At 40.3% G+C, this 121,896-nt stretch overlaps 3 protein-coding genes across 3 annotated transcripts in view; 1 reads left to right on the forward strand and 2 right to left on the reverse strand.

Moving 5' to 3' along the window:
• IL31RA (interleukin 31 receptor A) overlaps window positions 1-17,053 on the reverse strand; it is a 21,000-nt gene extending 3,947 nt beyond the window's left edge. The window contains exons 1-13 of the mRNA XM_062513310.1: window positions 17,002-17,053; window positions 16,184-16,480; window positions 14,782-14,902; window positions 13,119-13,285; window positions 11,825-11,976; window positions 9,192-9,357; window positions 8,462-8,544; window positions 7,723-7,939; window positions 6,343-6,525; window positions 3,910-4,011; window positions 2,376-2,522; window positions 1,615-1,689; window positions 211-351 (exon numbers count right to left, since the gene is read on the reverse strand). Of these exons, the coding sequence (XP_062369294.1) occupies window positions 211-351; window positions 1,615-1,689; window positions 2,376-2,522; window positions 3,910-4,011; window positions 6,343-6,525; window positions 7,723-7,939; window positions 8,462-8,544; window positions 9,192-9,357; window positions 11,825-11,976; window positions 13,119-13,285; window positions 14,782-14,902; window positions 16,184-16,480; window positions 17,002-17,053 (1,903 nt within the window). The remainder of the gene's footprint in view (window positions 1-210; window positions 352-1,614; window positions 1,690-2,375; window positions 2,523-3,909; window positions 4,012-6,342; window positions 6,526-7,722; window positions 7,940-8,461; window positions 8,545-9,191; window positions 9,358-11,824; window positions 11,977-13,118; window positions 13,286-14,781; window positions 14,903-16,183; window positions 16,481-17,001) is intronic.
• A 23,897-nt stretch (window positions 17,054-40,950) lies between these two features.
• Window positions 40,951-71,082, reverse strand: DDX4 (DEAD-box helicase 4). The gene is made up of 18 exons (XM_062512810.1): window positions 71,020-71,082; window positions 70,477-70,540; window positions 70,105-70,179; window positions 68,604-68,675; window positions 68,309-68,395; window positions 68,010-68,087; window positions 67,731-67,811; window positions 61,693-61,773; window positions 60,009-60,151; window positions 58,813-58,965; window positions 57,317-57,471; window positions 56,272-56,401; window positions 55,115-55,281; window positions 45,389-45,534; window positions 44,453-44,552; window positions 43,084-43,354; window positions 42,845-42,925; window positions 40,951-41,031 (listed from the first exon to the last, which is right to left on the reverse strand). Exons 1-18 carry the CDS (start codon window positions 71,080-71,082, stop codon window positions 40,951-40,953), a joined length of 2,028 nt encoding a protein of 675 aa, XP_062368794.1.
• Window positions 71,083-75,599: 4,517 nt separating this feature from the next.
• Window positions 75,600-121,456, forward strand: SLC38A9 (solute carrier family 38 member 9). The gene is made up of 15 exons (XM_062512989.1): window positions 75,600-75,745; window positions 81,952-82,100; window positions 89,984-90,116; window positions 90,821-90,942; window positions 91,086-91,149; window positions 91,255-91,348; window positions 92,321-92,491; window positions 94,999-95,058; window positions 97,138-97,335; window positions 100,123-100,230; window positions 102,342-102,448; window positions 108,695-108,808; window positions 110,660-110,808; window positions 118,832-118,921; window positions 120,788-121,456. The coding sequence occupies exons 2-15, from the start codon at window positions 81,997-81,999 to the stop codon at window positions 120,951-120,953; spliced, it is 1,680 nt and encodes a 559-aa protein (XP_062368973.1). The 5' UTR covers window positions 75,600-75,745; window positions 81,952-81,996; the 3' UTR covers window positions 120,954-121,456.
• Window positions 121,457-121,896: the final 440 nt, after the last annotated feature.

A 121,896-nucleotide genomic window follows, 5' to 3' on the forward strand; every position in this document is an offset into this window, starting at 1 on the left:
TGGGGTTGACTTCTGATTATGAGGGTTTTCTTAGTGAGCTTGTCAGTGAAATTAAGTTAAATTCAACTACTGTTGCAAATTCTTTTTTATTTTGTTCAGTACTACTTAAAAAACAAACAGAAGTTGACGAATGCCTAAACAACAATGTCCTGTATTTCTTACTTCCAAACCCATTTTTTAAAGCAGCGATAATTAACCTGGATTACTTACCAAATTTCAAAGTTTTGAAGGTTTTTTGTTCTCCAATGGTTCCACCAGCTTTGTTGCTTGCCATGATCTGAACAGTATATTGTGTATTAGCCTGTAAGGACTTCAGTTTGTATTGCAGAACATCAGAGTTCACTGTTTCATCTTTTTAGGAGAAGATTTATGTCAGCAAACACACAAAAAGTAATGTTATATCAGGGAACTGTACATTTATTTAGCAATTTCTACAGTAACAGATCACAAACTATTTTAAAGGTAACTTAAAACACAAAGCAACCTTACCAGTCCTTTAAAAGACAAAACCTAAATTATGAAACTATATTTACCAATACTACTTAAAAGTTTGAGGAAAAAACCTGAACCACTACATAGTTACTTTTAAAAATAAATACAAATAGTTTTGCTAATATTAAAGATAGATGAATTATGATCTTGTGCAGTTTATCACTAAGAACAGTGCTTTGAGAACTTTACTTCTTCAAAACAGTTGGCTCAGAAATTAAGAACTTCAAGCTACTTTCTGTAGCTTGTGAAATTCAACTATATTTCTACTACATGCAGTTAGACATGAATCATCCAAAAGAATGTCATCTATCAGGACTGGGATACCATCCCAATAAAGTAAAGGAAAGCCAAAATCAACAGGAATTTTTTTCCAAGTTTCAAAATGATTTTATGAATAGAACCCAGTGTTTCCAACACATTCTTCAGTATTTAAATTAATTTAATGTGCTTCACCTTTAAATTTTTTTAAGCAGGACATATATCCTATCATTCTCTGTCTACTAAATACCAAACGCCAAGTACCAAATGCATCTTCATGTAAGAAATTACAGTCACTAAAACATTTTCTGATGCTTAAAGTCAAAGGCAACTCATTTCTTCTGTCAGCTCTATCAAGAAACACCCAGGAAATAGTTATGCTGCAATATGTCCCAAGTTAAAATAAACTGTTTCTCTTAAGTCAAGGGTGGGAAAGCGAAGTTCTAGTGTTAAAAGGCAGTGAAGTCACTGCCTTCAGTGACTTCAGACTTCACTTCAGTGAAGTCACCTTGGCACACACCCAAATGTTCTACTATTATCAAGAACGCATGATATCAAAGAAGCCTCAAAAAACATCAGTTCATCATGTTTTGCCATATAAATTTAACTCCCTTGCATTGGTATTTACAACTAATTTTTTAAAGAAAAGAATCGGAAGTCCTAAAAAGGACACAGCCTGCTTTACATTACAAATAATACAGAGAAATGCTGCACTGTAACATGAGGATCCATGTCTCATGGATCACTCTGCCCAATGCAGTCACCATTAAATTACTCAGAAACCAACACAGTAGGAAAAACTGCATGCAGATGGCTAAATCTGACAGAAATAATTAGGTTTCTCTTTCACATTTAAAAAATCACCAGGAATACTCCTGCCCTGGATCTGGACTAGATATCCATAAGAAACAAGCATCACAAGATTTATAAGCCTGCAAACTTTGCAAAAGAGATTGTGTTAGGTGCCTGACAGAAATGATGTCCTAAAGAGGGAGAGAGAAACAATTCTGAAGCACTGAATGATCCAACAGCTTTCTTCAAAAACCATATAGGAAGAAAAATTTAGGTCACCCAAACACTTTTCATGAAAGCTTCTGCCGAGATTTAAAATAAAGAAGTTTCTGACAGATACCATTACAATGCCAGATTGCGTGGACACACTATTTCTCATGTAGAGATTAGGAGTATGCTCAAATTTATGCTATCAAGCCTCCAGACCAGAAAAGCGTAAGCACACATCTGACAAGAATAGAAAATCGAACACATCTGAAGAAACTGATCTAAAATGACACCCAAAGAAACTATTTCTTGGCAGCTTATTTTACTGTTACTTCCAAATTTGCTTTTAATAGAAAATTGACAGTAAAAATACTTTAACAGAAAATTTCCACCATACTTTTCCAGAAGCTGGAGGCATATCCATTCAAGGACATGCATGAAACTTATAAATTCACTGAACCCTCATGATCTATGAATTTACATAGAATCTATGATTCTCCGAAATATTTTAGCTCCTCTACTCCTATCATGTCTTTATCCATTAGCTTCAAAGGTGTATCAAAATGGAAGAGACACTGAAAATTTCATAACCCTGTTGACAGTATTGTTGCTTAATGCATACTTACTCAATTCTTTTCCATCTTCAGGTTTATAAAATATTGTATAGTTAGTGATAAATCCATTTCTTTTAGCCTTTGAAATTTCATTCCACTTTATTGTAACTTCATTTTTCCCCAGAATGCCTGTATCAGCCACAGGTCCTTCTGATGGCTCTATAGAGAAGTATTATGAAATAGCAAAAGCAGTAAAATAGTCAATGTACCACAGTGTTATCTGCCTCTGTTATTTTACACCTGCCAGTAGCATCAAAGGAAACATAAGCATAAGAAAATATGTAACCTTAGTGCTCTTTAACTTTTCTCACTCTCTTTAATTCAGAAATTCTTCTGATAAAACTTCTCAACTATTCTGGCGTTTGCATAGTTCTAGGTGTTACTGCATTCAAATACCTTGAGATCATTAAAAGGCTCTATTGTTGCAACATCAGGGAGAGATGAAGATAAATTATCCTTTGTGCATTCATGGGGGAGGACTCAGGTGCAAGGCCACTGCCTTTGCAGAAGGTCTCTGGCTGAGCTGGGATTCAAGCAGCATCTCCAGCACCCCCAGCATCCTCAGCCTTGCCAATCACACCAAACAAAGCCTTTCTACTTACACAATACCATCTCACACGCATTGCTCATAACTTTAAAAAAAGACTTCTCTGTGTTGCAGTTTTAAAACATAAAACTTCCTTCCCATTCTCAAACAACCTTGAGTGTTGTCACAGCTACCTATAAACAGGAAAGCACTCTAAACACAGTTCTGACTGTGCTACCAATTATTACACAAACATAAAATACTCCAATGCCTCCCCCCGTAATTAGTGCACTTTAGTTGTGCATTGTACTATGTGTGCATGCACGTTTGCATAGACCTATTCATGCACACACACACCAATCAACGTTTTCACATGGAGTCTTAAAATTACCAGTAAACTACATTCTTATAGCTGGCTGTATAAATACCTGAATTCACACCAAAATTCTACAAATAAAGAAATTTTATCCCTTTCCCTGAAAGACACTACTTCATCCACAGCTTCTATCCAATTATGAACATCATGTCTTCTTACCATTTTTTATGAGCAAGACTGAAAATATTTTATTATGCTATAAAATATAACAAAAAGTAGGGTTTTCAAACTAGGCATTTGATTTTATGAGTAGAATTTCCTCATATATTAAGACTGACAAATGTAATCAAGCATTAAAATCAAGTATAATTATATATCTAAATGACCTGTAACACTGAAGGGATAGCTAATTTTAAAAATTCTTTCACGTTTGTAGCTATTCTCTTTCCAAGTGCTTTGTATACAATACGTAAATTTCTCTAAATATTAGTGGGTGCAAGCAGCAATGTATGTGAATAAAAAGATGAATACTTTCTTACAGACCAATTTTATCATTGAACAGAACTGAAATCAGGAACCCCGAAACCTGGTGTCTTTTCCACCATCTTAATCTCTTTGGTAGTACCAAATCACTCAAAGATAATGCAGCCTGAGAAACAAACTACAACACATCTTTCACAACATGATTACTTTAAAATACCTACCTTTTTCTTGAGCATATATTTGTGCATAAGATGGAGCTGCAACATTACTTCCATAAAGAGGATACACCAAGATGTTATAGCATATAAATGGTTTAAAGTTTTCTATAAAGGAAAGAAAAGAGTACATGTGATGTTAACACAATGAATATACACTGAATCACAAGGGAATTATAAATATACTGTTACGAACTATTTTCTTCAACTCTCTAGCAAGTGCAATATGCAGTTATTGATTTGAATGCTCATTACTGGCTTTAACATATTTTTTCATGGTAGTATTTGTAAGAGCATATGGTTTCTGACTAATTTTTCACTAGAGATAGTTTGAATGGCTAATTATACTTCAGCATCATACAACTTCTCTATATGAATCCACTTACTCATCTCAAAACCTTCTATGGTTTTAGAGGAAGTCTCCATTTTCAAATAACAAGCATAAAATTACACTTGAAGGTAGCATTTTTAATTTCCCATATCTTTATTCTTACTGCTCTGCAGGAGACAACATTGTCTCATTCATCAGATTAAAGAGCAGTGGTGATCCCCACTCTTAACACTCAGGACCTGAGGGAATGGCAAGTGACTGTGTCAGGGAGGCTTAGGTTGGATATTAGGAAAAGGTTCTTCACCCAGAGGTTGTTTGGGCACTGGAACAGCCTCTTGAGGGAAGTGGTCCAAGCACCAAGCTTGACACAATTCAAGAAGTATTTGGACAATGCTCTTGGGCACATGGTGTGATTTGTGGGGTGTCCTGTGCGGGGCCAGGAGTCGGACTTCAGTCATTTTTCTTGGCCACCTACAACTCAGAATATTCTATTATTCTGTTATTTCTACACTGATGTTCCAGTCATACCATCTGCAGATTTGCTTCTAATCAGCCTGACTCAAGTGCACAATTGTCCCAGGTGAGATCTCTCCAGCAGAATTCTATTTTCAAGACATAGTTTCAGCTTCTGGAAATGAAGTTTTGAACTCTGAACAATCCAGGAACCAAGCAATCAACAGGGTGCACCTACTACTCACAACTCCCATCAGGTCTCAGAGAGCTCATCTGAGAGATCTGTAACTTTACATCTAGAATGAAACCAGTGTAAAGGGTTTCCTAGATCATTCCCCTAAAGTTCTGCAGCTTGCTCAGCAAGAATAATGGCTATCAACAGATCTCTGAATTATACCAGCTTTCTGCTGCTCTTTCAGTCCCTTACACCTATTGCAATGGCCATTATATATACATCACCCCAGCTGGTTTTAGCTAGGGTAGAGTTAATTTTCTTCCCAGTGACTGCCATGGGGCTGTGTTTTGGATTTGTGCTGAACACAAGGTTGATAATATAGAGATTTTTTTTTTTTATTGCGGAGCAGAGCTCACACAGAGCCATGGCCTTTTCTGCTTCTCATAGTGCCACACTGGTGAGGGGACTGGGAGTGCCTGGGAGGTCGGGAGCAGACACAAACAGGACAGGTGACCCCAGCTGACCAAAGGGACATTCCAGACCATGTGACATCATGCTCAGCATATAAAGTGGGGAAAGAAAGAGGAAGGGGGGACATTTGGAGTGATGGTGTTTGTCTTCTCAAGTCACCATTATATGAGACAGGGCCCTACTCTCCTGGAGATGGTTGAACATCTGCCTGCCCATGGGAAGCACTGAATTAATTCCTTGGTTTTCTTTGCTTGTGTGCAGGGGTTTTGTTTTCCCTATTAAACTGTCTTCATCTCAACTCACGAGTTCTCCTGCTTTTACCCTGCTGATTCTCTCTTCCTGATCTCACTGGCAGGGCAGTGAGCAAGCCGCTGCCTGGGCTTGGCTGCTGGGTGGGGTTAAACCATGACAGTCCTTTTTGGGGAGCCAGGCAATGGTCAAACCCTTGAGGTGATGACAGATTTGATTGGTATGTACTAGACTGAACTCATAGCTGTTAGTGCTGTTCAGCTAGTGATAAGCAGGCTCCTGTGCTTGCCATGGGGCTCGCTTGCCTGTCTGGGTATTAGAGTCGAGTCATAGTGGGCATTTTTTTCTTTTGCTGCTTGCACTGCTTAACACCTTACTGATTTGTACCTGAGAATATTTTGATAACAGCCATGGGGATGTGCCTAGGCTGGCCAGGACAGTGCTGCTGTACTGGATGTGCTGATGTACTCGACAGGCTGGAACTCCAGCAAAAACTTGAGTTGAAGGGGCTGTGATGTGTGAATGAGTCCAGAGTGGAGCATCAACCTGGAGTTTGTGGAGGACTCCACACTGGAGCAGGTAGATACCTGAAGGAGAATGTGACCTCACAGTGGAGCCATGCTGGAGCAGTATGTGAATAACTGCAGCAGTATGTGAATAACTGCAGCCAGTGGGAAGTACCCATGCCACAGAAATTCAACAAGGACTGTCTCCCATCAGTACGTCTGTACATTGTTACAGCGGTAACTGATAAACATACTTTTGTTATTTTTCCACTCTGTAGAATTTGACACATATTGCCATGATCTACCAAAAGGGTCCGTCTCCAACTCCTCATACCACTCAACCACATATTTGGTTGTTTCTGATTCAGAGGTTATCCATTCCACCACCACTTCTTCATTTGTTGTAGAGGTCATCACTGTTTCAATCACCTGATAGGCTAAAAATTTAACAGAAAGTATCAGCAATTCTGTCTTAATAAAAGCTTGAAACACACACACAGAATTCAAGAAACAGTCTCAGAATTCAAATTTCACAGTGTGTAAAACTTTATAAACCAAGTTACTACCAATTTTGCAGGTAGCTCATAACCAATTTTGATCAAGATGACAAAGCCAATAGTACAGGAAAGCAAGTCAGCAAGGTCAAGAATGACACTGAAGCAAAGGTGAACCATCAGCCTGCAGAATAGAGGAAATGAAAGTCTAAGTGAAAACACAACCTGGCAAAGCAGAGGCAGAAAAGATCTGAAGAAGCAGAGAGAGATGTACCTGGTGGGGGGAAAGCACATCACAGCATGGAAAAACAGAAAAACCTTTGTGGTGGCACGCAAAAGTGGGTAGGGAGGTAGTCAGCAACCTCCAGGACAAAATTATATTAAATCTACATATCCAGTTTTCTGATTAGAAATAGAATTTGATTGAGCAGTCCCTGAGGGGCACTGGCACCATGAGCAACTGATGTTAGAAGTGATTCAAGTGTGTCAAATGCAATCTCCCTGTCAGATCATGGGTGGCAGCAGGATGTTACAACACAAGACTCAAAGCAGTATCAGAATTAAAAATAAGAGCCAAAGAGCAACTCTTGTGCTAGAGCAGACCAGCTTCCTAACCCTGGCAGTGGGTGGGATGGGTACTCCAGGAATGCATATGAAATGAGAATAAACACAGGCTTCTCTTCCTGCTTCCACCAACACAACTTAGAGACTTCTATTTATCATACCTTTGAATGATGTTGTTGAATACTCTGCAACAGCGTCCTGTTGTAACTGATCCTATGAGCTAACAAAGGGATGCAAAAGAACTGGGCAGCATTCCATAAATTTACTTGGGAGGTGCAAATTTAGAAAAAAACCTAAATCAACCCAAAAAACCCTCAGAAAGTAATACAATAGAAATTCAATAAGACATCACAAAGTATTCATATCTTAACAATTGTATCTCAAAACAAAACCCCCAACAATAGTTGTCTGTAACAAGAAATATGATCTGTGATGGTAAAATACAACAAGACATACATAGACACATATGACAGAAGTCCTTAGTCCAGTTTTCCTTCCATTATAACAGAACTTAAACAGATGTCATGAAAATCACTTTTTCATTAATGAGAAAAATATGACATTGCGAAATCTTACATTTTTCATCAATGGATGGAATCCTCAAAATAGCTTCAGGAGACTCTCCAGCAGAGTTATAGGCAGCTACAGATATTATATGTGCCTCTTCATTTAAAAGTAAGGTGATTTTCTTTTCTTTAGATTTGCTTGTCCTTTTACGTCCAGTCTTTTTTTCTGGAAAATACCGTATTTTGTAGCCTAGAATTCTTCCAGAAGGTGGAAAGCTTTTTAATGGCTGTTAAAAAAAATATACATTTAATAAGTGTTTCACAGTGTTAGTTGCACAAGTAAAAATACATGCTGCATTAAATATGAAATTACAAAACTATTATACTGCATTTAGAAAAGCAAGGTATTTTCTTCAGGCTCATCTTCAGGATAGACAGCCACAACAATCACCTTGATGGATTTCAAAAGTCAAATGTGAGATCTGAAATGCAAAGAGCCTTTGGACACTTCACTAGAAGATTAAAGTGAATTTAAACACAGCTTTAGTAAACTGGATAATTTAAATGCAGTTTAAGGACTTTCAGTGAGATTTTCCAGTGATCTGAACACAATTAAATGTTCCCTTTCCACACAGATTACAAAACTCTGTTAAAAAGGCTTTTCAATTCTAATTTAGTTCAGTGAGCTTTTTTTTCTGATAACAGCAAATGCCTCTGGCAGTTATATGTCCTACAACACTAAAATACTTAAACACAACATCAGCTACAGGATACCAATATGATTATCTATTCACAAAAAATTTATATACCTTCCACATAAGATGTACAGATCTATTTCGAGATGAGTGTGAAGACTCAATTACTCTCCACAAATCCACTTTTCCTGAAGGAGCTATTTAAAGACAAAAAAAAAAAAAAAAAAAAAAAAAAAAAAAGAAAACCCTTGCAATTTGTTGCTATATTGAAAAGATAGCTTAATATGGTGAAAACAGTCAAAAAGTTTCAAGCACAGAGTCTCAGAGAAACTTACTAAAAGTAAGTTTTCTCTTCTGTAGTGCTAGGCCTTTTTTCTCCTAATTAGGTACTTTCTTCCTGTAAGTTTCTGCTGCTCTCTTTTATTTGTTAAGTTCTAGAGTCTCTTAGAAGAGATTTTCCAGTCTTGTTTTATAACTGGCATTTTGATTTCTCTACTTGCAATTTATTTCATTGAACATACACACTGCACTACTTTTCTGCTACTATCTTACTTTGCATTGTAAGATCTTCATCTACACTCTTAATTTTCCCTTTCTTCACTGTCTACTCATCTGTTTTCTTCCTTAGCCCCATGTTGTTTGAATTACTTTTCAAATCTCCCCCAATACTTGCTGCTGTCTTTCAGTTTTCCTCTTTTGTCTTTAAAGAAAACACACATGTTCTGTTCAAGCAACAGGATTCTAAATTCAATAGACGACAATACACTGAAACACAGTTTTTTCCTACTAAATCCTAATGCTTCAAAATATAATAGAAGAAAACTTTTACATGTAGGCAGCTCACCCTTTTCTGCTGTGCTTCCATTTTTCTCTCCACTCCATCCACTCCAAAATGTTGACTCATTATTGATACACCGAATGGCAACAGAATAGTCTGTGGAGTCCCACAGACCTGTGAGATTACATGATCCTATACCCTTCTTAGAATTCAATGAGACATTGACAAATTCCTGAAAATAGGTACGTGAACAAAACTTATTTGATATAAAATTGTGTGCAGATATATGACTTATTTTCTAAAAAAACACAAAATACGCAGGTTTTTTGTATCTCATCTCACTCTTCTGGAACTCAAGATTGCTTGTTTTACACTTCATTTTTCTGTAAAACTCCAGGGTGTAAAAAATTTGATCCCAAACTAGGTCTATACTGACTAACCTGTGCAGCTCAGATGTGATTCTAGAGCAGCTGTGCAGAGAAGCTGCTGAAGTAATGCAATTCCCACTAGTGGGAATCAAGCAGTTATTGCTAAAGCCATTACTACAACAATGTCTCACAGCAGCATCCTGGGGGAAGCAGTGATCCCCCCACAGTCTGTGAGTCAGCTGGGTACTTGTTTCCTGCCTTGTTTATCTTTTTTGAGTTACAAGGCCTTCTAGCTCTTAGCCTTACAATAGTGTGGCTGCAGGCCATCCTAAAGATTACCACCAAAGGCAAACGAAAAGACAAAAAATTCTGGTACCAAGAGGTAAAAATTAAGATGAAGACTGTAAGTGATGGAGGAAGATGGAAGCATGAGAAATAAATTATGTGTATCTTTTCAGAAAAGTAATGACAATGCGAATAATTTCTTTTATCTTAAAAGGAAGCTCATTCACTTCAACACTCAACAACAGGGCTAAAACACACTGAAGAAATTCTTGGCTTCCATCAGTTGAACCTTTCACTGAAAAGTGAGTCAGTCTGTAACAATGCAGACTGTACTATAACAATCTGTAACAACTACAACAAATGCAGACAGTCATATGAACACTATAATGGGAAGTGCACTCACTGCCTAATGTAACTGAAGATTTTAGTCTACTGTCATGTCAAGAAACCCACTGTCAAAAAATACCTGCTTCTATGAGAATTAATTCAGGCCTCTCCAAACTACTGCAGGTGACAGACTCTGCAACAAATCTACAATAAAAAGGACTCCAAAACAATTATCAACCTCCCGAAGAACCTCACATAGAATTGGAGACACCTCATACTAGGTTTTAGTTACTTTGCCAAAAGGCTGTTACCAATATTGTAATTAGAAACTTGGAAATTTAGTATATGCAAGTACAAAACCTGATCAAATGTTTTTCCTGTCAAAACAGCTCACAACAAACTATTTAGACTGGTTTGGTCAAATGTATCTGTCATTTGCTCAAACATTTTTTAGTTAGGCTTTTTTGGGGGTTGGTTTTGGGGGATTTTTTTGCATATATGTGCTGACAGAGAAACAGCTCCTAGGTCTTCACTAGTCATGGTTAGCTACTGTTTCTTCTGGAATGTCTGTGTGAAAAAGCAGGTGTGAGCTGAGGAAGCAAATGGACAAAGACTGTATTTGGTAACAAGAGAACGAGACAGGTGATTCCTAATGCAGGTGCTGAAAAATAGACAAAATACACAAGAAAGCTGTCACTCTCTAAAGGACTATGAGGTTCTTTCTAAATGTTAAAAACATTTGTAAAGGACCTCACAGCATGTAAGTGTCACAAGGACATCAGAGCCTTGGCTCCAAAGGGATAAACATTTCAAATAGTTCTTTTAAACAATCATTAATTCAATTTCTAATACCTGAAGTGGACCTGAGCCATCCTGCCCATCCAATAATCCTGAATATTATATCCTGAATCCAAAAACTAGTATGTCGTATTTACAGTAATGATGCTTGAGAATGTGAGAAGGATGCTGGTTAGAAACATCTTTAATATTAAAAAATTCTTTAAAGCTCCAATGACTACTTTGATGGATTTTCCTCTCCAAAATTATACGTGTAGTGCATAAAATAGTAAGATCAAGGCAGACATCTCAGTTCAATGAACTTAAAAGAACAATCCAAGAAACTTGGCCAGTTCCTTAATTTCGAAGAAGAAACAATAAAACTACAAACACAACCCTTCCATATTGGGGACCAGAGGAATAGATCATCTGAAATATGAGATACTGGGGTTTTTTACAACCAGTCCATTTAGGTGTCAGAAAGACAGATTAAAAAAAAAACAAACTTCCCTTATCTTCCATCTTGCAAAGTCTGTATTTTTGTTCACTTTAAAATAAATTTAACATCATGCCATCTGAATCAGATTCAAATTCTGCAGTTCTGAGTGAGAGCTGTTTTCAACACCAGAATGTAAGGGAAACATAAAATAGTGTTATTGACTGCTTGTGTAATCCCTTGGCCTAGGGTCATCCCTCATCCACCCACAGCATAATACTGAGAAGCACAATATGTACCAAAACCAGTAATGACCAAAAGAAAAATGACAACTAACCCAAAAAAACAGTGTTCTTAAGATCATGCACCTCGATAACATTCCACTAAAATAACAACAAATGCTTATTTCAAACAACTTGTTATCTTTTTTTCTATTTAAATTCTTACAATACTAAGAAATTAGTCACAAAGAAATTGACATGCAAAATAAAAATTATGTAACTTACGGTAAAGTTTGAGTACAAGTTTCTGTATTGAACCTGGCAAATTACAGGTTTTAAAGGGATAATCTTCTCCGGCATTTTCCAGGTTACTGTAAGTAACTGCTTTATACCAGGGATTTGTTTAACTGAAAGTATTTCAGGAGGGGCAAATTTCTCTGGAATGAAGAAACAAAAATATTAAGAGAGGAAAATGCATCTATAAAAGTTCAGAATTTCTCTGTGTGTGTTCCAAGAAGTTAAATCTTTATTCCAATAACACACATCCTATCACAGTATTCATGTGACAGTTTATTTTATAGACATAATTCTACCTATGGGAAATTATCTTTAAGAGAAATTGCACACATAACTGATTTAATTACATGGGACTTTGAACAACCTGGTCTAGTGGAAGGTGTCCCTGACCACCCAAGCCTTTCTATGATTCTGTGATTCTACTCACAAACCTGTTCTCAAATAGATGTGCAGATGTCTTTCATTTGTATCAGCACTGAAAAAAAATTCCCCAGAGACAACAGCAGGGTAAACAAATGAAGCAGGGCTGGGATGTCAAAGACAAGGCTGAACAGCAGGTGATGAAAGAATTCAGCCGAAAAGGATCCGAGGGGGAGAGAAGTGTGAAGGAGAGGATGGGAAAAGAATGGACTAGCAATAAATTCTCTCTGGCATAGAGAATGTGGAGAGTAATGAGGAGTCAGGGCAGGTCTGAACACAGGAATAAAGATATGATTGATGATGAGTGCTGCAGCAAAAAGCAGTCAGCTTTAAGGGTTACTGATTAACTACACCACCAAAATGAACACAGGAGAAGCACAGGACAGAGGGAGAAGAGGTAGACAAAATGTTATGATAGCTCCTATAGGCAATTATTACTACACATAGAACAGGTGGGTTTTTTTAACATTCCTAACCAGAAAGCAGAATAGCAGACCAAATGATGGGTGGACCTTGAGAAATTATAATATTCATTACAGCCATGTGTTGCACTGATATTTGGTACCACTCAGAAATATTAGAGTCCGAGTACCAATTAGGTTGATGAGAAGTTTGAATATATGGTCTTTACTTCTCAATAATTAAAAACTTCGTAATTTATAATGGATATATCAGCTGTAAGCTTAAAGAAATGCTGTTGAGTTAGATGCTGCATAGCACAAAAACAACACCCTGTCGTTTCTCACCATCTCACAGTAAGATCAAGGAACTGCTGAAAATTGCTGCTGTAACTCCAACCAATTTGAAGAATTTTACAAGGAAAGGTCATAAACTAAATCTTTATTAATTATTTTTTACTTACCTATTTTTTGCAAAGGTATAGGAACACACTCTGTTAAGGATTCACCCAAAACATTTTTAGCTTCCACCTGAAAACAAAAGTCATTACTATAAGCATTGTCTCGAGTAAAAAATGAACACGACTCTGTTGCATTCTGGCAGGATATGACTGAATATTGAGAATGCATCCTAAAAAGAGAAAAACAGAAGTAGTTAGAAACAAGAGGAATTTCTTTGAATAATTCAAACAAATTGTTAGGTTGTTAATTATATATCTTTGAGACTTAAAGCCATTTTTACCAGTGAACATCTTTAGATTACATGCTTGTGCAAACTAATTTCCTAATTTCCCTGTCCCCTTCTACCAGTGCTTTTTGAAGTCACATGCTAAACTCAGCGAGGGAGGTATCTGGATTTGGATGGGAACAGTTCTGCAGTCCAATTCACTCTCTGGTAAATAAAAAGTCCGTGCTTATACAGGAAAAAATAATATTGCAATGTGCCTTCAGTGGCTGCTTTAGATTCTGGCTTCACAAATGCAGCTAAATTATAAAATATAGAAACACCAGAAGTAGTAAGAAAGTTCCACATTAAAAAGGTGGAAGCTTTAAATGTCAAAGTAAAAATGGAGATAAAACTAAAGAGGTTTTCCTACCCTACAATTTAAATTAGAAAGATAGTATACACTAGTACAGTATGAAAAAGTACCCTCCATAGTCTGAATTCTTTCCCATTCTCAGGAATATGTTTTAGGCCTTTTAGAAATCCCTTCATGAAACAATATTACCTGGAGTCTTGGCTAGGCAGAAAAAGAGCATTATGAGAAGCAGCACTATGAAGGACAGATTGACAAGTGCATCTGGGACAAATCTGTGCTATCACTTCAAAATCCTACCTGAGATCGGCCTTGGAACAACAACACAGATTTCACCATTTTCACAGTCACTTATGAAAAAGCAAGCTCCTAACCAACATTTAAAATCGAACAGAAATGGAAAGAAGTACAATTATCTGTGCTTCTACTCTGAAAAGCATGAGACCAAACAATTTGTATTTGTACAATTTCTTACACAAATTACTATATACAAATACATACAAATAATTTGTAAATAGAAATCCCCAAGCAATCCAAAAGGATAACTGTATTTTTTCACTGAAACCTTATGACTCCAAGGGTCACTAGGTTCAATGCTATTGGAGTCAATCAGAATGCTGCAGTAAAGCAGTGGCTAAATTAATTTTGATGGGAATTTTTTTAAGCAGATGAGGAAGCAATGTTTTTTACACACCCAAAATGAGATTAGTTCATTACATAGAAAGTTTCTGGTAAACTCTCCCAAAAAATGCCTCCATTCTTCCTTTGTGCGTAGGGTCACTCACTTTCAATCTTATTAGCAATGTTACTTCAAGGGAACAAGTGAATATAAACTCTGATACAAATATTTCTCTACTGAAGCTTGGTTGAGAATGCTTATTTCCTTTACATGGCACACTAAAAAGGTGTCAGACTGCATGTATTTTCAACAATTACCAATCCTGAATTAATCAATTTAAATTACTGAGAAATAACAAGACTCCAATCCATGATGATTTCAAGTTTTCTTTAAAAAGAAGTCAAGATGAGAAAGGAAGAGAGCTGGTTGTCATATCCCAGCAATCCAGTGCCCAGTATCTCTAGTACTTACAGTTTTCGGTAAAGAGTATAGTTTGTTCTAAAACTTGTTTCTCTTCCTGCCTTCCAGGTACAGGTAAGGTTAGCATCATAGAAATAAATGCAGGAAATATTTTCTGGCATGTCTGGGCGAACTACAGTGACAAAAGGTTAAAAAAAAATCCAGTAAAAATAATTAAGTTTATGTACACCTGATTTTGTTGCTCTAAAAGCAATTATGGCAAACTTCATTCAGTGTCTTCACAGTGCTTCATTTTATCATCCCTCACTGCCCTCAGAGCTCCTTACAAAACCAAAATCAAAACTAATCAACCACTCTTTCTTGCCCTGAGAAAACAGAGATTTTCTCCAACTATTTCTCAGAAATACTTTCCTTAGTGTGCCTAAAGGCAGTAACTCTATAACTATCATATATCAAACCACTGCATACACTATCTTGAAAAAAAAAAAAGTAATCTCTGACAGACAGAACTCCTTTTGGTTCTTTCCCAGAATATTTAATTGTTTACCCTATGAAAAACCTAAATCTGAGAAACCTGCACAGCCTCAAGAGTGCAGAAGACAAGTTCCTGGAAAACAGATCTATGTGACCTCAAAGACATCACTAATTCTGTACCCTCTTCATCTTATAAGCACAAAGGAAACAATCTTCTGCAATCTCTGTAGTCTGAAGCCATCCATTAAAATTAAAACACACTGAAAGACTTCTTTGTTACAGCTCAATTTCTTCACTGGTTAGAAGAAACTGGGAGTAGAAAAGAAGAGAACTGTGCCCAGTGAAATAAACTGGTTGAAAAAGCCGTCTTTTCATAACAGCATTTTTCTGTCCCATCTAATATAATTGTCAAAAGATCTTTCTTTTATCAACAAGCTGACAGCACATTAAGCTTTGCAGACAAGCAAGACCTGCTGGATTTTTTTTTCTATAGATGTTTCGCTTTTATTGCTTCATTAGAATGGGACCCCAGGCATATGTTAATACAATCCAGACTTAATCTGTTCAGTAAATTAGAGAAATCATATACGTATTTTCACGTTCTCCGTAAGAGAGTGCAATTATGACTTCTTTACAAGAGAGGATTAGAGAGGAAATCCTCTCTGAAGAAAGCTATAGTTGGCTATGCTAGAAAGATATGACCAAAGGGACAGACACACTACCTTTGAAACTCAACACAAAACTTCAGCAGGGCAAAAGTCAGGGTCAGAGAGGTTAGAGACCTGTGTAAGTAAGGAATGCTGGTAATTTCATGCATTGTTTGAGAAAAAACAATAGATTGACAGACAGATAGATAGACAGACAGACTTGAATACACGTGTTTTAAAATGCCACAACCAAAAGTACTGTTTCAGAAGTAAAATTATTATAGTAAGTTATTAAAAAGTTTCAAGATTATTTTTTCTGCCTTTCTACTTACACCCAGATTTAACTTCTGTGTGAGCCAAAGGTAGTTCCTTGTCCAAGTACTTCATGGAACAATTTACATAAGCTGTGCTGTAAGTGAAATTATGGATGGTTATATTAGATACAGTCTCATTCACAATGATATATTTTTCTGGAGCAATCAATGTATCATTCAGTTTCCAAATGATGTGGCTTGCATTTCTCTGAGGCATGTAGTTCTTTCTAAGAACACAGGATAGTTCCAGGGAGGATCCTCTTTCAATTACAGGAGATGAAGGAAAAATGTCAGCATCTCTGATAGAGTTTTCATCTAAAAACAAAATCAAAGACATCACACAGCCATATTCCTCTTAAAATACTAATGGAAAAATGGTAAGTTGTTTTGTTGTCTATAGATAATTTAATTATTTTTTTTTTCACACAGAGTTCAAGTAAAATGCCCAGTTGGTCATTCAAATCAGACACTGCTGTTTGAAAATGCAGTTCACATTAATTACTGTATTACAATAGGTAATACATTAGAGTGATGTTTCAACAACTTCACAGAAATAATGAGTATCTGCTCAGATAGTTTTTTAATACCCCTAAATGAAGAAGGCTATTTAAGCTTTTTTTTTATAAAACACTCCAATATGTAAAAGATATGCATGTAATTTACATGCATTTTTCATTACTACTTACAATATCAAAAAAATACATTAAATCAATAAGGCTAAAATCTACAACTAAGCTGCAATATATTTTAGAACACTTCAAAATTTTATTTGGAGAATGTTACCTTTTGGAAAATTTTTTTATGGCAAGACAGATGCTAATAATCCAGAAGCATACCTTCTACAGAGCTGCAGAGCAGGACAAACATCCAAATCAAATTGCTGAACATTTCCTTCTCAATAAGTATGGGCAGAAAACGCTGTCATAAAATAAAAACAATGCTTTTTATTTTTAAAAGTAAAGTGAAAATGCCCTCTTAATACTTTGTTAGCATTTGTGTATGAGTTAATAATATTATTCAGCTTTTCTCACTTGTATTCAAGTGAAGTATTACTTTGTCTAAGTGCTACTTTCCTGAACAATGGAGAAATTTTATGCAGTTGTACTAAGACAAATTGCATACATTTCCTACAACAAAGAGAAAGCTACGTGTACCTAAAACACTGCTGATGGCAGTCCAATCCACACAAGTGTTTTATCTAGGACCAAGGACCTAGGCAAGGACCATGTAAATAACTAGTAAGAAATCTTATCTCCATTCACTTGACATTCAGCCTGCCCAGTCTTTTCTAGGCAGATTCATCTAGCAAATTCTTTTGAAAATGAAGGCTCTTGCTGGAGAAGGAATAACGATCTGCCTATCTTGTTTATCACCACCTAATACAGAATTTTTTCAGGAAGTGGACAGCAGTCCAGGTCACCTTTCACCCAAAAGAGAGTTAATTCATATTGGTTTTTTTCCCGGTTAAGTGTCCCAGGCAACAGACGTGAGTGCACTCTGCAAAGATAGAGAAAGACACCTCTCGTTGCCTTTCTTTTTGAAGAAAAGAACTACTGAACTACTGTGCAGCCAAAAAACCTCAGACTCTAGGTTAAGAAGGAGGAAAGCAAAGTAGTAGACTGATTTCTTCTAAAACGACATATGAATCTACGGTTCCATAAGAAAATATTACAAAAATCAAACACACTCCTTGCCTCGAGTGCTGTTGTCAGCACTAACAGGATCACAGAATGTTAATTTGGAAGGGACCCCTAGAGACCATCTGATTCAAACTCCCTGCTTACACAGAGCCTCCTAGAGCCAGTTCCCCAGGACTATGTCCAGACAGCCTTTGAAGAACTCCCTTGAAAGAAAGTCCACAAACTTTCTGGGTAACCTGCTCCACTACTCATTCACAAGCAAAAAAAAAAACAGTATTTCCTCATGTTCAGAAGGAACCTCCTGTGTTTCAGCTTATGCCCAGTGCCTCTGGTCCTGTCACTGAAGAGATTCTGGCTGTGCCCACTTTGTACCTCAGGTACTGATGAGATCTCTTCTGAGCTTCCTCTTCTCCAGGATGAATAGTTCCAGCTTCCATATGGCAGATGCTCCAGTACATTAATTTCATTGTGGCTATTCCCTGAACTCTCTCTGGTATGTCCATGTCTCTTTTGCTATTGGGAGTCCAGAACTGGACTAAATAATCCAAGCATCAGCTCAGCAGTGCTGAACAGAGGGACAGGATTGCCTCTTTTGACCTGCTGGTTGCAGTCCTAACACAGACCAGGGCACATTTTTTTGTCACAAGGGCACACTGCTGGCTCATATTCTACTGGGTGTCAGGACCCACCTGAGCATTTTCTGCAAAGCTGCCTTCCACCTAGCCAGGCCCCTGTACTTCAGTCTGGGGTTATAACTCCCTTGATGAAAAATTTGGCACTTCTTATTGAACTTCATGAAGTTCCTGCCAGCCCATTTCTCCAGCTTGCCAAGGTGGCCGTGGACAGCAGATCAACCCTCTGGCTTATTAGTCACCCCTTCCAGTTTTGTGTCATTGGCAAACTCACTGAAGGCAGGTTCTGCCAGAGCATTCTAATCCAGAACATTAATGAAAATGCTGAACAGGACTGGATCCAGTATTGCCCACTGGGGTACACCACCAGTGACTGGCCTCCAGATGGACTTCACCACTGATAACCACCCTGTGGGTACATTTATTAAGCCAGTTTTCAATTCACCTCACTGCTCATCCAGCCCATGCTTCATCAGCTTGTCTGGAAGAACCTCTGTCTGTAAAGTGGCCCAACTCCAGCATGAATGGTACCCCACACTACTTCTTTGGCTAGTAAATAGAAGATCTGCCTGTAGAATATAGAGGTGTCAGATCCCCTTCAACACAGGAGGGCCTAGAGCCCCATATTCCTACTTCCTGGACAAGTAGCTCTAGTTACTGTGCTCATAAGAAACAGGTGGGCATTACTATTTTGCAGCTAGTTAGGATCCATGTTTCACATTAGATTTTCAGATTTGCCTGAAATTTCAGCTCTCCATCAAAACTGTCTCTCAGAAAGACTCCAGGTGGGAGGCAAGTACTATCTCCCTAAAACAGGCACACCAGTAGCTTTCAATCCCAGCAAATTATCTCCTACTCCCACAGGTTCAGATAAAGCCAGGAAGCAGGTGTGCACCAGGTCACCGGACAGAGATTTAAGTGGGATATGGGCAGTAGGGGTTATACCCTATGCTATGGTTCTCTCCACAAAAGCTTCTTAGATTTGCTAAAAAATTAAACTTTACATTAATCTAAAAGAGAAAAACATGATAAAAACAATGCTTTGAGCTCAATTTCTGTCAGAAATTAACTCAAATATTATTTTAAGTTCATCTTAGGAAGCATTTTACAAACTTTGAGGCTATAACAGTAAAGAACAGGAGAAAAATTAAAAGGACATGTGGAATACAAAGAAAAATGAGGGAGTAGTTGACCCAGTGACATACTCCTAAAATACAGGAGTTGCAAGATAGGTACCAACAAGAAACAGAGCCGTTACATAAAGAGAATATATTACTACTTATTCATGTAGGTTGTATGTTCTTGTTCTCAAAGAAGTAAAGTTTAATTACACTATTGATGGCAATTAAAGAAACAGTAGTTGTTCCAAGTATTCTGTACCAGCACAACACCAGAAGCTTTTCTCGTTGCCCTTGACGTCCCTGGCCAGATTTAATTCTATCAGGACTTGTAGCTTTTCTAACTTGATCCCTGGTTGCTCTTTGTATTCCTCCCAGGCAATCTTCCCTGCTTCTACCCTGCACATACCTCCTTTTTGTGTTTGAGCTTATCCAAGCAGGCCTCCAGTGTTTTTGACCAACTTCCTCTTTGTTGGAATGCATCAGTCCTGAGCTTAAGGAAGATGATCCGTGAATATCACTCAGATTTCTTGGGCCCCTCTTTCCTCCAGGGCTTCATCCCATGGTATTCTACCAAGCAGGCTCCTGAAGTGGCTGAAGGCTGCTCCTCTGAATCCAGGATGATAAGCCTATTGTCCTTGCTGCTGTAAGGATCTCGATCGAACTCCAACATTTCACAGTCACAGCAGTCAATATTGCCCCTGAGCTTCACCTTCCCACCAGCCCTTCCCTGCTGGTGACAGCACAGTCCATCATTGCCATTCTCCTCATTGACTCCACTGTCACTTGGAAGTTACCAAAAACACATTCCAAAAACCTCTTGGGTTGCTTATGCCCAGCTGTACTGTCCCTCCAACAGCTATTGTGGAGGTTGAAGACTCCCATGAACAGCAGGGTTTATGAACAAAAGTCTGCTCCTATCTCTCTGTAGAGTCTCATCTGCTCAGCCTTCCTGGTCAGATGACCTGTAGCAGACCTACACTATAACATCTCCTGTCTCCACCCTCCCTTTAACCCTGACCCATCACCTGTCTGTCAGCTCCTCACCCGTCCCAGGCACAGCTCTGTGCTCCCCTTTAACCCTGACCCATCACCTGTCTGTCAGCTCCTCACCCACTCTCCAACTGGTCACTGACATAGTAGGTGACACTGTCTCCTCATCCTCCCTGACTGCCCTTCCTAATGAACCTGTATCATTCCATTCCAGCACACAGGAACCATCACACCTCATCTCCACTATGCCAAGATCACAGCTGTGCGGGCACATGCTCTAACTCCTTGTTTATTCCCCATAATAAGAGATAAAGCTTCTGCTGATATCCTACATGTGGATTTGATTTTTTTGAGGGAATATGAGACAGAAGAGGCTGCATTTCAGCCAAATAGTTCAGCTGTTTCCAAGAATAAAGCAAACAATTTTTTTTTTAAATCATATTCCTTTAACTAGCTCCAGCAATTCCATACTTTTTTTAGGAAGGAATTAGAACTCAGAAGCATTGGCAAATCATGAAAACATTTTTGAATAATGCTTAAGCTGAAAATACCACGTACCATGACATATCCCACCACAGTGGAGCACAGCACTGCATGAACAGGCTTGCTTGAACTGGCTGCAATGCCAAGTTAGAAGCCTTTGAAAAATTCTAGTTTAACACGTGCACCAGAGAGCTTAAATAGTTGAAGATTCCACCCACACTCAGTGGATGCTCCTCATCCTGTATCCATCCTGTACCTTTTCCCCCTCTTGTAGTCTTTCTCTAGTACTTAGCCACACGATAAGTCACTTCCACTTGCCAAAATAGCAGAAGACTAAGAAAAAAAGCATAAAAAATGTAAGCAACTTGCTACATGATCAGACAGGTATTTGAGTTGGTGAAATAGAGGAGAGAACTGGGGAGAGAGACCTCCATGACTTTTCCCAGATGTGAGCTGTTCGTTTGGTTCAGTCCTCCTGCTGCCTCTTTCTCTAGTATCATTTTGCAGCTGTTTATGTGGCATAGCAGCTGCTAGTTACTACCTGCCAGAAACCAAGGTATTGACTCAGCAGGTCACAATGCTGCTCAAATCTTATGTGCTTGTCGGGACACTGATACATGATACATGACAAAATAGCTCTTTCGCTGTTTATTGAAGAAGTTGTATATGCAGAAAGTGACAAAAGAATGTGCCTGAGTGAAAACTACACCATATGTGCTTAAGTGTTTCACTTATATATGCCAATAAAAGCTAAATTCTGATGATTTAACAAATATGAACAAAACTGTCTTCTTGAAGTGATTAAAAAATAGATTCATCAAAGCCAGACTTTTCCCCATATTGTATTTAAGACCCTTTCTTAATTGCACTTATTCCCCATTTCAGGACACGGAGCCTTTTTCCATTCAGATCTAATTCTAATACTGTTTTTAATTACATGAACTACACACCTCTGTATACAGTGTACACCAAGAATAAAGAACATGCCACATCTATAAATGTAAAGACAGCATGTCACAGAGTCATTGAATCACAGAATGTTAAGGGTTGGAAGGGATCTTGAAGACCATCTAATCCTAACCCTCCCATGTTCAGGGATACCACCCAGTAGGCAAGATTGTTCAAGGCCCTTTCCAACCTGGCCTCAAACACTTCCAGGAATGGGGCATCCACAACATCCCTGAGTAACTTGTTGCAGTATCTCACCACCATCACAGTAAAGAATTTCTTCCTAATATCTACCTAAAATTCCTATTTCAGTGTGTACCCATTCCTCCTTGCCCTGTCACTCCAGTTCCTGTCAGAGAATCCCTCTCCAGATTCCCTGTACGTCCCTTCAGACACTGGAAGGTGTCTGTGAGGTCCCCACAAAACTTTCTCTTCTCCAGGCTGAACAGCCCCATCTTGCTCAGCCTACCCTCCTAGGGGAGATGCTCCAGTCCTCCTGCCAACCACCTGCTCCTCCTCTGGACTTGCTCTTACAACTCCTTGTCATCGTGCTGGGGATTCCAGAGCTGGATGCAGTGTTCCAGGTGGGGTCTCAGCAGAGCAGTGCAGCACAATCCCCTCCCTCAATCTGCTGGCCAATGCTCCTTTGGGTGCAGGCAGGATTCCCTTGGCTTTCTGGGCTGGGAGCACCCATTGCTGGCTCATGGTGAGTTTTACACCAGCCACTGTAGAGGCCCATGGGCCTGCCCCTGCTCCACCCATGGCCTTGCCCTGGAGGGATGTCCTTTGAGTGGGCTGTGATTAGCTTATCTCAACCCTCCTGGAAGGATGCTCCTTAGGTTGGCCCACCTTTTCATATAATGGTGAGCTATCCCACCATGCCATAGTACCCATGTTAATCCTTTGTAACCCACTGGTCTTACCCCCTTGGTATCACCCTTGCTCTCCCCCATAAAAACCCCAGTATTTTCCCAGTTCAGGAGGGAGCAGTCCTTCCTGGCTCCCTTCACAGAGCTGCTGGATAATAAAGGAATCTCTGTGGAATTTGCCATGTGATGGTTCCCATCTCTCTGTCCCTGAGTTGGCCTGGGATAGCCTGGCAAGCAGAGCTGGAATCGCTGAGATTAAATCACTGATCAGAGCTGATCACATGTGGCCATGGCCATTGCTTGCTGAGGTTTATCCGGTGGCTAGGAGACCAGCCAGAAGACCCCCTAGAAGGCAGTTCCTTGAGGGACTCTCTGTCTCTGGGAAGGTTGGTGGCTTCCTGGGTCTGGAGCACTAGATCTCCACGGACCCCCTAGCAGCCAACAAGTCACCACCCCCAAGTCCTTCCCCACAGGGCTGCTCTCAGTCACTTCTCTGCCCAGCCTGTGGGTGTGTCTGGGATGGCCCCAGCACAGGTGTAGGACCTGGCACTTGGCCTTGCTGAACTCGCTGAGGTTTGCATGGTCCCACCTCTCAAGCCTGTCCAGGTCCCTGTGGATGCCATCCCTTGCTCCACTGTGCTGACTGCCCACCCCCACCCAGCTCAGTGTCTGAGCTCAAACTTGCTGAGGGTGCTCAATCCACTGTCCATGTCACTGACAAAGGTGTGGAACAGTCTTGGCCCCAGACCCAACCCCTGAGGGACACCAATCGTCACTGGTCTCCATGTAGACGATGAGTTATTGACCACAACTCCATGTGTGTGGCCATCCAGGCAGTTCTTCATCCAGAGTGGTCCATCTATCAAATCCACATCTGTCCAATATAGAAACAAGGATGGCAAGTGGGACATCATCAAATTCTTTGCTTAAATCCAGGTATACAGTGGGAACTGCAATGCCCTTGTCCACCAAAGCTGTACCACCTCATCATAGAAGACCACCAAATTTACCAGACGTGGCTTGCCCTTAGTAAAGCCATGTTGGTTGTCACCAATCACCTCTTTGTTTTCCATGTGCCTTAGCATAATTTCCAGGAAGAATCTGCTCCATTATTTTTCCTGGCACAGAAGAGAAATTGACTGGTCTGCAGTTTCATAGGACTTCTGCATTCCCCTTTTATTAAAATGGAAGTTACAGTTCCCTTTTTTCAGTCATCAGGGACATCATTTGATGGCCACAATTTTTCAAAAATTATGTATGGTGGCTTAGTAGCTTCTTCTGCCACCTCCCTCAGGACCCACAGATGAATCTTATTGGATCCCATGGATCTGTCCATATTCAGGTTCCTTTGATGGTCTTAGCCTTGATCTTCTCCTACAGTGGATTTAGGGTCTCCATTCTCCCAGTCCCTGCATTTGCCTTTCTCAACTTGACTGACATGGCTGGAACACTTGCTTTTGAACAGAGAGGTTGTTGAGAACCTCAGCCTTCTCTTTGCCCAGGGTATCCATGTCTCCAATTTCCTTTTAAAGAGGGCCCACATTATCCCTAACCTTTCTCTTCCTTGCAACCTATCTATGGACACAAGGTGTGCAGTGCCCAGCACAGGGGGACAATCCCTGCCCTGCTCCTGCTGCCCACACTATTGCTGATCCAGCCCAGGATGCCATTGGCCTTCTTGGCCACCTGGGCACAGCCTGGCTCCTCTTCAGCTGCTGTCACCAGCACCCCCAGGTCCTTTCCAGCCACTCTGTCCCAGCCTGTGGCACTGCCTGGGGTTGTTGTGACCCAAGGGCAGGACCCGGCACTGGGCCTTGTTGAACCTCACACCATTGGCCTCAGCCATGATCCAGCCTGTCCACATCCCTCTGCAGAGCCTTCCTGCCCTCCAGCAGATCAACTCCTGCCCAATTTGGTTTCATCTACAAACTGACTGAGGTTATCCTTGGATCCCCATGTGAGGATCAGCCATAAAGATATTGAACATGATGGGGCTCCATAGTGAGCCCTAGAGAACCTCATTAGCAAACAGCTGCCAACTGGATAAGTGGTGCTGAGTGGCACCACTCAGCACCATTTTTTGTTCCAGTCATCTTCAAGAATTTTTAACATCTTTGCTGGAACTTGACAGGAAATTCTGTCCTACAAAGTCTGACATTCTTCTAAAAACTATGAAGGAAGGAAGAAGCTGAATAGACACTCCTTTTATTTAGTCTTTACTATCCATTGCTACAGGTCTCCCATGATGGCTGCCATATGGGGGGACATACCTCGCCCTATCCACAGCTAGCAAATGCTGAAAGACAGGAGCCTAAGCTTCTGCTCTAGGCCAAGGCGCCACCCAACTGTGAAGTTCTACAAAAGGCACCTAGAAAAGCAATAACCATCAATTTTCAAAACTCCAAGATTCAAATCCATCAGCACTTATACAAACCCTAGAGGGAAAAAGGACATTTCATGAAAATTATTCCAATATGTATGTAGTTCAACATCCTTTTTGGTAACAGGGGGCATCAGATTCATGATTGGTCAGGATTGCACCAAAGGTGAATACCAGTGAGCACCCAAAGAGAAAAATGGAGGGTCTTCTACACTGGTCAGAGAAGACAATAACATATAAACATAATGGAAGAAGCAGTAAATTTGAGGGACAGCTAATGTTTTTTTTTTTTAATCCCTATGACTTAAGCACTGACAAGCCTATCCATGGGAAAAATGACAGACACTGTGAAGAACAATCCTGGGCACAGTGATTTCACAATTCACAGTCTTTAACTGAGCTAAAAATAGTCAGTTGAGCCTCAGAGCAGGATGAATAGAATTTTAAACATTTACCTTTAAATATACTTTGATCAAAACAGGTGTTAGGTGCATTTCTTCTGGAAAATAAACCTATATGTATTTTAAATTATGATGGCCTACCAGGAAACTTAATAGCATCATAATCTACTAACACCACTTAAAGTAAATAAATTCAAACAATGCATATTTATTCAGAAAACTACTAAGCTTACAGACATATCTGAAGGAGCCACATGGTGACGCTCTCAGAATAATGTATCAAAAGTTGACCATAGAAACTTGTTCTAAAAACACCATGACGTTAAAAAAAAAAGGAATCATCATCACATAACACAAGTTGTTAATTTACTTAAACCAACATAAAACCAACTGAAAATAAGCTTAAAATAAACAATAAACTTAAAACTTACTGGAAACTGAAAAAGCAGGAAAGCCATCTTTCCTCTTTCAGTCTCTAAATAGCAAATGTAGGCACAAAAGGATAAGATACTTTTCTTCTAAAATTCTGAAGGACCTAGTGACCAGGAAAAGTCAGTTCTGCTAATAACTGCTGGTAACAGTTATTTTGCCTAGTACACCCTGGAGTTACAGATACAAAGGGTTTCTCAAAACATGTTTTTTGCTTTCTTATAAAACAACACACTGAATATTCACATATTATAACACAAAATGCTGTTACAATGTAATTTAAATCAAATTTTTAACTACATGAGATTGATACTAATAGGAAAAAATAGAATATAACTCATTATTCTCTGAACAAGCATAACAAATAAGCCTTTATATAAATCTTAAGGTATAAAATGCTCAGATAGGTTAAAAAAGCTGCAAAACAGGTATTCTTTTACTAATTAATGTACTGTACCTCATAAAAGAAACATAATTTTTACAGACAAAGCTTAGAGTTACAAACACAAAACACAATTTACTTTCTTTATTTTTATATACGGGTCACTTCTTTAATTTTAACTATATGATTGCATCCAATTTGCTAATGCTCACTAAAGGAAAGGTCAAGCCATCAGTATCACTAGAATTAAATGTTGGTTATATTACGAGACATAATGTTGCTTTCAGGTACCGTCCTTTCCTGTTCTTTTTTCACTAACAAAGGAAAAACAGATAAACTACAGTTTAAAGAGATTTCTTGTACAGGTCTGGTCTTGGAGCAAGCCTGCTTCTTCAGCTTTCTGTCTGAGTCACTACAAAGTCTATTTGGGCTGCAAGAGTATACTCTGAGAGATGATTTTGCATCAGATGTTTCAGCAAGTAAGACATCATGAGACAGTGGTTGCCTTCGTGCCCCTTTGTGTTGCTCAAGAACAAGCTGTCTCTGGTGGGGCAAGCAACTAGGTGAGCAAAATGGATGGGCAGGGTAGGAGGATCCAAGCACTGAACTCTAAAGAAACAAAGAGCTCTCACTGAAAACACAGTAGACAGACCAAAATCTTCTACATCTATCAGATTTAGGTGGCTTCAATCAGAAGTGGCTTCAATCTGTATTGTACAGAATACACACCTACCAGAAAATCAGAATACTCTCTCTACTACTTCAGAGCATTAGCTCCACTTCTCCAGTCTTGCCTTTCAAATTACGACTGGAACTAGGTGTAAAGCACACGTCCACTTAAACAATATTAACAAAACATATTTTGGAATAAAGTAAATATCTTTCTGGAATGTCATGGAATCAGCTACAGCCCCAAAATGCAGACTGTATTTATAATCCTTGCAGTACTACTGCAGTGCTGCAAGTAGAAGTACATAGAACACAGTCAGGTAATACCATGATCCATAGACATGAGAAGGCAAGAGAACAAAATAAGCACACAACTTCACTTTCATACTTTGCTGACACTCAAAAAAGATGACCATGACCCTGAAATGTACCTGTACATGTAATACATTAAATGTTTGAAAAAAATATTTAATCACGTATTTTGGAAAACATTATAAACTCAGACTCATTGCAGCACCATAATCCTACTACTTCAGACCAACTCTTAAGGGTTACATATTCTGCTTCTCTTCACTATCTATGCTGCAAACTTTACTAAAAATACTTTTGTATCTTAATCAAAGCTGCAAGGCAACACATGGCATGGTAGTAAATCAGGCTCCAAGCACTACTAAACACATTTATGTTTAGACATTTCTTAGTATGGCATTTTTGAACTGAAAATGCCCCCTACAAGCACCAAATCATGCAAAAATCCCCAGGTTACTGAAAAATCAAGATCTTCAACCTTTAGTACCGCAACCTCTATGATGTAAACCCAAAGCTTCTTTCTCCCTTTTTATCCCTTTTGAGACCTGTTTTGTTATGGATTAGCCTCTGATAGAAAAATCTGAATTGATCACTCCAATATTTTGTCCAATACATGAAGCTTCCTTCAAACATGAAAACTTTCTCTTGCCCAGTTTCTTAATTCACAGATAGACTCTAAGAAGTTGGATTTCGTATTTTAGACCATCATAGAATCATTTTGGTTCAAGAAGACTATCAAGAAGACTATTAAGTGCAACCATTAACCCAGCGCTACCAAGTCCACCACTAAAACATGCTCCTAGTGCCACATCTACATACCTTTTAAACACCCCCAGGGACAACTACTCCACTTTCCTAGGCAGCCTGTTCCAGTGCTTGACAACTTCTTCTGACAAGAAAGTTTTCCTAATATCCAACCTAAACCTTTCCTGATGCAACTTGCAGCAATTTCCTTGTCTGTTGCCTATTACCTGGGAGAAGAGACTGACCCTCATCTCACACCCTCCTTCCAGGCAGCTGTAGAGAGTGATAAGGTCACCCCTGATCCTCCTTTTCTCCAGGACAAACACCCGCAGCTCCCTCAGCTGCTCCTCACAGCACTGGTCCCAGACCGTCCACTTCCAAAAGGCAAGTCATGCAGTCCATTACAATTGAGAAAGCAAGTCACACTTCCCCAATTTAAGCATGAGTGTGTGAAGATGATATTCATGATGGATATGCACACAAACACATCACAAAAAGATTTTTCCTCAGAAGGCAGAAATTACCAACACTGAAGAAAACCTGGGGCCAGTGCATTTAAATCTCATACATCACTTCAAGAAAACCTGAGTGAATAAAAATTAAGCAGAGAGGAATTAAGTAAGAGCTTTTCCTTCCTTTGATGACTGCATACATTTGCAAACATTTCAGGAACTGACTCTTAACCAGTACACTCACAACGCATTCTTTACAAAATGAGACAAATGCAATGAGCTTAACAGAAAAAGTTTCAATCCTAACTATGTCATGGACTCAAAAGAAAGAAACCAAAAGGATCTTTTCAGCCCGAAGAGACACAGAAGCATATCCTGCCCCAAGTCTGGGATGAACGCTTGGAGAGATGTGAATCTAAGCAAGTTTCACTGATAGAGAACCATAAGACTAACAGTCCGGGGAAGAGTTTCACACTGTCGCACACTTCATATAAATGAACATGACCAGAAAGTCCTCTGCTGAAAACATCTTTGGCACTTACCTCAGCTGCAGAACAGGCGTTTGGTTTGACAGGCGCCTGCCTCTACCTCCCCGCGACCGCGAAGGGAAGGACAAAATAGGAAGTTGCCCGGTTGAGCAAAGTAACGTGTTTTCCTGCAATTCCGAAGGCCAGAACCCCCCACCCCGCCGCTGGGACTAGCGCTGTCGGACTCAGGCCTCTCCAGCTGCCCCGCACGGCGCCGCCCGCGGGAGGATACTCTGCCCTGCCCGGAGCCCCGACAGGCGCCCGCCCCCGGTGCCACCCCGACCGGCCCCGGTGCCACCCCGACCGGCCCCGGTGCCACCCCGACCGGCCCCGCCCGTCCCTCCTTGCGGCCACCCCAGCCCCGGGATGGGGCGGAGCGCGGATGGAGCCCAGCCGCCGCTCATTCTGAGGGCCGCTCGCACAGGCCTCGCCGCTCTTGGAAAGTGCGGGAATCAGCCGGCCGTGCGGGGATCAATCCACCAGCCGGCCGTGTACGCAGCAACTCTTAGGTGTCGATGAACCAAATCGAGAGTGTCTTCAAATCGCATAAACACGCGCAGCAAGTCAAGTGTCAGGTAGCAGCCACCGCTGAAGAGCACTCACTCACTCGTAGCGTCTCATGCATCAACTTAGGGCACAGGCAGGGGAATAAATCAAGTGATGATCCATTTTAAAACTAATAAATGTATTCCACTAAATGGCTTGGAAGAAGGCTGCAGCAACATTAAAAGGACTGAAAATCAGAAGGAACTTCACAATTAAGATGCTGTGAAGTTAGTAAATGGAAATCCAAAATCCCTAGTTAATGCCTCTCCTATTAAGCACTAACAGTCCTTGCTAAGCAGACACTCTCCAAGAACAGATACTGAATTTCAATAATGCGGTCAGGACATGAAGAGGTCTTGGCCCCAATTCAGGAAGAGATCCATTACAGACAACAAATTGTTTATCCTGCACTAGCTTCACACACAAAAGAAGCTGTAGACTGACTCATTTCAACTTCCATGACTTGTGCTCAGGTTTTTTCAGACTATTTTAACATCCAAGCTCAACACCCACTCCAACTTCCAGATCACTCATTAGCCTTCACCCTCTTTAGCTAATTATCTGATTCAGCCAGGTAGCATGTTTGCTTCCCTTCTTATTTTTGAATTATGTTTCCATGTCCCCATTATCAATAACCTCCATGTGAGGCTGCACTGTAAACTGCTCTAATGTTTTTAAATTCTCCTTCCTATTTAGAAGTATGCATGAGCATGCATAGTGAAAATTTGAAAATTGAAAACTTCCCAAAATTGAACATTTTGAAAATTTGCATTTATTTTACTATGAGAGAACAGATGAAACAGACATGTGGTTCAAAAGAAGCAGATGTAAATTGTAATCTAAGTGCTCTTTGGTATGATTGTTTGTTTTTTTTTTTCTTTGGTAAGAACAAAAGAAAAGGGCAAGACCAGACGACCCTTCATTGTGTTTGGTTATTGAACCTCTGTTCTAGACTTGGGTCTTATTAGTTGCCTGTTCTCACAGATTAATATACACTGAAAGTTGGCTGCTCAATCTTTCTAAATCATGAAAGCTGCACCAGACCTAACAGACTAGTTAAACAGTTGTCTGTCTTTATAAAAACTTGAGTCATCCCTCCACCTGACTCAGGGCTACATATATGCTTGCATTAAGGCTTCTACAATCTCAAATGTGTGGCAGTGATCTGGACAACAGCACTAAGGAGATTGCAGGATGCAGAGGGCACTTCATAACAGAATCAGTAACTGTTTCAGCTACTACCATTTGTAGCAAGTCAATAATAAAAACATCCTACAAAAGTCGTGTCATTTACCGAAAGTGATTTGGCACAGAAGATGGGAAACCTTTATAGTACAATAGAAATCCTGCCAAAAAATGTGTTCCATATCCACACTTATGGACACTTTTATCCACTTTACACATGAATGCTCTAGAAGAACTAACTATTCCACCCAGAGGGTGGGAGCAAAGGGAACCTACTGTTCCTGAAACACAAGGAAGGAAGTGCCTTCTTCCACAGAAAGACTCAACTGCTTCCATTGCTGATGCCTCTCTACCAGAGAGGGCTGGTGATTCAGGGTTGACTGCTCCAGTGATTGGTTGATCCCAGATGGTACCCCTTCTTAAAGAGCAGCATTGCCACTTTCTTTGTCAGCACGGTGGGACAGGATGCTGAACTACTGCTAAAAATCTGACCCTCACTGCAAATTGATCTATTACCCATAGTATTTAAGTTTTGAAAAGCATTTATCTTCTTATTATGTATGACTACACCCTATAAAGTTACTGACCACTGTATAATTACAATGAGCGCATATTCATTAACATTGGCACAGAATAGAGCATTTTGTAGTTCAATGGAAAAATTAGGTGCATTTTCCTTGACCAGTCCACAAATTGACCTTGAAGCATTTAATTGTACAGTCTTAGCAAAACCAGGTTTGATGGAAAACATATACTAAATTTTATCTCAGGAAGTTGCAGAGTTGGTTTTAGCCAAGAAACTCATTAGGCTGATTTCTACCTATGCCAACGACTCGAACCACTTTGTTCCTCTAAATGTAAAAAGGAGACCATGACAACAGACTTTCACTGACTTACAGCATTGCAAAACACAAATAAAAAGCATGAGTGCCCTTCTATTCCCTACTGATTTCACTTGTGGGGAAGAAAAATCCAGTGAAACCAGTCTGATTTTGATACCCATTTCCAAATATGCATAACTCCATTTTTCAATGGGTAGCTTAACATTACATATCTACTAGCATCAAATCTATAGCCTCCATGCAAGGCTGCATTTAACTGGTAAAAAATTAACTATGCTGTTCTTAAGTGTCACTTTAGTATTAACAAAAAAGTTCAACAACAGCAGTACTCCTAAAACCATACTCTTACATTACTGGTTTATGACTAAAGCCTTACTTTAAGGCATTGTCCAAGCCTATGTATCATTATTACCGAATATGCAACAATAATGGGTGTGACAACCCACTGATAATGGGGAAGGAAGCACTTAAGATTTGTACATGCTCACTGGTCAAAAGGAACGACGAGTCAAAGGGTTCAAAATCAATTAGAAAGGTTTATTAGTAAATTATACATTTGGCATGGAAATGTTTGTTAGTCCCTGACCTACTATATAAACAGAGAGTTTTTGATAAAGGCATAGGGGGAGAGAGAAAGGACTACAATCTCTCATGTGCCTAACGTCAGCGTCCCTACAATGGGCACATAGAAAACTAAGTCAAATTGGAGTCTGAAGCAGACTCCACAAACTGCTCAAACCCAACAAAAGGTGCAAGAAAAATAACAATTATTATGTTGTGCAGAGTGCAACAATCAACATTTAATACACAGAGAAAGGTTTTAATGCTTAAGTAGAATTATTTGGGGATCTTCTTCATTCGTACTCTAAAGAAGATTTATTCCTCAAGAATCAGGTTTTTCACTAAGAAGGCCACAAAGCTGTTACAAATTTCAGAATAGAGAACTACGCAATACTTCCTTCCTGCCACATCCTCCTTCACAGCCTTGCGACATCCCAACAGCTGTAATCGTAATCTGTTAAAATGATGCCAAAGAAGGGATGCTTTATTCCCAGAGTAAAGTCTTTAGTGGTTTACTACAGAATTTTTTTATATGTTTCCACCCTAAGGAAATTAAAAATTTGCAAGCTTTTTACTACAATTGAAAAAGCAGTGAAACATAATTAAACATAATTTGTACAAACAGGCTAAAGGAATTACTGAAAAATCTCATGTAGCTTTAATAGCAGGATGACAGTGTGCCATTTCTTGTAATTTTCCACCCCAAGACCACAGTGAGCAGACTCCCTATGACAGCTTCAATCAGCATGAGTTACTGTTAGCAGAGTGCACTGTGAAGGGAGAGATGCAACAGTTTGTAGTAACTACCTGCAGTGAAGCAAGTTTCTCACATACAATTTAACAAAGGATACAGAAAAAGAACAAGGCTATTTATATGATAACAGCTTATCACCCAGATATTCTTCTCTTACACCTACCACTGCCAACTAAATCATATCACAAAATGTTGACTCTTTTTGAATGAGCTAGTGATGGCAACTCCACCACCAACCTGGGGAACCAGATCCAATGCTTAATTTGTTTCTTAAATTTTTCCTAATATCCAACATAAACCTCCCCAATGCAACCTAAGGCCATTTCCATTTCTCATAGAACCACAGAATCATTAATGTTGGAAAAGACTTCTAACATTGCGTCCAACCTTCGATCAAACAGCACTCTGTCAAATAAACCACAGAACCAATGGCCAAGTCAAGGTGTTTTTTTAAATCTTCCAGGCAAGGTGACTCCATCTCCCTGGGCAGCCCATTCCAATGCCTACTGACCTTTCTGTGAAAAGCTTCTCCCTGATAATCAACCTGAATGTCCCTTGGCATTAAGGCAACTTCCTCTCATCCTGTCAGTGGTTGCCTGGGAGAAGAGACTGACCCTTACCTCGATATAACTTTTTAGGTCACCCCTGACCCTCCTTTTCTCCAGGACAAACACCTCCAGCTCCCTCAGCTGCTCCTCACAGCACTGGTGCTCCAGAGCCTGCCCCAGCTCCACTGCCCTTCTCTGGACTCACTCCAGCCCCTCAGTGTCTTTCTTGCACTGAGGGCCCAGAACTGGACACAGCACTCGAGCTGTGGCCTCAGCAGTGCCCAGCACAGGGGGACAATCCCTGCCCTGCTCCTGCTGCCCACACTATTGCTGATCCAGCCCAGGATGCCATTGGCCTTCTTGGCCACCTGGGCACAGCCTGGCTCCTCTTCAGCTGCTGTCACCAGCACCCCCAGGTCCTTTCCAGCCACTCTGTCCCAGCCTGTGGCACTGCCTGGGGTTGTTGCGACCCAAGGGCAGGACCCGGCACTGGGCCTTGTTGAACCTCACACCATTGGCCTCAGCCATGATCCAGCCTGTCCACATCCCTCTGCAGAGCCTTCCTGCCCTCCAGCAGATCAACTCCTGCCCAATTTGGTTTCATCTACAAACTGACTGAGGTTATCCTTGGATCCCCATGTGAGGATCAGCCATAAAGATATTGAACATGATGGGGCTCCATAGTGAGCCCTAGAGAACCTCATTAGCAAACAGCTGCCAACTGGATAAGTGGTGCTGAGTGGCACCACTCAGCACCATTTTTTGTTCCAGTCATCTTCAAGAATTTTTAACATCTTTGCTGGAACTTGACAGGAAATTCTGTCCATCCACATCCCTCTGCAGAGCCTTCCTGCCCTCCAGAAGATCAACACTCCCATGCAGTTTGGTTTCACCTATGAGCTGAGGGTGCACTCAATCCCCTCATCCAGTTCATTAATAAAGATACTAAACAAAAGTTTCCACAGGGAACCCCACCCTGTGACCAGCCACCAGCTGGATATTATTCCACTCACCACCATTCTTAAAGGCCTGGACATCCTGATAGTTTTTACCCAGTGAAGAGAGCACCTGTCCAAGCCATGGGCTGTCAGCTTTTCCATGAGAATGATGTGGGAAACTGTGCCAAAGGCTTTATTACACACAGACGACACTAAGTACTTTGCGGAACTGTTCAGAGTGAAAAACAATGAGAGGTAAAACACTTCACTAATGAATCTCTAACCTGCAAATCTGAGGTAAATCTTGGTGACTGAAGAATACAATATGGAAGTATAAAATGAAATATCCATAACTTGGAGAGGAGTTACAGCACAAACCATGACCAACCTGAATTTGAGACATTGCAGGTACTTGCTATACCACCACATTTGTAAAACAGTCTAGGAAATGTTTTAGACACATTACTTGTTTCAAAGTCTCTGAAATTCCTATTAAGAACTCATAGAATGATTTGAGCTCCTCTCTTTTCTACCTGGCTGCCCACAATTACAAGGAGTACCTTGTACCTTCCAAGGAGTCAGACCCCAAGTCTTCACTTGATAAGGCTGGGCATTTTTGTTGCTGTGGTCAGGCTTTTCCTTATAACTCCTCAGATGTCTTACAAAGGGTACACTACCATTTAGTCAAGACTAACATGCTATCAGTTATCTACCGTCTTCTAATAAACCACTGCTTTGTATTCTTAAATTGTATATATTGTACTTGCAGACTACATGCACAGAAATTACCCATGTGGTTCAGAAGGGGTGCATTACATATTCACTTCTCTAGACAGTAAATGTGAATAAAGCAAGTATATTCATTTCTAGAAGCGATCTCTAAATGAGCTGACCAACTACTACAAAAAAAGTACATACTGCACAATCAAAAATTCATTTGTTCTAGTGAAGAACGTTCCTTTGCTTAGTACATTTGTTTATGCTGCATACGACCTTATAATTACAGAATCTCTTAAGGAAACACAGGTCATCAATATAATGTACTTTGACTGGCATATCTAGACAAAAAGCCCACACAATACTGCTACAGGAAGAGCTTCACAGTATCAACTGATACATGATAATGATCCTAAAGGAAAAAACCCAACATCTTTAAGCAGTGGGAGTGGAGGGAGCTGATGAACACAAAGAACTATTGAGAAAGAATTAATGACAAATCATCTGCCTGTTTTCATGTCCCTGCTACTACTGGTAAAGGGAAAGGCCCTAAGAGGCTGAAGCTGAGTCAATTTCTTTCAGTATAAACCTCATTCTTCTTTCCAGGACACAAAGTCTTTGTCAACAACCATTCCATCTCCTATTACCATGCATATTTAATTCTCAAGAGTGGAATATGAGTGAAACACAGTAGCTTCTTTAAAGTTGGGAGGTATTTAAGGATTTGGCATTGAAAACTATTTCAGCTGACTTGGTAAAAGGAGGAGGGAAAAGAAACAGTGCAAGGAAATCCTGCTTGATAGTATTGCATTGCAGGAACAATGACAAGTTCATGTAACTCTGAAATTAGCTGACTACAGCCATTGTCCATAGTTTTCTAAGCCAGTATCAGCAGGCAACATGTACATTTACAGTGAGAAAAATAAAATATTATTCTTACTTACATATGCATATCAGGTTCTGGAAGGCAAGTCAGATTTATTTAGAAGCATAAAAAGACATATTTTCAGCCATTTGGCTCCCAAACCATTTGTCTAGACAACTCTGAACAAAGAGATGACTCCCCGTCTTGCATACAAAGTAATTCCTCTAAGTGTCCTTTCACCTTTCACAACAGATTATTTTTTCTGCTTAATAAAAAGAAATGAAAGCCAAAACCATTACCTTTAGAAGTACCAAAGACTACCATAGTTACTTTGAAGGAAATAAACAGCAGAAAATAAAAACCATTCAATGTTTATATTTCAAGTGATACTGAACTACTGTTCAGAATTACTTCTACTGATTTCAATATTTTCCTTAAGCTATCTAGAAAAAATACAAGTATCAGATAATTTTAAGAGAATGTGCTGAAATGTAAGACTGCCACATCCTTGGTCCAAACTCAATAGTCAAATTGTTTCACCTACTGCTGCTTGTTAGTTAATGGAGTTAAGACATGGAAACAATCTTATCACAAAACCCTCAGATAACTGAGGGTTTATAAGAAATATTATTGCCAAAGACTGATGCTAACCATACAAAATAGAAGTCACACAAAAAGTAAAACCTGCAATGATAGTAATATTTTTACCTTCCACAATTTCTGAAGTACAGGACAGCATACACATCCACATTTGACCAAGACCCATTCATTTATGATGTCATTGAAGAAGTTGTGACAGATGTCAAATATCCTCCACTTGTGTCACCAGGGAATTCCTGGAACTGCTGGACAGCACATTCAACTTACTAAACTTGGCTAACAGAAAAAAAAAAAACCCCTCTCATTATTACCTAACATTGAAGCCTTACACTTTGTCTTGAATAAAAAAGGAACACAGATTTTGCATAAAGCCAGCTGATGCTAAAAAATACTCAGCAAGCTTGCTTTTTGTTCCCAGCCTTTTAACTGAGGTAAATTAAGAGAGACAGCTCTATTCTTTGGCATTTTTAAAGCTAATTTATAATTATGAATGTAAATTCCTATGAGCATTATTGACAATTAAAAGAGATGTTTTCACAACAGACTGTTTATTATGTTTTCAGCAGATTATAGTCTACTTTCCTATTTGCCAAAACACTCTGGAGGAGTTTAATCAATCAAGTATTAGTTTTTTCCCTGTTTTTCAGAACTCTTGTTAACAGTCCTTCAATTCTTATGGCTATAATTTTTGAGTTGAGATGCAGTCCTTGATCAGCAAAGTTAAGCATACTGTGCTTGTCCATAGCACACAAACAGCTCCAGACCAAATGCTGTAAATTAATAATTGTTGTGGTTTGACACTGGACAAATGCCAGGCACCCAAGAAAGTTGCTCACTCACCCTCCCTTGCCATGGCTGGGCAGATGAGTGGGAAAAATTAATGAAGGCTTCATTAGTCGAGACAGGGACCAGGAGAAAACACTTGAAGGGAAAAACAGGCTTGGGTTAGAGGTACAAAGTGAATTTATTACTAACAAAATCAGAGGAGGATAGTGAGAAATAAACCCTTAAAAACACCTTATCTTCCCCCAGCCTCTCCGTCCTTCTTACCTAGTGCAGGGGACAGGGCATGGGGGTTTTGGTCAGTTCATGACCCAAAGATTTTTCTCCACTGCTCTGGGAGAGGGGTCCCTCCCACAGGAGACAATTGTCTGCGAATTTCTCCGGTGTGGGTCCATTCTCACAAGCAGTAGTCTGCCAGAACTGCTGCAACGTGAGTTACTCCCACAAGCAGTCTTCTCAGAACTTTCATGACGTGGGTCTCTTTTCCCACGGGGTGCAGTCCTACAAAGACAGGCTGCTCCAGCCTGGAAGCAGGACCCTCCACTGGATCACAGCCTCCTCCAGGCATCCACCTGCTCCAGGGTGGGCACCTCTCCCACAGGTGGTGGATCTCTGCATCCCCCATAGACCCCCCCATGGGCTGTGAGTGGATATCTGCATCCCCCATGGACCCCCATGGCTGCAGGGTCACAGCTGCTCCAGCATGGTCTCACCACAGCCTGCAGAAGAATCTCAGCTCCAGCTCCTGGAGCACCTCCTCCACTCCCTCTGCACTGACCTTGGTGTCTCCATGTTGTATCCCTCACACATACTCACCTTCTCTTTGATGACTAGGGAAAAAAACCTGTGCACCCACTTTGCTTTGATTTTCTTCTTAATTCTGTTACCACAGAGGCATTACCATCACCTCTAATTGGCCCAGACTTGACTAGCAGCACATCCATCTTCACAGCCATCAGGGACTGGCTCTGCCAGACATGGTGGAAATGTCCAGCAGTTTCTCAGAGAACCCACTTCTGTGGCTCCCCCACTGCCAAAACACAGGCCATGCAAACCAAACACACTAATTTATATTTTCCTTTAGCAACAAGAATTGGATATAATTTGTGCTCAGACTGGCAATAAAAGAAAAAAAAAGTTGTCAATGTTGTTTCATTCATCCCATAAAAACTGAATTTAGCTTGAAATTCAGCATGTTCATTGTTCAGTGAAAGATCTGATGTAAATTGTCAACACTAGTCTGTCAAGAACCTTCAACACATTCTTGAAGTTCCAATAATAGCATCTTTACAGAAACCTGAAGGTAGACAATGGAAAAAACACATTCAATGACCCCAGTTTATCACAAGCTACAGATAGCAGAATCACCTAAATGGCATCACAGGCATGTAGTTACGTTGTTCTCAAATTAAAATCAGTTCAGCAAAACCTTTTAAAAACACTTACCCTGACTTGCCATCAGAACAACAGGATTCTCTTGAATCAAGAAGGTATTGACATGGAATTTTCCAGTAAGTTTTTCAACATGTTTTACATGTAAGATTACTTGAGTGCAAAAATAAAGCCAACAGGCTACAATGCACTTTATTCCCCACCCCAACTTCCATTCTCAGCATTTTCCTCCAGGTGAAAAATCACACCAAATATTTTCCTGCAGACTAAATATTTAAAGCTTCACAAAGCTTAAACCAAAATTCAGTATTGTATCTTTCTGCAAATATTGTTCTTCACGTTTTTATTTCTCCTAATTTTATTTCTCCTTCACAGCAGACTTAGTCCTTCCAACTCTTACCCTCTCATAAAAAGTAGTAAACATGACTTTACATCTTTGAGTTATTAATTCAATTGAGTTACTTCATCTTTGAGTATTATTTCAATACCATTCTAGGGACTTTGCTGGCTCCCTTTTTTATGACAGCTTGCAGCTCTAAGCTAGAACAGCCATCATTTATCACCCTTCTGTGTAAATGACTATGAAAAATGGGGCCAGAAGAGTTGTTTCATAGAAAACGTAACAATTGCAAAACTCCCTCTGTTGCCTGATCACAACTCACAAGTCATATGATGGGAGACAAAGCAAAAAGAACCCAGTGGTCCTTCAAACAATGCTAAGCCAGGTTCCTTTCCAATGTTTACTCTAGGTTACAAGTGATTCTTTTCTTTGATTTCTCCTCACAGAAATGGGCAAGTTCTATCAGCTCTCAGCTTCTTCCAACAGTTACAGTTCACTCACACTTACTAAAGCCAGACATCCAAAGCACCCTCAATTTACCTGAAATTCAGAATGGATACAAAGATCTTCAAGGATATTTCTCAGGAAAAGGAATCATACTGCCCAGAGTATTTTACTCTGAATTATTAACATCACGCTTAAATACATCCATGACTTATGAGTTGCAGTTTAAGTATACTGTCCTTTCAGCTCACTTCCAAGTACACAATTAAGACTACACTGTTTTTGCATAATATATAACAGTAAAATTACAGTCTACAAAAATAACAGTATTCCTCTAAGTAGATATTTAAGTAAATAGTTTTGCAAAGACATTAATACAAAGAATGACAAACACCCCACTTTTCCACAGTGAGAATTCCCTAGCATTGCCCAGTCAGTTCTGATTCTCACTAACTTGGGTACTAAGGCTCTAGTCCAGTAAGCAGATGTTATAGAAGTACTATTTTCCTGGATTTAGTGGGAAGACTGTACAAGACACAGTGCTCAGCACTGTGCTAAACAGCAAGCCATGAGAAGACTGTAAGCTTGTTCAGCTGTGCAAGATACCACAAAATGTAATGGCCTCGCCCTTTTCTTTGGGGATCCAGTGATACACATCTTTGTAGCATACTGTATTGGTAAGGAAAAAGAATTTCAAGGAAAAAGCAACTTTACAGAAATCTAGACCTGTTAGTCACTGCTGACCTCCTACAGCTTCTGCAAGACTGGGAAGATTTTTGGATACAAGGCACCAAGCTTGTTCTAAAGCACGCTTTTCCACAAGAGATAGCAGAAGACTGCATTTATTTCAGTCATATCTGAAAACACTCCACTAAATGCAACACAGGGCTCCATCCTTCTCAGAAGACGACGCTGTAAAAAACATGTATTTTCACTAAGTTGTGGGTATAGCCACTGACCTTTAGTTCCACCTGCAGATGAAAATGTTCCATGCATGTCAAATACCAATTCATGAAACTGCAATGACATATAGCTGACACAGAGGCAACAATCGAAGTGCACTTCTCAAACTTTTATTAACTGCTTATAAGCCATTTTTTAACAGACCTTTGTGTCATCGTTAACACAAGATTCAAACTTCATAACTGACATGTTACAAAAAAAGAATAAAGTTGAGGCAAAGTTTAGCCTTACATAAAGCTCCTTCCCAAACTCAGTCTTCATAAGATTATCTTCTCATACAACATTTCACTTACAGCACAACAGAGTACAAACTAGTTTGGTATAAAGTAGTTCAATCCCATGACTCAATTTCTCTTGCAGAACACCCAATCTTTACTTCTCCTGCATTCACTTTGCCTCTGCCTCTGTAATTCTAGGAAACACAACAAGTCTTAGTTTAGAATTATTAACACCTCAATCATTTAATGGTAAGTCACCACAAAACAATTTTATGCATCTATCTCAATGTAATCTGAACACTCAAAGTTTTCATCATTAATCTCCTATACACTCAGGAAGTTTTCATCATTAATCTCCTATACACAAGGTTTTTTTGACCCTGGTGTGAAATTACTGCAGTTTAATCAACTTCAGATTTTATCACGAATGGGAATAATGCTTCCCACAGTTAATATCCCAACTTCTTTTGTTACCCAACAAATCAGTTCACACAACTGTGGGGAAAAAAAAACCTCCTTCTCCACTAAGTACTGAAGAATAACTGTCTGCATTACCTTCAGAGTAAAATCCTTTTCCTTTGGAAAAAGAATAAAAGCTTAGTAATATGCAAGACTGCCTCAAAATTACAAAAGATCCTCCAACAGATTCCTCTTTCAAAGTCATCATTTCATTATCAAATTACCTTTTCATGAAAAATTGGGATGTTTATAAATTAAGAGCTTCTGACAGACTGACATGAGAAGGTCTCATAATAATCAGAACCTCATGATCTACAACTCAAAAGAGTTAGTGCACCGTATGCATGTGATATTAAGGGCAGCATTCGCAATGCAAGCAGACAGATTTCACATAGAAACCTGTTCTATTCTGGACAAAGAGTCACAATCAGATTTGGTAACTCAGAGGCTGTAAAGGACATGGACAAACTTGGACCTAGAAATTACAGATTTCATTAAATGCTGGGAAACACTACATAAAGTCTGGAGACATGTATTTGGAAGCAATCTAGTGAGATGCACCTCTGAAAGCAATCTAGTAAAAAAGCAAAAATAAAGTGTCCTTGAACTAGAATATACAAGAAAGATCCACTGAGTCAAGAATTACTCCGCAGGAAAAGGTTCACGCAAACATACACAACAGCTGTAATGTGAAGCTTAAGTTTGAGAAGGAAGCAACATCTGTGTAACTGAGATCTCATGAAGGTCCCCCAGAAAAAGTTATTCAGACCTCGGAAGAGGATTAGCCAACCAGGTAAAACCCAAACCACCCAATGCTTTCAGTAACAATTGTATGGGAAAAGGTAACTAATGAAATAGAGGTCAGATCTTGAACTGAAGCTTCAGACATTTGTGTAAGCACTACGAACAATTATTTCTACTATGTACTCTAAGAAAGTACATTTGTAACATTTGGAAGCAACTGAGATATGATAAAGTTCTTAAGGAATCCAGACATGAAGGAAAGACAATCAAAACAGGAGTAAGCACAAAATTTAAATCCTAAAATTAACAACAGTAAGAGACTAGAAGGCTTCTCCCCATCACAGACAATAAGTATTTTGACAGAGACCATACTGGGGCATTTATCTAACTATAATTAGCTGAAGTTTTCAGTCAAATGAGTTGCTTGACTGGTGATTCACAACAAGCAGTAACTGTATAATCAGCAATTATCTGCTCCCATCTTACACGTGCAGCAGAGAAATTCCTGAACTACAGGTCTCATGTATGTTCGCATGAACGTTTGCTTGCAGATGAATCCTGACTTCATAGGTCAAGACTACGTCAGCTAGCAAGGGGCCATGCTGTCAGAGCTCTAGTCAAGCAACTTGTCTGAAATTAGTTTCAGTAATACTGAATTCTTTGAAGATGCACAACTAAGAAAAGGGATGTAATTACAGTCAGAGCAGTTTCAGTGGCATTAGTCTGGACATGTACCACTAAAGACAGTTTTAAACTGAGACAAAGTTCTAATAGCCAGGACTTTCAGTTAATTTTCAGACCTACCTTTTGGGCATTAACTGGGAGTCGTCCTCCTTCAGCCTCAAAAGCAACTTCTGTCAACCAAACAGGAACTTCCTGCTGAGCCTATGCAATTAAGAAAATCAGTTCAGAGACTTTGACTGCTTTACCAACTCAGATTAAGAGCTCCATCATAACTGTACCAACAACATCACAGTTGCTCAGTACATTCAACTGAAATCTTAAAGAACAGAAGAAGTTAAGCACTAACATTTGAAACTTACGTCTGAAAGCACTTTAATTAGAGATTGTGCAAGATGACCATCTGAATTGTTATCAAAGAAGCCAACTGCTTTCCCTGTATTTCCACAACGACCAGTTCGCCCAATTCGGTGTACATACTCTTCAATGGTGGAAGGAAGATCAAAATTAATAACATGCTGAACGCTTTCAATGTCCAGACCTCTTGCTGCCACTGAGGTTGCCACAAGGACTGGACATTTTCCAGAACGAAAATCCCGAAGAGCTATTTCTCTTTCTCTCTGTTCTCTATCGCTATAAAGAAAGCAAGGATTAGAACGGACATTTCTAAAACCTACAGTATTACTTAAGTTACGATTTTAAATGCCATGTTTCATGGAAAGAAGCTCTTAGGGGTGGACAATGGATGCAAAACAAAAAAAAGACCCAAACAACTCATATGCTGCCCAATTTAGGTTTTCTGCATTTTTACTGAGGAGCAGCAAGACAGAGTAGCTGTTTAAACTTAAATCTCTAAAGAAATTGAGGTTTTTTTAAAAGAACTGTAGATAATTATGCATGAAACTCACTTCACATGAAACTAAGAAAATCCACATGCTTAATTGATTACAAGTGCTTTTCCTGCAGCTTTGTAGCAGGCAGCCACAATAGCAAAGAAAGTCTACAGACTTCTGCACAGGCCATTTTTAAGATATATTAAAAAAAACTGTGGCAAATCAATAGTACACAACTTGTCTTCTGCTTATCATCACGACAAGGAAACTGGATTTGCTCTGGAGTTTCCATGTTTAAAGAATATTTACAGATTATCCAGTACTCAACTACAGTGGGTCAGAATTTCAGTCATGTTCTTCACCGTTCAAATAAGAAACCAAATTAGAAAGCTAAACAGTGCTTTTTAATAAGATTTTAACATGGGGTATTTAGTGAAGCCTGGTATGACCACTACTACAGAGAAGAGCAACTATCCTTTCTTCAACTCAAAAAGGTAAGATGAATCAGAAACCAGTAACATTCATGGCAGTTTAACAGCTTCCACTGAACCCGTTATTCTACATATACTTCAATCCACAGTATAATAACTCTACAGAAATGTATTAAGAATCTCCTTCCACACAAGGGGGCTGTGGGTTAGTTATTCAGGCCTGCCAGGAATGGAAGGCCAGATCCTCCTGAAAGCTGTGTGGCTTTCACACACCTACAAATTCAACAGCCACAGGATATACACAAACATCCTGCATCTGCATACTAACACCATTTTAGCCTTTCTTTCAACCTTGACATTCTGGTGTGTGCCAGAACACATGGCAAGCTAAGCTACACATATATGGCCAAACATGAGTTCTCAATAAAAGTTTCTTATAAAACACAGGTGACTTTAAAAATACTTACCCATGGATACTAGTGGCTGGTATGTTTTCTTGACAAAGAAAGCACGCAATGAAGTCTGCTTTTTTCTTTGTGTCCACAAAGACCAGGGTTCGTTCATTACCTATGATGAACAGAAGTTTAAAGCCACCACGTTTGAAATACGACACATTTTCACTATTCAGAGTAGCACTAACCTATACTAACACCTAATACAGGCACAAATTTTGTATGAAGTTTTTAAACTATGACTGTAATTTCTTGCGTATTCTGAGCTAATTAAATTCAAGCGAGCAATTTCTATATCAATGCACAAACTGAGTGAAGACACATACATTGTTTTTCTCTTCAATAGACAGAGAAAACAAACATTGCTCCCTGTAATGGGCGTGCATTCCCTTTCTTTAGCATGTGGCCCAAAGTAGCACATTATCCTGAACACTGAACAGCAAGATTCCACCATTTATTATTTTCCAACTCACATTCAGTCTTCAGCATTAGAACTCAGGACATACAGAACAAATATAGAAAAATCTCAGACACTAAGAAAACACAGGCCCATACAGTCACACAGTAATTTTAATACACTTGTAATCTTGAGATAATACCCCCAAGATGCTGAAGTATTGTAACTGACCATATAAAGTAGAAAGCCACCTAGGAAGATTATCAGCTAGTACTTAATAGAGATGAATCATTGACAAATACCGGGCATTAGTGTAGATTCAATGACACTTACAAGTCACTTCCAACCCAAACTATCCTATGACTCTATGAAATACCCCTATACAAATACGCTTAAAAACCTGCAGCTCCCCCAAGTTCTGCTTTAAGCTTCATCAATAGTCTTGCAAAGCATGTTAACACACAAAATCATACAGCCATGACCTTTTTAAACACAAGTTTAAAACCAAGCAATTTTGACTTCCCTGGTGAAAAACTGGCATTAAATAAAATTACCTATGCTGTGTAGAATTTCTATCAGTTTATCCCTCTTGAAATACTGAGGAACTTGAAGAATATTTTGCTGAACATCACTGCATGCTCCACCCACACGTCCAACAACAACAAACAAAAAATCAGTTTTCAAAAATTCACCAGCTAGCCTGAAAAAGAAAATTGAGCAACATGAAACATATTATGTAATTATTTTTGCTTTAAAAGCACATCTTTTCATTTATGTTTAAGCAACACTGAAAAATATTTTTATCCTCCATTTTGTGAGGAACGATACAAGTAGTCTTATACACATTTTTTAAAATGCCAGAAGAGTCTGCATAGTTTGGGTCCAGCACACAAACCACATCTGGGGCTTGCATGAAGTGTGGCCAGCAGGTCAAGGGACTCTGCCTTTTAAAGACCTCAGCTGGAGTATCACATCCAGCTAGGCACCTTCAGCAGAAAACAGACATGTCAGAGAAGATCCAGAGGCACCACAGTGATGATCAGACAGCTGGAGCCCCTTTCCTCTGCAGACAAGCTGAGAGAGTGGAGAAGTTGGGGTTATTAAGCCTGGAATGACCTTAATGCAGCCTTCCACTACCTAAAGGGGGTTTATAAAAAAGATTGAGAGAAACCTTTCACACAGGCTGGTAGGACAGGACAAGTACAGGCTAGAGAATGGATTCAGACTAGACCTGGAGGAAAAGACATGGGGGTACTGGTGAATGAGAGGCTGGATATGACCCTGCTAGGAGCACTTGCAGCCCAGAAACCCAGCTGTGCCCTGGGCTGCAACCAAAGCAATGCAGCCAGCAAGGCAAAGGAGGGGACTCTGCCCCTCTGCTCTGATACTGTGAGACCTCATCTGTGTTCAGCTCTGGGGTCCCCAGAATAAGAAAAGATGTAGACCTGTTGGAATGGTTCATGGAGGCCACTAACTTGAAAACAGATACGGAGCACCCCTCCTATGAAGACAAACTGACAAGAGGTAGTGTTGTTCAGTCTGGGGAAGAGAAGGCTCCAGACACCCTGGAATAGCCTGCCAGGGTGAGCAGCTATACAGTACTTAATTGCCAGCTGGAATTAAACCACAGCCTTTCAGTGGAAGATACAAAGCCTCAAATGCTAAACCGACGTTCTCCCATCAACCAGAAAATGCACGGTTTCTCTCAACTCACATGTACAGAAAGCACTTCAACTATCATATCAAAGGTCTATGTAACAGCAGAAACAAGTTCAGGTATAAAACCAAACGTTATGTTTAAACTAAGCTTGATTATATTCACTGAACAGACGTACAGGAGGATCTGAACACAATAGGTCAAAGAAAGCACCTTTGTGTTCAATACTACCAAAATATTCTACAGTCTAAAGCTCTCCTGGCAGCACAGTATGGGGAAAACATTATCTTTCCTGATCTCAGCACCAGAAAAGCACTAAAGCCAGAAACAAACTGACTCTAGATAATAAGGGTTTTCATAATCTAAATATGAACGCTACCTTTAGGCACTTCTGTTTCAAAAGACTACAAGAATAACAGGGGCAAAGGAAAACTGCCTCAAAGCTGCACCAGGGGAGGCTTAGACCAGCTGTTAGGAAAAAAAATCCTCACTTAAAGACTTTTCAAGCATTGGACCAGGCTGGCCTGGAAAGCAGTGAAATCACCACCCCAGAAAGTACTTAAAAGATGTGCATATGTGGCACTTGGGGCATTGGTTTTGTGTTTCACTTGGTGGTGCTGGGTTAATGGTTAGACTTAATCAGCTTAAGGGTCTTCTCCAACCTAAATGCTTCTAGGACTCTGTTAATATGCACTTCCAAACCACGACCCAAACACTCAGGTTTCTGAAGTCCTCCACCAGCACTCTGTAAACCCTGCAGGACTGACAGTAGAAAGGTAGATCTGTTGGGTATTTTTCATTAAACAGAAGCAGACAGTAATTGCCTTTAACAGTCTCAGTTATCTCCTTTCAGATGCTGGTAGTTAGAGCACTCTTGATTCATTCCCCAGTATACAAGAAAAATACCAAGCAAAAGCATGAGCAAAAACACAATGATAAAAACAGATCTAGAAATAAAGGGACCCAGATTCTTTTTTCAAGCCCATAACCTGAGTGAATCAAAGCACACTATGCATCTTACAGGGAGATACACACACCTGGTCTTTTCCCAGGATACACTGAGTAGTAGGACTACATTCCTGCAGAAACAGATAAACAAATGGAATGAACACAAACTTGTGTACAGAATCATCTGAGTGTTTGATTGCCAGCTGAGCAAACAAGGTCATTTTTAGTTCACAAGATGATTCTTCCATATAAAGAACCCTATGAAAAAAGTCTTGACAAGGAACCAAAGCTACAACAGGTGAGTCCTGCTTTAAGAAAGGTGATACATTTCCACATGAGCAGTCAATCCTACCTGACTGAAGGGGAGAAAGCAACCTATTCCCCTCTTTCGTTCAGGACAGTGAACTACTGAAATGTTTTTTCTCCCTGCCTCCAAACAAGACCTTTCAGATTTTTTGGGAGCAAACAAAGTTAGCAGGATTTGACTCACTGAACTACCAACTCTCTAGCAGTATCCCTACCACCATTTGCACTGCTCCAAGTGAAATTTAGACATAATGTTGGGGGTTGGTTCTCCCCCTTTTCCCTCTGTGGAATTTTCCCCATTGTCATGCTAAGATACCTGTTGACTGGGCCCTGGTGACAAGGGGGAGGGGACGGGAGGGAAGAGAGAAACCCCGCGAGATTCAAACAGCCAGAAGAGGAAGCGGAAGGCTGGGCCTCGGCCCATTTCCCCTGCGGAGTTCGGACGAGAAGGACTATCGCTGCCTCCTGCCTCTCTGTCCCATCCCAGCGTCGGGAAACCACCATCGGACCCTGCCCTGCTGTCTTCTCGCTGTGAACTACCACCATCCAGCACTCTACTGATCACCAGGACCCACACCGTGAGCAGAGGGCTCTCTCTCCATCTCTCTCTCCCCCTGGGACAGCGCTGCCATCACCCTCAGCCCTCCTGCAGCTCTGCGGGACCCGCCCGCCCCCAGCACCGGGAACTGCAGCTCAGGGAAAAGGTGCCTGCAGCCAAAAAACACTGGGACTGAGTTACTGTTCTGTTTGTGGGTAATTTCATAGCTGTTGTTGTTCTTGTTTGTCGTGTTAGGTATACTAGTAAAGAACTGTTATTCCTACCCCCATATCTTTGCCTGAGAGCTCTCTTAATTCCAAAATTATAATAATCGGAAGAATCACGGTTTTTTTTCAGTCCAAAGGGAAGCTTCTGCTTCCCTTAGCAAACACCTGTCTTTCAAACCAGGACAGATTTTGGCGCCCAACGTGAGGCCCAAGGGCATTGAGAGAAAAGGTGAAAAAGGAATAACAGCTCTTGAGTTACCTCAGTTTTGTGTTAGGTGGCATCATGTTGTCCAGCTTACCGTGGTTTGGGCTCCATGTGGCCACAGCTTTATCTCTCCCATTTGCAATCCCTTACTTGAACATGGGTCCTATAACTCAGGCTGCTGTAACTATTATCCAGTTCCTTTTGTGGGCTGATAACGTGAGAAATTCATGGATTTTTAACTTCCTCTGGAAGGTGGGCACATGGATTCGGAGCTATCACACTCTAACTGTATGTTTTTGGGGTTACTTTAATAATGGTACATACTGTGAGGATATGACACCAGGGAAAATTTTGTCCCAACCCCTTACACAGCTTTTTGGGCCTGCTCCACCAGCTTTTGAGGGGTTCAAATCTCTTCTAAGCAGTAATGATGTCATACAGTGGCTGACATTGCTAATAGGCCTTGTAAACCTGTTCTATTTAACATTCCGAGATGAGGGGAGATTGACTTGGATGACAACCCTGATACGTCCCCCAAGGAATAGGGATCCTGCCCCAGAGCCTGGCCCTGCCCCAGAGCCTGGCTCTGCTCCAGAGCCTAAGGACTCTGCCCCTGCCCCAGAGACTAAGGACTCTGCCCTAGAGACTAAGGACTCTGCCCCAGAGGTTAAGGATGTTGCCTCTGAGCCTGATTCTGCCCCAGAGCTCACCTCAGAAAGGAAACATCCAGAGTGGGTGGGGTTTCTAGTGAAGGAGATGGGCCAAATGCTGAAGGAGTACCTTTCCCCAGCTCTTGAGAAACTCTCCCCCTGCCTTAAAGAGGGAGAACCTGATGGTGCAGCAGTGGAACCCACAAATGTTACATCTCTCCAGGCTCCAGCTGAACTGCAAGGGCACTCACAGCCAGCAGTAGTTGCCCCTGTGGAAACTAGAAAGTCTAAGGTGAAAACAAAGCACCTGGATAATAAGGATCAGAAAGCAGGGCCCTCACAACCAGCAGGGGAGCCAGAGGTTGAGATCGTCACGGAGTCCCTGTCATACAAGAGTCTCCATAATGTGCGTAAAGACATTGTACGAAGGGGCCATGAGGCTTTTACAACGTGGTTACTGCGGGTCTGGGACCTTATGGGTACAGGTGTGCAACTGGATGGTACTGAGGCAAGGAATTTGGGACCCCTGACCCAGGACTCAAGTGTGGATCACATATTCGTAAGGGAACCAGGCCCCCTTTCCCTCTGGGAGCGGCTTTTAATGAGTGTAAGAGAGAGGTTTGTCCATAGAGAGAGAATGCAGGAGCACCACCATAGAATGTGCTGGAAGACCGCTGAGGACGGGATCCAACAGCTGAGAGAAGTGGCAGTACTGGAGATACTCTTTGGGAGGGGTGGACAACATGACAATGACCCCGAGAAGGTCAGGTGCACAGGGCAGATGTTGTGGAATCTTGCACACCTGGGGCCATCTCAATACACCACATTCATTGCAGCCATTAATGCTGACACCAAACACGAGACAGTGGGTTCTGTTGCCAATAGGCTCAGAAATTTTGAGAGTATAATGAACGGCCCAATGCAGGCTCAGGTCTCTGCTGTGATTAGGGAACTCAGAGAGGAGTTCAAGGAGGAGATAAGAGGGGTGAGGGAGGAGATGAAGAAGGTCAATGCAGCACCAGTGCGAGTCACAGATCCCAGAGTTAGAGCCCAACGTCCCCCAGCTAGGGATAGAGGGTACACCCCACGAGCTGACCTGTGGTTCTTTCTGCGTGACCATGGAGAAGACATGAGGAGGTGGGATGGGAAACCCACTTCTGCCCTGGCAGCACGGGTGCGTCAACGCAGGAAGGGAAACACTAACCAAGGGAGCTCCACTAAAGTGAAGGTAGCCTCAACTTCCCATAACCAAGATGCAGGGTATTACAAAAGGGAGGATGATTTGTCAGATCCCCTTGAGGGAACCTCCAACATGTATGCCCAGGAAGCAAATAATAACCAGTGCTAGAGGGGCCCTGCCTCCAGCCAGGGAGAGGCACGGGAAAACCGGGTCTTTTGGACGGTGTGGATCCGATGGCCTGGCACATCAGAGCCACAAAAACATAGGGCATTAGTTGACACTGGTTCACAGGTCACCCTAATACCATCAGAACATGTGGGGGAAGAGCCTGTTTCTATTGCTGGGGTGACAGGGGGATCACAGGAATTGACTTTGCTGGAGGCTGAGGTGAGCCTGACTGGGAAGGAGTGGCAGAAGCATCCAATTGTGACTGGCCCAGAGGCACCGTGTATTCTAGGCATAGACTTCCTCAGGAATGGCTATTACAAAGACCCAAAGGGACTCAGGTGGGCTTTTGGAATAGCTGCTGTAGAGGCAGAAAACATTAAGCAATTGAACACCTTGCTTGGACTGTCAAGAGAACCCATCTGTAGTGGGACTCCTGAAGGTGAAGGAGCAGCAAGTGCCAATTGCCACCTCCACAGTGCACCACCAGCAGTACAGGACAAATCGAGATGCCGTGATCCCCATCCACAAGATGATCCGTGAGCTGGAGGGCCAAGGGGTGGTCAGCAAAACCCACTCACCCTTCAACAGCCCCATCTGGCCTGTGCGCAAGTCTGACGGAGAATGGAGATTGACTGTGGACTATCGTGCATTGAATGAAGTGACTCCACCGCTGAGCGTTGCCGTGCCGGACATGCTGGAACTCCAGTATGAGCTGGAGTCCAAGGCAGCAAAGTGGTACGCCACCATTGACATTGCCAATGCATTTCTCTCCATTCCTCTGGCAGCAGAGTGCAGGCCTCAGTTTGCTTTCACCTGGAGGGGTGTGCAGTACACCTGGAACCGACTGCTCCAGGGGTGGAAACACAGCCTCACCATCTGCCATGGACTGATCCAGGCTGCACTGGAAAAGGGTGAAGCTCCAGAACATCTGCAATACATTGATGACATCATTGTGTGGGGGAACACGGCAATGGAAGTATTTGAGAAAGGAGAGAAGATCATCCAGATTCTGCTGGGAGCCAGTTTTACCATCAGGAGGAGCAAAGTCAAAGGTCCTGCCCGAGAGATCCAGTTCCTGGGAGTAAAGTGGCAAGACGGGCGGCGCCAAATCCCCACTGAGGCCATCAATAAGATCACCGCGATGTCTCCACCAACCAACAAGAAGGAAACACAAGCTTTCCTAGGTGCCATAGGCTTTTGGAGAATGCACATTCCTGAGTACAGCCAGATCGTGAGCCCTCTCTACCTGGTCACCCGGAAGAAGAACGAATTCCACTGGGGCCCTGAGCAGCAGCAAGCCTTTGCCCAGATCAAGCAGGAGATCGCTCATGCTGTAGCCCTCGGCCCAGTCAGGACAGGACCAGAGGTGAAGAATGTGCTCTACTCTGCAGCCGGGAACAAGGGCTTGTCCTGGAGCCTTTGGCAGAAGGTACCTGGTGAGACCCGAGGCCGACCTCTGGGATTCTGGAGCCGAAGTTACAGAGGGTCTGAAGCCAACTACACCCCAACAGAGAAGGAGATCTTGGCTGCTTATGAAGGAGTTCAAGCTGCCTCAGAGGTGATTGGCACAGAAGCACAGCTCCTCCTGGCACCCCGACTACCAGTGCTGGGGTGGATGTTTAAAGGGAAGGTCCCCTCTACCCACCATGCCACCGATGCCACATAGAGCAAGTGGATCGCCCTCATCACACAGCGCGCCCATATCGGAAACCCAAATCGCCCTGGGATTTTGGAAATAATTACAAACTGGCCAAAAGGTGAAAATTTTGGTCTTGCCGATGAAGAGGAGCAAGAACAAGTGACCCGGGCTGATGAAGCCCCGCCATACAACCAACTGCCAGCAGATGAAACTCGCTACGCTCTTTTCACTGACGGTTCCTGTCGCATCGTGGGGATGAACCGCAAGTGGAAAGCAGCCGTATGGAGCCCCACACGACAGGCTGCACAAGCTACTGAAGGCGAAGGTGGATCAAGTCAACTTACTGAACTCAAAGCCGTTCAGCTGGCCCTGGACATTGCTGAAAGAGAGAAGTGGCCAAAGCTTTACCTGATTCATGGATGGTAGCCAATGCTCTGTGGGGCTGGCTGGAAAGATGGAAAAAAGCTAACTGGCAACGTAGGGGAAAACCAATCTGGGCTGCTGATGAGTGGAAAGACATTGCCAGTCGGGTAGAGAAGCTACCCGTAAAGGTCCGTCATGTAGATGCCCATGTCCCCAAGAGTCGGGCGAATGAGGAGCACCAACACAATGAGCAAGTAGATCAGGCTGCAAGGATAGAGGTGTCACAGATAGACTTAGACTGGCAACACAAGGGAGAGTTGTTTCTGGCTCGATGGGCCCACGATGCCTCAGGTCACCAAGGCAGAGATGCTACCTATAAGTGGGCACGAGACCGAGGGGTGGATCTCACCATGGACAGTATTTCCCAGGTTATCCATGACTGTGAGACGTGTGCTGCCATCAAGCAAGCCAAGCGAGTGAAGCCCCTCTGGTATGGGGGGCGGTGGTCCAAATATAAGTATGGGGAGGCCTGGCAGATTGACTACATCACACTGCCTCAGACACGCCAAGGCAAGCGCTACGTGCTGACCATGGTGGAAGCCACCACTGGATGGTTGGAGACCTACCCTGTGCCTCATGCCACTGCCCGCAACACCATCCTGGGCCTGGAAAAACAAGTCCTTTGGAGACATGGTACCCCTGAGAGAATTGAGTCAGACAATGGGACTCATTTCAAGAACAGCCTCATAAGCACCTGGGCCAGAGAACACGGCATCGAGTGGGTGTACCACATTCCTTATCACGCACCAGAGGCTGGGAAAGTGGAACGGTGCAATGGGCTGCTTAAAACCACCTTGAGGGCACTGGGTGGGGGGACTTTCAAAAACTGGGAGATTAATCTACCAAAGGCCACATGGTTAGTGAACACTCGAGGTTCCACTAATCGAGCAGGCCCTGCCCAGTCTGAGCCCTTGAGAACACCAGATGGGGACAAGGTTCCAGTGGTGCATATGAGAGGGATGCTAGGAAAAATTGTTTGGGTGAACCCTGCCTCCAGCAAAGACAATCCAATTCATGGGGTGGTCTTTGCTCAAGGGCCAGGTTGTACCTGGTAGGTCATGCAAAGGGATGGAAAGACCCGATGCATACCCCAAGGAGACCTTGTTTTAGGGTGAACTACCTACAATACTGTGCCTGTATCTGTAACTGTATGGATGTCTATAATTTGAAGATTTTAATTTGATTTGGCATGATGGTAGGGGAAAATTCAGGGTGGATAATGTTGGGGGTTGGTTCTCTCCCTTTTCCCTCTGTGGAATTTTCCCCATTGTCATGCTAAGATACCTGTTGACTGGGCCCTGGTGACAAGGGGGAGGGGATGGGAGGGAAGAGAAACCCCGCGAGATTCAAACAGCCAGAAGAGGAAGCAGAAGGCTGGGCCTCGCCCCATTTCCCCTGCGGAGTTCGGACGAGAAGGACGATCACCACCTCCTGCCTCTCTGTCCCATCCCAGCGTCGGGAAACCACTATCGGACCCTGCCCTGCTGTCTTCTCGCTGTGAACTACCACCATCCAGCACTCTGCTGATCACCAGGACCCACACCGTGAGCGGAGAGCTCTCTCCATCTCTCTCTCCCCCTGGGACAGCTCTGCCATCACCCCCAGCCCTCCTGCAGCTCTGCGGGACCCGCCCGCCCCCAGCACCGGGAACTGCAGCTCAGGGAAAAGGTGCCTGCAGCCAAAAAACACTGGGACTGAGTTACTGTTCTCTTTGTGGGTAATTTCACAGCTGTTGTTGTTCTTGTTTGTCTTGTTAGATACACTAGTAAAGAACTGTTATTCCTACCCCCATATCTTTGCCTGAGAGCTCTCTTAATTCCAAAATTATAATAATCGGAAGAATCACGGTTTTTTTTCAGTCCAAAGGGAAGCTTCTGCTTTCCTTAGCAAATACCTGTCTTTCAAACCAGGACACACTCTGATTTTACACTGAGCATTTAGATGCTGGTGTCTCAAAAAGCAGAAGAAATACTGAAAAGTTTCCACCTGCCTGCAGAGAATTAGTTGTTTTGTTCTGTTACCATCTGTTGAAGACTGTTCTCTTAGATGACAGGAACTTTGGAGATAATGAGTAATAAATATGTAAGCTCTACCATGAACCCATTTGTAGAAGCTTCGAAACTACTAAAAATAAATACCACTTATCCACACAAGTAAAAATTGCATATCATAAACACTGCTAAATTCAGCAATAATTGGTATGTCTCATTAGCCAAAGATGGTGTTACCAGCCAGGGGGAACATGAGGACTTCTGCAGAAGTGGAATTTAAAAGCCTTCAGACAACTTTCTAAATTGTTTAGGAATCCACACCTAAATTAAGCAGTTAATGCTACTCACCTCTGAACTTCTTCCGGAAAAGTGGCACTAAACATTAGTGTTTGGCGTTTGTCTTTTTGTGGCATGTCTGGGAAAGATACCAGCTTCTTCATATCTGCACCAAAACCCATGTCAAGCATGCGGTCCGCTTCATCAAGCACCAAGTATTTCACATTGTGCAAACCAATCTGTAAGTATTTTGGTCAAAGAAAAATACTGATGGTTCACTAACAGTATGCACTTAAAAATACCTTAACTGCCAAAATACACCTTTTACTTACTTCTTTCAAGTTACTAAATGTTTACACCTTAACCTCTACTTAGCCTTTTAATCTCTACAAATTCATACACCATAGTGCTTCAGAACTTGATTGAGCAATGAATGTAAATGCATAGAGCTTGGAGACTAACTATGATTCAAACCATCTATTTTGGAATTATGCTTGAGTTTTAGAAAGGTTCTCTCATAACCCTCAAACATTTAAAAAAATTTATTTCCCCTGACAAAAAATATGACAGAGAGCATTATTAAGAATATTACTTCACTGCTGCTGACCAAGACGACCACTTCTGACTGAAACCCTGAAAACTGCAAAAAACTTATCTCCGGTTTACTACCAAGTGTTCTTCTAAACTTCATTTGTTCAGTGAGTATCACCGCGTCACCACTATAACAAGTAAAAATTTCAGTGCAAATTTATAGTGACTGGGAAAAATAAGAATTAAAATACAGTACTATGTAACCTGGAGGATTTTTTTTTCATCAGTATGAAAATATAGTGCCAGACAGGTAAAAAGACATTGTACCAAATGAACAGGATATCAAGTGAAGATCTGCTATGGAATATGGCACAAGAACTAAGTGAAGCTGTTCCAGGTATTTAAGCTATAAAATTTTATTGCAGCCACTTTGATTTAGACTGGTATCATCCAGCTGTCTCTGAAATGAACTGAAGAAAACTAGACTCAGGCAACTCTTTCAAAAACCTCATGGAATTTAGACAGTCTAGGAATTTAGACAGTCTAAGAAAACCCCCACTTGTATTTCAGTGCCTGTAGAAAGGCAGCATACTGATAGAGCCATTGAAAACCAATCTCTGCTTCCACTAATTTTAAATAATGAAAAGCAGTGATTTATCTTCTAGGTAAGAGTATTTAAGGAATTCAGATGAAGTTACCTTTCCTCTTTCAATGATGTCTAGAAGCCTTCCTGGAGTGGCACACAGTATATTACAGCCTTGCTTTACCTGACGAATTGAATAGTCTGTTTGTGTACCTCCATAGATCACAACAGGCCTTATACAAGTTCTGTTATGTAGAAAAAGGTTTGGATTTTGTAAGTATGCGAACAGTATAGTTTCATGAAAGTTCATAAAAAATAATCAAATCTACTGTAAATCAGCTTAAGAGTGGCTTAGCTCCTACAGTATGCACCTCAATTCAAAAACGGTGGCTGGAGCCCAGGCAAATGAACTGGTGCTGGCCCTTCGCTTAACAAAGGGCATAAGGACCTGCATCACTAGCCAGGTAACTTGACACTCACTCTGCAGGAGTCAATAACTCAGTAAAAAGACCTCAAAATTATTAGGTACACAAACTGTGAGCATATAAAAGCCCCGTGATTCCATTGTCCAGGAAACACCCTGCTTTAGCTGTTACATATTGCTGCAAAACAATGAAGTTACTGTAAGGAAACAGATCTGAGATTCTGCTATAGGAAACCAGGGGTCGGGTCAGTGAGGAAACCTCATCTGACTCTCTGAGTGGTGTGTGTAGTAAGTCAAGTAGGGAAGCCACCAGCTCACTAGAGCCACCTGCTGCAAAGGGACTTCGGTCCCAGCAGCTGAAGTCCCTGGTGGTGTCAGTGACTGCTGGAGTAGCTCCTGGACGGTCAGACAGGAAAAATTTCTTAACACTTCTTTGAAGAAATTTCACTTTTGTCACCAATGATAAGCTGAATACTTCATCTATACTTCAAGCTGGAGTAAGCCTTTCATGCACCCACTCACCCACCTCAATACCAGAAAGATAAGGCACTTAAATCCCTAGTCATATAGGAAGAAATTCACTAACTACGACTATAATCTGAACTCATTAGAATCTTAACTCAAGTGTTTGTAATTTGACTGGCACAAAAAACTTTTCAAGTATTTATGAAAAAAAAGAGCACTGCTTATTCAAGCAAAGTAGTCATCAATACCAAGGAACAGCGCAAAAGCTTACCCATATACAAATTTTCTTGCTTCTAGGAAGATCTGATTTATCAGTTCTCTGGTTGGGGCAGTAATAATACATTCTGGTTCTTGCTGCTCTTTAAAGCTACTGGCAGTTACACCATCCCTCATCATTTGGGCCACAACTGGTATGAGAAAGGCTGCCTGGGGGAAACAAACCACAGCAGTATTTGGGCTGTTTAGTCTTAAAAGCTTTCCTCAGTCTTACTAAAATCCGTGTATCAATCTTAAAGCTTGAATGATAATGCAAACAATGATCAAGGACATCAGACTGCAAAAGGATTGACCTGAATGCACAACAGAACACCTAAGCTTATTTCTCCTTGTTAACCAGCATTAAAGTACCTCTCTGGATCTTAACAGTCTAGTAAGACAGAAATACAATCATACTGTTCCATACACTGATAACATGCCCTGGAAATTAAGTAACCCAAGACCAACACCATCCTTAGCGTATATCTAAAAGCTACAGGTTATCATCAGTAGGACAGTAAAGTCATTATGTACTAACATCCTCCAGTCTAATAGAATGGCAGATCAGTTTGCACCACGGCTGCACCACACCAGCACACTTACTTCCACATAAGACTAGATACCCACAAACCTGCATCTGTACAGCAGTCCCAAAAGCATTCAGAATATTTAGAGCACAGGCTTTGGATGTTTCCCCTTCTGCAAAGAGAAGGGGTCTTTCAAAAGAAGTAACTAGTAAGCTACATTAAAACAAAACCAGGATTCCACACTAAACTGAACAGCAAAAAGCTACACTTCAAACACTCCCATCCACCAGCTGAAAATGGTTATTAGACATCAGACAGTTTTTTAAAAAGCTGAGACCATTTTCAACACTGTTGAATTAATAAAAGCAAATCACCTAAAACCAAGACTGGTGCAGATCAGACTTCATCAAACCAAGTATGACACACCCACAAAACACAGTTACACTCTGGCAAGAGCTTGTAACTCTTAGGTTACAAACTTAAGTTTGAAAAAATAAAACCAAAACACATAATAAACTCATACACAGACAAGAGAAACATAGAAACAAACATAAAACCAAAAAAAAAAAAAAAAAAAGCACAAAACCAAAAAAGAACTCACGGAAAATAACTGGCAACAAACAAACAAAACCAAACACTCAAAAAATAAGACAAAACCCCACACAACACACAAGTCCCTACTTTCAACTGCTGAATCCTGTCATCAGCAATTTATAGGACTGCCTGCCTATACTTCTGAATCCACAGCTGTACCTCAGAAGGCTGGCCTGCTGTATCAAGACACTAGTTTACTGGAAATAAAATAAACCCCAAAATGTAACAACCCTATCATCATTCATATCTGTGCCTGATACCTGCCATTGCTGTGCAAGTGAAATTACTGGACAACAAGCAGCCAACCATGTGACATGTGTAAGAGTGAGGCATCTCCTTGAAAGCTCAGTCACACACTTTCAGTGGAATAAATACTGCACAAAATGCTTACAGTTTTTCCTGATCCTGTCTGAGCACATGCCATTAAATCCCGTCCTGCCAGTATAATAGGAATGCTGTACTTCTGCACTGGAGTAGGTTTAGAGTATCCACCTTTAGCAATGTTCACAGTTAAAGTATGACACATGTTAGTATCTGCAAAACTCTGTAAGAGAAAAAATTATTAACAGTTATTACACAATCACAGAAGGAGAAAATTTAAAACCCAAAATGCTTACTGTAGGACACAGACATCCAAATACTAAAGTGTGTTAACTTTAGAGGTAGTCTCACCAGTCATTTACATTGCCAAGGCTTCTAAAGGTAAAAGCCCCAAAGGTCTCTAAAATCTGCTCATGCCATTCAAATAACATGGTCTGCAGGACAGTAAATGCTTTGAACCCTTACAGCTGGTCTTATTAGTTTGAAAATTGCTCAGAAGCCATACACCTGGATTCAAGCAAGAAAACTAACATAGCATGTTACGAAAACAAATCTGAAACTCTTCAGTTTCACTTCACATAGGAGCTATACATAGTCTCTCTGCTAAAACCAGTAAGGGTAGCTAAAACAACATTCCTAGCCAGGACCAAAAGGCAACACAGATGACAAAAATCAGTTTAATTTCAGTGACAACACCTCTGTGTCTTCTCCTTCAACACAGGTACTACTAACCCCTCTGCACTTCTCTCATTCTTTTCCCTAAAAAGAGCTTCTTTTTCTTTTGAAACACTGACCACCCATTATAGACAAAAAACCTAAGCTCTAAGTTAAACAGTGAACTGCAACCACAGAAAACAGGGCTAGAAATTACTTTAAAACACCCCTCTGTCCAAATGAATACTACCCCAACAGGTGTTCACTTCTGAAGATCCCCCACTAAATGACTTCAATAAGGTAATTATACCAGCCTGCCCAGAAATTGCTGCCAAAAACCTCTTTCAATATCTAGAATGGTATTCTTCCACAATTTAATGACTATTCTTCCTATATTATACATTATTACTTTCTCTGGACCATTTAAGTAGTTTGTCAGTCATTGTGAATTCAAACTTTTATCTTTTTAATGGAGAGCACCTCCTTCCAACATCCCACCATCTGCAAAATTCAGTATTTTTATCAGTATTTTCATTAGTTGCAAATACTGAACCCACCACACATCTTTGTCAATCATGCTTCACAAACTGTAAGAATAAACACTTCACTAACCATTAATGCTGCTGGAGGGTCTAATCCTGATACTTCAACGATGTTTTCATCATACTTGTCAAAATTAATTCCTGTCTGATAATGTGCAAAGATGGCTTGTTCATCATCAGGTGGAGGAGGAGGCACGTAAGTCACCTTTGGACCTTAAGAACACAACTACTTTTAAATTCACAAACAATACAAAAAGAACTTAAAACAACTATTTTGAGTATGAAGCTACAGAAATTAAGTTCAGTGAGATGTCATCTAGATTTCCCTGCATTTTTCAGGAAGGCACAAAATTCCATACATTCATTCTATCTGAATTTAATTTTATATTACAAGCCCTAAAATTTACCTCCATATGAAGTCAGACTTGCAAAGCATTCATGTCTCACATTCACTCAAAGGGCCCCAGTTTCAAGAGGTACTCACAAAAAATAAGTTAGGCTCGTATCACCCAGGCAGACACATGCTCTTGTAACGCAAGGAAGGACATGCTTCCCACACAACAAATTACTCTTTCTGAAGAATTCTCATTCCACATGAAATTCCACACAGATAGATGCAACTGTTGCATACCAGTATCCAGAACAGTTTTTAACACACTAATGCTTTACACTGTAGTCATGAAAAAGCAATCACTGTACTGTGTTAAGGACAGTTATGTCCACTACAAGCATGTTGCCTCTATAAAGACTTCAGTTCCTAAAAATCATTATTTGAACTAAAAATCTGAAAAAAAATTGAGTTGAACTGAGTCAAATAGAGGCAAATCAACTGTTCTTCAGATACTAAGTATCCCTTCTGAACACCTATACTGATCACTGGATCATGGAACAGTTTTCAGCTGGAAGGAATCTTCAAGATCATCCATTTCCAACACCCATGCTATGGGATTGTATCTTCCACTAGACCTCATTGCTCAAAGCCAAACTGAATGTGGCCTTGAAGACTTCCAGGGGTGAGCTATCCACAAGCTCTCTGGTCAACCTGTTCCAGTGCTTCATGGCAACTCACCCCCTGAGTAAAGATCCATTTAGCCATCTTTTCTATAAAAAAAACATTTTATGAGTATCACAAATGTTCTTACATGGATAATATCAACAATCCACTGACCATTACACTAGTTTAATCCCACTCATGATTTGAATTACGGTCCTGTAGGTAGGACAACATATACATAGCCAGGTACTGTAGCATCAGCGGCAAAAGAATACAGCAGGACTATGGGGGAAAGTACCCAAGCAGGAAACAAAAAGAACCCAGCATGAAGTTAAATCAGGAATAAGTGGCCTGTCAGAGCTATACACCTTACCTGTCAGCAATGACAGTACAATATTTCCCCTTACAGAGGGCAGAAGGGTCAAAGACTAGACTGACTCTTTCGAAACCTATCAGTTCTTTCAGGCATACTTTCAATTTTGGGGTTAGCACCTCTGCTTCACTGTGCATTGACTGAACTAGCACCAGCAAGACAAAGGATTATGTAATGCAACAGCTTGAAAATCCAGTAATTAAAATTCAAATAAGTTACAAAAATGTATTTGACAGGCATATAACCAAGATACAATAATTTACAGAAGGTTCTTAATAGGGAGAAAAATGAGTGACAGTATTTGCCAGAAATAAGAAGGAACTGCTTTGTCATTAATCACCAATGAGGAAACCTGTACAGTTCACCTCTGGTACTAAAAAGCCCCACCTGCACCATCTGCAAGTGTTCCTCCTTCTCTAGAACCAGGAGTTCCAGACTGCAGTGCGTTCCTTTGCCCATCTTTAGTACCTGTAAGTAACAGATGTGTAGCAGATACAGGGTATAACATTAGTATCATGAAATACATTTAAAGCCAGTAATATCTACCCCAACAAATCAGCAGAGCAACAATCCCAACAACTTCTTCATTAACTCCAACCTATAATGTATTATGCTCAGTAACACCCGTTTTTCTTAGACTATGTGTTTTCCCACAACACTGCTGAAGAACAGAACTAGCAGCAACAGTTGTCATGTTCCCATGGAGCAAGCAAGACCAGGAAGATCACCAAACTATACGCTGTACAAACCACTCAGTATGAAAACAACCCCAACCATTAAACTCACTCTCACCTTGTCCAAGGCCACCACGAAATGCTTTAAACCCTCTGTTTTGTGTACTAGCACCAACTACAGAACTTCGTTCTTGAAAACCTGCAATAGTACAGCACAGCACACAATAACTCAATTTGCCCACTTCTGCATGAGCAGATCAAGTGCCTTTTATCTATCTGGCAGAAAAGCAGGAGCCATTTCAAAGCTTTCACTCTTGACTGCTGCTTCTCAGGGAATGAGCAAAGCCAGAAAGAATAACCAGTGTATGCTGCCATCACACAAACCAGTCAATACAACAAACCTACACTCTCACCTTGTCCAAATCCTTTAAACCCTCTGTTTTGTGTAAAGGCATCTTCTTCATTTCCCTCTTGAAAACCTGCAGCACAACACAGCACACAATCACTGACGTTTGCCTAATTTGATGTGCAGGTCAAGCCCCTTATATCTGGCAATTATTCTCCTCAGTCCTTATTTTACTCATATAAAAAGTACGATATAACACAGCCATTTGCCTAAACATATGAAAAATGAAGATAAGAGATACTTTTTTGACAATGCATTCAGCTATTCTATCATACTATAAAAACAAAGACCATCATCTAGTACAGGAGACCATGATGTTCTCCTCACACAGCATCTGTGGCTTCCTCTCCACCAGTGCCTGGTGTGTACCAGTATGTCAATCAGTTTGGTTTTTCCTCATCAACATATAAAAACTACATCTTAAAGGTTGACATACAAATAACAGTAACCTAAGCATCCGTAAATACAACAGGCCTTAAATACAGCTTACAAGTTACTTCAAAATTGCTGCTGGAGAGTCTACAGCAAAGCTGCCTGTCATCAGTACCCTGCACCAAAGTGTTGCTGTCTTGCTTAGTCAAACAAGTCTAGCATCCCCCTACCATCAGGGGAGAAAACGGTCTTAATTTTTTTTAAAGAATAAATACTGCTCCTTTTGTAAAAAGGCAACTTGTTTTTCAACAGAAAATAATTGCTATCTGTATTATGGATGGTGTTTATGCCCTCAATGAGTATTACCATGATGCCTCTGTAACAATTACTAAAAAGAATTATTTGAACCAAAAATAGAGTCATAACAATTATTCTTCAGCCACCATGGAGCACTTCTCAAAACGCATTGTAATGAAAGAATGGTTTGGGTTGGAAGGGACCTTAAAGGTCACCTAGTTACAACCTCCCAGCTGTGGACAGGGTTGCCACCCACTAGATCAGATTGCTCAAAGTACCAATCAAGCTAACAATCAGCTACGTTGTCACAACTCACCAATGAGATCTGTACAACTGATCCCCACTACGAAAAAGTCTCACCTGCATCATCTGCTAGAGACCCTCCAAAGCTAAGAGCTCTAGTCTAAAGCAATACCTCTTTGTCCATCCTTAGGACCTGTCACGGATAGTGTAGTGCACATATGGTATAAAACTACAGAAATCACAGAATCAACTAGGTTGGAAAAGAATTTTGAGATCATCAAGTTTAACCTATGACTGAACACAATCTCATCAACTAAACCACGACACAGAGTGCTAAGTGCCACACCCTGGCTCCTCCTGAACACCTCCAGGGACAGTAACTCCACTACCTCCCTGGGCAGTCCATTTCAATGCTTAATCACCCCTTCTGTGAAGAACTTTGTGATGTTCAGCCTAAACTTCCTACTTCCCCTGGCGCACCTTAAGACTATTTCCTCTTCTCTAGTCACGGGCTGCCTAGAAAAACAGGCTGATCCCCACCTGGCTACAGCTTCCTTTCAGGCAGCAGAATGCTAAGATCTCCCCTAATCCTCCTTTTCTCCAGGATAAACACACCCAGTTCCCTTTAGGACCTGTGCTCCAGACCCTTCACTAGCCCTGTTGCCCTTCTTTGAATTTCTTCCAGTACCTCAAGGACCTTCCTAAACTGAGGGACCCAGAACTGGACACAGCACTCAAGGCCTAACCAGTGCAAAGTATAGGGGGGACAATCCCAGCCCTTGCCCTGCTGGCCACACTATTGCTGATCCAGAACAGGATGCCATTGGCCTTCTTGATCATACTGGTTCATGTTCAGCTGGCTGTCAATCATAACCTCAGGTTTCTTTCTGCCTGTCTGCTGTCCAGCCACTTGGCCTCAGCCTGTAGCACTGCAGGGTATTGTTGTGACCCAAGGGCAGGACCCAGCACTTGGCCTTGTTAGATCTCGTATCATTGTACTCCATGCATCAATCCAGCCTATCTGGGTCCCTCTGCAGAGCCTGCCTGCACTACACCACACCAACACACACAGCCAACTCAGTGTCATCTGTAAATTCGCTAATGGTAGACTTAATCCCCTCATTAAGACCAGTAGAGATATTAAAACAGGACTGGGCCAAACCCAGACCCCTAGCGGACACCCAAAGTGACTGGTCACCAACTGGATGCAGCACCATTCACAAGTCTCTCAGCCCAGCTGTCCAGTCAGTTCTTAACCCAGCATACGGTCCAAGCCATAGGTTTAAAGCTTCTCCAGGCATATGCTATGGGTAATGGTGTCACAGGCTTTGCTAAAGTCCACATAAACAACACCCACAGCATTCCCCTCATCCACCAGATGGGTCACTTGGTCATTAAATACCACATTAGTCAGGGAGGACATGCCCCTCCAAAATCCATGGTGGCTAGGTCTGACCCCTTGGTCACACCGTATGCACCATGTGATCACACTCAAGATGATCTGTTCCATTATCTGGCTGGGCATCTACATGCAACAAGATGTCCACACACTCCAAGAACCTCCTAGACTGCATCTTCTCCACTGTGGTGAGTTCCTAGCACATTATTTGGTAGGTTAAAGTTTACAACATGAACAAAGGGCTGGTGATCTCGAAACATCCTCAAGCTGCTTACAGAATAATTCATCCATCTCTTCATCCAGGCTAGGTGGTAAGACACCGACCACGATGTCAGCTTTGTTGGCCCTTTGCTGATCCTTGCCCACAGGAACTCAACCTGATCATCATTAATCATGAGTACTACAGTGTTGAGAGCCTCTCTAATATACAAAGTGACCCCTCTACCTCTTCTCCCTTGCCTGACTCTTCAAGCAGACATCCACTGCACTACTCCAGTCATGTGAGTCATCCCATCACATTTCCATGACAGCTATGACATCACAGTTTTCCTTCTGTACAATGGCTTCAAGCTCCTCTTGTTACCCATGCTGCATGCATTTGTGCACATGCACTTCAGCTGCTGGTTTCACCGCTGACTCTGACTTACCACCCCTTAGCCTCCCCTCTGCAGAGCCTGGTTTCATACCATTCCCCCTTCAAACCTACTTTAAAGCCCTCTCAATCAGCCCTGCCAACTCTGGGCTAGAATCCTTGTTAGACAGAAGCCACCTGACTTCACAGCCTGCTGCTGTGAAAACTGCCCCATGATCAGAAAAAACAAAATTCACTGATGGTACCAGCCCTGAAGCCAGTTATTGATGGTATGGGTTCTCCTGCTCCTTTCGTAATGCATCTCTGCTACTGAAGAAACTGAGTAGAACATCACCTGCACTCCTGTCCCATGAACCAACTAGCCCAGAGCCTTCAAGTCCTTTAAAACTGTGCTGGTGCCCTTCTTGTCAATCTTATCACTGCAAACCTGGAAAGCCAGCAGTGGGTAATAATCAGAGGGCTGAAGTGACTCAGGGAGTCTCTTGGTGGTATCCTGTAGCTGGGCCTCAAGGAGGCAGCAGACTTCCCTGTGAGGTATGTTCAGTCAACACACAGGGCCCTCAATTCCCCACAGAAGGGACTCACCTATGACAACCATTCTTCTTAATACCTGAGGCTTGATCCATCTGACAGAATAAGCACAACTGGAAGACACTCCACACACATTTTTTCCTTTAATATAATTAGCCTGACTCTCTGGATCCAGGGTCTCAATCCTATTATGTAAGGGCACCTGGAAAGGCAACGGGGGCTGGGAGTGAATTTTCTTACCTCCCCAAGAACGGACGTCTTTCCATTCCCTCCATCTGCTAGGTCTCCTCCTCCTGCCTGATGGCAAGATGAGCAGGGCTCCTCTGACATCTGATTAGCTTCTCTCACAGTCTGAAGGGCCTATTGCTCTTTTGCTTCCTCTAACACTCCTTAGCCTTTCCACCTCCTCTTTGAGCTCTGCCCCCAGAGAGAGCAAATCACTCATCTGCTTAAAAAACACACAGGTTCTTTTTCACCATCCTCTGGTACTAACACTAGGCTTAGACACGCCCTGCAGCCAGTGGACTGGACACCTGCGTCCCTCTTGGGGCAATTCTGTCTGCGTTAGCAAACACTTGCTGGCAGCAGTAACAATGGCTTGGGGGGGCAATAAAAAAATCAAAACCAACAAAAAAAAAAAAAAAAAAAAAAAAAAACAAAAAAAAAAAAAAACCACAACAAACAGAAAAAAAACCACAACACAACACCAGCCAAAATACCACACCAACCTACCACACCACCTATCTCCAGGAGGATGGCAGTGCCCCACCTTTTGCCCGTTTGTGCAACAAACTGAGGTGCCACAGATCTTGTTGTGCCACACATCCACTGCCCAGCTACACCCATTTCTACACACCTGTTACTCACCATGCCACACCCTGGTTTGCCCACTCCTGGTCACTAGTGCTCCTAGAGCACTTTAAATCACATGGAAATGGCCCAAACACTACCCCTTGCTCATGTGAATGGCTGTCATGGAGGGAGAGCTACTTGCTCAGCTCTTCTAAATTATATGCACATTAGTATCATGAAATACTACAACTAAAGCCAGCTATTTACACCAATGTACCTGCAGAACAGCCCAAACAACTTCACTAATGCCAACCTATAATACTATTATGCTCAGTAATACTTGCTTGTAAAAGAGAGCAACTATTTTCCACAAGGCTGCTGAAGAACAGAACTAGCAGCAACAGTTCTCAGTTCTCTGTGGTAGCTCTCAGGGAGCATGCAAATGCAGGAAGACCACCAAACATATGCTGTACCCATACAAACCACTCCGTGTGAGAAAAAGCCCAACCACTAAATTCACTCTCACCTTGTCCAAAGCCACCACGAAATGCTTTAAACCCTCTGTTTTGTGTACTAGCACCAACTACAGAACTTCGTTCTTGAAAACCTGCAATAGTACAGCACAGCACAGCACACAATAACTCAATTTGCCCACTTCTGCATGAGCAGATCAAGTGCCTTTTATCTATCTGGCAGAAGAGCAAGAGCCATTTCAAAGCTTTCACTCTTGACTGCTGCTTCTCAGGGAATGAGCAAAGCCAGAAAGAATAACCAGTGTATGCTGCCATCACACAAACCAGTCAATACAACAAACCTACACTCTCACCTTGTCCAAATCCTTTAAACCCTCTGTTTTGTGTAAAGGCATCTTCTTCATTTCCCTCTTGAAAACCTGCAGCACAACACAGCACACAATCACTGAAGCTTGCTCAATTTTGAGTGTACAGATTGCTGCCTGGAAATGCCATTTATCTGGCTGAAGAACAGAAGCCATTTCACTTCTTTCACCCTTCTACTGGTAATTCCCATGGAACAAGCAAGACCAGGAAGATCACCAAACTATACGCTGTACAAACCACTCAGTATGAAAACAACCCCAACCATTAAACTCACTCTCACCTTGTCCAAGGCCACCACGAAATCCTTTAAACCCTCTGTTTTGTGTACTAGCACCATCTACAGAACTTCGTTCTTGAAAACCTGCAATAGTACAGCACAGCACACAATAAATTTGCCCACTTCTGCATGAGCAGATCAAGTGCCTTTTATCTATCTGGCAGAAAAGCAGGAGCCATTTCAAAGCTTTCACTCTTGACTGCTGCTTCTCAGGGAATGAGCAAAGCCAGAAAGAATAACCAGTGTATGCTGCCATCACACAAACCAGTCAATACAACAAACCTACACTCTCACCTTGTCCAAATCCTTTAAACCCTCTGTTTTGTGTAAAGGCATCTTCTTCATTTCCCTCTTGAAAACCTGCAGCACAACACAGCACACAATCACTGAAGCTTGCTCAATTTTGAGTGTACAGATTGCTGCCTGGAAATGCCATTTATCTGGCTGAAGAACAGAAGCCATTTCACTTCTTTCACCCTTCTACTGGTAATTCCCATGGAACAAGCAAGACCAGGAAGATCACCAAACTATACGCTGTACAAACCACTCAGTATGAAAACAACCCCAACCATTAAACTCACTCTCACCTTGTCCAAGGCCACCACGAAATCCTTTAAACCCTCTGTTTTGTGTACTAGCACCATCTACAGAACTTCGTTCTTGAAAACCTGCAATAGTACAGCACAGCACACAATAACTCAATTTGCCCACTTCTGCATGAGCAGATCAAGTGCCTTTTATCTATCTGGCAGAAAAGCAGGAGCCATTTCAAAGCTTTCACTCTTGACTGCTGCTTCTCAGGGAATGAGCAAAGCCAGAAAGAATAACCAGTGTATGCTGCCATCACACAAACCAGTCAATACAACAAACCTACACTCTCACCTTGTCCAAATCCTTTAAACCCTCTGTTTTGTGTAAAGGCATCTTCTTCATTTCCCTCTTGAAAACCTGCAGCACAACACAGCACACAATCACTGACGTTTGCCTAATTTGATGTGCAGGTCAAGCCCCTTATATCTGGCAATTATTCTCCTCAGTCCTTATTTAATGACTCCACAAGAAGTTCAATACGTAACTGAGTAATTTGCTTAAACATATGAAGAAAATGAAGACAGGAAGTACTTCCTGGCAAGAAGCCTGACAGAAAACAGTACTGTTCTCCTGCACAATTTCAAGAAGTAAATCTAACATTGGGTCTTTAATTATTTGACTTTACAGGTGTACATGCTAACCTAAACTCTCCAGTAAGGAAACAGATCAATTCAGTCTTCTGGTTTGAGAGTTACTGACAGAATTTGTCCCTTCAGTTTTCCTATTGGTACTACAGAATAAGGTGGCAATGCCAATTACTGCTGGCTATGAAGTGCAGTCTTGAAAACATGCCTTTCAGATCTACCAAGTTCTATTTTTTTATCACTCAGAACTGTTTATTTACTTGGCGGTGAGAAGCATGTAGAGTATTTTTATTTCTCATTTCTTTCCTTACTTCTCCCCTGATAGGAAGATAAAGGAAATAAACATGCATATGCATAAACAGGTATTCCTCATTTTAGACTTAAGTTTCAGCTGTTGTCTAAGGTCCACACAATCAGCTTAGATCATAATTTACCCCTTAGTCCTTATTCTTCAACCAAACACCTGTTCTGTTCTATCATATTGTAATGACAAATCATCATCTGGTAGAGGGTACCATGCAGTTCTCCTAGCACAGCATCTGTGGTTTCTTCGGCACCAAAGCCTGGTGTGTATACCAACACAGTTCGTTTTTCCACATCAGTTACAGATATAAAAACTGTGAAGGGCTCATATGCAAATGACAGTATCCTAAATACCCATAAATACAACAGGCCTTCAATACAGCTTGCAAGTTACTTCAAAATTGTTGCTGGAGAGTCTACAGCAAAGCTGTTTGTCATCAGTGCCCTGCACCAAATAAGTCTAGCATTCACCCATCATAACAAAAAGGATGCAGAACTGATATGAATTTTTTTCAAATAATAAACTGGAGTTTGGATTTGCTGGAAGCAGTACTTCTAGGAATGTTTTTAGTTAGTGCTAAGCAGCGCTCACATTGAGCTGGGGCCTTTTCTGCTCCTCACCCCATCACACCAGCAAGGGGGGGTGAGGGAGCACAAGACAAGATGGGACAAAGCCAGGAAAACTAATCCCATTCCATGTGCCATCAAGATCAGCATATATCCAGGGAAACAAGGAGTAAGAGGAGGGCATTTGGAATGATGGTGTTTGACTACTCATGCGTGACAGAGCTCTACTTTCATGGAGCTGAACCTGCCTGCTGATTGGAAGTGGTGAATGACTAAATTTAATATATCATATACAACCAACCATTAGAAATACAATCACTGCTGGAAGTTACCTTTGGCTGCAAAATTCCTTCCTCTACCAAAACTACTCACTGACTGATGCTGTGTGTCCAGAAATTCATCAGTGCCTATAATTAAAAATAATTAATTAAGCTAAAATTCAAAGCTCTCTTTGACTCATTACTAGTTACATGTTACTACATAATTACAATAAATAAGGAAGCATTGGATAGCTCCTTTGGAAGCAAAAGGAGAGCATACTCATTATGTTCTCCATATAATTTGATGCTGCTGCTCCGCGGGGACTACCCATGGGGGTCCCACGACACTATTACAACAATATTGTGTTTTCTTTTAATCTTGGAGAATGCACAAGAGATCAATTCTTCCAAACATCAGTAAAGTCAAAAGGGCTTTTCACATACCAAATGAGTCTACACTTTGACTGAAGACAGATGAGGGGTCATTTGGTTTCTCAAGCAAGCTAACCTGCAGGAAAAAAAAAAGGTGCAACATCATGATGATTTTTGGCCTAAAAAAGTATACAGATACAAACACAGCTACAAAGTCATGCACTTGAAAGTAGCTGCCTTCAGCATCTTGTGAAATACAAACTTTCATGCTATTCTGCTTCCTTTAATTTATTGTGTTTCAGTATACTGTTTACATCTGAATGTAACCAAAACTCACATTACACACAGTTGACATGTCAAGCCTGCTTCAGCATAAAACAATCACTAATATCTGAACAAAACAGCAGCAAGCAAACTGCTAGTCCAGAGAAAAACTGCTCTCTTCAGGAACACTTAACTCCTAAGGCTGCCCACCATATTTCAAAAAAAACCACCGGAACAGGGGGCACCACCACCCAGCAGCCACTCGAGTCGCAGGGACATGGGTTAGAGGAAGGAACGGGAAAAGAAGCAAACATAATCCATCATCGTAGTTGCCCACGCTCCCCCCCATACCTTCTCAAGGGATGGGACTAACACCTCGTCCCCTATCTCAGCATTCCAGTCTTCTTCTATCATGCTGCGTCCTGACAGACCTGCCTGCAGGAGACAGAACACATCAGCAGCCACCTCCCGTCAGGCTCCAGAGGATACCACGAAAAAAGAGAAAATGGCACCCCGCACCGAGGCTCGCCAACACGGCGCGCCGCCGATGCCTGAAGGGAGTGCTGAGCGCGCCCAGCTCTGGAGCTGCGCTGGTGGGGATGGAGGAGGTGGGGGTCCTCCCGCAGAAAAGCACCGCGCTTCCTCAGGGCAGCGTCCCGCCCCTTCCCTACCTCTTCCCCACACTCACCAAAACCGCGCACCGAAACAAGATGGAGACCGCAGCCGACTGCTCTTAAGACGGCTACACGTGCTGCTGCCGCCGCGTCACGTGTCGCGCCCGGCAGCCAATGGGCGTGCGGCGCGGCCGGGCCCCGCGGGCGTGCCGCCGTCCCTCACGTGCGATGGCTGCGGCGGCAATGGCGCTGCCGAGGCCTGGCGGGCCTGCAGCCATCGAGCCGCTGCTAGCGCAGGGACCATCTCACTGCGCACACCTGATCCAAGAATTAGTGTAATACCCAACGGGTCATGTGCCTCTGCTGGAAGAAAAAAAAAAAAAAAAAAAAAAAGGTGGTGTTAAACAGGTTACATGTTTGAAAAATAATGAAACAAAATTACCTCCCCCCACCCCCTCCCAGACAACTCGAATGACACCTCTTTCCCGCTGTTTTTGTGACTTGGTAGAATGAGAAACGTAGCTGAATCCCTGGCTCAAGACCTGATGCTGGAGTGGAGGAGAACATGGATTGCACTCCTGTCAGTCCAATTCATCTTCTAAAATTAGTAGAAAGTAGTCTGGTGCTCCATCTTGGGTTTCCAAGCTACCAGTGCAGTGTCTGTCTTCTCTGTTCCTCTTTTCATGCTGCAAGATAGCACACCAATGTTTATTTATAAAAACATTAAGAGATTTCCTCTGCCATTCCATAAGCACGATAAAACTCATTAAAACCCTTTTCACCATGTTCAACAGATTTTTCTCATCAGAAAAACAATTTGAAAAATCCTGTGTCTGGTCAAGAACCTTTATGCCTTCTGTTGCAAAGAGGTGACACTAGATCTGTATTTCTGAAGTGAAAAATGTCTAGCAGGAGCTCTGAGCATCAAGGCAAATTCCTGCAGCAGCTGGGAAACTTTGGAAAGTAGTCTTTGAACTAATGCTTTTTTTATTTTCTCATTAGCCATCATCTGTTAAGCCTAATCCTTTGTAGCTTCTCATTGTTCAGGAGCATCAAGACAGGAATCAGGTTAGAGAGCAAAGTGGGTAAGAGACATAAACCACTTATCTGTCTCACAGTGAGGTTAAATCTGCACCACTAAATGTTATATATGTGTGTGTGTGTGTGTGTGTGTGTGTGTGTGTGTGTGTATGTGCATTGTGCTGGGAGTGACCAGCTTTCAATAAGTATTCAGTCAGACACATAATGTCCAAGGATGAAGAAACTTCAGTGGCAGCATCTCTGTGGGAAGTGTGTTAAGCTCATCACAAATTCCCAAAGCAGCATCTGAAACTAGGAGGGAAGCTCATGAGTTAAATTTCATCCACTGTGGTAACTATTCTACTTTTTACCTAAACAAGGAAGCAGTGTAAGCTGCTTCATAAACTAAAAGGGTTTCTGTTTGCATTGCACTGGAGCTCTGTTTTGGATAGCCATAAAGAAAAAGAGCAGTGTGTCTGTTCTCTTGAGAAATTTAGTAGCAGATGTGCTATTCTGACACATCTAAGCCAAACTGAAAGCTTTCAAATGGTTCCTCCTACTTTCCAGGAACAGGTTACCATTCCCCCAGCTTTGCCAGTATAAATTCATGTTCAGCACTCTGTACAGTTTAATTTAATATTTTCAGTGGTAGACATGGAGAGCTATGATGAAAGCAGTCATAGTGGCAGATCTGTAACACCTGGGGGGTGACCTCAGATAATTTTAATGACAAACAGATATCACAGCCACTAACTAGTAGATAGACTTGGAGGGTTATTTTCTTTCCTTATTCCATTGATTCCTTTTACTCTTTGTAGAACACTGTCTACTGTCTCCAGATTACTTTCCACTACACTAGGAGAAGGCAAACTAGGAAATTCTGTGAATGGCAAGAAATTACATGGCAATGGTAACTGATTTCTTCAACTCAGAGGATTCTTTGGAGAGCTAATTTTTTTTCCTCCCTAAGGCTGCTAACAATTCAATGTAAATCATGGTGGCAGCATACAAGTTGTACAAGATGTTTACAGACTACCCTTGAGGTAATTTTATGCAAGCAGCCCTACTCAAGCAGAGCCACCTAGAGCAAAACCAGAACAAAGTATTATCCAACATATGTAAAAAGCATTTTATGTAGTACATGAAAACATAATACAGAGCTAACCAGAAAAACATACAGAAGTGTTTTACAAAAACTTGTAACAATTTACCCCAAGTGTTAGTGCAACCCCTTAAAGTGAGGAAGAAGAAACCAGCAATGTAAACATCACATTCCTCTCAGAAATGGCCTCCAGATGCTGACAACCTGCTGTAATGTCCTTTACTCTCACCCAAGAATGAAACCAGCAACCTCATGATCCAGAGCAGCTGTAGAAGGGTAAGCAGAGCACCAAGAACAAGGGAAGGAAGCATATATGTGCATAAAACCCATTATTCTTTATTTTTTATAACAGTGCTGGACTAATAATGATCTGACACATAGAATTTCAGTTACACTTTCAACAAATTATTGACTTAGTTAAATAGGAGGTATACTTTCTCTTTGCCAACAAACAAGATTTGAGCATAACTTAGTTTCTGTATCTCAAATGCTATCCTGATGTATTATCAGTATCTTTTGGAAAGAAACCTGGAGTTTTCTCTAACAAAATGCAACACTCCTCTAAGTTTGTTAGCTATGTTACCATGCTCTGTTTGAATCAATAGGGAAGATTATTAATTAATCCACTTTAAATTTTTATAATGCCTTAATTTTATTATTTGTGCATATTGCAAATACAACTTCAAGTACAGAGTAAAGTATGCCTTGAGGCAGTAAAAAGAAGATTCAACATAGCATGAGATGGTAATTTCTTAGAGCTGGATTTAATACTCCCTTTGTCTTACAGATTTACCAAGAGCTTCAAAACTAGCTTAGGCTCCCATTTTTTTAGACACTGTCCAAGCATGTAGCAAGAGACACTCTTTGCCCAGGAGGTAATGTGCCATCAGAACAAAAAGCTAGAATACAAATACTTCAGGACAGAGACTGAACAGCCTTTGTGAAGCCAGCTGTGGCAGCAGATTTCATGAGGGAGCAGGAGGAATCTACTTCTGCTAGTCTTATAATTCTTCCATAACTCAAGAACCATACTGGGTGACCAAGAATGCAATGAAATACAGATAATCTACTATAGTAGTAACTTATGCAAATCTTTCACAGCACAGGACACAGAAGAGAGGCCTGCAAGAGCAAGACTAAAAGCTTGTAAGGTGAGAAAAAACAGTTCTTCACACACCTCTACTTTTGTGGGCTTCAGTTTAATTTACTTTCATAGCACCAGCACATGGTGTTAGCATTGCATTTCAAGTTTCGGTGATAGCAGATGGACAGACTTCTTGACTGATTGACCAAAATCATCTAATCCTCGAAACACACAACATACATTTGGATTCTAAGAGTGACTCAGAGGTGAATGATGATGGTCAATTTCCTGGGTACAGAAGCAAGAGCTTCTGTCCCAAGGAGCTTGTGTGCAGCTGGATTTCAGGATGATGAGTGGTGTTAAGTCTCTGCTGCCTCATTTCCATCAGTAGTCTGAAACTGAATTACACAGCAGTTTTCTTGCAGAACAGTCCTGCAGTCCTGATGCTAGCTGCACATTCTGTTTTGGCCTTTATTTGAACAGGATGAACAGGGGATGACTTGTGTGTAGCTTGTTTTGTAATATCGTCACATGGGGAAACTCTCTGCCCGTCTTCCTTGCAATTCAGCAGTTTTTCCAAGCATGAACTATAAATACCCCTAGATTCTGATGTTAACCAGCTGTGAAAAGGATTCTCTCAACTTGATTTAAGTAGTACCATATTAAAGCTAGCGAACAAACAAACAACTCAGAGACAACGAAACTAAAACAACAAACCAACAGCCCAGGACTAAAAATAGTTAATTTCTACAACGTATTGGCTGGCACATTGTCCCTGTTGTTTGGTCTGCTTAGTGTGCTCTGCTCAGCAAGTGTTTCATACCTCGATGAGCAGGTCAGGAGGCCCACAGTACATCGCTCCGTAGCCAGTCACGTGAAGACCAGCACGGTTTGTTTTGCGTGCATTTTGTCACCATACTGACCGCAAAAGCATGCAAGCAAATGAGTGATCCTCCCTGTTCGTTTTGGTTTTTTATTTATTTTTTTTTTTACTAGCGGCATCTCATCAGCCGGCACCAGCAAGTGCAAATCTTTTCTTCCCGGCACGCGGTTCGTCCGTCCGGCAAGGCCCTCTCCTGACAGCCCGGGTACACCGCCCCGCCGCTTCCTGGGAATCGTAGTCCTGCGCTCCGCACCGCCCGGGCGGCTTCCTCGGCGCAGCCGCCCCGGGAACTACGCGGCCCGGCACGCCCGGAGCCGCCGCCGTCCTTCCTGTGGCCGCGGCGGGAGCGCGGCGCCGCCAGGGCCGAGCCGTAGGTAGAGGAGCCGCGTCAGGCGGGGCGGCGGCGGCGGGCGGGGCTGCTCGGCGGGAGCGGCCGCGGGGGTCTCGGGGCGGCTCCGGAGGCGCGGGGAGGCGGTGCCGCCGTGCCCCTTCCGTGTCTCCCTCCGTGTCCCTCGCCGCGTCCCTCGCCGCTCGCCCGGTTCGGGGGTGCGAGCTGCGGGGCAGAAGGGCCGGGCAGGAGCCGCGCCGGCCCCGGGCACTGACCGGCCACACCGTGTTCGTGGGAGCACGGGCAGATCGTCAGAGCGGGGGCGGGGGCGGGGGCATAGGAGCAACATGGAAGCCTTTCGGGCGGTCCGTGAAGCAGGGAAGTGTTTACGTAAGTTTTCACGGGCCCGTTAAGTGAAGGACAAAAATCGTGTTTAAAATGTAAGTGAGCCTAAGGTGATAGTGTTTTGTTTTTGTAAGTATTTATCTACAGTGCCCACAAATATATACAAATTATGCAAGCTTTATCCGTTGAAGACAAATCCGTTGAGCATGCCATTTCTTTTTTATTTTACTTAGATTTATCATTTGGCATTGGTCGTATACCTGTTCATTCAGTCAGAACTACACAAAAGCTCAGCATGGGTTGACCTTGTGTATTCAAATGTCTTTTTTTCCCTGAAGAAGTTGCTAACTTACATTGCTTGTACAGCTTTAATCTTCTTTAACCAATGTAGTTGTAGGAGTGTATGAACAAGCTAAGGTGTCTTTAAAGTGCCACAAGGAGCTGCAGGCATGCTGTCCCCTTTTTAAGGAGCTCTTTATGTATGCTGCTACTTTCATGACCAGTATAGCATCCTTCAGTCCCTTCTGATGGAAGATTCACTCCAGGAACTGAGGAACTCTTCTGTCCAGTGTTGAAGTTCTCATCTTTCAGTGTACACTGTGCTTTTTTCTCATATGTGCACAGCCTTGAGCTGTATTCATCCCGCTCAGAATTCAAGAGAAGACTGGATTAACTCCAATTGGCGCTTTTTTAAAAAAATTTCCTTGTTCGAACTAAATACTTTGGTTAGCAGATTGCGGGATTTAAACCATGAGTGTGAGGTGGGTTTTAGTAGTCACTTCAAATAAGAAATTAAGTAAAAATAGCTCCAGGTACTTCAGCTGCTATTTGTACAGCATGGTGATGGCATGGTGGAGGCTGTGGGGATAGTGATCCTCTCATCCTTTGTCCTCCTGCCCACTATAGGAGGTTCTCTGGTAAATGCCAGCTCAGCACAGCCCATGCTTATGGGATGGTTGGGATGATCGTTTTGTTTCTGCTGTGGGGTAAGCCTGTTTGCTAGCTCTCTTGCATGGCCTGGGCTGTAACTCTGAATGATCTGTCCATGTGGGTGTCTCATCTTAAAGCTTTATTACATGCATGTATAACTGAGCCATAAATTGCCATTGTTAAATTCACAGGGGAAGCTAGGTAATACAGTTTTGCTATCCAGTGCCAACATTATTAGATCACAGGCTACAAAGAGGTTTCTAAATCTACCGTATCCTTGTCTTCACTCCTTCATGCTTTTTAAACTTTGAAACCAGGTGAGAGAATCTGAATACAGTGAAAGCAGAAGCTCACAGGGCTGAGCCAGGTGAGGATTAATGAAGGTCCAGTCCTGTTAAGATTACCATCTGAAAGTCATGTGGAGTGTAGCCCAGAATGAGACTGGGGAAAAACAAATTGCATAGACTTAGGTGTTGCTTCACACTCTATGACCAGCAACAGAAAACCTGGATTGTTAAATTCTGATCTGTTTGTTTCCTTTTGCTGCCCTTCTGATGCAGTGCGTCAGCTGTTTGTAGGAGAATTACAAATAGGGCAACAGGTCATACTAAGCTTCATAACAGCTGTATTAGTAGAAGTTAAGAGAAGAGAGATGTGATTGTAGTCAAGGAAGGCAGAAAGCAGGAACCTGGAAGGGGAAAAAGAGAACTTGCAGAACAATTTAATGGTGACACACAAATGGCAAAAGGTCCAGGCAGACAAAAAGGATTTTTAAAGGGGAATATTGGGTGCAGTATGCTGAGAAAATTTCTATTCACTACCAAATACACTACAAAGCAATCCCAGTATCTGTGCAAGGATAAACAGACAAACATGGTTATAAGGACAGAGATTGCAAAGTTGAATTCTTCAAAGGTTGGAGCATTAAACTTAACATAAGTTCAGTGAAAATGAAAATTACTTAGATAATCTTAGTCCGCTTGGTACATATTAATTATGATATAAATTAGAAATACTTCTTGTTTTTATTATACCGGACAGTTCTCACTGTCTGGCTTGAGACATAGGAAATGTTTTGTTAGACCAGCAAATTTACAGTATTCAGCATTCAGTTCAGTTCAGTTGTGTGTGAGAATTATCTGTTTTACCTGCTCAACAAATTAGTGTTCCTCTTGTATGTATTTTGCAGTGCTTACTACAAATCACTAAGTTTTGTTTAAAAGTTAATTTCTCAACCTTCAGATCTCTTCCCCAGTCCTGCTCTCTACCAAAACAGGAAAGAAGACAAATAGCTGACAAACAGGAAAAGGAAGGACAGAATGTACAGCACTGCTTTAAACTCTGCTAAAGACAAAATATCATGAATTTTTATCTCCAACTCCAGCGACGCTGCAGCTAAAATGATCTCTTTTCCACTTGCAGAAAAATCCAGTTTGGCAACAAATGAGTAGGGTATCTTCATTTCTAAACAGCCATACTTTTATTCCCAGAGAACCATAGTAATTGTCTTCATTCAAGAGTGGTCTCATGGAAGCTGTAACCATGTCTTATCATAAAATGTACCAGCAGAATGAAGTCTGTCAAATAGCTTTGGGTTTTGATATTAATTATTTGCATTTGACATCCCAGTCCTGATTATATGCTTTATAGACAATATTCTGTGTCCCATCACAGGTTTTTGAAAGAAACCTCCTGAGTGAGATGAACATAGATCCACGTCTTGGGTTACAAAGACAATTAGATACTCAGTATATAAAAAATCGGTAGCTACCTAATACACTATGAAGATAACGGTTGGGAAGAGATTGTTGTAATAGAAGCAGGCAGTAAGTTCACATAGCATAATGCACTATGTATTAAAAATGTTTATTGTGAATGCAGTCCAGTCAAGGGGCGTAGATAGAAGAGAGAATAACCAGGTAATTATTCTTCATTTTTCTTTTCTGCTTACAGTTGTCCTTTAAACTGCACTGGCCCCAGCTCCTGCCTTTACTTGTGTCATAGCTGCATCTATTTGTAGAGTAGCCAGTTTGCTGATCATAAGCTTGCTGGTGATAAACTTGTTTAAAATTGTTATCAACAATAAGTACTTTAAAAATAAGCTGTCTTTGCAGACCCAACTTCTAAGTGACCCTAAAGAGTCAGTAAGCACCCGTTCCACAAGCCTCAAATCATACTGTCAAGCCAAACTTAGTGTGATATATTTTGGAATGATTATTTTCTTCATGGAATACTATAAAATCTGTGTCCTTTCTTTACAGCAATAATTACTGTGATTACTGTTGTCAGTGTTTATCAGGTTCACTTGTAAAGCACAAGTGTTAACAGGTTTTAAGGAGGGCATGTGCATTTGATATCTGCTTAATCTGTCTCACAAACCATGGCCTATGGAAGGAAGAGATGTCCATACTGTGATCTGGTGGAAGATTCTGGCTAAAACCATTGACTATTTGGGATCTGAATTTATTTCAATTTTCAGTTCAGGCATTAGGAATTAAAATTTTCATCTGCATTTTTATGGCTAGATCTGAAGCATTTTTTAAATTCTTAAGAGAGATGCAACTGCAGAACAAATGAGGTGGATCGTGTTTGACACCTAGGTTTGTCTGTTCATAAAATGAATACAGGATGTTCAGTTGAGAAGGAATGGAATAGACTAATAGCGTATTTTAATAGGAATGGCAGAGGACTGGATGGATGTCTGTAGCAGTGTGTGAAATCTCTGAGGCCTGTGTTTTTGTTTCAGAAGTATTTAGCTGTTGCAGGAAGCTGATGTGTACCAGGATAGGAAGGCATCATTAACTGGAAGGGCATCAGTAGAGAGAAAGCAGAAAGCCTAGAGCTGTAGAAAAATAAGAGGAGGCAGTAGAAAAGAAGCGTGCAAAAGGGGATCTGTAAACAGAGTTTGGAGAGGAACAGCATGTCACGTGAAAGGAAGTAAAAATATCAGTGTGAACTAAGATACCTCTTTGTAAACAGTGCTTAGTAAAGGTGGGTTGGGAAGGCAATTTCGACAGTGCATAGGAGAGACAGAAAATAGAAGAACATGAGGGTCAGAAATCCATTTGCTAAGTATCACCAGAGTAGTTGAGAAGGATGAGAGCATGCTTTACTGGGGCCAAAAAAACAGAAGCAGTATTGTGGAGAAAAAGAACTTCAGGGTAAAGACTCAAAACAGATGTTTTATAGAAGGCTGGTGTGGCAAAAGAGAGAAAGCAGTAAGTTAAGGGTGGTAAGAGAATCCCTTGGAAAGGATCTGAAAAAGGTAGAGCAATGAAGCTTTAGGGAGTGTTGCAGCAGAAATTAGGAGAAAATATGCTACCAGCGATTGCAAATAAGTCTCTTAGGATTGCCTTGATTATTACCACTTGCATATTGTATCCTCTCAAAGAGTTAAAGTGAGGAAGATACAATCATGACTTTAAACTTAGTAACTGTTCATATCTCTTGTCATGGATGTTGAAACTAGGAGGAATCAGTCAGCACTGCGAGATTAAATAGCTTGTGTGGCACTATCCCCTCCTTTGCACAGTCATGCACATATGGATGTACATATGGATAACAAGCCCTAAACTCAGCACTGATCTGGGTTTAAAGCAAAAGTAAGAATAGCTAATTTTAATCTGTGTCAGTCTTCCTTGTCCAGTTCAGTATGGGATCACATAAATGCCATGGAGCTGTCAAATCTGGACTTGAACTTGCAGTACAATTTCCGTAAACTTTTAATGGAAACTGTTATGTTTGGCGTCATCCCCTCCCCTTGAGAGCAGAGAGCCATTACCTGTGTCTGTCTTCTAAAAAGCACTTCCTTGGCAGGTTGAGCCAGTCTTCTGCCATGCTCCTGCAACATTGTCCATCAGTGTTTTCCTAATGCCTCCTTCTGCAGTTTTTTCAGTCCGGGAGAGTAGGTGTGGTTGAAAATCGGTAACTTTCATTTTTCATCCTCTCCTTCAGATTCTTTGTTTTGTTTTGTTTTTCCCAGAGGTGTTAGCAAGATAAGTTAATGGAAGAGGATTGACATTATGCTTTTAGGAAGGGATAGAACTGTGTCAGTGTTTAACTTGGGCTGGTGTGATTTCTGAGATTGGGCCCTTAGGGTGTATTTCTGTGAGGATGCAGAAGGATGATACACACCTTATTCTTTCTATCTTATCTTCTTCCATTACCATTCCAGGTTTCAAACATGCAGAGTTACCCTTCCTTATCTTGTGCCAGTCCTGCCTGTCATCTGTCCTTCCATCAGCCTAACATAGCACATACTTCTACCATTGTTGTTTCAAAGTGTCCTCCTTCTGACATTTTTGTTTGAAGGAGTCCTGCCTGAGGAATTCTTCAGGAGATAGCAGCGATGAGAGCTGTTAAGCCATTATGTTTGTTCAGCTGCACACAAGACTGCAGAAAGTCCCATGTGAGGCCTGTAATTCAATCTGAGTAGAAATCCATTAGTTTAAAAGTGATCTGCTCCCCACTCTTTGGCCAGGAGTGGTCTAAATGCATATAATTGTTGTAAGTAATGCATTATTAAACCATTTATTAACCTTTTATTCAAAAGACCTGGACATAGTAGACTGCAATAATCTGATCCTTATGAGAAATATACTGGAACTGGAATAAATTGCATATGTGTCTGCTGCAAATTTGAAGTAATTTAGTGAAACAGTAGTCTTGTAACTGTTTAGAAGTTAGCAGTGCCATTGCACATTAGAAATACAACTTCTTTAGAAGTTTATATTTAATTCATACTGCCTTGTTGTGGTCCTGAAAGACATTAAAGGCTGGATAGTGTATTTAAAAAAAATACTGTCCCCCCTATACATGCCTCATGATGTTTGCATTATGGAATGAGAATTCTTAATGTTGAAGTTACTGGAACTTCTGAAACTGTGGGACTCTACCAGTGTTAAACTCATAGCAGGAATATAGTTTTGCTTAACTGCAGTGGACTAATTTCTTTTTTTTTTTCCTTTTTTTTTTCAGGCTAGAGTAACTGACAGAATCTAAAAGGAGACATATTTAGCAAATATGGAAGAGGATACCAAACCTATCTTGGTTCCTGTGGGAGGTGATGAAAGCAATTATGGAATCATGAATATACAGTTTAATCCAGAAGACTATAAGTGCAAAAGGTATGAGGAAAGATAAACCTACAGAATTACTGTTAGGCAAAGAGTTGTTTAATCTTTGCTTTTGACAAACAGAATCCTGCTAAGATAGAAGATTAAAAATTTGAAGCCACATTACTGTAAAAGTAGTTCCTACTTTGTCACTGTATGATGGTATTTTATTTCTAATTGTTGGGTGAACAGATGTTCTCACTATGTTCTGTTTATAAAGATAAGATTTTTCTATTGCCATCATTTCAGAGGCTTCTCCATGAAGAACTCAACATGAGGCTTTTAAAGTGTTCCTCAAACATGGAATGTGTGGTTTGTTTGTGGTTTTTTTTTTTTTTTTTTTTTTTTTATTTTTTATTTTGAGCAACTAACTGAAATGTTGAGACTATGCAAGAAAGTTTACCTGATGTTGTAGACAAATGGCTATCAGTATGTGTAGATGGTTCTGTATGCATTCTGCAGATGATGCTGGAGCTGAGTGACCTGTACTGCCTTTTAAGAAAAACAGTGTAGTGCTTTCTGAGAGTGAGCAAATGTGAGAAATTTATCTGTCCAGCTTTATTACTGTGCCTTCAAAAATAATACCTCTAACTAAGTTATTACTTTACGTGTTTTTTTAAAACTTTAACATCTCCACAAAGGGGTTTGGAATGGGAGGCTTCCTCTGCTGCAGTTAAGGTTTTTATAAACTGGTCGTGGAACCAAAACTGAAATCAGAGGGGGACCTGCTTCTAATACTAGCTGAAGGTATAAATTTTGCATGTTCAGCTGAAGGACTATCATAGCACCTCTTGGACCGATTTATGGTTAATTTTCTCCTCTTTACATCCCTATTTCAGTAAAGCAGTTTTCCTGTAGGAACTGAAGGTGGCACTGTTGCATGCAAAAATCCTGTTGTCAGAGGCAGCTTCAGCTAGGAGCTCTTGAGGATAGTGCTTTGATGCTGTCACCTCCAGCTTTGGAAAGCTATGAGAGCCTATGTTCATCCTCTTCTCTGCAAGTAAAGAGAGGAGGATAAAGGTCTGAGTGAATCCAGTGGAACAAAGGGAGCACAGGTGTAGAAGCATATAGAATTGGGTTTATAAAGGCTATGAAATGGTAGAGTACTTTCAGGTGGAAAAGGCAACTGTGAATGAATGTATATTAAGTCTTTCACTTTTTGTGGAGTATCTGATTCCTTCCTGTCATAGGAAGACTGCTAATTTGTATGTATGACTTTGTTTTGGAGGAAGTATGTGTCTCGTTTGAGGAGCAGTGGGTTACAGGTTTTGTGGTGATGCAGTAGCAATAAGAGAGGCTTTTTGAAATGCCTAAATGCTAAGACTCACTTTTGTAAGTGAGGTTAGGTATTGTTTCCGTATTGTGAGGTTGGGTTTTCTTCCCTGTGATTTCTCAAGTCTGGAGACTCAACTTTGTGAAAGTCTGTGGCATTTGATTCCCTTGCTAAAAGCAGAAGTGTGTACTTGGATTGTGTGCCCGCATTCACAGCCTCCAGTTCTGCAGATGTGCCTAAATGTCTTTATTGCTCCTTTTTTGAGTTCATTCTCCCATTTTCCACAGCCTAACGTTTTTGCCTTCCAGGTGTGCAGAGGCACAAGGATGAAGGGCATGAGGCCTGGGATATCAGAAAGGCCTGGAAATAATAGTTTGAACAAGTTTGAATTCCACTTCTGTACTACAACAGGCACCACCTACATTTCAAAAGGAGAATAAGGATGAAGAGGCCATTGGGGTTTGTGTCAGTTGTGGTCAGAGCAGTGGACAGTTTGAAGGGCTTCTTCATTAAACATCCAGGGAATAGTAGCTCCTGGGAAGGAGGATTGATACACATTGAAGTATCAAACGATGAAAATGCAGTAGTACAAGGTGGTGTGGTTTTGCTCTTGCTTTGGTCCTGTTTTTTTAACTTGGTATTCAGAAACTGGACCCTGAGTGAGTGCTTGGTAACTTTGCTTTGACTGAGATAGCTCTTCAAGTGTTGTGTGTAATTTGTAGTAATTAGTGTTTGTCTGTCTTAGTGCTATTCTGTACTTTTGTTTGGATTGTTTGAGATTTGAGGCATTTGCTTAGTTATTTGGTTTTCTTAACAGCTTGGAGGATTTGGGATTTTTGAAAGGAATGCTTTTCAGTGTTTACATAAGAACAATAAGCTAATTGTTTTTTAGAGTTGCAAATTACTTTGTCTAGTATTGTTTTACTAATTTGGGGAAAATATAAAGCCACTTTTAATCCTTTTAAAGAGGATGTTGTTGTTCTTCTCTCTTTCACCATATTCAGTGTGTTTTTCCCATTTTGTAGCTCCCTTTAAAAACTAGAATATCATTGCTGCAGTGGTTTATTGGTGATTATTGTATGGAAAAGAGGGCGTTTCCTGTTTTCTTCAAACTGCTCTTTTAATCTGTTCATCCTCAACAGATACTGCAGTTGTCAGTCAGGAATACTTGAACCTTCAAAGAAGCTATTGATGTTTTGTGCTGGTTCTTTTTGCATATGAAAAAACTTGACAATGCCTCCTGCTAAAGGGAGATAAATCCTTCTGCCTTTTTAACTATTCTTTTTGAAGTCCTACAGATTCCCAGAATATTCCCAGTATGTAGGAGGCATCCCAAAGTGAAATTAAACACCTGTAAATTAAACACTGTCTATAGATGGCAGTCAGAAAAGCCTTTTTCATGCAAAAGTGGTTGATTCCCATTATTTTCAAAGTTCTTTTAACTTTGGGGAAGGTAAACAATGGTCAACAACCTGTGCAAATTTATCCCTTCTGCATTCATTAGGCCTTTACTACTCCATACCAATGTGATCATTTTACACCATTGCTTGCTTTCCCTGTGGCAAACATTTTTGTGAATTCCTAATATTGCTTCTTATTAATTGGAAAGAATTGTGACCTTTGTATTTCTTGGTAAGTGGCAAATAAAATAGCTTTTGTATTTGACAGGGAAGAGGAATAGTGATTGAAGTGTGGTGTGGTAAAGCTTGTGATTCCTAATTTGTTAAAATGTGCAAGCAATGACATTATGCTTCAAAAGGTTACTTTAGTTCTGCATCCAACATTTTAACAAACTTCTGTGATCATGCTGTAGTTACTATAATGGTGGTATCAGTGCAGAAAAATTTAGGTAAAGTGTATTGCGAAGAGAATGAAGATCTTACAAAATAACTGTAAGCACACTGTTTAATGCTTCAGTAAATTCAGACAGCTTAGAAAGTAAAAACCAAGTCACTTGTGGAATTCTTTGATACAGATTTCCTTAAGAGAAGCACACTGATACCTGTAATCATAGAGGATCCTGAGCTGGAAGAGGCCCACAAGGATCGTCATATCCAGCTCCTGGCCTTTCACAGGAGGAACCTAAGATTTAGATCATGTATGTGAGACTGTTGTCCAAATGCATCTTGAACTCTGATAGGCTTGGTACCATGGCCAGTTCCCTGGAGATCTTGTTCCAATGCCTGGTTTTCCTATCCAGATAGGTCGTTGCCAGTTATGAAATAGCCATCTATTCTTATTACTTCAATATTTCCAATACAGTGAATCAGTTTTACTCCTTAGTTGGTCTTGTGCCATATACAGCATTTCTATAATAATTTGGTAACTCAGTAAGACAATAAAGCTGTGGGAACTTCCTAGCTTTGTTTCTCTGTAACAATCCTGTCACATCCCTGAAAAGTTAATGATTGATGTGGAGTGTGAAAGAAATTGGTGCAGTAAGCTAAAGTGGCTTCTTGTGGTCTGCTTGGAGGAAAGAAATTGTAAAGCATCCTGTAAAGAAGGTGTTTTCATATTTGTTAAAAAATTAAAAGCTTGTCTAAAATCTTTAATACTGTCATGTAGAGCTAAAAGACCTAGTGGTACAAAAAACCTATTATACTGTAATAGCTGAATACTTACCATGTTTTTGATCAGATCTCAAGAACCAGCTGTTTGATGTTTAAGAACACTTCGGCAAAGGTACTTGTAAAGCAGTATTATTTAGTCTGGAAGTTCTTGAGATGTTTGATCTTACTTCTTCATTGCCCTACAAGATGTAGTACGTTGCTGAAAATATCCATAAGATGAATGTAGCACCCTTATGCAAAATTTTGCACAGTTGACAGATGTTCTTATTATGCTGTTCTCGCTAGTCCTCAAATCCAACACTTGAACTTTGCTTATCACAAGGAAGCAGTGTTAATCGTGAGCATCTCCTTTCATTTTCTTTGCTTGCAGAATTGCTACTGAAGTTCAAAATGTGAGGAATTTTGGACAGAAGTACTCTTCTTTCTTTTCCTGGACCAGCTCTAGAAAATTATTATTAACTCTCTTTGTGTGAGCAAGCAAAGATGAGTGTAGCTGCAGGCCTTCTGGGATGGTTTTTGAAATACATCTGCTGGCTGTAATGTGTTGAAGATGTGGGCCTCCTGCATGAGGTCCTGCAAGTTGTCCATTCTCATGGTCCTGTGGAAAACAGCTCTGTTTTACTGGTGTGCCCTAGTAAAAGAGCATTTTTATGTCAGGCTAGCTGCTGAAATAGTAAATGTAATTGTGTCTTTCAGTGTGGATGAAATTCAAGGGATGTAGTTTATCTCAGTGCATGGAAATTGTCTGCATTGTTTCACATCATAATCATAGTCATGTAATCTCTCCCCTTGCCCCAGATCACATTGTCCAATGTTCTTTTCATAATCATTTTGCCACGTGAAAGATATGATATAGTTGCCTGTATAAATCAGATTTTTTTATAGCAATGAGTTGTAGCTGCTAATACTTGCACATATAGAGTGCTTGCCTGCTATACATAAGGTCTCTAGAGTTTTTCAAAATATATCCCAGATTACCTGCTTTGGATTTCAAAAAGTTCAGTCTTTGAGAACTTCTTTGACTTCCTGAGAGATCTTCTCAGACTTCTGTTTGACTATGACCTACAACCAGTCTTTGATCTGAGTGTTGCTGGTAGCAATACCTTGACCTTGATCCTAAACAGAATGCTACCCTCTCCTAGTGGAGATTTGGGTAGGCACACAGGCCTCCCAGCCTGCTCACACAGCTTCTAAGTCAGACTGATGTTTTCTAAGAGATCTGCAAATAAAATAAAACTGATGGGTGATCAGTATGTTTTAGCAGTCCCTTGCTCAGCAGGGCTAGTGGTGCAGTGGTACCCTGCAAGAAGTAAAATTAACTACTACTTTATATAGTTTTCATTCTCAACATATGCACAGTAGCAGGGATCAACAGGGGAAGTAGCCCAAGTACTGGCAACAATAAACACACACAGTCCTCTAGCCAGGAAGCAGAAGCAATAGGTATACAAAATTTCCTAGGGATTGTTTAATTTTATTTTCTTTTCCTCACCCATAGATTAGATTCTGGATCACACCCTTTTGTTTTGTGCTAGACTGTAAATTGCTTGTTTAATCCAGACTCCCCATAAATCTGAAGAAAATGAAATGTCTTTCTTTAAACAATTTCTTACCTACAGATCGGTTTTTGCTACACATAATTTATTTTCTTTATATTTGTTTGGTCATTGACAACATTGCTTTCTCCACAAAACAGAATGTTGTATGCATGTTTTCTGTTACTTTAATTTTAGAATCATCCTTGGCTTTCACCTGAATTGCTTTTAAAAATAATCTCTGACTGTCTTATACTCTGGAACAATTTTCTTTGGCATCCATGCTATCAGTTCTTGAACACCATTTTTAAATAAATCTTTTTCACAGATCTACCTGCTTTGAAGCAAAATCTGGACTTTGTCTCACTGTAACCTTTCCACAGTTGCAGTGGAAGTTTATGGGGATATACTAGTAATACTAAATCAAGATGAGGAAAGAGAGGAAGGTCTTCACACTATGCAGCTGCTGTATAATTAGCAAAACACGACTGTTTAAGTGTTCCAATTATAGTGCATGTCAGTGATCCAAAAAGAAAACAGCAGAGAGCTAACTGGAGGTGGGGTGGCATGTAAACAAGTTGTTTTTCCTGCTTTCATGACTACAGTCTTTATTTTACATGTCTTCTAATTAAATGTTTTTTAGCTGTGTCCAGTGATTTGCTCAAACTAATAAATTTTAAGCTAAAACAAGTAAAGGCCTTCGGAACTGACAGTCCAGGAGTATTTTTGTACATTACCTACATGTGGAGTTAGTTAGCTCCGTTTGCTTGTGTTTTGATGAGTAAAGCTATTGCTTAAAATTTATTTCTGTTAGATTGAGATACCTTTCTAAGTCGTTTATAATAACACCACGAAAACACACACATAAAATGCGTATTTCCCTCGTCATGTCATAATCATAGGAAGAAGAGTCAATTAAGAATTTTTTAAAAATGTAAAAGTGTTCATTTTCATTTCAGTAAGTAGGAAATGACTTAGCAAATCTAAGCCATTTTTTCCATGATGAAGGAATATATAAGAATTTTTAAGATAAAAGTAAGAATGATTTTGTGGAGATGGAAGTTTGTGTTCTCTATTTTCCCCTTTTGTGGGTCAGGTTTTCCTAGTTTCATAGGTACTCCCAACTACTTTCTCCCCTTAAACACACAGGAATGTGAGCCTGTCTTTCTCTTTTCCAAAGATAGAGCAAAGAACATCAGAACTGTATTCCTTATCTGCCTTACAGATAACAGGTGGTGTCATAGTACAAATGGGTAAATGATTCATAGGGGAAAAGAATGGGAACTTTTTTATGGATGTTATTGAGAGCTGTGGTTGGAGAGATTGCCCAAATCCCTTTGTAGTCTGAAAAAGAAGCGGGTATTGGAAAATAGTACATTCAAAGAGATTTTGCTCATATTACAGAATAAAGGGCATGGCTTTATTGCTGACCTAACAGTTGGAAACTATTGTTGTGATCTCTGTTTCTATGGGTTTATGAGTGGTTTAAACATCAATCTGCAAGAGGAAGATCAGAAAGCTGTTGTGGTAGTTTTGCAAATTAAAAGCACTGCTGAAAGGAAAAAACACTGTGGATGTATGAAGGCTTAGAGGACACCAGTGTGTGTCTCAAATTTCATTTGAGAAATTAGCCTCTCAGTGCTAGGAGTCAATGTTGTTTTCATACAAAAGCATAGCATGCCTAATATGGAAGTAAATGATACTTGAGTTAGAAGAAAAAGTCTCAGCAGTATCATGGTTCAGACGCATTTTGGTTTGGTAGAGCTCCTTGCATGAAAAGGTATTTTTATTGTGTTGTAGCTTGAGCAGCTTTTACTGTGCTTGCTCTGTACTGCTGTGTGTCTGCAGAGAACATGAGGGGCATGTGGTGATCCCGCTTTCTCCTTCAGCAGCCATGACTGTGCCTGCAGTCTAACTCAGGTGGAGTAGAGGAAAGGGAGACATATTCCATTCCCCATTGCCTTGACTTAAAAATAGTATGAGCACATGGACTTATTTGGGCTTGGTTCCTTCCCCAGTAAACACAATTCCATATACTGTTTTCAGCTAGATTAGTGTTACTAATCTTTTCATAGGTGATCCTCACTGCCACTGCTCATTCCTGTTTCTCTGCTTTCTGCTTCTGCATTCTCATGCTTTATGTTTCTACCTCTGTTCTTCATCACTAGTTCTGGCAACACCAGTTAAAAGCAGTAATAAGCTTGCCCAAGCTTATTAACACATATTTCTCTGTGTGATTCACTGTTGAAAACTAACAGCTGGATATTAGGTCTGATGTTAAGTTGCTTCACAGAATCTGGGCTGGAGGCCATTTTAATATGGATGATATAAATTCACAGTTCTTTCACGTGTGGCAGCTTCCCTCAATGACACTGATTGATATTTTTGCATTTGCCTTGTGTCAGTGAATGACAAAACCATCCTGCATATTGCTGAGCTGCTCTCTAAGTTGTATATTGGATCTTGTGTTCCACAGTTTTAAGAGGTTTTTTTCCCTTTTTTTTTCCACTCCTTTAGACCATTTCACGTGGAGCCCACAAACATAGTCAGTGAGAATGATGACATGCAAAGAGTCACTGATGAAGCTTCAGCAATGAATAAGCGGATTCATTACTATAGCAGGCTCACATCCCCTGCAGACAGGGCACTGGTAAGGCAAAGACAGGGCCTCATTAACTGGGTGGCCTCTTGCATGTTGGATCTTACACAGCCTGGATTTATATAAGCAGCAGAAGTAAAGGTTGGGGAAGAATTGTTCTGCAGCTTGCTTTGAATGAAATATCTAGTAACTGAGTGCCTTAGAAAGGTTTTATCACAAGCTATCACAAGTTATTTACTTCTTCTGCAATGCCTTCACCATTAAAAGAAAATACACAAACAGCATGAGTTTTTAAACAGTGATCCAGGCTGCCCAGATTTCTCACACCATTTTATCTTCTTTTATCTTTTATAAGATTAAAGCACTGGTCAGCTGCAGTAATTGAACTGTTGAGCTAGCATGAGCTGTTCATAGTGTGTTTGCACACATTTTGCAGAAGAAAAATGCATTTTTCTAACTGTCTAGCTAGAAATTCTGTGAACTGTTTGTTCTCTTTCCCCAGGAAGAGAATTAGCATACCTTTTCTTTCTTTCTTTCTGTCTTTCTGTCTGTCTTTCTGTCTGTCTTTCTGTCTGTCTTTCTGTCTGTCTTTCTGTCTGTCTTTCTGTCTGTCTTTCTGTCTGTCTTTCTGTCTTTCTTGTTTTTAAATGTAATTTCCTGGAAACATTTTGTGACTCACAATAATTGACATGCTGTATTTGGGACAATTAGTTATATTGATGTTACTAATAAGTGTTTTTTTATCTATTTATTAGATTGCTCCTGATCATGTACTCCCAGCTCCTGATGAAATCTACGTGTATAGTCCATTAGGAACTGCTTTTAAAGTTGACACTTGCACAGATGGCTATGGTAAAAACTCCAGTCTAGTGACAATGTATGTTAAACACCTTGCCATGTAATAGCTGCAAAGTGCATTATTATTGAACGTACTGTGTTAACAACATAACTGTTGTTAACTAAGAAGACTATATGAAGTAAAAGTGGTTCTTAAAATATTCACTGACTTTTTTTTCCTAGATTTATGATATGGAATACAATGATGGGTACGTCCATATTAAGTATCCCATGGGGAATTAAACAGGTAAACTATGAAAAATGTATGCATGTGAGAATGTTTGTGGCAACATGGCTTACTATTCTGTTCTTGTAATACATTCATAAATAAAGTATTTCTCCCTCTTTACAGGCAGGCTTCACTTCTGGAATTATTCTCATCTTACTGATGGGCATTTTGACTCTTTATTGCTGTTACAGAGTTGTGAAATCGCGGCAAATGATACGTAAGAAATCCAAAGCTTCATTTCCATTTCTTGCAAATACTTTAAGTGTGAAATACCAATATGTATTAGATTCTCTTTGTATGTCTCTTTACTATATGTTAGACCTGACCTGCAAATAAAAGCTGTTCTTTGAATATATCTCTTTTTGTAGTCTGTGTCTAAGCTCTGTATGCTAAATGACTGTCTTTCCTTACTAGAGATTCCTTCAGTTGCTTGGGACCTTATTATCATAGCCAAACACAGACTCTTAGCAAGCAGGGTTTCAGATGTTCACTTAGTAAGTTTCTGGGGGCTTGGGGAGTTTGAGGCATCTTTTCTTCATAAGCACTGTCTGGTTCTCTACATGTCTGATCAACTTGCACAGTGGAACAGCATGGGCTGCAGCTGTGTCCCATTCTGTTGTATGCCTGTATTACCCTAATATTTGTGTGTATTCTGTGTTGAAAGCACTGAAAGTACAGTCAGCAGCTGAAGCAGTCACTGAGAGTGGCTCTAATTAGAATGTACTTTTATTGTTCAAAGCTCATCTTGTAGCTCTTTGGTTGGTGCTTGTGTGCATAAACTAACCTCTCACTTGCTCAAAAAAAGGCCATTAAGACCTCTGTCTAAACTAATTTCAGGGTACCACTGAGGAATAGTTCAGAGTAGTCTGTCCTACTTTGCCAAAACTCCTGCAAAAAGATTCAGCTGCAAATGCATGGTGGCATTTTTGCCATATCTTATTTTAGCACTTCTGAGAGTATTAAAAAGCAGTAGTATAGCCACAATAAAAGTGTCTACTTTAGGCTTCTTCACTCAAACTCTTAATAAGTGCTATATTTTAAAGTTACTGGCAGTTTTCTTAGTCCTTGAAAGTGCTGTGAATGTGCATCAGAATATTCTAAAAAAACCCACATTTTGTTGTTGATAATTCTACTGACTCTAAGATAACATTTTGTTTTGATATATTTTTTGTTTTTCTGTCTTTTATAGCTTTAGCACATACCTCAAACTGGGAATTCCCAGATGTTTGCAAGTATTACTTTGGATCCTTTGGTCAATGGTCAAGCCTCTTATTTTCTATGGTATCGCTTGTTGGAGCCATGGTTGTTTATTGGGTACTTATGTCCAACTTTCTGTTCAACACAGGGAAATTTATATACAGTAAGTATACATTTTTGGTGAAGTTTTACAGCAATCCTTTATAAAGATCAAGACTGCTTTATACTGAAAAAGGATTGTCCATTTTATGTAATCCTGCTTTTCCTGCTAAATTTCATGAAAAATCAATAGACAATAAGTAACTATGTGTGGTGTTATGGGCAAAGTCCTATGTGTTTTCAAAACCACTTTTTCAATCTCTCAAAGTGTATTTTTCTTGGTATATTTTAAACAACCTAAACCTGGCTGCTTGATTCCACTCTATTTTCACTCTCGCTTTCTTTGCATAGGTGTATCTATTTGAACAGCCATGTAACAGCCTAGATTGCTGAAATTATTCAGGATAATGAAAAAAATACAGTTTCATTATAGATTTCAACAAACAGTTGAAGTATTGCTGTATAGGAAGTTTTTGCAAGTCCACAAGGAAGCAGTGAACTGTATCACAGTAAAAATGATTCTTAGTGTGGCATTGCTACAAAAGAAACCACACTGGGTTTTTGTACCATGGTACATGCACAGGCACACGAGCACTTGTGCGCATAATCACTGTAGAATTGTGGGAAGGGATGATGGAATTGAGAGCTTTGGAAATCTGACTCATAGCATTGAGTAGGTTGGCTAAGATTTAAAATATTCCGTTTTCAAAGATTATTTCTGAGGCAAATAGCACAGACACTTAAGCCTGTTGAATAGTGTTTAATTAGAATTTGCACCATCCCTATAGGGCATACTTTACTATATTGGTTAATGACTGATGAATTTTATAGCTGATCTAATTTATATGTTGTTACAGCCATTTTATTTTAGACTTTGGAGTTTTTTTAGTAAGATAAACACTTTAATCTTATATTATTCTAAGTGAAATAACACCCATTCTAATAAGCAAAATTCAAAATGGTGAAAAAAATGTTATTTTCTAGGAAAAAAGGTCCTGATTTTTCATGGGACTTGCATGTTATTTTGTCCCTTACCTATATTTTTTTGGAGTTCTTATTTAAGTTGTTCAGTCTGAGATAGCAATCTCTGGCTTCTTATCCTAACTTTCATAATTAATTACTTAATTAATTAATTTACTTTAATTACTCAGTAATAAAATGCATAATAGGATGTAGGATTGACACAATGGCATCTTCCAGCCTTGTGTTTCAAAGTGTTCTAAGCAGACTACTTTGTTTAATTTGAATACATTCAGATGATGTCTTAAAACATCTGCACATAAAATTTAGGTGGGGAAAAATTGATTTCCTGCAGGTGGATGGTCCAGAAATCTAAACAAAGAAAGCAAGAATTGTTAGCTGAGTGCAATATCATGTCTTTTCTTTAACATGGTGTTACATGGTCTTGTTCAGTTTTTGTTTTATGGGAAAAATAAAATTCATAAATGCAATTGCTAGTACTAAACTGCTTTTTGAATACAGAAGAAACAGAACTTGACATCTATAACAAATTTGAAAGTGGTTTAATTCTATAAGAGCTATTAATTTTGATGGCTTCTCACTAGGTACTTTTTAAAATTAAGAACACAAAATAGTGATTTTAATTAAATCTTCTGATTGTTGTGTGCTCTGAACTAGTAGAAGCAAGTATGAGAAACTTATTTGTGATTCAGGGTGTCATAAATCAAAATAAAGAAGAAACAGTTTTCTTCCCACAAGCGTTTTTGCTGTCTTTATGAGAAACAAGCTGCTTTTAATTGCATTTAAAAAATCTGAAGCCAGCTGCCCCCGTTGATTTTCTGTGCACATAACACACCCACATGCAACAGAAGCAAAATTTAACCAGTGACACACTAATTCAAGCTGATGGAGAATTTTTTGTGTGTTTATGTACACATAATACATAAATACAGTTAAATGATTATCCAATAGCCTTGTAAAGGTGAAGTTGCAGAAACTTGGAAATAAATGGTGGAAATAACTGTGAAACTTGGAAAAAACAGCAGTAAACTAGCACAGGAGTGTCCTGGAAATAAAACAGCACCAGAGATGCCTGTATGACAATGAGGCTTATACCTTTTTCCAGAGTTTCCCATGGAAACATGGAAAAAGCATTCCACAGAGCCTCTTCTGAAAAAGAAAATATTGGAAAATTAGTAAATGAAGCTTTTTCTGTATAATACTGTCGGGACTTGGAGTATGTTTGCATGCCCTTTTCTTCTGTCTCAAAAGAGGCTGGATTTAAGATGTATCTCCTCCCTGGCCTACTGTTCAACATTACCAGCTGAGTCGCTGGGAGAAGTGGCGGTGTGCTTGTGGAACAGTAATCCCAGGAGTCTTGGAAAATGTATAAATGGACAGGGCTTCTGAGAAGAAAGTAATACAGTGTAGAGCTACTTTAAAACACTTGTACAATAGTTAGAAAATTTTCACTTGGGTATGGGGGGAGTGCAGTGTTGTGCCTCTGATGTAATTTTCCAAAATATTTTCTTACTTAATTTTAGTCAAGTCAACAGATGAAAGCCTAATAGCAGGTATGAGACATTGATAGTGAGATTTTCTTCTTTGCAGACTTTGCTCATGACATTAATGTAACAGATATTGTTCCTGGCACCAATGGAAGTAACAAAGGTAAGAAGCAATTATAGTATTGTGTTTCCAGTCTGGGGTGGGGGTTTAAAGGTGAATCATCATTTTTCAATGGGTAACCACATCTCAGTTATAAAGTATATATCATGAGTTGTAACGATGTGTTTCTTTAAATACTAGTTTTCTATCTGGGATTTGTACTTCCATGAATTATCACATGCTTGGATATCTGAATAACCGGGGAAGTAAACAAATAAATAAAAAAAGTGGAGGTGAGAATAAGTATTACAAAACCAGTTACAAGTTTCTGTATGTCCAGATACATCCTCCTTAAAAGCCTGACTGTTAACTTTTTAACAGTAGTTGCACAATGAGGAATTGCCTTAAGGAATTTTAACTTTCACACCCTAAATTTGAGGCGCCTTAGTTCTGTTTACTGTTTAAAATCTTGGCTGGGGCAGCAACTTCTGCAGCAAGATTATTTTTTAAAAAACTTATGTAAGAACAGCTTTTTAGATGCTGAGTGCAAGAAAGAAAAAGTGTCAGGCTACTTGAGCCTCTGCTTGTGCTTTTTGGAGAGTCTGACATTTGCACAGCTAAGGGAAGAAACTGAAGTCAAGTATGAACATAGATGTGTTCCAAGTTACCAAGCAGGCAGAATAATGTAGAAGAGCAAAGCAAGGCAGGCATTGTCAACCCCTGAACCATTTCTGCCTCTGTGATAGTGACTGAGTCTGTACTGCTTTCTTAGGAAGCAGAAAGCTTTCTCTATCCTGAGTGCATGAGGAATAGGGAAACATATTACTACCAGCTGGGCAGCTGTGTGTAACACTAGCTGCAGCTGTGTTTCTGGAGAGCAAATGTTGGAGTCAGGCAAAGGAGTTGAGAAATAATTCTGAAAAACAGTTGATTTGCATTTGAGCTAGTGTTGAATCCTGCTTCTCTAACAGTCCTTGTCAGCTAGGCACCAATTTGTGCTCTCTCCTGCTTCTGCTGTTCTCTCCCATGCTTAGGCAGCAGGGGTTATAGCTAGTAGGCAAAGCAGACAATTCCACACTGTCCTCCACCAACTAGAAGATGTAAAGCAGCTGCTACACAAAATTAAGGGCTGCCAGATGTTCAAGTGACCCTTGACAGGACATTCAGGGCTACCAAGGAGATCAGTAAGAACAAAAGCAATCCTCTTTTAAGCAAGAAATTTGTCAGAGTGCTTTTTATGATTTTGCCTTTTTGACAGAATGGGAATGTAGACAGTGGAGGATAGTGCCTATCAAGTAATGTGGGATGCCAAGATTTTAAACAAGACATTATGAGAACAATAAGTTTTGTCTCTTAACACAGTGCTTCATAGGCACGTGTTCCTCAGAGGATCTTTTTGGTTGATTTTGTTCCAGTCACTTGTTCAGTTGCTGCCATTGATCAACCTCTGTGTAAAAGGAGTATGACATTCCCTCTTAGCAGTGTTACTGGAGCACATCTTAAATCTGTTGTATTGTATTGTCTGGCAGCGATGTACTTGCTGTCATGGCACTAAGATGACAAGAGTGTTTTTGTTTGTTTTGTATGAGTTTTCAGCCTGCCAGTTGTTACAGTACCTTTCCTATAATCCTTTGTTTATTTGTTTGTTTGTAGAGCAATTTACAGTAATTCAGGCTTTTTGTACAAAGGTGCACTTGAATTTTGGTTGTTAAGATTTTACTGAAGTGTACAGGGTCAAATTAGGATGCTAAATATGCAGCCAGATGCAGGGCAGCATTGCTATGGCTTGATTCCAGCAGGTGCACATAGGCACTGAACAGGCTTTGTTACAGGTGTGTGTGACCTTGAAGGATGATCCTATATCACAGCTTGGGCTTCATATAAATTATCATTTTTGTTGTTATCAGCTGGAAGAACTGTAGTACTGTCAGATTAGAGTGCAAGGTGCCTAGCAGTGCAATCTTAGCAATGAATTCCTGATTAAAAAAACAAGCAGAAGTTAGGAACTGAGATACTGAACATTGCACTTGAGCAATCCTCAGTAGGTAAAATACACCAGTAATTGTAGGATCTTGGCTGTGAATATTCTGTGCAACTAAAACCCTTTTAATCTGAGGATATTTTTCTTTTCCTTTCTTACAGTCATTTGTCCGAGTGCTGCTAGTGATCACCAACCACAGAACAGGAGTGTGATGTTTTCTTCTGGCAACAGAACAGGTTTTGAACTCTTTGAGGAATGGTGGGACAGATCGCAAACAGTACCGTTTTACCTGATTGCAGTTCTTCTACCCCTGCTAAATCTGAAGTCTCCATCCTTCTTTGCAAAATTTAATGTCCTAGGTAGGTAACAAATAATATTAAAGCATTGGTTCATTGTGACTGAAGTGTATAGAAGACAGTGAAAAGTACTCCAGTGAGGGAATCATAAAATCTTCTGGGTTGCAAAAGTCTGTAAGGTTATTAAGTCCAACCATTAATCCAACACTGCCAAATCCACCACTAAACCATGTCCATAAGTGCTATATCTGCACATTTTTTAATGCATCTAGGGATGGTGACTCGATAATTTCTCAGGGCAGCCTATTCAATGCTTGGCAACCTTTTCCGAGAAGAACATTTTCCAAATCCGAACATTCCCTGGCACATCTTGAGGCCATGTCCTCTTATCCTGTCACTGGTTGCCTGGGAGAAGAGACCAAGTCTCACCTGGCTACAGTCTCCTATTAGGGCAGCTGTAGAGAGTGATAAGGTCACCCCTGATCCACCTTTTCTCCAGGACAAACACCCCCAGCTCCCTCAGCTGTTCCTCATAGAACTTGTGTTCCAGACCTTACATTAGCTTCATTTCCTTTCCCTAGACACTTCCAGCATCTCAATGTCCTTGTCTTGAGGGCCCCAAAACTGGCATTATTCATGTCACAGGAGCATCCTCATCAGAGCTGAGTACGGGGGGACAATCTCTGCCCTGCTCCAGCTGGCTGCACTATTGCTGCTCCAGCCCAGGATGTCATTGGCCTTCTTGGCCACCTGTCAGCACATTGTCAGCCCATATTCAGTTGCTGTCAACCAGCACCTCCAGGTCCTTTTCCATTAGGCAGCTTTCTAGCCACTGTTCCAGTATTTTGCTGGCAGCCCATATTGTGCCTTGAAGTGGGTTGTCATTTGATTTATTAACCCCACAGACTTTGTGTGCTGTTTTGCTTGAATCTTACGAGTAATAGGGAGCTCATTTCTCTTTCTTGCTTGATAATCCTCTGAAACAAGTTCCATTACATCTACAACAGATCTTCCTGAAGAGTTCTGTGCATCCTACTGTGCAGCATTTGATATATAGATTTGGTATAGTCAGGCATACTCTTCCTCGTCTGATAAACATTTCAAACCAGAAGTTGCTTCTGATCTGAAGTGATTTTCTGCCAATCAGGTGATTAATTAATCACAACATCAGTTGGTTAGTATGCTGCTGTTCTTTGTCCCAACTTCCAATATTGTGGACTCTTCTCTGCTGCAGAGAAAACAACTGTGGCTTCTGCTTCCATGTCTTGAGGTAGAAGGTCAGGGTGGGTGAGGCTGGTAAAGTGAGTAAAGCATATGCATGATAGGTGGAGCTAGTCACAGTTCAGTTCAGTCGCAGTTCAAGAGGTCTGAGGGGTAGCACTGGAGCTCACAATGAAGAGAAAGAGAAAACTGGATGGGGATCAGAGGTCGAAAAAGTTGGAAATGCATTGTAAGGGAGGTAGAGGACAGGGCTTTGAAGGTCTAATTTGTTCATCTGTTCCATAGTGACACTGTCACATCTTGGATCTGCTCTTGCTGAAAACACTAAATGAAAATAAATGGAATTTGGGTACTTGGTACTGCTTCTGTGCAAAAGGTGTGGGTTTTATGTAGGTAGATACAGCATTAGAAATTATAAAACTAGAATATTAATTACTCATTGCTTCAGTAGATTATTAATTCAGAAGCTGTTCAAAATTGCCTTAGTTTTTGTAAATCTTGAAGTTTATAGGACAAGAAAAAATGGAAGGCAATTTTGAGATGCTGAAATTTGTCTCAGTGGAGTTTTGCTTATGTTGATACCCATGGAAACAGAAGTCATTTGGAAACTACAGAATATTTTAGCTGATCTTCACATACAGAACCTTTTATTTTCCTAATTTCTTGACTGTGGTCTGTGTAATCAAATTGTAATTTCTTCAGTTTATTCTTTAACCTTGCAGATACTGCTAGAATGAAATTATGTCTTTTTTGAACCCATATTCTAAACTGTTAAACACTGAGATTTTGTCTTTGCTTACTTACAGCCTGTTCTCTGCTGACTAGCAGCCTTATTGGCCATGAGATTCATTGCACTAGCCTTAATTATTGTTCAATTTCCTTCAGTGTTTAGTTACTATTAGCAGCTATTATTATTTAGTTACTATTCTGCACTTGTGTCTTTCAAATGATCTGACACAGGACTGTATATCCTCCATCCCACAGGTATACACAGCAAGCATTATACCCATCTGTGATCTCATTTGTTGTCCTTCAGCTGTGCAGAGTAGTGCTGGATGCCTTGAACCAATGAGATGAAATGCATAATCCAGTATTGTAGTAAAGATTATCCAAAATTACAGTTAACATGATGTTTTAATCAGTTGAAATGTCATTATCAACTTCTAGCTCCCAGTGTAAAGTTCACAAGTCCAGTAATTTCATTTTCCATTGAGCTGTTTTGTTCAAAAGGTCAGTAACTAGAAGAACTAGATGAACAGGAATACTGTGATCAATACTGTCTAAGCTTAGATTGAAATCCTGGCAGTGGAAGCTGGAACTGGTCTGTTAGTGCCTAAAGACCTTCCTACTTGCCCAGCAACAGGGATTACAGGGTACTTCCTCTGTTGTCACCAGCACCTGGGAAACATTAAACTTGCAGGAAGTTTACATTGTGTGCATGTGCATTATTTTTTCTCTCTGACCTATAAGAGAAGTAAAGAAATAATTCAGACATAGTCTTTCATTAGGAATGAATACCAACCATAAATGTTTGACTACTAGTAACTAGATGGATGGAACAGAAATGAAACCCTTCATAAATACTTCCTACTATATAATGGCATTTGTTTGGATCTTGTTTTTTTCCAGGTACAGTTTCAGTTGCCTACTTAGTTTTTCTGGTTACAGTAAAGGCTGTTCATCTGGGAATACACTTAGAATTCAGATGGTTTACAGAGAATGAATTTTTCGTACCAGGTGAGATAGTTTAAATGCAGTAGTGACGTATATATTTGGTGAGTTTAAGATTTTTTTCTTTCTCATTTATCTTTTAATGCCTCAGAGACGTAAATAAAGTGAGGAAATGCTGTCTGATGTTGCAAGTAGAGAAAAGATCCCTCTGGTCAAAGTGGCAAGGAATCCCTTTCCCTGTGATGTTCCTTAGTTAAAAGGCAGTATCAACAGTGGGGAAGAGGAGGAGTGCCTATCAGAGGAATCTTCAACATATATCTTGTGACTGAGAGCTTGCCATAGTCCTGTTTCACCTATGTTATTTTAAATTCTGGTTGCACCAGTTTCAGATCAGACCTGTTTCAGTAGCAATTAAAAATTATTAACTGTAGACAGACTGACTGTTAACAGTTCTCTAAGTTCCCCACACACTGTCTTGCTTAAATGAAATAACTCGTTCACCATAATTTGCAAGTACAGTTTTCCTGTACTTACTGGTGTATCTCAAGTTTTAGGCCATAATCTTAGTAGCTCTTCTCTTTCAAACACCCATTTCACTGTTTTTTCCCATCCGCACCCATCAGTATTTTTTTATTTTCTTGAAAGTTGTTTGATGGCTATTTGTTCTTTCCAAATTACTGTTACAAATTACTCTGTGAGATGCTATAGTCATAAACAAGTGGCATTTGGTATTGCTTGAACAGATAGCCTAAAGAGATCAGTCTCTTTTCTTAAGAAACCTGGAGTAAGAGAATCAGGGTTAGGTCCTAGCTGGTTTTTCCCTATCCTTTACAATAAGCAAAATTTTATGACCAGTTAGCTCCAGGGAGCTGTGTCCTGTACATTAGAATAGTATCACTTCTTTTGTTCTTAGAAACAAATGAGAAAAATGAGTTATAGTGACACACGTGCCACATGCCATTGAGAAGCAGAGCACCCAATAGTTTGATTAATTTGGCAAAAACTCCTAGTACTGCCAGGAGATAAAGAAAACATGTAGCTAATGCATACAAATACAGCTACCGAGAAATTCTGAAACTGTCAGTTTGCTTTTTATTATCGAGATTGAAGTCGTGGGTGGAAAAGGATCCCAGAAGTTGATCCCAGAAGTTGCTTGCACTCTCAATACTGTCAATAGTGCATAGTGCTAATTAGGTATTGAAGGTACAGCAAAACTAGCTCTAGGGAAAACTTATTCTTTCAGTTTGGATAAGCCCTCCATTAGTTGCCTACTTTCCTAACTTTATAGCATTTTACAGAAGTCTGTTTTAAATATGTTTGCATGGAGATCTCTGTGGTTTGTTCTGTAAGGGTTTGTGAGCCTCTGAAGAGTGTTGTTCTATGCTTCTGGATGCTTCTCAGAAGCTGAGAAGGGTCTGTCTTAGGGATCTCTAATTGCTGCTGTCACTCTAAAGAGTAAATGCATTCTTAGGTAATACCAACTATGTGATGCTTTAGTGATGATTGGTGAATTTCTAGATCATTTGCAGCACTTCTGGAACCACCATCTTGTGAACATATTTTGAATATTAAAAAAAGCAGAACAATGCTATTCCCATAGAGATAAGGAAGAAATTTTTTTCATACATGCTGTGAAGCATGATAAGAAATTGGTCTGCCTTTCTTTATGCCATGGCTTGTAAGCAGATACAAGCAGATACTCTTAAATGTCTACAGATGAACTTTTTTCTTCTGGTGGTATAAGTGACTTTAAATGATTCCTTCCCTCCATCTACCTCTTCAGGAACCTGAAGGTAGGTAGGTATATAGCCTCACTGCAGTCAATTCCAATTTTACAAGTGATTTCCAGTTTAACTGTTGAGGAGCAGAAAGACACAGACTGACACCATCCTTGTATGTGTCAATCTTAAATTAACCTAGTAATCACTGATGGTTTGAGTCTATCAGACAAGCCTTTGTGGAAGGTATATTCTATGGTAACTACTGTCTTCATGCATTTTGTACTTCCTGATTAAATATCTGTATTGGCTATGGTCAAAGGTGAGATAGATAGTCCCATTTCAAGGTGGAGGTTCATGAGTTTGCTGGTACCCTCTAGAGAACTGTATGTCATCTGCATTTTGGCATTGCTTTTTTCAGAGAAGTAATTTAAAAACACTTTCTTTTTCTTCATTTAGAATTTAGAATTCTGTTTCCTCAGCTCACAGGGGTTCTAACACTTGCCTTCTTCATCCACAATTGTGTCATCACACTTCTTCAGAATAACAGGAATCAAGAAAACAATGTAAGTAACTTCACAAGACTGTGTTCATTTATTTCTAGATTGCCAGACAGCAGTAATTTCTTTACTGTGATTTTATAAGAAAAAAGTTACACATTCTTTTCCTTGCTATGAGGGATTGGCTGATAAATTACAAATTTGTTTACGTAAAATCCCTGAGGAATGCCCCAAACTTACTTTTGGGCAAACTGGTATTAAATGGCCAAATTGCACACAAGAGGCAGATGACATAACAGTGTTGTAGGACTCAATGGAAACTGATAAATTTTAGGATGAAAAATGGTGGAAAATGGTTGGTACAGGTCTGATTTTAGCAGAATCCTGAACAGTAGTTTTGGGGTAGTACCTTTTCTCAGGGTTGTTTCAATAGTTTTTTCTCACAATTCTAATCAACGTCCATAGAGAAAGTTGGCACAATTTAGGAAATCCTGCAGATTGAAGCCTGGATCAGGAGGCTTTGGACTGGTGTTTTGCCCTGAAAAAGCTAAGCACTGCTTCTCCAGATGGAACTGCATTCTTTACTAATATCTTTCCATCATAGAATACTAAATGGAGTAAACACAAAACAGAGTCTGAGAGTAACTTTAATTATTTTTATTATTTTATTTTTTCCTCCCTACTTTCAAGGATTCTTGTCCAGCTTCATTAAAATGTTAGTTGTAAAGATACCTGCAGTAACATAAAACGATTTTTAAATACTAGCTGTATAAAAAACTGGTATAAAATCATAGAATCCCAGAATGCTTGAGGTTGTAGGGAACCTCTAGATGTCATCTTGTCCCCCTACTCAATCCATGCCACTAAGACCCAGATGCTGTATAACACATCAGATGCAATATATGAATTTGATTATTTAACAGTGAAGTGCAGATTATGTACCAATGCAATGAGATGGCCTCTTAGGCTTTAGGAGTCTGCATAGTTACTGCCTTGTAGCTGTGAATCAAGATCAGCTTGTGAATAACCATATCTGCAAAGTAGTCATGAACTCTCCTCCAGGAACACTTCTGGGGGCTTACGGGCTTCTCAGAAATTAGATTAACCGCTGGAGCTCTGGACAAAGAAAGCTAAGTAAGCTTTTTCTTGATTCCCTTAAGAAAATCTTAGAATGTGGAGAAGGGCAAGATTTCTCTTTAGCTATGGCTTTCAAATTCTAAAGACTAGATCTCCAGCAATCAGTTCTATATGCAGAGGAGGCCTAATACCCTCATTCCATCTTCAAGGTTTTCCTGTGTATTTTCCCCCTCCATTTACATCAGAGCAAACAATCAGATGCAAAAAGCAGCACCTGGAGTGTTCTCCAGCTTGCTTTTCCTGTGTGAAGGAGGAAGAAACTGCTGCCTGCATTTGAATCAGCTTTTCTAATACCTACCCTTCCTGGAGCTTAAGTTGAATTTCCAAGTCACCCCTAGCATGGATCTGTAGCCCTTGACAAAACTCAACATTCCTGAATAATGTTCAAATTGCTCAGAAAGGACACTTCTGAAGAATGGCAGAAAAGTTTTTTAATGGGAAAACAAATCTCTGTTTAGTTCTTGTAGTAGTTTTATTTGGCTGGAAATTTCTTTTTTTTTTTTTGTAGCTGTTATGGGAGCCTTTCACCTAGGTCACAAAAGTGCTTTGCAAATGTTAATGAAGTACTTATGCTCTCAAAGAGCTGTTTTGTGATTATGTCACTAAGCTGCTGGGCTAAGTGGGAGATTTCCATATGCATAGGGGTCTGCTCTCTGTCCTAAGTCAGGGGGGGTTTTTCAGTATATTTACAAGATGCTTTCTTCTCTCAGTATCTGATGGGCTGATGCTGATATAATTCCATGGATAAAAACTTCACTGTTTTATTTATCAACCTGTTAATATGTCTCTTCCATCAGTGTTCTGTGAAAAGGCACAGAACTTGGCAAGCTGGATAAGCACTGTTTTAGTCTTGAACGAAACTTGCTGAAACTAGTGGTCACAGAACAGCTCTTTGGGGAGGTGGAAAAAAGTAAGGCAAACAATAACATTCCTCTTATGGAGTCAGAAATTCAAAACAATAGCAGCTTCCATTCTGGTCAAAGGCGTGCATCACAGCCCAAAGCTAAAACACGCATGGGGGAGGTTTGCTCTGGCCGAGATATTCCCTTACAGTGCTGTGGGTGTGAGAAGAGAAGAGCAGTGCACCCGATCAAGCCATATGTCAGCAGCACAGCCTGAAGAAGCCCTGTAAGCAGGTTTTTAGTCTGCAGTTCAGAATTGAGCTTCCTGGTCCCATCTCCCACTGCTTCTGCCTCCTTGTGTTTATCAGTGCAAGTTTTTGTATAGTGCTCAGTCAAATGGTTTGAAAACAAATTGTATAGGAAACCCAGCCACAAAAAGGAGTTTAGCTGTCGGTTTTGGTTGGTCGTTTTTTTTCCTGATTCATGTCTATGATCAGTTTCCCTGAGCAGCAGTACAGATGCTACACAAGCCCACCATGATCTACAGGCATGAATATGCTAGTGCTGTCTCCTGACAGTTGTTTGTAAATGTACCTGGGAGAAAGGCTGTGGGTGGGGAGATGTTTTTTGTCTAGATATTAACTGCAGAAGGCATGAAGCTGTAAATAGTACTTATTTTCTGCAGTACTGAAACACTTCATTCCCTGTAAGCAGAGTGAGCTTTTATGGATGGTGCCATACCGTTGGTTTCTCTTTCCACCAAAATTATGCACAGCATCACCCATCTTGGTGAAGTGCTTCTTTTTGTCACCCAGTTAAATGTTACCACTTGCCCTTGATGCATGAACAGGTGAAATCTTTTTTTATGACACAGATCAAAGTCCAACTGAGATGTTACAGAGACAGCATCTCTCTTGAGATAACACCAATCTGAAATGGGATGAATGAAAAGTATTTCAAATATAGTCATCATTACTAAGCACTGATACAGGCTTCTCAGTCCAAGAAGCAACGCCACAAACTAGCTTTCACTGGTGCTGAGGAAGGAAGTTAACTATTTTGTCCATGACATTCAACAGGCAAATCAAGGCCTGGAAGTAGCCTGTTCTTTGCAGCACCACATAAGAAATGTCAACAGAGCAACAGAGCCTTCTCTGTGCCATGTCAAATTCCTTGCTGCAGGTCTATCCAGCACCTGACTACTGATTGTGGGTGTGGTACAATGTCTTTTACTTTCAGGGTTGTCTTTGTTAGCTCCATCTGATTTATCAGACTCATACTTTTGTTTGGAGGGTGTTATCTTCCTTTGTTCTGCTGCTGCTGCCAGCCTAGATCACCCAGTTTTATCTTCTTCCAGGGGCACTTCTAACACTTTGCTCTGTGGATCTGACCAGGAGAGCTCCTTGTCAGCAGTAATTGCAGCTAACATATGTCCTCCAAGCTCTGTCTGAAAATTTGCCTGTTACTTCAGGTGTATTTGACAAGGGCTTGTCAGGTGTCAGGCTGTGATCCTTATAGACTGTGATCTGCATGTTACCTTAGATACTTATTTTGAGACTTCCACCGTGATTCTACAAATACTTCCTTCTTTCAACATTGTTTTTTCTACAAGTTTGATTCTTAGACTGTGTCTGTAAGAATTGTTATGTTCTTATGCTTAGGCAGCCTTCACCACAGCAATGTCCATTTTGAATGTAAATGCCTCAAGTATCAAATTTAAAACAAAAAAGTGTAGTTACTGCTCTTACTTAAAATTCTCCTTTTATCTCTCCCCATGTGTCCTTTGATTTTATCTGGAATTATGCTGTCTAAACAGTATTGTCAAGGTCTTTAGGGAGTGAATCCAGGTGTCTTGATGAATAATGAATGTTAATCAAAATATATTCCTGTTATGTAAGCACATGTTGTACAAATAACCACCTTATGCGCAGCATATGTTTGGAAGGGAGATGGTGGATGTTTGAAAAAAAATAAATCCAGGTTTTCAAGTTGACTATTTCTATTTCAGTATCTTATTGAAATCAAAATCTGGGTACTCTTTGTGTGGTGACAGCACCTGGAGAAAACAGCCTGTTGTGTTACATGCTATGAAAATAAATTATCAAAATTATCTCAGCACTTAGTTTCAGTGCAGATTAAAGCATACACCCTTAAGAACTCTAGAAACATGAACTGGTTAGTACTGGTGCTAGTACCTGTTGGAGGTAATAGGACACCACCTATTTACCATTTTTCATGTCCAAAGGAAGCAGTAAGAATTTTATTTCAAATTACTTGCCCTCACAACTGCATGCGTATGTCAAAGCATAAATAGTATTACAGTTGGTTCTAGAACTTACATGTTTTATAGTTGGGTAGAGTAGAAATAGCAACTGTGAGTTACTATGCTGTTTTTATGCATTAGGACTACACCTAAAATACCAGATTTAAAGCATATTTTGGCAGATGATGTGGATTAAGGTCTTGGGTACGTCTTGAAAAATTGTTGAAGTCCTGTCCTCAAGAGATGAGAATCTGTATCTCTTTGCAAAACCACCTTACTGTATCTCTGAGTACTGCAGTTAATGGAACTTACTGTAAGAAATACCTATAAGAAATTCAGATGCTCTTATTTAGTATCCTTAAAATCAGTTCTTAGGGTGGATGGGAACTGGTGCTTTTGAAGATGTTATGTAAAAACCTGTGCAACTTCTCATGTCACAAGGAGAAATTCTGCATGCAATTTAAAGAAAAAGCTACTGTTCAGCTTCTGATCAAAGTTGATAGTCCTTACTTAGTGACCATTATGGGGTGGGTGAAGTCTAGGGAATCATCTTCCTTGAGCATTTAATTAGTCAGCAAGAGGAAGAAGTTGCAGCTAGAAATGTGCAGCTGCTGGGAGCTTGATGGCCACCCTGGAATGTGTTCAAAGCACATTGATGCCTTTTTCCCATCAGCCTTAATGAGGCGAATAATATTCCTCATCAGACATCAACCTTCTACCCAAAAACACTGGCAAATTGAATAGGAGATTCCACATCTTTCTCCAAAAACTGGCTTTCATCTGAATTTCTCTCAAAACTCATCATCTAGCATTTTATACTTTCTTCAGGGATTGCCTTACCCTTGGCAGAGCCTGGAGTGGTGTAGGATATGCTTCTGTTAACAAGATAGTGTGAAGAAGCACTTACGGAAACATTTCCGTGCACAGATATGAAGAAGCTTTGCTCATGCTCAGTAAGCTGGCTGGAGGTGATAATTTTTACCCTGGTCTGGATACTACTATAATCCTAATAATTTGGAGCTATGCCTGAGCTAGTCAGACTTGCTTCTCAGTCTTAGGAAAGTAAGGTCATATATATTGAAACATTACTAGTAATCCTTTAAAAAGTTGATGATTAGCAGCAGCTGAACAAATTGTTTGCTGTAAGGTGATGAGTGTTTTGTACTGTAATATACAGAACTGTACCTTATATAGAATTTGGTTGGCTAATAACTAGAAACAAATAGTATCCCTCTTTATTTCCAAGGAAAAGAATTTATGTAGAAGAATAACTTACCAAGTAGATTGCTGTGAGATCAGTCTGATGTATATGTGGATTCTCTAGTTCTATAAAGTACTTAATTAGTTTTGCCAGTTATTTTCCTGTAATAAATGTGTAATTATTTTTGTGTAGTGGAAAATATTTGTATATAGTCTGTATTTTATAAAGGTAGCCAAAGTTTTCAGAACTGAACATTGAAGTTTAGGTTTAAATTCATACTTAAGTATATGTAGGGTGGTTAAGTGTGGATTTATGACCTTAGCTTCAACACTCTTTCCTTAAAACCTTTGATTAAATTCCTTTGTACTGTATCTGCAGTTGGGTAGGCTGATGTCTTTGATGGCAAGATTTTATTCGTGATAAGAAATATGACATGGGCCATTGCTGGGGCTTTTGTCTCAGACAGGTGTGTCCCAAGGGTCTTAATAGGAATAGGTGAATGTACGGAAGTAGAAGGGATTTTCTGTTTGTTTTAATAACTAGTGTATGTTTATGCATCAGGAATAACATGCTACATCTCTTGGCATACCTCTTTCATGGTGCCTTTTTTGTACGTTGAGAGATAAATAATACTTGTCTAATTCCGCTTTGGGGTATCTCCTTGCAGCTTGCTGATCTGATCAAAACCTTCATTCATGTAGTAGGAAGTAAAAATAAAAATGTAAAAGTGATAGTAGTAAATACAAAGAAGTGACGCAGATGGAAGTACCAGTAACACATGAAATAGGAATCTTCTCACAAGGTTTTTATTTCATCTGGTTTTGTGTGTAAGTGCTGGCTCACCATAGTAAAATCTTGTTTTTCCTCAGGTGAGAGATCTCTCTATTGCATACTTCCTGGTTGGACTAACATATCTGTATGTTGGAGTGATAATTTTTGCATCTTTTCCTTCTCCACCATTATCCAAAGAATGTATTGAACAGGTGAGATATTTTACTGCCGTATGTATTTCATGTAATCACAAAATGGGTTTTTTGGCAGAGACCACAGTGGGTCATCTGGTCTAACCTCCCTGCTCAAGCAGGGCCAACCCAGAGCATATGGTGTAGGATTTCATCCAGGTGGTTCTGGAATATCTTCAGTGAGGGAGACTCTAGAACCTGTTCCAGTGCACAGTCACTCACACTGTGAAGAATTTCTTCTTCATGTTCAGCTGGAACTTTCTGTGCATCAGTTTCTGCCCATTGCCTCTTGTCCTGTTGCTTGACACCACCAAGAAGAGCCGAATCCATCCTCTTGACACTCTCCTTTCAGATACCTGTATACATTGATGAGGTACAACAGGAACAGGCCCAGGTCCCTCAGCCTTTCCTTGTAAAAGAGGTGCTCCAGTCTCTCAATCATCTTTGTAGCCCTAAGCTGGACCCGCTCCAGGAGCTCCATGTCTTTGTTGTACTGAGGAGCCCAGAACTGGACACAGCTCTCCAGATGTGTCTCACCAGGGCTGAGTAGGGGGCAGGATCACGTACCTTGACCTGCTGGCAATGCTTTTCCTAATACTTACCAAGGTACTTTATTTGTCCTTAACCTTTTAATAAATATGCAATTGAAACCCCCCAGCTACTGCTTCTTGCTTCATGGTTCACCCTGACAGGCACATCTGCATTTGACTGTGGTCAGTTGGTGGGACACCTTGTGGGCACTACCACAAACAGATGCATAATGCTTATGTTATCTCATTTATATTCATAAATGGTTCCCAATATTTTGGTGCAGAGCAAATATCTAATAAATACTCTGTGAAAGTGATGAAGAAGGACCAAAGTGAACAAGTGAACAATTGAGCTTTTCATTTCTTTAGCTTCTTTAATTCTGAGAAGTGTGTGCAGTGACTCATTTGGATTCCAGAAGAAATAGAACGTGAAAGCAAGCTTATTTAGATAGGAGTCCTCACTGCGATTACATGTGAAGTCTGACTGTCTGGAGTGTGCCTTGTGAACTCTTGAGCAGAGTTCTTCAGATATTAGCACCACACAAAACATCCTGTGAAGGCTAAAAACTCTTATTTGCTTTTAGGCAAAGCTAATTTCTACTCTCTAAATTGATTCAGAGATAGCAGTTATCAGTGGGGGATCCATTTTATATGTTCTATACGCTCTATAGCTCTGGCATGATATTTAGCAATGAGCATTTAAGGGCTTCCTCTGACTGAATTAGTTGGAACTGGTACCACTGTTAAACCATGAAATGATTTTTTTAACCATCTGAAGTAATTCCACAGGATGAAATCCAAAGTTAAATAATAAATAATGAGTGATTTTCTTCCCATTTATTTTCTGTAGTTATCTCGGGTACTTATGAAGTCATTAATATATTTCTGTGATATTTAAGTCTTATAATACTTTTTCAGATGTTCCCACTAGTAGTGTACAACTACTTCCTCATTTGTATATAATGTAGTTTTACTCTCTAACTGTTTTTAATAAGTAAGTATGATATGACAGATAATAGAAGCATATGAATCCATCTGCCTAGAAGGTCAGGTGGCCCTTCCACAGCCTGGATTATTTGAGGATGTTCAGAAGATCAGAAAGTAATTCCTTATGTTATACTAACATCAACACTGACATCAACCTAGTAATATTAAAAAATCAGTTGTTATTTGGTGGCAAGGCAGTTGTATAAGAGGGAGAGGGTTTTTCATGTTATGGAGTTCATTTAGCAGTTGTGGTTGTTTGGATTTTATCCCATTCTTTCTGGCACACAGACATTAAAAACCAGCAGATAAATGTAAACAAGCCAGCATTGATGTGTAACATTACTTATACGTTTAGAATTTTCTAGATAACTTTCCCAGTGATGACATAATGTCATTTGTTGCAAGAATATTCCTGCTGTTCCAAATGATGACTGTATACCCACTGTTGGGCTATCTGGCGCGAGTCCAGCTGTTAAGACAGTTTTTTGGAGATGCTTACCCAAGGTAAGAAGTCTGTTTCTTGAAAATAGTTCTGCACACTTTGCTTTACTGGCTTTGTGTTGTCAGAAATTTGGCTAGGTTTTTGGGGATTTTCTTTGTGGATTAGGTACATTGCATAAGCTAGTTTCACAGAGTTTATAGAGTCAGGGTGAATAGGCACCCTAAACAACCTTGCCTGCAAATCAGGACTGGTACAGTTTGCCATAGCAGAATTAGAATAACTAGTATTTTAGTTTAGTTCTTTATTCTATCAATAAATAGAAGATTTTGTCAATACAGTCCCTTTGTGTTATGCAATTATACAGCAAAAGAAAAGTTGTATGGGAAAAAAATTGTTTAGTGCAGAAATTTCTTTTAGCAATCCTTAAGCTCCAGATACTAACCTTTCAGCATGCCATCTTTGTTTTGTTTGTGCATGATTAGTAATCATCCATCTGTTTTTAAATAGAGGTAATAGCTAAGTGAGCTGTTAATTGTGCTATCTGAGCTGCTGCTATGCTTATAAAAATAGCTTTTCACATGCTAATTTCAGAAATGAGCCACACCCTTACATTTTTACAATGTCTGTACTTCTGGGAAGAGCTGATGCAGATTTCAGTTTTAATTTGTTTTTAAAAATAAAACCTAGGATATTTATATTTGGAGCACTGGAGTACTGAATTTGTCACTGCTGAGAAGTTGCCATTTATCTCCAAGTTTCTTATTTTGTATTGTGAATTACTGTTGATGGAGGAAAGAAAAAAAAATCTCAGGAAGCAGTATGTATTTTCTCTGTGGCATTAGCAGTTCAGGTCTGCAGAGATGTTGTTCCAAGTTTCAGGTTTCTTCTGAGTCCTAAAATAGTTATGAGAAGTTCTAGAAACTGAATGCCTAAAATTAGGCACTGAAATAAGTGCCTGCTTTTTTTGACTCTGAATTGTATGCAGTTCAACGTTGAGATTTTTAGGAACTGCTGCAAGTTACTGTTGGAAACAAGGCCATTTATTTAAGTGCTAAAGATGGATTTCACAGCCACTGGGAAGTAATCTTGTCCTTTATATTATGTGGATGTGCCTTTTCCTATCTCCTCCCTCTAGTTACTCTCTAACCAGAATGGTTTTCATTTCCCTCATGGCCTCTCCTAGAGCCTACAGCTGTATGCCGGTCTCCTCTCAGTTTAATTCCAGCTTGCTGTTTTAAGCCTTCATAGAATGACGAATTTGATGATGCAGATCCTTGCTTGATTCTTGTCTCCAGGGTGTCCTGTGGGTTGCTTCATTCATTTTAAAATTTATTTTTTAAGACTCTTTGTAGTGAAGTATTTAAAGCTTCTGAGAAGTTAAAGATGTTTTGTAGGAAGCCATAAAAGTCTCTCCAACCTGTAGTGATAAGGTAGCATATTCTGGCTGGTGGGCTGTCTCTAGCTGCTCTCTAGTATGCCAGGTGTCTGAAGTACAGCACAGAAATCACTCAATTAACCTTCAGGCTCTGGCTTCTTTGCATTTACAAGGTCAGCCCTTGTTTTTTTTCTATGGAGTGAAGGCTGGTAGCAAACACAGAACGTGTCTCTAAAAGGATAGTAAAAATTCAGTACCTGGTTGTGAAATGTGTCTTCATGACTGGTTCTCACTACTCACCTAAGCTGACAAAGCTCCTTTAATAGCACTTTATCACCTCTCTAGGAAAAATTTTGTATTTTTGTTTTTTTCCCAGAGCTGCTTTTGTGGGGAAATGTTTTGCAAATATGAAGATGTTGTTCTTACTAATGTAGGCTGGTGTTTTACTGGAGAGCCTGTTGATTCACTCTGAAGAACCTACATGGAAATACTACATTCTCTGGCTCCTAGTGGAAGAAAATGAGCACTTTGCTAATAGTTGAATGTGCTGGGCGTCTTTTCTCAAAGTCCTCATTAATCAGGGCTAATAGCTCTTGGGCAATTAGAAAAGTGGCCTGCAGAGATTCATGCTTTATCTCTTAGATGTCTGTATATTCTGTAAGGTGAATATATGGAGGAGAATATCCTGGGTCATATGCCTGGAGAAAGTTTCTGTGTGAATAGTGAACCAAAAGATGAAAAAACGTGAAAAGAGGAAAAGAGCAGGATCACTGTTCGCAACCTAGATGCATTTAACCCTGTGATTCTCTGGCTAAATCACGTATTTTTTCATAGGTCCATCTTTCTTATATTAAGTTTTCTTTGCAGCTGAGAGAAATGTTATAAATTTGCCTTCTGAATATAATTGTCCAAACAAAACCAACAAAAACAACAAAGTCTAACAGAAACACCTTCTCCTTTGGTTCAAGTCTCCATTAGAAATTTTCCTGTCTTTATTTTTAAGCTGTTGGTTGCTTCACATGGAAGCTCACTGATTTTTAAACCCAGGCTTCTTCACATCAGCAGTTACTCTCATGTGTGGGTCCTGCTGCTGCTGTGGATGGAGTTATCAGATAGCCATTAAGTTATTAAATGGAGTACTTAGAATTTTGGATGGATGCAATTTAAAGAAAATAACTGGATCTCGCACATGTTTATAGGGCTGCCAGATAGTATTTATTTCTTGGGAGCAATTGCTTTGTTCAGATCAATTTCATTCTCTGGGTTTTACCCCTTTTTCTTTATTGGTTACTGGTATAATAAAGCACCAAGTTATTAGTTTGCTGTTTTGCAATTTATAGTCTTGATTTTTGATCTCGTCAAAGGCATGTTCTACCAAAAGCAACATCATGGTTCATATCCTACTTTTTTTTCTGGTAAACCATGGATTATAACTGGATTATAATGAGAAACTACATACTCATCTTTAAGGGAGCTTTTATTGTCTGAAGACTTGATTTTCATGTCTTTTATCCTGTGCTTTTAAGATACTCTGTAGTGCTATTTTCCTATAAACAACTCTGCTGTGTGTACTTATAGCGTGTCCTACTAACCACTAGTCTTGAGTGATGAAGCACCTCAGCCTTTCCAAATTTAAAAGCGTAAACAGACAACATGTAACTTTTCTTCTCCCAGGTTTCTCAATAGACGTAAGCTGAACAGTGGGAACTTGCTTATCTGAAGGGAAATGAGAGTCTTGTCTTCCAACAGTCAGGAGAAGAGCAGAAGCATCCTTTATTCTGAGAAGTCGGATTCTCCTTGCTCTTATGTACAAGTATCAGTCAGCTGTGTCTCTGCCTATCTTAAAAATCAAATACACCTGTAGGCATGCTGGACACAGCAGTCTCCTTACAGGTGTAATCACATAGATTTATAGGGTGGTTTGGATTGGAAAGCACCTTGAAGAGCATTTAGTCCCACCCTCCCTGTCATGGGCAGGGACAGCTTTGACTAGACCACGTTGCTCAGAACCCCATCCATACTAGCCTTGAACACTTCCAGAGGTGGGGCATCCACAGCTTTCCTGTGCAACCTGTTCCAGTGTATCATCACCATCACCCTTCCATATATTTAACCTAAATCTCCCTATTTCAGTGTGTACCCATTCCTCCTTGCCCTGTCACTCCAGTTCCTGTCAGAGAATCCCTCTCCAGATTCCCTGTACGTCCCTTCAGACACTGGAAGGTGTCTGTGAGGTCCCCACAAAACTTTCTCTTCTCCAGGCTGAACAGCCCCACCTTGCTCAGCCTACCCTCCTAGGGGAGATGCTCCAGTCCTCCTGCCAACCACCTGCTCCTCCTCTGGACTTGCTCTTACAACTCCTTGTCATCGTGCTGGGGATTCCAGAGCTGGATGCAGTGTTCCAGGTGGGGTCTCAGCAGAGCAGTGCAGCACAATCCCCTCCCTCAATCTGCTGGCCAATGCTCCTTTGGGTGCAGGCAGGATTCCCTTGGCTTCCTGGGCTGGGAGCACCCATTGCTGGCTCATGGTGAGTTTTTCATCAGCCACCACCCCCAAGTCCTTCCCCACGGGGCTGCTCTCAATCACTCCTCTGCCCAGCCTGTGGGTGTGTCTGGGATTGCCATGACCCACGTGTAAAACTTTGCATTTGGCCTTGCTGAACTTGCTGAGGTTTGCATGGTCCCACCTCTCAAGCCTGTCCAGGTCCCTGTGGATGCCATTCCTTCCCTCCAGAATGTCCCCTGCATCATACATAGCTTGGTGCTGAGGGTGGACCCAATCCACAAATCCTTCAGCCTTTCTCTATTTCCTACAAAATTTTCTACAGAATTTTCTCTCAATTTATAATTGAGAGAAAACATCATAATTCCTTCTTTTATTTTTAAAAATGTGTGCTAGTATACAGATTACAACAGAGAAAGTGATGTATTGGAACAAAACCCAAGGAACTGTTCATTCTTTCTGCTCTCCCTGGTGTTTTTAAGGAAGGCCAAAATTTTATGTATTGGGTAATTGCTTTCTTTTCTAAAATGAGATATGTTTGTTATAGCATCATTTAACAGCTGATTTAGGGCCAGATGCATGTGCTTTGTCTGTTGTTTCTTGCTTGACTCTGGATCTTCTTATATGTACAGAAAGCCAATTTTTTTTATTGTTACTGACTCTTGGCTACAGCGATATTTGTGACAAGGATTCCCTTGATTAATTATATGGTATGCATAAAGTGCTTTATACAGTCATCTGATAATTCTTTAAAACTTTTTTAACATCTTTCCTGTTCTGAGAGGTTAAATAAGCTGATAGACAGAAATCACTTAGCTTTCCGTAATGATTATCCTCCTTTTACTCCATGGTAGCCCAGCAGACCTGCCAGTTCTCCCGCAGATGTATGTCTCCTGATGCAATTTCTCTGTTTGCATGCATGTTTGCTTGTCTGCTCTTCATCTAATTTCTGCCTAGCTTCTTAAAGATTGTGATTCATTCTTTTGACCAATGTCACTTCAGTGAGATATCCAGGAAGAAAATGCATTTTTAGATACAGACATCTCTCAAAAATTCTAACTTGGATGATCCTGATTTTCGTCTTTCCTTGCTTTCCAGTTTCCCTTTTGTGTGTGTGTTCATCTTGTGGTTCCATGCTGAGTCCAGAACTTCTGAGGGAACTTAAAACTTGAGGGGATATAATATCAGGTTCTATCTGTAAATTTCCCCTGTGCTAGTGTTTGGTTTCACTCTTTTTGACATGATTCTTTGAGGCATCATTTGAGGATGCCAAATTAGATATATATATATGGTCACTGCTGTTCAGTGACTTAAGTGTAGCTACTACTTCCATGGGAGAGAACTTGATGGTGCAAGCCCTTTAATGATCTTCTGGCATACAAGATTGTTTCTCCACTCTGAAAGGTTAACCTTGCCAGGAGAGAAAAAAACAAGACTTAGGGGAAAGTTTGCATTTTCTTTTAGTCTTTTTTTTTTCTTCTCTGTTAAAATTTTTGTGGTATTGCAGGATTTTTGCAGTGATTTCCTTTATATAGAAAAGAGCTAGAATCTTCATCTGCCTAGCTGAGAGTATGGAGACTGAAGACAGAATATAAAAGATTTGCCATGGGTGTGCCTCATTTGTGAATTACAGACTCCTTCAGGTAACCCAACCTGTGCCTCAGAGCAGCAGCCCTAACCAGGCTGCACAGGCAACCAGTCCAGCCCTGGCATGGGCCACCCAACTCTGCTGCCATTGACCATGAGGAAGAAAGCTATGCTGCTTAGAAAACACCTGGATGTGACCAGGGTGATTAAGCAAAAACTGGCCAAATCTTTTCTAACCTCTAATGTCCTCTAAATGCTATTCTTCCTATAATTGTAATAAGCAGTGGTATGGTTATGCCCCCTGCCTCCAAATGCTGCTTTCCTGACTGTCCTTTTGCATTGTGTGGTGAGCATTAATTTTACTGTAAGCTAGTGTCACACTAAACCTGAGCAATTTAGAACTTGTTAAAATGTCACAGGCTATGAGAAATGCTTGTCCTGTCTGGAACACACCTGCATGGAACTCCAGAGTCTTAAGAACAGTATTGTCTCAAATAATGTAGCTATTGGTAGCCCTAGGTATCCGACTTGACTTTATTCAGAAGGGTAGGGTTTTTTGCTAAATGGTAATAAATTTCTCTCCATCAAGATCAAGACATCTTCCCTGTGCTGGAGATGAGCTACGCTGAGATATGACTATCTGGCTAGGTAAAAGAAAGGGTTTGCAGGTTGAATACCTGTTGTTATATGTGATGGTTACAGCTCAGGCTGTTTGAAAAGATAAAGAAAGGAACAGGGACATTCCAGGGAAGGAATACAATGTAATCTTTCACATTGAAACAGATAGATGCAAAGCCTTTTCAGACCTTCTGATTTTGGTATTGTTCTTGAGGGATCTGATTAATTTTAGCAATGAAAAATGCAAAGAACTACTCTACAAGTACTGAATTGCTTTGGAGACTTCAGCATTTGAGGACCATTGTTTTCAACTACGCCAGAACACATTTTCCCCCCGTCAACCCAATAATCCTTTCCCAGATCAAGAAATTGAAAAAAGTTTCATTTCACACCAAACATACAGACACCCCTATTTGCTTTCAAAATTTAAAAGAATCTATAATTATTTTTTTTTAAAAAAAACCAACAGCTTTGGGCAACAAAATCACATCTTCAAAGCATGCCAGAATAAAATATTTCAGAGATTTTTCAGGTTTCCTGCTAAAATATTCCAAACTGACAAAATTTGCAAAACATTTTTTAATTAGTAAGCCTGCACTGGTTTTAGTCACTCTTGCTAAAATAACAATCTCAACCAAAAAATAATGGAAGAAGTGCTGTCCTTTTCTGCATCCATAAACTTTCTGCTTTAATTGTGTGATAGTAAGATTTGCTATGTGCCACATATTTAAACTGAAACAGCTGCAGTGGTCTCACTGCAATCATCCATCTCTAAGGTACCCCTCTTGTACCACTCTGAAATTGTCATGTACAAAATTAAAGATATTTTTTCTGTCTTTTTGAAATCAGTTTTAAAGATAGAAGGTTAAAAACAGTCCATGTCTTAAATTATTCCTTTGTGGTTTTAATTGCCTTCATTTCCCTGAACTTTAATGAGACTATTCTATGTGTCTAATCTTTCTTCCTAAGTGGAAGCTGTCACCTTTAAAAACTTTGTTAGTTAGTTTCATCCTCCATAATACACATACTTTCTACTGTTAAGAAAAAGTTAGCCTTGGCTTACAGGTTTTGTATATTTTAGGAAATCTTCCTTCAGAAGAGTAAACAAAACCTGTAAGTGTATGTATGTTTCCTCTGTGAGAATTCATCTTTCCCTTCATAGAAACAGCCGTGTGACCAAAATATCACAGGTTTTTATTATATTTCCTGAATTTACCTTAAGCTCAAATATGCCAACATTTCATATTCTCAGAAGAAAAGTGATGCTTTCCTGAGTTTCAGCTTTGTGCATAACTGCACTGAATTTGTCTTATGCAGTAAAAGCTGTTTTTGCAGAAAAGCAGAAAATCTGTTTTTCTCATCCTAAATGCAAAAGGAAAGCAACAACAAATTATTTGTAAAAACAAATTCAGCAAAAAAATTCAGCATAAATAGGGCAGGAGCAAGGAAGTTCATTACAGTTCATATACCATAAGACATCCAACATTTTAAATGCTTGTCCTCTATCAAAATGCAGTTGAGTTCAAATTTTAAGGTTTTATTTCCCTCCAATAATGTTTGTAATGTTTTGCACTTGATGCATCTTTGCCTTTCTTCTGATTGCCGTTAGCTCGCTTTGAGCAATTTGGATCATTCTGTGAACAGGCTAATTCTTTCTTGTGGGAATTAAGTTATAGAGTATTGTTTCTTTGGTATTTGGATATCCATCTGAAATACTTGAGAGCTGAGAACCACGTATGATGTTTTTGGTAAGAATTGCCAAATTACACATTCTTATTCCTTAAGAATATTTTGAGTCAAAATACTAGATATTTAGAAATTGGCACTCTGAATATTCAGTAGATTACATGTTTGCTGTAAAATTAATTAGCTTTAATAGACTAAGTCAAGCAAATGAAAACACCATCCATGTACCAGTTAAATGTTAGAGTAAATGAAGGACAGTGGTGCTATTCTGTAATAGGTATAACAGATTTTAACACTCTTTCCTCACTTTCCCGTAGCCTTTTCCATGTGCTTATCCTGAACCTAGCCATTGTAGGAGCTGGAGTAGCAATGGCAAGATTTTATCCAAATATAGGAGGTATCATAAGGTGAGTGTTGCTTGCAGTGAACTTTCCTGTGGTGTTACTACATTAGTGTCTTGATGTTGGAAAGGAGCACTGATAATTATACCTCTATATTTTGTGAAGCTTATGACTTCTAAGTTGTAAGTAATGATTTGGTGTGTATACAATTCAGCTTACAAAGTTCTGACATCTGTTTTTGTGCCTCTGTGTTTGAGGTAGTTGAGTTTTACTGGAGCTGTATCTGAGGCTCTTGTAACTCTACTCATAAAAGGACATGGTGGCAGAAGAAAAGTTGCTTTGTTATTCTGTTCTTCTCTCAAGCTTCTTTTTTGTATTAAGATCAATTGAACCTGGTTTGAAGGTCCATAATAAAAATCCAAGAAAGCAAGTAACTTTAAATGGAAAAGTGGCATCAAAGTTGTGCCTCTAAGTGATATCTTAAATTTGCTATGTTGATGAAAAGGTAGGATTTCTATGATTAGAAAATAATAGAGGAAATAGTGAGTCTTATTTTACTATGTTTGACATCAACATATTTGTATGCATTGTCATTTATTCTTGGTTCACATCTTTCCTAAAGCAACCAGGAGAGGGAGGTGTTTAAAAACACAGAAATCTGCAATTATAAAACCAGAATGACAGGTTTGGGTCTGACCAAAGTAGCAAAATAACTTACTTTTGCTCAGTGGCTGTCTTTGAGGATTTTCCCCATTTCCTCTTTTTCTACTACCTCTCCTTGCAGTAAATTTTTTTTTTTATATTCCAGTAATAGAGATGGTCTAGTTATTCCAAGAGTCTATGATGATGATTAATAGAATGGACCTTGAGGTTAGAAGGGACCTTGAAGATCATCTACTTTCAACCTTCTGCCATGGGCAAGGAACATCTTCCACTAGACCAGGTTGCTCAGAGCCCCATCCTGTCCAGCCTTGAACATTTCCAGAGACAGGATATCAACAGCTTTCCTGGGCAGCCTGTTCCAATGTCTCAGCACCCTGACAGGGAAGAAATTCTTCCTGATAGCTAATTTAGTTAAACATTGTGCAGTACATGTCTCTGCAAACTGATGCTTATTCCTTCTAATGTGTCTATATTGTGTGTAGTAGCCAAACATTTTGAACAGTGGATTTCCAGTAGATAAATTGTCTTTATACAGTCTAACTTGCATGTTTGCCAGTTAGATTGATCTTTCCTTGGAAAGGAATGTTCAAATATATGAAACAAAATATGTTACTGCTTATCAACGTTTGGCTACTCTGTAGGTGAAAATAATGAGAACATTTTTGTAAGCAAGGGAGAGGTTAGAAAAAGAACAGTTTAATGTTTCCAATTCTATGGTTGATCATGTTACCAGAAGGGGATGTTGTTGCTTTTACATCTGGAGAATTATTTACTAGAAGGTCGTTAAATAAATTAAAATAAGAGTTGCAGATTCAGGAACATTTCTATATTTAAATACTTTAATATGTGTTCTTAGATGGCTGGCGTACAATGAGGTTTGCAGTTCTGACAGTGAAGGATGTGCAACAGAGGATGCACTGTCCAGTCTCTTTCTGTTGCAAGTTGACAAATTTCACCAAAGAAAGTAGAAACATCAAGTCTTAAGTAAGGGATTTGGTCCCCAACAGCATCACAGGGTGTCAGAGCTGTGTCAGAATGCAGGTACAAGTAAGCAGGGGACTGGACAACACAGACTGTGATAATTAAATGCTAGTGAAAGAGGTGGAGGTCAGCAAGGAACAGAAATGGATGTTTAATGATTGCAGATAGTCAGTATTCATCCAGATTCATTGGTTTAGAGGGGGTAAATGACAATAAGAAATAAGAATAGATGCAAAGCGTTCTTTCTTTATTTCTTTTCTTCTTCCCCTCTTCCCTCTCTTTCCTCAGATACTCAGGAGCAACATGTGGTCTGGCCTTTGTATTCGTGTATCCATCACTCATCTACATGATCTCCCTGCGCCGTGCTGGGCAGCTGACATGGCCCACATTGATCATTCACATCTTTATAATCCTCCTTGGACTGGCTAATCTGATTGCACAATTCCTATTGTGAAAACTCCCCCTTCTCCTATGGCTGTCACAAGTGGTACTGTGATATTTGGCAACAACCTTGAGCAACACTGTGAAGCATGAGAACCATCCTCAGGTCCTTGAGGATCTTGAGAAGAGCTGCACCTTTGAAACAAATTCTAAACACATCGTTCAAGTGCTTAACAAGTATCATGTCTTGCTTCCCTGAAAACACAATTTTATGAGAAGTGAAATGATTCAGATTTGAGTGATACAGTTCTCCTGGTTTTGTTGAAGATACATCAAAAGTTGACGAAGCTCAAATATTTTAATTTTTTGCAGCACATTTCTCCAAACAAAGCTTCCAGCCTCAAGCTGTGGAAGTCTTTCCTTCAAAGGAGCTGTCCTTACCTTGATTAGCAGACATGCTTTCTCAGTATTGTTCAGTGACTCTTTGAAATGCTCTTTTGTTGGAGTTATTTTCCTGATTTGTTTGGAAAATGAAGAATTTATTGTCTTTCCTCTTTTTTTTTAGGTTAATTTATAGTCACTTGGGTCAAAATGCACTCTTAATTTTGAATACACTATTAAATTGTTTTGGCAATATTTTTCCTCTAGGAAATTCCAACAAAGAGAAACAATAAACTCATGTTTCAGTGTTTTATTCAGAACCAATATGTACACAAGTTATTTGTGATCTTACAATACAAAAACGCCAGGAGGATAAAAAAATTAGAACAAGACGATTAAAATTAGTATTCCAGGCTTGACCTCAGTTCAACTCTGTTACTGGGCTATTATGTACTGTGAAGTTGACTTGTCAGGAGTTGCATGTGTTTTTTATGGATGCATGGTGTACACATTGTTAGTTCATCACAGGCCTGCCCTTGTAGGGTCTTCCTCTGGTGGTCTCTCACTTCCCCACTACTTTACTCTAGACATTTTGGATGTGAACAGAGAGACAAAGCCAGCCATCTTCGGAATCA

The sequence above is a fragment of the Cinclus cinclus genome, chromosome Z, assembly GCF_963662255.1.
Source record: "Cinclus cinclus chromosome Z, bCinCin1.1, whole genome shotgun sequence".
Taxonomy (NCBI): Eukaryota; Metazoa; Chordata; class Aves; order Passeriformes; family Cinclidae; genus Cinclus; species Cinclus cinclus.

What these genes read in the sequence shown, in the direction of transcription:
- DDX4 (XM_062512810.1), bottom strand. Translation starts at nt 71,082, where the DNA reads ATGATAGAAGAAGACTGGAATGCTGAGATAGGGGACGAGGTGTTAGTC. An exon ending in TCAAAGTGTAGACTCATTTG is followed by an intron (nt 70,180 to 70,476) that starts GTATGTGAAAAG and finishes TTTTAATTATAG; the next exon opens with GCACTGATGAATTTCTGGAC. An exon ending in AGAAATTCTACACAGCATAG is followed by an intron (nt 44,553 to 45,388) that starts GTAATTTTATTT and finishes TGTTCATCATAG; the next exon opens with GTAATGAACGAACCCTGGTC.
- SLC38A9 (XM_062512989.1), top strand. Translation starts at nt 81,997, where the DNA reads ATGGAAGAGGATACCAAACCTATCTTGGTTCCTGTGGGAGGTGATGAA. An exon ending in CCCCTGCAGACAGGGCACTG is followed by an intron (nt 90,117 to 90,820) that starts GTAAGGCAAAGA and finishes TCTATTTATTAG; the next exon opens with ATTGCTCCTGATCATGTACT. An exon ending in CACCAATGGAAGTAACAAAG is followed by an intron (nt 95,059 to 97,137) that starts GTAAGAAGCAAT and finishes CCTTTCTTACAG; the next exon opens with TCATTTGTCCGAGTGCTGCT.